General features: G+C 39.9%; 17 protein-coding genes across 21 annotated transcripts; 8 read left to right on the top strand and 9 right to left on the bottom strand.

Annotated features, from left to right (window-relative positions):
• Positions 1-45,373: 45,373 nt before the first annotated feature.
• Positions 45,374-47,228, bottom strand: LOC128724598 (sodium-independent sulfate anion transporter-like). Its single transcript, XM_053818324.1, has 2 exons — positions 47,204-47,228; positions 45,374-47,136 (listed from the first exon to the last, which is right to left on the bottom strand). Exons 1-2 carry the CDS (start codon positions 47,226-47,228, stop codon positions 45,374-45,376), a joined length of 1,788 nt encoding a protein of 595 aa, XP_053674299.1.
• A 569-nt stretch (positions 47,229-47,797) lies between these two features.
• Positions 47,798-52,231, bottom strand: LOC128731270 (sodium-independent sulfate anion transporter-like). Its single transcript, XM_053824377.1, has 4 exons — positions 52,091-52,231; positions 49,363-49,800; positions 48,940-49,290; positions 47,798-48,876 (listed from the first exon to the last, which is right to left on the bottom strand). Exons 1-4 carry the CDS (start codon positions 52,158-52,160, stop codon positions 47,915-47,917), a joined length of 1,821 nt encoding a protein of 606 aa, XP_053680352.1. The 5' UTR covers positions 52,161-52,231; the 3' UTR covers positions 47,798-47,914.
• Positions 52,232-53,403: 1,172 nt separating this feature from the next.
• On the top strand, positions 53,404-55,627 carry LOC128720342 (sodium-independent sulfate anion transporter-like). The gene is made up of 4 exons (XM_053814008.1): positions 53,404-53,561; positions 53,652-54,304; positions 54,373-55,128; positions 55,189-55,627. Exons 1-4 carry the CDS (start codon positions 53,477-53,479, stop codon positions 55,555-55,557), a joined length of 1,863 nt encoding a protein of 620 aa, XP_053669983.1. The 5' UTR covers positions 53,404-53,476; the 3' UTR covers positions 55,558-55,627.
• A 1,765-nt stretch (positions 55,628-57,392) lies between these two features.
• On the top strand, positions 57,393-58,736 carry LOC128724587 (zinc finger protein 774-like). The gene is made up of 2 exons (XM_053818314.1): positions 57,393-57,448; positions 57,566-58,736. Exons 1-2 carry the CDS (start codon positions 57,393-57,395, stop codon positions 58,734-58,736), a joined length of 1,227 nt encoding a protein of 408 aa, XP_053674289.1.
• A 257-nt stretch (positions 58,737-58,993) lies between these two features.
• LOC128720003 (sodium-independent sulfate anion transporter-like) lies at positions 58,994-61,051 on the bottom strand. The gene is made up of 3 exons (XM_053813649.1): positions 60,973-61,051; positions 60,206-60,867; positions 58,994-60,124 (listed from the first exon to the last, which is right to left on the bottom strand). The coding sequence occupies exons 1-3, from the start codon at positions 61,049-61,051 to the stop codon at positions 58,994-58,996; spliced, it is 1,872 nt and encodes a 623-aa protein (XP_053669624.1).
• A 5,475-nt stretch (positions 61,052-66,526) lies between these two features.
• On the top strand, positions 66,527-69,904 carry LOC128730517 (multiple coagulation factor deficiency protein 2 homolog). Of its 4 annotated transcripts, XR_008411679.1 has the most exons (5): positions 66,527-66,660; positions 66,730-66,971; positions 67,037-67,185; positions 68,760-69,032; positions 69,131-69,144. XR_008411679.1 is itself a non-coding variant. In XM_053823567.1 (4 exons), exons 1-4 carry the CDS (start codon positions 66,562-66,564, stop codon positions 69,744-69,746), a joined length of 684 nt encoding a protein of 227 aa, XP_053679542.1. In that variant the 5' UTR covers positions 66,527-66,561; the 3' UTR covers positions 69,747-69,904. The 4 variants fall into 4 exon arrangements, 3 of the variants coding, with proteins under 3 accessions (XP_053679542.1, XP_053679544.1, XP_053679541.1); XM_053823567.1 differs by lacking the exons at positions 68,760-69,032; positions 69,131-69,144 and adding an exon at positions 69,553-69,904; XM_053823569.1 differs by lacking the exon at positions 68,760-69,032 and having other exon boundaries at positions 69,131-69,385.
• A 2,953-nt stretch (positions 69,905-72,857) lies between these two features.
• On the top strand, positions 72,858-83,460 carry LOC128730384 (uncharacterized). The gene is made up of 5 exons (XM_053823429.1): positions 72,858-73,043; positions 79,632-79,959; positions 80,161-80,251; positions 80,527-80,645; positions 81,125-83,460. The coding sequence occupies exons 2-5, from the start codon at positions 79,824-79,826 to the stop codon at positions 81,274-81,276; spliced, it is 498 nt and encodes a 165-aa protein (XP_053679404.1). The 5' UTR covers positions 72,858-73,043; positions 79,632-79,823; the 3' UTR covers positions 81,277-83,460.
• Positions 83,461-84,345: 885 nt separating this feature from the next.
• Positions 84,346-85,286, bottom strand: LOC128732106 (calmodulin). Its single transcript, XM_053825268.1, has 4 exons — positions 85,133-85,286; positions 85,034-85,064; positions 84,657-84,970; positions 84,346-84,588 (listed from the first exon to the last, which is right to left on the bottom strand). The coding sequence occupies exons 1-4, from the start codon at positions 85,133-85,135 to the stop codon at positions 84,487-84,489; spliced, it is 450 nt and encodes a 149-aa protein (XP_053681243.1). The 5' UTR covers positions 85,136-85,286; the 3' UTR covers positions 84,346-84,486.
• Positions 85,287-86,370: 1,084 nt separating this feature from the next.
• On the top strand, positions 86,371-88,930 carry LOC128731687 (scaffold protein salvador). The gene is made up of 5 exons (XM_053824818.1): positions 86,371-86,458; positions 86,548-88,129; positions 88,211-88,392; positions 88,471-88,603; positions 88,688-88,930. Exons 1-5 carry the CDS (start codon positions 86,371-86,373, stop codon positions 88,728-88,730), a joined length of 2,028 nt encoding a protein of 675 aa, XP_053680793.1. The 3' UTR covers positions 88,731-88,930.
• A 149-nt stretch (positions 88,931-89,079) lies between these two features.
• LOC128720614 (uncharacterized) lies at positions 89,080-89,451 on the bottom strand. Its single transcript, XM_053814293.1, has one exon. It carries the CDS (start codon positions 89,449-89,451, stop codon positions 89,086-89,088), a length of 366 nt encoding a protein of 121 aa, XP_053670268.1. The 3' UTR covers positions 89,080-89,085.
• Positions 89,452-89,591: 140 nt separating this feature from the next.
• On the top strand, positions 89,592-90,522 carry LOC128722017 (ER membrane protein complex subunit 7 homolog). Its single transcript, XM_053815829.1, has 2 exons — positions 89,592-90,186; positions 90,251-90,522. Exons 1-2 carry the CDS (start codon positions 89,614-89,616, stop codon positions 90,386-90,388), a joined length of 711 nt encoding a protein of 236 aa, XP_053671804.1. The 5' UTR covers positions 89,592-89,613; the 3' UTR covers positions 90,389-90,522.
• A 103-nt stretch (positions 90,523-90,625) lies between these two features.
• On the bottom strand, positions 90,626-93,188 carry LOC128722016 (src substrate cortactin). 2 transcript variants are annotated; one of them, XM_053815827.1, is made up of 7 exons: positions 93,123-93,188; positions 92,411-93,018; positions 92,222-92,332; positions 91,765-92,022; positions 91,553-91,690; positions 91,071-91,469; positions 90,626-90,996 (listed from the first exon to the last, which is right to left on the bottom strand). In XM_053815827.1, the coding sequence occupies exons 1-7, from the start codon at positions 93,142-93,144 to the stop codon at positions 90,916-90,918; spliced, it is 1,617 nt and encodes a 538-aa protein (XP_053671802.1). In that variant the 5' UTR covers positions 93,145-93,188; the 3' UTR covers positions 90,626-90,915. The 2 variants fall into 2 exon arrangements, with proteins under 2 accessions (XP_053671802.1, XP_053671803.1); XM_053815828.1 differs by having other exon boundaries at positions 92,411-93,013; positions 93,123-93,146.
• A 957-nt stretch (positions 93,189-94,145) lies between these two features.
• LOC128720708 (protein lin-9 homolog) lies at positions 94,146-96,124 on the bottom strand. Its single transcript, XM_053814401.1, has one exon. It carries the CDS (start codon positions 96,122-96,124, stop codon positions 94,382-94,384), a length of 1,743 nt encoding a protein of 580 aa, XP_053670376.1. The 3' UTR covers positions 94,146-94,381.
• A 499-nt stretch (positions 96,125-96,623) lies between these two features.
• On the top strand, positions 96,624-99,156 carry LOC128731834 (cell division cycle protein 16 homolog). The gene is made up of 3 exons (XM_053824980.1): positions 96,624-96,686; positions 96,756-97,397; positions 97,471-99,156. Exons 1-3 carry the CDS (start codon positions 96,624-96,626, stop codon positions 99,028-99,030), a joined length of 2,265 nt encoding a protein of 754 aa, XP_053680955.1. The 3' UTR covers positions 99,031-99,156.
• A 386-nt stretch (positions 99,157-99,542) lies between these two features.
• On the bottom strand, positions 99,543-101,111 carry LOC128730802 (glutamate dehydrogenase, mitochondrial). The gene has a single exon (XM_053823882.1). It carries the CDS (start codon positions 101,109-101,111, stop codon positions 99,543-99,545), a length of 1,569 nt encoding a protein of 522 aa, XP_053679857.1.
• A 249-nt stretch (positions 101,112-101,360) lies between these two features.
• On the top strand, positions 101,361-103,007 carry LOC128721083 (A-kinase anchor protein 9). The gene has a single exon (XM_053814797.1). The coding sequence runs from the start codon at positions 101,361-101,363 to the stop codon at positions 103,005-103,007; it is 1,647 nt and encodes a 548-aa protein (XP_053670772.1).
• Positions 103,008-103,062: 55 nt separating this feature from the next.
• Positions 103,063-105,297, bottom strand: LOC128724576 (zinc metalloproteinase nas-4). The gene is made up of 3 exons (XM_053818302.1): positions 104,934-105,297; positions 104,413-104,849; positions 103,063-103,485 (listed from the first exon to the last, which is right to left on the bottom strand). Exons 1-3 carry the CDS (start codon positions 105,295-105,297, stop codon positions 103,063-103,065), a joined length of 1,224 nt encoding a protein of 407 aa, XP_053674277.1.
• Positions 105,298-106,964: the final 1,667 nt, after the last annotated feature.

The raw sequence follows: 106,964 nt of genomic DNA, 5'->3' as shown, positions 1-106,964 counted from the left end.
ATTTAATTCTCGAGCCGCAGGTAATGACCCAACAGGATCAAAGAGGATCGTAGCCGCGTTAATGCATCACATCAAGTTTAAATTCAAAAAAGAGCTGTCGCCAGGAATCTAATACAGACATTCAGAACATCTACATGTGTGAAACAAAATACGAACTATTGTTTTACGTTTCATTTGAGCAAAGTATTCAACTGTAGAACCGTGTTGACGATATGCTTTTATTTTCTGTCTGAGGGAGAACACGTTACTAAAAAGGTCTAATCGAGCCTAGCTATTATCAGTGCATTTAAAAGCAACCGGTGAAAGACAGGTGGCGCCAGCCTTATCCGGCATCCTGCACGAGGGTATCTTGCCTTAAGAAACAATTTATTGTTCGGTTTTGTACAAAAACATAAAATAAGCTCAAAAGGCGAATGCCCAACAAAAGGCTAGATTACGTTCCTGAAAAAGCAACCTACAGCGAAATGGTCACAGCGCCCTACAGGCTCGATCCTATTATAAAACTGTCCTCTTTTCACGGGAACTATACGTCATCCACTATGATCAAAACGTGTGGTTTACGGGGTGTGGGAAATAAACGGAAATCAACGCAGACGAGTAACGCTTCGTGAACCGAAATTCAAGCTCCCCATATTTGGGTGCTATAAATTGTTTTCTTCAAAGATCTTCCATTACGTTCCTAACGCTAGAGAGAAGAAGTCCCCATTGCACCTATATATTTTTTTTGATAATTTACACCTGTCTATCTTATTACAAAGTCCGAAATTTGCGGCCCCGTACTGACGTCCTATAGATAACATAAATTTATCAAGCTGTAAAATTCGGGGGATACAATTTCTACCACGTTCATCTTCCGACATAGCAGCAATACGCTGTTGATCTCCTGCGTGTAAAATATACGCATCACTAAAAACAGGCAAACTTCATGGACGAGATATTCCCCCTCATAAATCAAAGAACAAATCACGCAACGCCTTGCGAGAAACATCATAACCCTCAATTCAGGAACCCGTAGGCAGCCGGATAGTGGGAAGCAACGAAAAGCAGAACTGTAAAATCTTGATCTTCAATGTTCGTCCAACAGGTCATCGGACGAAACCGATTGACACTCGAGTGGTCGCCGATCATTCCTTGGACGACGAGCCTGGCAGGGCATATAAAAACACAATCCTCTCATCCAAATTTCCATATAAATTACATTTTCCTCCGAAATTTCATCGGGAAACAAGCAAATCGACAAAATTTCAACCGTTGATTCGTTTGATCGAGTGAATGTCGTCCCCGGGAAAGATTCTACATGACCATTTTCTACTGACTTATCTATCCTATGAACACTGCATGGTTCGTTCAAGCTGCACACTCAGAAGGAGGCAAGCTCTCGGCGAACCAAGCGCGATTTTCGGATCATGAGTCCGTCGAAAACTTTCTCCTCGTTGATAGTCTCCTAGTTTCTTAGGGTCTCCTAGATAGACACTGAAGATGGGGGAAAATGGTCAATAGATGGCCGGAAAGGTTTGAGCCAACGGAATGGACGGTTATGATTAGAAATTGAGTCATTTTTCAATCGGCTCTCGGTTATCCCAAAGATAACTTCGTTTCGTTGATTGTTTCTGGACAGGGCTGCGTGCTTTAGCTTATGTTAAACAAATTATGCTTCCTCCACCTCACAAGGAACTTCATTTACAGGGTTCTGAGTGTCTCCCGAACTAGATAGCAGTGTACTAGCTGGTCAAGGCATCCAAAACTGTTGTCAGTTTGAGCGCTAAGCTTCCAGCAATGATAATGAAAACGGCAAACATCAACATGACGGCTCAACGACCGTCTGCAGAGTTGTGGACACAGGCTAGCTCCGTTTCGAAACAATCACAGCGCCCCAACACGTAGGATCGAGCCATTCCGTGTGTTACACTACCAGACGCAGATGCACGCATAGATTGTTTGCTTCGGTGGTTAGTGTTTTCGATGGATCGTGAAATATTGCCCGCCTGCTGTCGCTTTTCGTTAGCGCTTTTCCAGTTTGACGGATGTGGTTGATTGTTGATTGTTTTTTTAAGGTTCCTCTTTCTCCCAAGTTGCTGTCCCTGAAATTCAAATTCATCGAGACCCCTCTATTTTTAGTCGTACAATAATGAATGAGGAAAAAAGAAAAAAGATATTTCTCTTTTTTATTCTGTGCGTTGTACGATAGTAATTTTTTTAAAGCCAATTTGGAAACCAAAATAACAAAAGAATATATTGTCCAGCGACGAACCCGATAATCAAAGACAACCCAATTCTATTGCTAGCTGTATAATTTAACGTGCTAAAATAGCGTTAAAAATTGTACTTACTTCAACACAGTAGCTTTAAATTAACAATCTCCGAACATACTGTAATGGAATATAGCCTCAACATACAATATAATAGATAGAGTATAATTTCATAAATATGTATGCATAAAACGTATGCATACTTTTATACATACACATATCCAACGTAAGCTTAGACAAAATAATTGAAGATGCTTTAGCATCTCAATTCATACATGTTTAAACACTGTCTTCACCGAGAGAAACGTATCCCGTGTTGGATCGACATTGTTGTTCCACAACATTGTTCTATTGGATAACGAAGACTGATTTGTTCAATGCCGCTCTGTAAATCCAATTGTGCCATATCTGAACAAATTTTCTAGACACACATTTCAATCGTCAATAGCAATCTAATTCAGTCCACGATGAGAAAATGTTGTAAATTAGTGCGTTTTGCGCTTTCCATTTTCTCGTACCAGAAGCAATATTCGTGAGCAATATTATTGCCTTGTTTTGTCTGTCTGGATTTGTTTTGAGCGAATTTTCTCATCAATAGTTCATACGACCAGAGCAACGCATATTCGAATTTCACACGTGCGATGTAAACGTTCGACATCATAATGAACAAAATGGTGAATTGTGTGCTTTATTGCAGTATACCTCTGCTAATTCGATGCACCAGTCGTCATGTTCCAAATGCCTTGCAAACCCAAGGAAAATGTTGTGTGCTGGAAAAAGATCACCTTACTTGTGTGTTCATCGCTTCCGAACGTTGCGAAAAACTGAATACTTCTAACAGTTGGCATCCAAGAAAACAGGAATATTTAGCGTGTACGATTTTATTTTATAATCTCTCCTAGTGAATGCTTTGGACTTTGCTTTTGGACTCGTTCGATAAAATTTTAATTTCAAAACATTCTTTTTGATCCTCTGCTCTGAACAACGTGGATAAATACCATGTGGGATTAACCGTACCTGTTTGCTAGACGGCCAGTGGAATCGTTCCTGTAGTTTTTGTTAGTGCACGCTTGAGACACAAAAAGAGAAGATTGTAACGAAAAATAGACAAAAAGGTCGCAAGGGAGCGTTTCGTACCACTATCATTAGCGGCTCTTTTGGTCATTCCACACAACCTCCTCTCGCTTCTGCCAGCATTGAAAGCAGCATGACAAGGATGAGTGGCGGTCTGTTCTCATAAAGTATGATTTTCCCACCCTAGGTCCGGTTTCGGTTCCTTTGAAATACATAGAGATCTAGCCCTGGATTTATTGGTATTGGAGGCCCAAATCCGATGATTCGAGGTACGAGGTAATTAGGATCTCATCGATTTCAAACACCTAGGAGCCGATCCAAGTCAGATCATTATGACATCAGATTTGAAAAAGTCGCCGCACTGGAATGCCACATTGAATTAGTCAATCGGTAGCTACCTGAAATACGTATACATGATATTTCAAAGAACGCTTGCGACTATTGCAGTTATATAGTTATTGTTATTACAATTGAATCACTCAGTAGAAAGATTCTTTTACCGGATCTGTGCTCCTGAAGTCTGATATTATTTGGGGTAACAATCATAGGCATTATTAAAACATGATTTGATGATCATATTATTCCAAGCATACTATCCTTTGGGTGCTGATTTTAAAATCTCACTAACAGTTAAGTTGAGAAAAGATTCTTGCAATAAAATGTTTACAGTCCCAAATATTTATATCGTACTGATGCAAATTAATGATCGTTCAACATTCCGATACGGATTCCGTACGTTATTTAACGGCGATCCGTCCCGTCTGATTCCATCTGCATCGAGTCGTCTTCAGAGCATAAGAAACGCTAAGTTTACGCTACGATTTCGCTTTGGCAGCTTCATTTGTTCTCGTAAACCGTCAAAGCAGGAGCAAGGCCGCGACGACAGCGACTGCGGCGTTAATCACCTTGAATGACTGCATTATTTCGGCAGCGACAGATCGTGCTTCGCGCGTCTTTCTGCTCCGGTACCCGGTATCTGACAGACTGTGATTGACTTGTTATCATTCATTTTGTTTCGATCACAATCTTCGCGAGCCAATCGCCGGTGGAATGGTGAGGAAGATAGGAGTGAAAAGATCTTGGGTGCAAACCAGCCGCTGAGGGATACAATTTCAACGAAATTGTTTCCCATCCATCCCGTTCGACTTCAGCATCATCTCACCAATCATACTGCTTGCCACCGATTGCGGTTATATTATTGCATCAGAGAAACATACTACTGCCCACTTGCTGCCCAACTGGTCAGTGATATTTGATCCAACGTCGGTAATTGATCGTTGGTGTTTCTGAACAGGGCTACGCCGAAGGTGTTGAAGTGCGAATGGTTGTTGGAAATGGCACCAAAAGAGCTATAACAATTTAAATAGAGCCTGACTGACTTTAGCTCTGAGAATGATAACAAAATTTTATCCTACACAACAGATCTTTTTCAAACGCCTAAAAGCAGTAGGAATGGACTATAATCGTCACCAGTTGTTTGATAAATCTGTCATAACCATGAAGCAAAGTGAACAATGCGATCAAAACAACGAGAAGTAATGTCAAATTTTACACCATCGCCATGACCATATTTAAACAAAACAAAATCATAGAAACATTCGATAATTGTTCAGTTGTCTCGATGAATAAAAAAATGGGACCTTCCCATACGCTGGCCAATCGCTGGCATATATGTGGGTGACAAAAACAACAGTTCCTGGTAGTAAACACAATGCCTGCCACTACCAGAAGCCAAATCGGCAGTCGAAAAGGCAGCTGGAAATCAAATATTAACTCACACAAAAAGATAATAATAAACAAAAAATACAATGTGTGAAATGTGAATGCACAGGCGCATCCGTTGCCAGTTGCTTACGTTTCCTTACAACGCACAAATACACACACGGTGTGGATTGTCGGGATCGTACCGTTTTTTTTTTTTGCTTAGATGCGTTTCGAAAACTCCCTTCGCTGTTTCGGAAAGTAGTTTGGTGTCGTCTATTTGCACAAACAATATTTAGAAAGTAACACGTCCTTCGACCGTTGGCGTGGCTTCTATATTTGCCAGAGTTTAGCTAAAAAGATACGATGCTCAGTCCAAAAGTATGTGGAATGCCGCGAGATGTTTTATATCGTTAATATCCTATTTTCGCTCCCCAACTGTATATTCACGAGCATGCTAAATAGTATACGTCCTTTAAAGTATGATTGTTTTGCATACCACCAATGCTCAATCAAATAGGACCGTTCAACATTCAAATGTAGAATATTAAAACAAATGCTTTGCGACGATTAGCTAAAGATCCTAAATATTATTAACCACCAAATAAGACCGAATAATATATTTGGCTACTTTGAACGATGGAAGTAAATTTATATTGCCTGTCATCTGCTTATGCTACATTATTATCCTGCACAGGTTCTCAATTAGCTCCCTAAGGGATTGTTGGACGATTGTTGGCAAGTCCTCAAACCGAAGCCTTTAAAACCGAATCAGGTGACAAGGCGGCAAGTTTTAAAATTTTATCCCTATGTTTACATTTTGATGCGAGTTTTTTAACTGCAACCCTGCAAACACGCTTGGTGTTGATGTCTTTTTTACTTTTACGGCAAATTATTTTGTTCTGTATTTCGAGAGGATGTATATTTCGCTCTGAGCAGCGTTCGTTTTGTCATGTTTCATTTGTCGTTTAGGCTTTTTCCTTGCATCGGTCACTCCACAAGCGCACTCCGCTGTTTATTGCTGGTTGCCTTCGGGCTTCGCCAAGGGCTTGTTTATGGGCTTTGCTTTTCTTTGCTTCGGAGAAGATTTGAGATCGACTAAACTTATGCACACAAACGCACACCCATGGACCGTGGTGGACAAGTACAAAAAAGGGCTGCAATTGTCTGTTCCGAGAAAAACAGAAAAGCCTCACGATCGCGTATCTCGTGAGATCTCGGCAACTGGTTAGCACTTTTTTCAACTCTATCCCGTTCTGCTCCTCCATTCTGTGCTGGTCCTTTTTTGGGCTCTGCCTTGCGTTTTCTGTTCGCGCTCGGTCATCGTTGTCTTCTATCTTCCCTTGCCTTACTTCCTCCTTACTTCCTTGCTTGCATTGTCATCTTGGTCTTAGACGTCGTCATCGAGCATGGCGTATTTTCATCTCGTTATATTTCTCTTTCTTGCCTTTCACGGAGCTGACCGGATATCTTCCAAGCCTGCGCTTGGATAGGCGCATTGGAGCCTTGAGGCCAGCATTCCATCTCGCTTCGTAGTCGTTGTCGTCGCCGTCGTGTGGTCTTTCAAAAGGCCCAGGAGCTCCCATTTCTCGCCGAGCTGGAGCATTCGTTAAGGCGGCAAAGGAGATTCGATTCGAAAGGCCACTACAAACCGTCATCTTCATCACTCTACCACTCTCGTTGGTCCCATCGAAGGGATCGGCGGCCATGATTGTTTTCTTCGATCTTCGCTTTTGCACATTCATTCGTCCATTCTTTTACCGGGTTCAATAGTTTTTTTTTATATCTTTCCGATTTCCCCGCGCTCTACCAAATCACATGAAGTTATTCCACGGGGATGAAGTTGCCTCGTGAACCACGACTCCCAGCTTTGGCCTCTCCCATCCCAAGTCAAAAATCACAACGGATGCAGGATGGCCGCTGTTTTACTGCACCCAAACGAGCAACCTGAATTAGTTGACCGGCTCTTGGTGGCGGAGCTTACAGACGATTTTTTCAGTTCCGTCGTGTGCTGGCTGACCGGTTGATTGAGTGTGGCTCGTTCTGATTTTCGCAGAAAATCGCCGAAGCACTCGCGATACGTCCCCAACCACTTAAAGCGGTAGCAAGGACAACACACACGACACACGCCTCAACGCAATAGCGATGTCGCGATCTTGCCAGTAAAAGGGAGATTTCAGTGTAGTAATTGAAATGTTGCATCTTGTACGAGTGCAGATAATTAACCAATCGTCTTTGCGATGTTCGCTTTATATAGCTTTCACGTACCTTCATCATACCCTGTTTTTTTTCTATTGCTTTGTATTTCTGCAACATTTCCCGCCATAATCGGAACCTGTCAACTTGGAATACTTGTTTTTGGAACTGCAATCCATGTGACCATACCCCACTATTGCTACTAACATGGGCCCACTGCGTGCGATGGACTGCCAATGTTAGTTGTAAAAGGAAATGTTTTTGCGATGGTGTGAAAGATTAGTTCTCCATAGGGAAAAACTATTATACCAGTAAGTACCGATGATAATCAAGATGTTAGTTCTTCCACTTCCTTCCCTGTGTCGCCTTTTTTATCCGCAACGGTTAGGGATTGTTTTAGCCACGGGAAGCTCGCGAATTTGTCGCCAGAGTGACTTACAAAACAGACAAATTCAACAACTAGTTGCTTAATCTGGCAGGAAACTCCAGATGATTTCAGATGAAATCTTCATGTTATTTAAAAATTATTCGATACCAAGACAAATCCAAATTCATAGGAAAAGCAAAATCATTTTCGTGAACGTAGATGAGAGGAGTCATAATTGTCACAAATTTGTCCAAAAATATCCCAACTTCATTCTTAGAACTTGCTTCCCTTCTCGGGTAACATAGGGTGTTTCATGGTATTTCGACATTTGGCCTTTCTTCTTTCGGGCTGATGTTTTTCATTTACAGTTTTATTTTTGGAGGCGTCCTTTCGTGAAATGCGTTTTTGCACTTGCATCCCGCTGCACCAGCATGTGGTATCCCTAGACATTGAACTTTACCATGTTCGTTTGGCAGGAGCATGGCTCAAACCTCACTATACATTTTGTCGTTTCGTTAGCAGGCTTTCTTGCCAAACTGTTAGCATTTCATACCAGCTCCCGGGAAGGATAATCGTTCCAGTACCAGTGGCAAGCATAACACATTCTTGCTGGATCACGTCCGTCTGGAATATGGACAGCAGAAACAATTCACAGTAAAAATGGAAAAAGAGAAAAAATCATCGTGCCAGCCTTGCTTGTTTCCTTTTCACTTCTTTTTTACCTGCTCCTTGCTTGGTAGAGCCTGTTTCTAACTGTGCATCTTTATCGTTCACATGCGAAATGGCTGCGGCACCAGTACCAGTGTCGTGAACATGACTTTTGAACTTTGTCTTTGTACTGATACTGTGGCAGGGATCAAAGGTTTCAAAGTTCAGGTGAAAGATTAGGTTTTATGCAAACAATACCGATATCGCAGCATCTTCATCTCTTCACATAGCACGTTCCGAGAAAAATGGAAACAATCGACCAGCAAATGAATGTCTGGAAAACCTTTTGTTGCGCTTCTAAAAAAGGCCACATTTTTCTAATTCATGAGAAATCTGACCCTGACAGATATGTGTTAATTTGTTGAGAACGATTGCCGAAAAGGAAAACCCTGCCCAAATTCCACACATGTACACGTTTATGTGATAGGGTTTTTTTTACAGCATCCTTTTTGTTTGACCTTCCTTAGTGCGTACATCTTCCAGAAGCCAGAAAAGAGGAGATACAGCCTCCCGGATGCAACCTAAGATGAAAACCCAAGATATCTGGCATCAATGTGATGGTGTAGATGAGGACACATCAGTGACCCAAAAATTGAACCGATAATTTCTGATACACGATTCACCATCACAATCGACTGCCGGGGCATTTATATCGAACTTTTCATGATGTGTGAATGTCATTATTGCCATGCGTTAACACGAGTTTCACTACATACTGTGCTACTTTCAATGCGTTACAGAAAATCTAAACTTTTTCATACGTAAATCGCAAATACATGACATACAGCGTATAAAATGTTTAAACTGGTCGAGAGGCTTTTGACCGCTTGTGACGTATGATGTAGGCTATCGGAGTATTGATTGAATCCGCAAATCAATCAAACATCTTTGTTAAAATATAAAACATAAAAAAACTAAATCACATTTTATTCACGTGATTCATAAATAAAAGGTTAACAAACGCAAGCAATAACTAATTGCTCGGTAGAATAGATGTTTCTTTATGGTTTATTTCTAAAACTTGGAAGCCTTTTCTTTTCTTTGCCTTTGACGTAATTTGGAAGCCGGAAGGCCAAAACGACAAATCCACATAATAGCCACGCGTTTTTCGCTGCTTACATTTCGTCGAGGAAGCGCGAATGATGCGTCAGTTCCGGCACGGACCACCGCCTCTGTCTTGCAAGAGAGAAAAGCGTGATGAGCGCGCTAGAGGAAGTGTTAAATTTCGTCATTCTTCGTTGATCTAGCACCGGATAGACCCAACCCGATGAAACGCCTACCCACCATGCGTTACAAACAGTGCGAATAGGGAACAATGAACGAGCGTACCAACCTAAATAGATGCTAAAGGCGGTAGAGTACTATTGCCAGAAGTAATATGATGAATGAAAACGAAAAAAAAAAAACAAACCATCCAGTCGTATATTTGGGTTACAACCAAACCGCTGTTGAAAGTTATTTCCACTAAACCAAAAATCGACGAAAGTCGATACTCCTCTCCTCCCAGGATACGGATATGCCTGTTGCTGGTGGATTCCATCTTCGGACCGAAGAGCAGGTTGTCCCGTCTCCTTAGTCATTAAGCATCTTTTTGGGTTGTCGATGCCGCCACATTGGGTTGATCGTGATGATGGATAAATAGTTAACGTCTTTTTTCTCGCCTAGACATTTGTCGCCCCTCACCAAAAGTCGCGACACTAGGTGTCATATGTCAAAGGATACTTGCCGCCATGGAAACTCGAGGAACCTACGAACAGCAATTGCAATGTACCGGAATAGAAAAATCACTTTTCCAATCCAACTGCTTTCTGCCCATCACGTCTACTGACGCTCCAAAGCAGGCAAGTCTTATGGTTTAAAAAATTCCATGCTGAGAGAAATCTTCTCGGAAAACAACAGAAAGCGACCAATTAAATGTCCTTAGCAGAGGTCTGTAGGCAAAACGAAACAAGGATTGTGCAACAAACAATTTCAACGGAAATGGTCATGGTCCGAAACCAAACCAGCCCATTCTTTCACAGCATTGCCGGCCGAACGGTTTTCATGACCCTTGTTAAGGAGAATACGAATAGGTCCTTCCCATCGGGAAAGATCAATTCTAGGCTAATCCAGGAAATGCTGAGCGTGCTGGCATCTATAGCGAACCTGCAATCCTAGTAATTGTCTGCTCACGCAGCGAGGGATAAAATTTCGAGTTTAGAATTATGACCCTATGCTACACACCAAAAGAGAGTTTGGTTCAGTAAAGAAAGAGGACCGAAAAAGAGAGCGCATGCCGTAGCAGCATGACAAAAGGGACGAATGCAACTTACGCCAAGAGCGACAGGTCACATTCCCTTAGGTTTAGGGAATTCGGAAAGTTTGCTCTAGCCAGAATGTTGATCCCTTCCCTTTGGGATCAGCAGGAGGTGGGTTTAAACGTTTTCCATCACATCTTCACGGAAAGACTCCAAAGGCAAGTGTTACTGCATCGTTCTACCAAAACGTCCTCTCCTTTAACGTACGCATCAATTCTGGTTATAGAAGAAGAAAAAAACAACAAAATACCCTCGTCCTATCTTTCTATGCTGCATGTCGTTGCATTTGGTTTATATCGAAGCCAATCGGAAGTGTTCTGGCACCTTTCACTCTCTGATAGTTGCTTTACTTCTTTTCAAAAAGCAAAACGCAACGAGAGCTACCTGTAATGGTTGACTCGTCAAACTTGGAAAACGTCCGCACCCTTGCTTCACGCTTCCGTAGCAGCGAAAAATCTCCAATTTCACAGTGTTTTCGGTACATAATCACCTCGCTGACAGCCAAGGGTGTCATGATAAATCAAGATTCTATTTCACGCGCGTAATTATGATGCAATCGTCAGTTTCGCCGCCCTTACATATTTGTACTGTAAATGTGTAAAAAATGCAACGAGCGAACATCTCATTTTGCATAAGTGCATTTATAGCCTGACAAATCTAACAAAAGTGAAAAAAATCAAAACTTGAAAGTGTTTTTTTTTTCATTCCTACCTAATTCACAAACACATCAAGTATTTGAATTTGTCATATTCTTCCCCTGATTTTAGTTACGCATACAGAAACGATAGCATCACTTGTTATCACTTGTTGCATACAAATCATTTAGCAGCAAGGAATATGTGTAATGGAATAGGTAGTTTGAGGTGAATATATACAGTTGGATTCTTCGTACTAGTTCGATGCCCATTCATCATCGGAACACGATCGTTTGAAAACAAGCGTTTACGATCATCCCATTTGTTCCAGCTGGACAGGATTCTTGCAAACGAGCTCTGGGTATAGCATGCTGATTGTGCTATATATGTGTGGTTTTCTTTTTATGGTGGAAATAATTTTCCTTTCTCCCCATCTCGTAACTACCGGAACATTCACCTAGAGCAAACGCAACAAACGGGCACTGAAAATGGTTCCACTGTTTATTCAAAACGGGATCGGCCCGATCCTGATTTAAGGATGGCCTTTTCATGCAATGAGTTTATACCATCTCGTTAATTCATCTTTTCCAGAGAGAGAGGGAGCTCAATGTTCATATGCCCATGCCGTTAGTAAGCTACGTACATCTGGTGCCCCATTCACATTCACCCTGATAGGGCGAGCGTTGATCAGTGCCGTTTGAGTTGTGAATGTCTTGGATCGTCGTTCGTGTCGTTTTTGAAATGCAGTGGAGCTAGCTGCACCCAGAGCAGTGTACGGAGTTGTACTGGTGTTTAGTAGGCATCATAAAAACTGTCTATTTTATTTATAAATATGGATCCCCTGCTTCCGTCAGTTATTCATCGTCTTTCTTCGACGGCTTGTTTTGGTAATGTGTTTACATGTGTTTTTATGTAAACCCTTCCCTTTCGCATCCTCGAATCACTTCGTTCGAATAATCACACATCGCTATCGCTAAGCACGCATCTTCCAGAAGGGCATGCATTCATATTCTTCCACGGATCACGAACACATTTCAATCAATAAAAATCCATTGCACTGGATTTGATTGAATTGATTCCTTTGGTGAGTAAAAAGATGTAGGGATCTACGTGTCGCTTACCCATGCGGCGATGTATGATGCGGGTGATGGAAAGACGAGGCCGAAGGAGGTCCAGTAGGATCCCAAAGGTAGCGCCCATCGTGAGGCGCTCGTTGCTCTAGCCCGGCCGCGGCAGGAAGTTGCGTATGAAATGCCACAAATGCCGACGGGATCTGCAGCGGACCATACCCACCGGCTCCGCCGGGGCCGACTCCGTTGGCCGCGGCCGCTGCTGCAGCCGCTGCCGCCGCAGCTGCCGCACTTAGCCCATGTGCGGCCAATCCAGCCTGCGGATGATGGTGCGCATGGTGAGCCGCCAGCGAATGGCCAGGATGGTGGAACGGGTGCACTTGCATATGCTCGTGGAAAGTTTCTTTCTCCGGCATTGTGGGACGGTAGTGCTCGAATACAGCACTTGCGTCGTGTTTCGACTACAGACTTCCTAACACTTGCTCACTCCTTTTCGTTTCCTTTTGATTGCTCACTAGCAGAACGCTACTACATGGAAATAAGCTTCCTTTTCTTTTTCCACTGTGATACCATTGCCCCCATGTACACGGCTAATATTGTATCGATAATCGATGGCACACTCCAATCGCAAAGCGTTTGTCAAGGTTTGCGTCACTCGACAAGCAATCTTTCTCTGCTTATTCACCCGTTTCTAGGATATGTTCACAATTGGCTCGAAACTGTACCACCACCTTAGAATCAATCGAACGCACCACACTATCTGCTATGCCACATTTTTGCACCCCACACTGCTATACTATGGTACACCCAGATTCAACGCTGTTTCTCACTATTTCAGACCGTTTTCCACCCGTGTGATACGATTGGAGTTTTGTGAAGCATCAAGAAATAATATCGTCGTTACATGCGAGCAACACTTGACACACAGCTAAATGCCGTCGGCAATAGCGTCAAAACTGGAACCGCCGAATGCCGCATATGAACAGAAGGTGCACTTGCCAGGATTAGCTGAAAGTACGAATACTGAATCACGAAAATAAATCACTGTCCGGCACAATGCATGGTGTTACACTCTTTACACCACGTTGGTAGAGAACCCACGATGGTTGAAGCGATTATTGACGACAACGATAACTAGCGACAACAATCTCGCGGGATACGCGTCGGGCACTGAGTCGATTATCAGTGCCAAAAAGAATACTTCGCACTTTATGACGCACCTAAACAACTTACATCCAACGCTTTCCTAGAAACTATAACACGCTATGGCACAGGTCGATGACAGTTGTAATACCCAGCGCAAGATCTATGCGATCCCCGGCTAGGCGAACGATCGAACTATCGATGAAGAGTTGAGAACTGATCGCACACTCCCGGACGCCCGTGCTCTCGCTGTGTATGTCTCGCTTGGACTGCGAAATGTCGAGTCGACAAGGAGACGGAAGGCGATCTTCCGCGGATGGTCGGAGCATTCCGATACAATCTGGGAACCGTGCTCACGCGCGTCACTTCGTACGTGTGGGTGTGAAAGGGAAGAAAGAGAGTTCAAAACACCGCAGGAGAGCGCCATCGGAGTTGGCGGCTTGGAGCGAGCTAGGCGGTTTGGTTGCCGCTTTTCGGTAATGAAGTGATCATGTACCTCAGGGCTGAACAACCCGCTACATGTGGGAGCTTCCGTTCCGTTACTTCCTAGCAAAACGGTTGTTGAAAACGATTAATGATGCTCATGATCAAACGTATGCGCTTTACTCGTTGTCGTACCTTTTCGAAACGAGCTCCTCATCAACTATATCAAATAAATATATGTAGCATATAATGTCTTTCTCATCGTCTTGACTGTTCGCCCCTGACATGGTCCAGCGAAGGCTACTTTGTGGGTGTTGGTGGGATCGAACATCCTATCAACGACAGTGTATGCGTCTCCGTTATGAGATAGCTCGCTAGGAAAGACAGAGAAGCTTCATACAAAGCCTTCTTCTTTCTCTTTCATTATCGCACACGCTCTCTCTCTTCCTCTGTGGCAAGAACAGCAGTAGTGATCGTAGCATTTGTGTGCGTGCGTCCCGGCAATGATCACGCAGCAGGGGTGATCTTGCGGGCTGCCAGATCAGCCTACGGCGCGGTAAGACACGAATGCGGAGTGAGGAGATGGCTCGGAAGTGCCGACAGGAGACAGCGAAAACAACATGGAATACGAAAGACGCTACCAAAACGGAGCCACCGATAATCGTCTGGTAGAAGAAATGGTTCCGTAAAGCCGTAGGTCATTGCAAGCGCGACTAGATGCTGCGGAGCATGGGGCGCTCGGAAACGCGCGAAGAAGAAATGAAGTCCTCAAACGCTGGCTGCTGCTGACGTTGCTGGCTGATGACGATTTTGTTGGAAGCGTTTCTGGAGACGCCGACAATGACGACGACGATGACAACGATGATGACGATGACGATGATGATGCTGAAGTTGATGATCATGCTGTTTATTTGCGAGACGTTGTGCTATAGTTTTTATGAAGGCTGTCCTTCCAAGGCATGGCGATATGTAGCGTATTTTTACGCCGTTTTGCGCACACAAAATGTCATGCCCACTCATACCAGCGCATGGCCGATTCGCTTCGTATTTTTTTTTTATATACCGCCATCCATGTGTGCTTTTTCGAACAACATTATTTTCCTTTCACTATATGCACTGCGTATTTTGTGGATCGATTTCTACATCCTTCTGCTCATCAACTGAGGATTGCGAACGCACACGATAAAGCATAAAGAAGGCTTGCTGGCACACGACTCATACCTGCACACGCTGCGCACAATATATGCCACAACAGGTCAATGCAAAAGTTTTTAGCAATTGCAGCCTGTTCCTACAGATTCGCCGTTGCAATTTATTTGGTCACTATACAGGAGCAGCACAGGTGAAAGATGCTCGTTATTGAGATGTACTGTTTATTTAAAATCCCTTTCCCAACATTTGATAAGGTTAAGCGACAGTTCTCAATCACACCATCTCAATCGCTTTCGCGTATTCAGATAAAAAGCCATGCGTCTCCATTACAATCCAATCAATGCACGATGGCTCAGTACAATACAGTAAAATCAAACAAGCCTTGAATGACTCATCTGGATGAAACGTGTCTACATCCTTTCCGGATATATGAGATATAGAAGCAAGGAAAGGTAGCATGTTTGTTTTAGTTTATCCAAATACACACATCCAGCATATCCAAATATTCATCGATGGATTGATGAAAAACCAGAAAAATAACTATATTCTCGCAATATAGTTCACATTCAACAATGAGATTATCAATAAAAAAAAATTGAAATACACAATCTCGTACAGCGACAGATCGGGGCGTCTTGCGACCTGGCACACCTGTTAGCTCCTCGAGATCGGTGCTATTACGGCGAAGCATGGAGTGAAGCACTGGTGTTTCGAGCATAAGAAAGGAAATAGGAGGACGGATAAAACGTCCTCTGCACAGCGTGTGTACGGATGCGCAGCGTGTTCGACGGGTTCGGACAGCAGGACGGGTTATAAATTTACCGATCGTGGTACCCTCGCCGTAGGCGGTGTTCGTCGGCATTCGACAAAAGTCGAGGTCAAGGCAAGAAGATATCGACTAATAATACCCGAAAACTTCGCTAGGCGGATAAAGAAATACAAAAATCTACACGATTGCATGGACACGCTGTCATGCTGGGTGCGAGGACTTGGGAAATCTCGTCTACAACGCACAGTAACAGCCATACTGACCCGGTTGGTTTGCGATCGTATTTCGCAAAGCGTTTTCAGCGAACTGATATCGACTGGGATGCCGTGGCAGGAATTCGATCGTAGGGATGGTGCGCCTTCGGTTTACAACTTAATTTATCTGATGTATGAGAGAGGCTTGGATTACCTCGTATGCGTGCTTGTGGTTCTTTTTGCTTTATTATCGCTCTATGCTTATTTGCCCCTCATACGTAGAGATCGTGAGGCTCGTTTTATGACGGTTCAATCAAGTAGCAGTAGCAAAATCGAGTGCACACACATAGCCACGAAAAGGTAAAAAATGCTGAAATACAGAAACAATCATGGCCTAGCGAAACTGTCAAAAGGTCTTTCTCTTTTGTCTTATTTTTGAACCAGCGTCTTCGCGGCGATGGGAGTTGGTTGATTTGATCGTTAGTTCGTTAGTTCGTTTATTCTTTCGTCGTGGCTCCCCGAGGCCAAAATTGGGAGAATAAAATCCCGGAGTGATGCCCGCTTCGTCCGGTGAGGAGAAATATAAACAAGATAATCAAAGAATTTTTCGTTCCACGAGACTTGATGCTGCAAAGCGCTCTGCGGGAGAACGAGATCACGGGAAGAAATAAAAAAGAAACAAAACTGAGAAATCATTGAGTATCATCATGTTCAGGCCGGTGTTCGAGCTGAGGGGCACGGCTCAACGCCAATAAACGCGTTTCATTAGCCCGTCGAGGGGGTGAGAAAATTAAGAGGTATCTCTTTAATGATTCTTCCTTCTCGCTTTGGCCGGTGGTTTTGGTTTGTTTCCCGTTTGCTGGTCCCTTGTAGCAGAAATATTTGCTTGCCGTGGGTTTTTGAGGCTCTCCAGTAGGCTTCCGAAAAAAAAACAACAACCTTCGGCCGTACACGCGTCTCTGCTCCATATACACGCGCATTGTTGGTTTCTCACCCTCTATCTCTTTTTCTTTCTTCTATTTTCCTTTGTTTCTATCTCGCTTGTCGCCTGAGGCGAGACGTTCTTTAAAACTACGGAACTGATCGGGTAAAAGAATCGGAAGCAAAAGAGGCTATACAGAGTTAACGTCGTCTATGGCACACACAACGAGAAAATTATCCTTCGCCGTGTGTTTCGTGTTCATTTTAATCACTTATTTAATTTCTCGTTTTAAGATTCTCGTTCGAGTTTTTGTTTTTTGCAATTTCGCGTTCTTGTTTCTGACTACAGCCGCCCGTTAGAACGTCGGTTCGTTTTGGAAGTCAGCTACCTCTTGCTTTCTCTGGTGCTTCTTCCCAAAAACTATTCTTAAACGGGCATGAGGAAACGACAAACATTTTTCAAGTGTCTCTGCTATGAACAAATTTAGAAGTTTCGATTGCTGCGCGTTATTGTTCAGTAAATATTTCTTATTATTTCAGCAATAATTCATACCATACTCACGCTTGCAAACTACGCTCTTTTTCCACATGTACGACTTATTCTACGTCCATTGTGTGCTAGATTTAGTCGAGATCAAAGCTAACTGATTATTGCTGCTATGTTGCTTTTGGCCATCTCTTAGAAGTCGCAGATTTTGCTATCAGGTTTGTTTCGTTTCATCTATATTTTTACACCTGGCGTGACATATGCTTCTCTTGGTGTACCACATCAAAGCGATTGTATTAGGATCATCAAAATAATGCAGCTGCAATATACCCACATATGGTGTTACATATCCCAACATATCTCATAAAACATAAACTCATCACAACAAAAATTCACAAACTCGACAGTATACACGATGATAAAAGACGTTTACAGCTGACTCACAAGATGGTTTTATTTTGCTAGCCGAGGTTCTGTTGGACAGGAAATCAGATACATCGTGAGTTTAAGAAAAGCCCGGGAAGATGAATTGACTTTTCATCAGCTCTAAATCAAAGGCGGCTAAATATTGATTGTTTGGCAGCATGTTTCGAACAAACTGTGCAATGCATTTTCTTCTAGGGATAGATCAAAACGAAAATAATTAACTTTCTTCATATCACGTAGTTGCTCGGGATACGTTTGAAGCCGCCACGACGTTAGGTACAAGTGAATGAGGACACAGATGTTGTGTATATTACAGACATTTGGTCCGTGTGGTTGCGGATATGTATAAAAAAGACAATGATGAAAACAAAACTCACCAACCGGAAGCGTGATCGCGGTAAGCTAAAGCGATGGATTCAATGTTGAACATTTAATTTGTAAATAATACGCATGCATGGTATCGTTCTGGCCATGTTTAATCATTGGGTATTTGATTTGATTTCCGACAAAGTATGCTTCGTAAGCGTCACAAACAAGCAGTGACTTTAAGATGATCGTTTATAAATATTTCGTTTATACGACATACTTTGTGATCACTAAATTTTCCACGCTACCGGTCAGTGGTTCTTCATGCACACAGCACAACTGGCTTGAACAAACAAAAGCAAGGTTTTATTTCATGAGTTCAATATGGTTACTGCTAGGCATCGATGAAAAACGAGAAGCAAAATAAAATATGATATCCAATTTTAATACCAAAGGAACAACACGTCCTTGTATCGATATGCACTCGATAAAGCGGTAAAATCACTTCCACATATGCACATACAGATGGAAAAGGCAAAAACAGTCGGAACATTTGTGAATTGTTTTAAATTTTAAGAATGTACAACGCCTTAAGTAAAGTAATATATATTTGCTGCTGAAGCGAATTTCTCGATCGGTCGGGTGCTCCGATACATAGTCAAAACGTTTTATTTTTATGAGGTATATATTTTATTTCATGACATAGACAAATTACTGTTTAAATTATTTGGTAAGTTCGAAGAGCTCAAAAAGCGAACACAACCTCACGAATAACCTCCAAATACGATTTGGTAAGCTTCAAGTTCCCTTTTCCTGATTAAAAAAAGTCCGAATTGATGATTGTATTCAACTGGAAACTTCTATGTTATACGCAATATTTGAGAAAAGATTAGATAACGAGTAAGAAACTGTATTTATATCTGCTTTTTGATCTAACAGATAATAGAAATTTGTAGTTTGTCTATTAACTCCTAGCATTTGTTTCCTAATGTTCCTCGCAATCGATTTACTTTACAGGATGTTGATATATGGAAACAATACATAAAAAATGCTCAATATTTACATATTATGGAGTGAACATTGCACTCCCTAGGCACGTATGCAGATTGCGTCTCTGTAGGTAAAATTCCTTCAATGGCTGGCGCGTGAGCTGGAAAAATCGAAAATTACACATTGCATACTGCCCTTTATTCGAAGTATTTTCTTTTTCACTGTCCTGCAAAACCAACTGGACAGAAAGCGCCATGGAACAAGATCTGAGATTTTCAGCCGCAGCTTGCTTCGCAGTTTTTGGTTCGCCTGATTGATTGAAGATTGCAGATTGCATTCAACTGGCGACGGTGGTTCATCCTTTTTCATCTGGGCGAGATCAAGCCATAACAAAACCAATGCTAAGAATATGTTATGCGATCTTACTCACAGCACTTCGGAAGTTTCCCCTTTTACCGCGGTGGATGGGATGCGCGGAAATATAAATAACTAAATTAAGCCATTATCTTCGTTTTACTCCTCATCAGAAAATTGACGATTGAAGCAACCTTTCGTCGGTCGGCCGGTCGGTGGGGTCTACATAATACGTACGTTTTGGATGCTTCGCCGTAAAACGTAGCATGTTGAGCCGGCCCAGTGAGAGAAGGGAAGAGTTATGGATACATGCGATGCGATGGTTTTATGGATGAGTTTCGATCCCTAAGGGGAAAAGCACTTCGTGGAGAAGCTTGTAGCAGTGCATTGCTACCCGTGCATAGCATACGCGAGGACGAGCGCAGCAAAGCTCCGTGAACTGGCAATCCGTTCGGTTCTCAACAACGTGGCCTTACAGCTCCAACAGCCAGCAGGCAGGCTCCTTAATGAGGTGGTGTGGTCTACCTGTGCGTGTAGAGCGTGTTTTATATACCGCGGTCATAATAATATCGCGGTGCCTCAGATTTCGCCTGGCTGCGTGACTTTTATCAGCGTTTTCGCTTGTTTATTTTAGGGTTCCCATTTATTTGTCCGCTTCCTTTTGAGCCGGCTGGTGTAACTTGCTTCAGAGCATTCGATTGCGCTCGTGTGGCAAGCTCTGAACCATACCCAGACGGCACTGAGCTTATTTGATTGGATAAAGGAGCCGCGTAATCATCGAGGAGTTCCCGCGGGAACCTTGCTGGAGTAACCTTGTAAGAGCGAGAAAGATGAAACAGGTGATGCAGAAGATGCTGAACTTCTTGCCTCAATATCAATTCGACGGAGGTATCAGCCCAGAGCACGAGTGAGAAATGATTTGGGCACGAAATGCTGCCCCGAGTGATCGGCTATTATAAAGGAATGAAATATTGTACGCTAAAAACTTTAGTTTTTGCGTTTTTGTTCTTACCTTTTCTACAAGGCAGATGTAATGCGTTATTTGAACCTTGTGTAGAATTTATTTACATCGTATATATTCTCTTTAAAATATATGTAGGGTAAAATTATATTGCAACTACAGCTAAATAGTTGTGATTTTTAACATGTTTTGTATTAAAATAAGTTTATACGCCAAATTTATCTCAATAAGCATACACCGATGCTTAAAGACATAATTAAAAATCATGATAATTTTTTCAGTATTTCAGTTTATTCTTTACCGAACATTAAATCTTTAAAACTTATCCTTTAAGTTACTATTTAAACCCCTATTAAAAGTTACGTAGCCGATATAATGTTTACGATAAGTTGATCTCATTTAGATTTTAGCTTACAAGTTTGTTCTGCCATGCAAACAGAACGCTATTCATACCAGAATATAAGGTTTACTCAAGCATTGCCATGCTTTGCCGATAATAACAGTGCATGATATAGGTACTGAGCGAAATCTTAATGACTGTATACTTTCGATTGCTGCTAATTATAATATCCTACTTACTTGACTGCTTTCCCAAAACTTTCAAAACTGTACCCTGTGAACAGAGTAAGTGTGTCATCGTTGGAGTAGCCTCTTGTGGGACCTAATACATTTTTATAGTGTAACCGAATCAGAGCAACCAGTACAGTGGCTTAGTCCATTTTGTGTAATTTTACGCGTACACCGGTTTTCTTATTATAGAGCATCAGTAAGCTTCAACACAAATATCATACATTTTACATGATTATTTACGTTTTAATGTATCACTTCAAACATGTTTAGGGTAGAAAATTGACAGTTTAATAGTATTTAATTTTAAAGCCTTAACTTGCGATAGCAATGAATGTATTTCGAAAAATAAAACATATCTCAAATCATGCATAATAAAGCAGAAACCCTTTCACAGCGTTTCCTGCTGTTGTTAGTGACAGTGGGCTTTAATTGCATTTTTTGCATGTTGATTCACTTGCACACAGGTATTTTTTTGCATCGGGGGGACAGTTTTAACATCTCACTCGAATTGATGAACTCGTTTATGTAAATTAGCGAAGCACATTTATTATTTCAATTTACCTCCATGCATGCCCAGGTTATTTCCTTCATTCCTTCTTCATCGGGTGGTGTAAAGCGTACCGCTCATCTTGAACGGGGCCAAGAACCGAACCAATTCTTTCAAACATTCTATTCAGGATTTCATTCTTCTTCTCTCTTTCTCTCGAGTTCTTAGTCTGTGTTCTCTTTTTATTGCCCTCACTCTCGTTCTCCTGATGTTGTTGCAGATCCAGTCTGGGTGTTTTGGATACCATTCCTTATGCGACACTTGGGAGGCAGCTCCCTTGGATAGTGGCACTACCACACACATTTTTATTAACATTCTTCGTAAAACTGGTTTTCCGGGGAATAAGCAACGCAATGCAAAGATCCCGAATCGCATGAGCATGTGCTTGTTGCCTGCCTTTGACTGTTCAAGATTGTGTGGTAGAAAAAGCCGTGTGACAACCCGCCTTTAGGTCGAAAGGCAGCAGACTCGCACCGCTCTGCTGTACGATGGTAATCGAAGACGATCGTGCAATATATGATCAGTGATCCTCTTGAAGGTGCATGGAAAGATTCACAACACGGCGATGGGTAAAAAGATGGGGAATGGAAGCATCGAATCCATTTCCAGTTACGAGCTAATTAAGCCATCATCTACATGATTATAGGACACTTCTCTCCTCTTCCACCCGTTTATCTCTGCGATATGTGCCTGTTCCTGCTGTGAGGGTTAATGATCGCACCATTTCTGAATGCACATCTAAAGAAGGTTGTGCTAATGCACTCTTCTGTGGACAATCGGATGGTCCGTCTGCACCATTGCGCTATATCATTCTGACAAAAAAAGAAAGATTTTGTTCATCGACAACATATGTTGCCAGTACCAGGCCAAGTGTCCATTTGTAACGCATGTAGGTCGGCTGCATTGTAGTGACTGTGAACGAATAAAGTTCATATGATCATATTACACGAATGCTCAATCGGGGATAGGCGACACGCTGTACGTGAGAAAATCAAGCTTGATGGCTTAACTCTGAAGTACACAGTTATTGCAGGTGAGCAAAAAAACGGAACAACAGAACATCGCAACACGAACTATGGTCATCGCGATAATGTGATAATTGCATGTGTGGCAAACGCTGTTGATCTGCAATTAAATCGAGCACCTTTTTACGTGTAAATGCAGCTTGGGCTGATCCTTGGAGCAGTTGATGCATCAGCTGCGTGTGCGTTTGGCCTGGGAATGAATGATAACAAATTAATTACCAAAACTAAAATGGCAGCTTTCTGTTCAGTGGCATCAACTTTGATAGGTGATTAGTAAGCCATGCTCCATATTGATGATGCTTTTTGATGAAACAACATCTGGCGATTGTTAGTTTATGATCAGCTGAACACAGTGCACTTCGCTACTGATGATAACCCTTTGAACCGCACAACCTACTCCTATTTGTTTGTAATCGTTCAAGAACAAGATTGTGATTTGAAGAACAAGCTGTTTTGTGCACACATCCTAGCCGCCCTAGTCACTTGCACTACGTAAATCTCTTATCGTTGTCCTAAGCAAGAAACAAAACTGGTGCACACGTGGTAATGCATGCATTAGTGCTTGTCCAATTACGATGAGCTTATTGGCCATAAATTATTGGCAAAGCTAGTAACAAAGCAATGATGTATCATCTGACTCGAGTAGGTCTATGACCGAAAATGACAATTTAAGTGGTTTTGGTAATAGCTGTACGAAATCATCGCATTTTTGCGACCTGTGAACGTGCATCGAAGGTACTGGAGCAACGACAGATCCTATAATCAAAGTATAATCAAAATATATGAGCAGGCTATTGGGCGAGAGTCATCCTGTTATCATCGGGAATTTTTCATTGTTTTTTTTTCTATATTTCATTCACATGGCGCCATGCCAAAATGAAGACATAAGGAAAAGAACATCCATTCCTAATAACGTCTAATTATCCTTGATTTGATTGAGTCATCAGTGATCAGGCGTTAGGCACCGGAGAAAACTAGGGATCAACGCCACATAATAATAATACAGAAGACTCATCCAGTTTTGAGAAATGGTCTTCAAACAAGCCGAAACAACCGTAGACCTTATTTGGCCCAACCCTTAGCACAGGACAAATTGTCTTTGAACTTTACCGGCACTAGTATCAAGAAGCGAGGACCTTTAACAGCTGGCATTATCCAACTAGTCAGGTGCAGATTCCTGCGAGGAAATTCATAACTGAGAACAGATTGTTGCCTAATGCACGGTTCGAACTATAATCAATATCAATTTTATCAATTTAATGATTTTTTCATCCTCGAGTGACAGATCACAAGCTCAAATATTTCTTTACTTGTTGTTTGAAGCAATTGGCTATCCCATAGCTCATTGATCACCCTCCCTCCAATTAAATTTTGCTGATCATCACATCCTTAAATAAGAGCACGTCTCAAGAATCCCCAACCTATATGAGAAACCAAAGTTTAGCAGTTGGGTTTTGGTATTCGGGCAAAATATTCAAATGAAATAGGGCTCCACTCTCGAGGTGACTCTTTCTTCAGAAATGACAGACCGCTTATCCGGAGGCCCCTCTTTGTAGGAAACGCTTTCCGAGGCATTCCCTTTCGACGGCTTGGAACGTCCAATATTCTCCAACCTCCACTCGCGTTCGGTGTCGAAATTCCAATCAATCTCACGCAGCGGCATCCTCCAGCTGTGATTACCGGCAATAAATCTTTCACCTCTCGAAACGTGATCATTAATCCTTTCGTTCGTCTTTTCATCGTCAACGGTGTCGTTTACTCATCTTCGTATCTTCATCAACGCTGACCGAGCGGTTCAGAGCCATCAGGCGCGCTCTCTCCTAACTCTTGGATAATTACTCTCAAGTTACTACTCCCCTCATTTCCTATATACCAATGAAAAGGATGGACTACGAGCAAATTTTTGTTTTTACGTTACATACATGAAAGTGCGCGAGAAAAACGTGTATTCTTGTTCGTTCGAACAAGCATTTGATAACTTTCTTACTATAATTTTCGTGTAAACTTTATAATTAGTAAACCTTGCACGAATAGCGGGATTCATGAACACAACTAGTGCAATGACAATATTCTGGCTGTTGTATTTTCCTGATGGGGAGAATTGTTACTGTTTGTTGTTATTGATTTTGTTATTTTATTGCTATAATAAGACTTACGCTATGATATGATAAGACTTAGCATCGAATTGAACGCAGTAATACAACCCGTTCAATTTCATATTCTGATGAATGACAATATAATGAGAGTATTGCAAAAACAAGCGATCGTATGTTGAAGATGCTGTCGAGTACCGTTCCAGATACATTGTGAAATTTCTCGAAGATGTTAAGCAATCCTCTGTTACTAGCGCAATATTGATTTATGATCTCAATGCTTAATCATTATGCAATGCGGGACTAGTAAGACGGTTCGCAACATTAACCGTCAACTTCTGGTAAACTGTTTTACACTATTTAGCTCTTTATTGTGTAATTAAGCGTAAATGCATGTAGTAATAAGGTCACGAGAAATTCTTTCCATGATTACATCTTTGGCTTTTAAACAAGTAAGTTTGTATAGTTACACATATTCAAAAGACGCCGAAAGCTACAACTGAGTGGTGAAGAAAAGAATAAAGAGATTGTCTAAAAAAAGGAAAAAGCCACAATCCACGTTTACAACGACATCAATTAAGCGAACGCCGGACGAAGGTGACCATGGTATTAATCAAGTCGTAAAAATGTCTCTCAGCTTCTTTCTCGCCTTTGCTTGAAGACATCAACATTTTTGTCTGTGCGCCTGGAGAAAGGCATATTATAAAAATGGTGAAATAAGAGAAAAGAGTTAGATCCCATAAATGGACTGAATTCGAGCTGTTCGAAATGAGATCCAGTTGGATCCCTAAGAGTCCGTTTGATCTAATGCCGAAGCAGGGAGAGCAATAAGAAAAAGTAAAATGCAAAAAGATTAGGAACAAGCCTCTACCATTGGATTAGAATCGATGGAATTAGACTACTGAGAAAGAGATCGGTGGATAGTAGCCCTTATCGTACAGATATATATATATATATATATATATATATATATATATATATATATATATATATATATATATAATTATATATGTATATATATATATATATATATATATATATATATATATATATATATATATATATATATATAATATAATATAATATAATATATTATAATATAATATAATATAATAATATATAAATATATTCTATATAAATATACTTTCAATATTCAAATCATTTTAAAATTATTTATTCTTGGTTTAAATAGTCAGCATAAAACAAAATGTCAATCCAAGATTTTGCTTTGAGATTATGGATTTTTTTAATTCAGCATTTCTTTTCACGTTTAAAAGAAGATTTGAGCTTCGGAAAATTGATGAAAAATAAAAACTCATCATGCACGAGCTTTCACCCAAAGAGTTACGTTCAACTCAAAATATCTATTTTCATTCAACCCATGTTGTTCGTCATATTGTGTGATATTTACATAAAATTATTTGTAACTGCTTATATTTTTCTGGCCGTAAGAGAGATAACAAGTCAATTGACGTTGTCAAAATGAACATATGATAAATTATGTTGATGCTGCTTCTACCGTACAAAGAAAGATGGATGACAAATGATCAAGTGGGATGCCACATTCTAGTTTGTAGCTTATACCACTAATTCTGGCATATGAGCTAACAGTTGATTATCTTCATTTATTTTACAAAAACCTTATGTAAACCATACGAAACAGAAAATCATACCACAAATATGCCTTCAAGTGAAATGTAAATTGACGTTATACAACGATATTAGGAGGCATTTGTGTTATTTAAAACTTTCTTAAACCATTAAAAAACTTTTATTATTTGTTTTTTTTTGCCGTCCACTAAAATGTAAACCAATATATTTAGCAGAATTTGCGCTCAGCATTTATAGCCAATTTGTTTGTGGGGAAAAATAACCGTGTCTAATTTCAGCTCAATTTTGATTATTTTATAAGAAAGTTACCCCGTTTCCTGCTACGATTTCACTTGTGCATATATCATCAACGATCATTCATTGCCTATGTAGCGGTCCTACATTTACCAAGAGGAACGTGTACCCAGGCAGCAAAGCAGTCACGTTAGCTTGATGCGTAATTAAGTCATTAACATTAACTTTACAGCGACCCGATTGGCTGGTTGCATTTTCCCGATAGTTTCCGTAGCATAAAGGAAGCGACCGATCGAGTGTCCAGAGATCACTCGACGGCAGTGATGAGGAGAACAGTGCAGTGGTAACTGGTTAGCACTTTTGCATCTTGTTCCCGTGTGCTGGTCATTTTTTAATGAGTGCCAACACAGAACTGACGGTGGGGAATGGAGGTCTGCCTTAACTTCAGTTTGTTCGTTATTCGTGCATGTAATTTGGTCCCGAAAAGGTATTGCTCGTTCCTTTTCTCGGTTAGCTCTTTCCAACGTGGTCCTTACTCCCTGGTTTGTGATTTTGTAAGTCCGATATATTGGGCCTACCGCAGACCCCATTCCACATGACAAACGGAATTCTGCAGCTCACGTGCAGCCGGGTCTCCTCGTCATTGCGAAAATCACATTGCGGCTGCTTTTCGCAAATTGGCGGCAACTGGCATGCAATAAAGTTATTATAGATCATTTTAACCGAACCTCTTGCAAAGTATGTAAATTTAATGTGTTGTTTTTTTGTCGGTTGCGTATTCCGCTTTGATGTCTTTTGCGCACTTTCTCATTTTCTAAAGTATGGACAGCTTACGAAACATGAGTACGCCTTGGGGAAGATCGTGAAAACGAACCATTCTACAGAGTCGATTGTTTCACAGAGCTTACACGTAGAACACGAATCAAAATTATGATATAATTATTGTAAAGAGAACTTCTTGTATAGAGTAAACGAGCTATAAGACATTTGGCTTATCGATGAGACAAATACAGACCAGTTGCCAATGTAAATATCAACGTTATTTATTTTGAATAGTAGCCAAGGGTTAGTATCTAATGTTAGCCTGCGTCAGTGTGCACTGAACATACCCGTTTAATGTTATTGTTTTTTGCTTTATTCCTGTCAACTGACCATCATGTTGCGTGACCACGTTCAACGTTTCTCCTTCAGAATATTTAACTTCCAACATGCCCAGCTCGAGATGATGAGCAGATGGAGACGTAAAATGTAAGCGAGGCTCTCAATGCACTACGCTGACCATCGCTTGAAGTCGCTAATGGTGCTCATACTGTGGCAATTGCGGTCTCTTGAGCCTGTAGCGAATGCCGGGCCGCTGGAAGCGGTTTTTTGTTCACCCTTCTCTGCCGGCTGATTGCAATTTTCTGTCGAATGCACCGTCACTAAAATGCCCCAAATGATCGACCATCACAGGAGAATCCGCAAAGGAGCATCCAGCGGAGCCGAGCGAAGAAGATTACCCTTGGTGCAAAAGCATGGAAGCAAGTAAAAGGTAAGACCAAGCCGTCTCGTGCGGAAGCTCCAAAGAGACGGGAGTGCATTCGTGAGAGGTTAAGAAAATAAAACATTTATTACCGGTGAAACATACCCACCCGAGCTAAAACGCCGATTGCGAGACGAACGCAATTTGTGACACCCATGAGTCCGGTACGCCGATAGTATATTAAAGCGAGGATTGGACAAGCTGTGCCTCATAATTAACTCCTCAATCGATTGACCCTGCGGACAAGTTGGTGCTTTTGCTGGTGATAAAAATTGTTATTACCGAACATAATGAGGTTAGTAACACCAAGGCTTTGGTTCGACCATCATAAATTGTCATAGTTATTGGTAATCAATGAGAATCGCGACAGCGGCAGCATCGACAAACTTCTCTTCCCCGCCTGTAGAATCGACTAGCGTTTTACTATGAGCGATAACGCGGAGCTGATTATTGTTATTGCCACAAATAGTTTTTTTTTCTTTTTTACCATTATCTCCTATGGGCTAGAGCTTCTTCTTTTGGAGATATTAGATGTACTATTAGAGAGAGTCTCCTTTCAAATTTTCAATCTTATTTCATGCAATTTGTTTCGATTTAAGTAACGCTCCTGCCACCTTCGAAGCGACTCTAACACGTGAATGTGCTTCAGCATACCATTTTTGTGAATTGTTCGAGTAAGCTTTCAAAAGTATGAATTCAAAATTAGCTTATTTGAATGAGACTGATTCAAAAAACTTATTGTTTAACATTCGTGCCTGTTGTCTTAGTTTACCAAGCATTATTCAGAAATCGAGTGTTTAAGTAAAACCTGTTTAATTGACTGTGATCATCAATGTGTTGTTTTTATTTCTTTTGCCAATTGTGGGTTTGTTTTGATTGAAAGTGTAACATGTCATTACAAGATTATTTTGAACTTTTTTAAATTAATATATTTTTTATATCTGATAACGCGAGTTTCTTGCTTTGATAATATTATTTTCGTTTGCTTTGTTAAAAACAATTAGCAATTGATACTATTACCATATCTGCAATTGGTTCTAGCGGCTAAATATTCCAATGCTGTTGTACATGCATATAGAGGAATATTTTTGTAAATTTCGTCATTTATTTATCTACATTTCTTTTAAGCTATTGGATTTGATTCTAGGATATGCTAGTTAAATCTTGCTTCGTTGTTGAAGTCGTTGCTCAGAGTGCATCTCCAGAGTACATATAGATTTGATGTTAGTCACATTGTTTGTTTGCGATAAAACATCGTTATCATTTTCGATTTCGATTAAAATTTACTATTTAAAAAAATGTATAACAGCCTAAATGACAAACAGAAGCTGTTCAACAGATTCGCATAGAAAGTGAAGAACAAAGATATCATGAGATAATTTCAATACGTGTACATCAGTGACATCAGCAATAATCAAATCCGTATAGTACGAGGTATTCTCGTATGCTATCTTAGAATCAAATGAAATCGAACATCTTTTGCAGAAAAAAAATTTGTAGACGAAAAAAATATTTAACCTGCTATTCGTGCTATTGAAAACTGATTGGTGATGTAGTTTTTCAAGAGAAAACTCTTGCGCCCGAGTCGTCCATGCTACGGAGTTAGCACCACACTGTTAATGGAACTAACCAGTAAATATGGGTTTTAAAGAGCACTTGAAATCTCATCAAGGCCATGAGGCATGATTTGTATTTATTTACATTTTTCGGATCACCTATCATCAATTTACAGTTATGAAAGATTGGTTCTCTGTTAAAGTACATTGATGTAGTTCAACAGTATTCACTTACTCATAAGTCACAAGCAACAAAGAAAACGAACAAACTAAAGAACGCAAAAAGCTTTGTTAGCCAGATCAAATATCACGATATCAATTTAATGTGGTTTTGTTAAATTATAGCATTGAACGTTTTTGCGGAATATTATTTTTCTTTCAATGGCTCAATGGCTGAATTGAATCTAAAAATAAGCAGTGTGTAGGTCAGTTTTATATTTTCCTTATACTGTAAATATCGTTAGTTATATAAACGTTTCTTTGATGATGAGGCAAACACAAATAATCATCACATAATGTGCTGGAAACCACTCAAATTAATATTGCTTAATTATATTTGCACTGAAATGGAACTTCTGATTAACTTTGTATTCCGTTTTCAACGCTTACCGTCGTACTTTCTCTAAAGATTGAATCTGGAAAACGGAAGTATAGAATGATTATTACTCTTTCAAACGGAAGTTCACTGATCGTTTAATCGTTCTCGATAGCGTAGGGCTTCGTTACAAAAGGAGCAAGACAAAATGAAATGTTGTGGTGAGCCCATTAGACATATTCCAGAAAAAGAAATCATTTCAACGATTGCATGTGATATTTTTAAATACATGAAAAACATATTTGAAAAAATGTTTTGTAGGATAGACAATTTACATTTTATACCTTTATGTTACGATATTTATTCAAAACTACAGTTAATAAAATGAGCCTTTTGAAATAAGCTGCTTGCACAATATATCTGAGTGGTGTTTATGTGTTGGCAGAATATAAAGGAATGGTTAAAATCATATGCCCAGAGTTTTACCAAGAAATTCACATTTTTTTCTCTTCAAGTTTGATTGATTAGAAATTTTTCGGTAAGATATGACGCTTCTTTTTTCAACTGATTACTTATTTCACATTTTGCTCATTTTTATCACAAAAATTTGATAACGCCCAAATCAAGAAAAAATTCTCTAAAAAGCAATTCTCTAATAAATATAGTTTTTATTTCTAATAAGTTTTATCATCTTGAGACGTCTCTTGACACCCCAAAATCGTGGGATTTTTTAAACATTACTTCCATGCCACTAACACCACGTATTCTCGCAGTTGGGTTCAGAAATTGAAGAAGTTATGCTAATAACCTAACGAGTTTCGCTACCTTCGGGGATGCTATCAAATTGCTCAGGCCACCGTACTTGGCAGGAGTTAATTTTCTACTTTGTTTTCAATTCACAGCCCTGTTCCATGGGGAACCGAATAACGTTCCAGTCAAAGCCGGCGGCAGCGTTTGCCAATCAAATGAAATGAACCGTGCATGAAACGATTTTGGCTATGGCGAGTAACTTGATATTTAAGCCAATAAATAATCTTTTTTTATATTTCTTACGGTGAACTGCAGCTCAGTATATCCCGATAGTTTGCTTTCTAAAAAAGAGATTAGCTGTCGGATGCTGCAAAAAAAACAACGAAAAAGGAGCTTCTGTAGCCTTCTAAACTGCTGCTTCGTTCGCTCGAGTTCAAGATAAAAGGACGATGGGATTAGTTGCCTAGCCCGTCAAACTCAAAGCGCTGGAATAACAGCATTGATTACTTACTTGAGAAAAATTCGAAAAAAAGACATATGATCGTTATTAGCATGATAAACACATGTGTGTCCCAAGATAAAATCCGTTCAACAAACGATCGTCAAACTTTCCGCTTGTCGACGCCCTCGGTCATCAAACGGCTTGAGGAAGGCCGCCACGAGATCATTTTTAATTCCTTTATTTCCATGCGACCGACGCACTGTCAATATTGGTTAAGCAATCTATAATGCAAACAGCTTACCGTATGACTGGTTGGCAGCAGGAGCCGGCGATCGGAAAATGGGAACTCCAGTTTCACTGTAGTAATGGACGCCTTGGTTTGTTTTTCGATTCTACTGAGCGAGAGCTCATACATAGGCTAGTCACATTTCGTTGCCTCAGATTCATTCTGCGATGTGTCTGCGATGCCTGAGAAGCTGTTTCGTTTTCTTAAAAATTCGCCTCGTAGTCGTTTCGTTTCGTTTACTCCGCAGCATCAGAGGAAAAGGATGATAAAATCGATTACCTCGAACGGTAGCTCATTTAAAACCGAGACTAACATATCAATTACCACTGATCTGCTCTTCCCGGTTTCGTTAGTGTATTCTGTTATTGAACCTATTTTTAAGGGGAGAAGTTTGCTAAATGCTATGTACACGTTCATTGAGCACATTTGAGCAAAGTAATTGTATAAAGCCTAGAGAATAGCAACCGGAGAAAATTAGTCACTACACTATAGCTCGATGAAATGGCAGTCGGTAACTTATAAATAATTTCTTTTGTATTTTTCTATTTGCACATGCACACTGATGTGCTTAAGTGGGATTTTATTTGTTGTAAATTGGGAATATTGCTGATGAAGCAAAAATTTTAATTTTAATACAAAAATTAACATGAAATTCAACCAAATGTGAAGGAATTTAGATCAAAATAAAAAAAAAACTTTTTCCTCGACGGGTTTGCTATATTCCAGCTCAAAACTGTAGCAAGCAATATACAGTCTCCATTTACTCAAGGAGAAACCGTCTGCCAGATACGAACGTATATCCACTTCAACACTCGTATACTCACAAGCAAACGCATTCGCGAGGACAATCACGTCAGATTACCTCAAGATCATTCGCTTCTTTGTTTTACGAGCTTAAGCGTGTGGGAGTAGATGCATGGTAATTCCGTACCCAAATTAATGCAAAGTGATTCTGCCAACACTCCCTTTCTGGCCCCCAGCAGATAAGGTTGCCAGTTTGACCGTTGGTTGTAAAATTGCCAAAGAGAACGGAAAGAAAGCAAAATGCATCTGGACTGCATCAGGCTGAGAGGACAACATGTTCCAAAGCCAAAGCTCTACAACCGAACAATCCTCATCTGATATCTGTAAATGAAAGAAAAAAAATCGATTATTGAGGGCAGCCAGTGAGTCGCAAGAATATTCACCTTTCGGAACGATTGCCGGCTGGCAAAGACATTGGAAGAGAATTAACCGAGCAGCATTCAGAAACGTTGGTTACTGATCGCAGCTTAAAAATGTACAAGCAAAAACCGATGAAAAATTGAGTCACACCGTCGAACAGTCTAATGAGGATGAAACTGTTCCACGACCTCTTAAAAGCAAATAAAATTGAATGATAAATGTCCTTTGAAATAAATTGAGCAGACCCGTACGAGTTAATCAATTGAGAGTAACTTGCCAGAAATGGAGGATTGAGATATGCATACTCTTGTATACTTGTATACTTGTTCGTGCTCCAGAAAAAGTCGACTATGGCCGTATGTAAAATGAAAAACTCCCCGCCCAATCTCTCTTTGTTTAATGTATGTTTCTTCGAGGATATTCTTGCATGTTGGGCTATGTTTGGCACTTTAAACTCCCTTCCCAATAACGATAATATCTACAATCTATTTAAATTGTGCACTGCAATCGTACTTATGTGAAGTGAAAATATAATTATCTCTTAATATGTTACAGTATCTATGCACGTAAGCTTACGTATTTGTTTCTAATCTTTTTCGTGTATATTTTGTATTTATTATTTTATTAGTATTGACTAAAATGCCGTCGGTGTCGGTGAAGATTTTTTTATAAAAAATGGTGGACTTTTTATCCTATTTACAATGTTTTACTGCACTAAGTACTACTCAACGATAAAGCCGCAATATTATTCCACCCACACCAGGACAATGGCGACATGCAACTATGAAAAGCAATTTGAATTTTTTGCCGAATGAAAACAGACTGAATTTCTGCTGAAACGAAATGAAATGGTGCCAAAAAAGACGAAACGATTAAGTTTCAAAAATAGAAATTCAGTACAATCCAATCGAGTGCAATGAATTCAATTATACGAGAGGTTAATTGGAAAATTAGGATTAATACACCTTTTCCCGCAAAATTGCAAACATTCTTTTTTCGTTAAGTTTTCCAATCTTGACATTATTAATTTTTTTTGTAAAAAGCAATAGTGTTTGCAATATTGTATCTTAACCTATTACCTGTATACTTAAAATTTTTACATAACACCATTGAACATTAACATCATGCACAGAGTATGCCTGTCCACTTTATTGATATTATACTTCTATTATGTTTGATAGCATACAACTTTAACGAACGCATTTGTGGCCAGGAATGCAATATTTTCAAAAAGATAGATGAAAAATTCTGTACTATATACGTTTGAAATTTTTAACAGTTACAGTTTTGGTATAAAAAAAAACTCTAGATATCACACTTATCTATCATCAATTTCCTCTCTCGTCTCGATCATTTTTTTATTACTGCGGACAGACCTAGCCTCATTTTGATTCCGTTTAATCAACGTGTTCTAGTTATCGTATAAAACAACTACCAAACGCTAAAGCTCATAGCCATCATAGAACGACAATTGTTTTTCCTCACATGGCTATACAAGTTCCACTAATTTGAGTTCATACTATTGACGTGATTGTCACTGGCGCCGTATGGTTTGGAAAATGAGGTGGCACTCCATTTACACACTTTTTTCAAACGACCTCCTGCAGCTTGGAGCCACGTGAAGAGTTGCGTATGCTTTGCTTTTGCATGCCCATTTCATGAACCTACCGACCACCCAAACCCTTCTCGTACTCCCATCCAGCAACCGTGTCGCCTTCTTGCCGGGCGGCACTTTTCAAACGTTGACGAATAAATAATGTTCCGATGAAATCGTCGGAAAATAAGAGCAAATAAAGGCAAATTTCAATCCGATCAATGATCAGCCATTTGTGTGATCGCGCGCGCGCTCGTCCATGAGAGTGTGCGTGTGCAGCGTGGCTCAGCGGCACGATCGCACTCCATTAAGCATGACCTCAACCGATCCTTTTCCCCGCGTACACACCGTTTTGGAGCGCTTTGCTAACCGATGCAAGCTGCTCGCACGCCGAATGCAGTCGATCGAAGCTGTGCAGCACAGGCCTTGGTGGGATGCTTGGTCGAAGAGATTTCCATTTATTTCGCTGCCTACTACCAACTGCCACACCGTTGCCATGGTTTCTCGAGCGTGGTAGAGATTATGCCTCAATGCCTTCCAGCTTCTTTAGCCCGTTCTGGGAATAAGATTACTTACTCGTATTCACACTGCCATCTCTGTTTCTCCCGAGCCAAGTGAATCATCAACCGAAGCATTGATACGAGGTTTCAGGTAATCTATATAGCGAAACTCTTCGGGTCCTCATTGTATGTGCTCCAGCTCCCCAAGCCCCGAATGTAACCGCTTTCCAAAGGGTGTTGGATGGCAGATTCCTAAAGGCCAGACTCATGGACTTGAGAGAATTATCTGATTTATTATTATTGCGATTTATATGATCATTTTCATTTGTTTCCTTACTTTCCACTGCGAAGGAACTTCCACTGGTTTCAGTCAGTCTTCCTTAGCATTGCGAGCATCACCAAAAGAGCTGATCCTCTTCATCGTACTTAACCGAGCATCGATACCATCGAGCACTGATATTATTTTTGTACTCCATTTGCGTGTTTTATTTGCTTTGTTTACTTTATCATGCCTGATTTCTGTCCGTTTGGTAGACAATTTTCGGACAGTCTGTGTAGTCTACGCGATCGGTTAGATAAACCAAATGAATTCTTGTATTATGCTATGTTGTGGTTCTATCATAATCAATTTCCATTTGTCGTTATTATGGAATCGTTATTTAAAAAAGCAAATTTGCTTAACATCCAGTTGGGTAATACATATCTCGTCGAACACCTATAGAATGCCCGCACAGCATTTGTTTAAAAAAATTAAAGAAATATAAAAAAAATAAAATTGCAACATTTGTGGCACAGCTCAGTTGCCTTGTCGGAGTTTGTGACTTAATTGAGCTCTATCCAGATTTCTATACGTTTACTTTACGGGGCTATAGCGCTTTTATTGCTCCGACACAAGGGGTATATTTTGCAATTTTCGCGTTGGTCGATTCACGATACAGGACTCGTGGGAGCAACTACCATTCGCTCATATTTACTTATTCGTTCTTCGACCACGATTTGACTTTTGACGTTTATACTTTTTCCTGCCACTAGGGTGATGAGTTTGTCACCATTGCCTCAGCTGAACGTTGGGAAAATTCAAATCAGATCTTGGATTGGAATTTCACCTTTTCTATGACCCTTGGCATAGTGCTCTTAGTCTCACGAAGCCAGGCATTTTAGGAGACAATAAGCAGCGAACTCGTTCACACTCTAAATCGATAGTTCGACCATAAATGCAATTTTATATTGAAGGTGTTTCCAAGAAAAAAAACACAGACCCAGGTTATGGATAGTTGGCGTCATAATTTTTTTCAACTTCCATTTCCGATTTAGGACTATACGACACTACTTGCAGTTGTACGTATGCAGATAAGCGAGATAGTATCCGCACAACAAATCTCTAAGCTCGTATAATGACTTAAACCTTTCAACCTTACAATTTAAATGCTGTAGCAAAACAACATCTTCAAGCTCAGAGTTTGCTGAGCATTTTGTTCACGGTCAATGACAAAGTGAGGCAGAACGCACTTACGTGACGAACACATGCTATGTCACTAGCATGGGGTCCCAAAATTTATTACTGGCTGTGCGCTTCGCTTCGCATTTCTTCCTGCTATCTTTTTATATCTCTTTTCCGCTGTACAATATTTGCCCTGATTCCACACATCGCAACGCTGATCTGTAAAGATCGTTCCTTTGCCAGGCGAAGAAATTAATATAGCCAACCAGACGAACATTCACAATACACGGTACGTGTGCGACCAGAAAAGGCCATCGTGCTGCGCATATTGAGACAAATTCGTACTAACGTCATTATGGCTCGATGCGTATGAAGTTCACTGCCGTTATATGTTATATTTTAAAGATTGTTTCTAGAATCTACACCAGCGGGTCAGTGTAGCAATTGTATCATAAAATTAATATGCTAAAATTGCACTAGTCGACGAAACAGTAATGAATGGGCAGTAAGTCATTTTACATCAGTTTAGTTCTTTTGTAAGAGATTTCATGGTTTAGTTTATTTGTAAAAGTTTTTTGACCTTCTTAGGAAGAAGATAAAATTTTCAGGTACGCAAGAAGGAAAAATTTACTTACGAAGTCTAGAAAGTTGCATGATGGCCGAACCATGAGTTCACATTGTTGTATGCCAACAGAAATACAATGATAACATTGAATTCAAAAATCCAAACCACTACATTATTTTTTATTGATTAAATCCCTGTGACTAATTATTTTTTCCAATTTGATCGTGAATCGTGGAGCCGTGATACATAACGGTGACTTATTTACTCGAATACATTTATGACACATTATAATTCGCTGCACACAAACCTTCGTTTTTGTTTTCTGTTTTTTTTTTTGTTTGAATGACACTAGACACGCGAGTCTCTCAATGCTGGCAGAACAAACTTGTTCCACAAGCGTGAACGATCATTTCATTCTGATTTCTTGCGTTTCATCAGGACCACAGTATGGCCGCCTACTCACTACGGTTCCTTTCACGGCCAGGTCCTATTTTACGTAAATGTTTGTTAGGTCTCAAGCTCGAGCTCTTGATCATTTTCGTGTTCATAACATCGGACATGTCTCTTACGGGCTTTCAATTTTTTTTATTTTTTTTTCAACCGTTCCCTTCTTGCGACTAATCTTACCACCGTCGGGCAGACATGCCGACCGATCAACTCGTGAAACATGTTCATTTTTATGCTCGGTTTAACAGGGTGGCGCAAACTTCTGCCGATATATTACAAGCATAGAAGCATATTCTCTAGATCACGTTAACCGCAACGATAGTGCGTTTATCGAGTTTTGCACAATACAACATTTCCAACCCCTTACAATTTTGTTATCGTTCACAGTACAAAAACGCGATCAATCGTCATTTATCTAACACACCCTGTTGGCATGTTGCTGCACAGCGCCGCTCACGATTGGATACATAAATATTGTTCTCAAGTTCGCCAGCCAAGTAAAAAACACAAGAAAGAAAAAAAATATATGACCAAAGGTTTGCTTGGCGTTGGATACGGACGACACGATTGTGATCTTCTTTACAATCGGTTCGCAAACTTTTCGCGGGTATCCTCGGCGAAGGATTTGGAGAAGCAACTCACTCAAAAGGTTGTTGCAGTAGTGGATGTGAAACAACAGTAGGGAGGTGTTTCTTTTTTTTGCGTTGGTCACAGAATCTTCGTCCACGGAATTAAACATATTTCCCCGAAAAGCAGTTCAAGAAGAAGGCTCGAAGAAAAAGTGATTATCTTTCTACTGACCAAACGAGGCAAGGGACGATCGTGGTGTACGTTTCCCTCGCACAAGGCGTCCCGCATGGCTCGCTCACTCCTCTACGCGCAGATTTCGTCTGATCATTGTTTCGCACGGCCATTTGAGCGTCGGCACACTCTTGGCGTGGCAGCTGATCAGCGAAATCGTGGATGCTTGACGAAGCTGTGGCGTTGCTGGAGGTAGAAAGAGAGACCGTATTTCGTGAAATAATATTCTGGAATATAATGTCTTAATTAGCGAAATAGCTAAAGCATTCTCGAACACCGCTGGAAGAGCAGCGGTGGCTGAAGAAAAGAGTTATGAGACTACACACTCGTATAAGCACAATGTTGTGTAGGTTGGTTGCCCGTTCGATGAAATCGTACGTCTTCTGGCGGGCACTGTAGGAGACACCGGTCATAAAGATTGTCGAATTTTTCAATGGATGAGATGCGATGAACTGCGACGCGATAATCTTGTGCGAGCGAAATAAAGAAGCGATAACCTATCCAAACGCTGCGAATTCCCTCCCAACAAAAACACAACGCAATGAGCGATGACGGCCTCGTGATAAAAATGTCAACACTCTTGGGCTCGCGAATAGTTGCGATAGGTGAAAACTTCTGGCTTGATATAATCTACGGTAAAGCTAGACTGCAACACTACCTCACATCATTTGTCACATGTTTAACGTTCGTGGACTAGTTTAACACACACACACCCACACACATATAATATATATATATATATATATATATATATATATATATATATATATATATATATATATATATATATATATACAAATATATACAATTATATTTATACATATACATATATATATTTATATATCTTTATATATATATATATATATATATATATATATATATATATAAATATATATATATATATATATATATATATATATATATATATATATATATATATATATATATATATATATATATATATATATATATATATATTTATATATATAAATATATATATATATATATATACATATATATATATATATATATATATATATATATATATATTATATGTTTATAAAATAGCCTATGCTCTATTATTAACAAACATTTACATTTTCACATTGCTTTGTTTTCTGCCAAAAAATGTTATCTTAGAGGCGTCATTACTATATCCAATGAAATCATGTCGTATTATAATTGTAGCATCACTGCTGCTAAATGCCGAAAGAGATTAAAAACTAGTGTGTTAGTCCAACATGACGGTTGTGATGCGCACATAAAATGACTTAACTCATATTGACCCACACGTTGACTTTAATCATCCAGGTGTATAGGACAAGGAACAATGATTATGAAGCTGTCATATTGAAAAATTAATCTGGTTAATCATCACCTTCACCCGATCGATCCAACACTAGAAAATTCAGGACAACGACTTAGCTCGAATCTTATCAAAGATAATATAAACCGGGAAAAAGACGGGAAGATAAATAAATATTCATGAGCAACATGCGTTTTATGACAAAAATCCGTTTGAGCGTAGATTCAAGCAAAACTAGGAATAAAGAAGATATTTTCTACTCGCATATGCATAAATCGACAGTAATCAAGAACGTTGATCGGTGAACAAATAGTTTTTGTGAAACAAATGTCTGAGATCAGTTATGTTTTAAGCTGGTTTTCACGAAGGTCATTTTACGGTTTCCAAGATTTGTAAATAGACTAAGGGCATAACTTCATACGACGGTTATCGGAATAAGAAAACTTTAAAACATATTTAAATGTTACTGTTTTAAGCACCAAAAACGATATATATATATATATATATATATATATATATATATATATATATATATATATATATATATATATATATATATATATATATATATATAATAAATTAATCAATTAAATATAATTAAATATATATATATATATATATATATATATATATATATATATATATATATATATATATATATATATATATATATATATATATATATATATATATATATATATATATATATATATATATATATATATATATATATATATATACATATACTTCATACACAATTCCACAAAGTCACCTTGAAGATAATATTATGCTGCACCAAACGTTAGTAACCATACCATATTGTAATATTTAAAACGTTCATAAACATACTGCCCTCCGATTGTTTTTTTTTTTTTCAAAATCTTGAGTAGCGAGGATTGCACTTGAACCAACTCTCATGGAGCTCCTTTGCCTGCTTAAGGATCTGCCGAGAAATTTCTATTGGTCATTCAAACTCAAATCGACGATACCCAAAGAAAGACGTCCAAAGAAACCAAAGAGTTTGTTTTGTTTTTATTTTCATAGAACCTTCATTCAGCCAGCAACGGATCAATCCAACCCCCAAATTATCCGTACCATCCGTACCATATTTATGACAACGATATAATTTGGCTTGACGCGTAAGTGAACTGCGGTTCAGAACGAAGAAGTGCACGCCTTTCAAAACAGGTATGAGTCCACAACATAAAATCAAAATAAGACCTCGGAAAATTGCCCTCTTCACCTTAGACCGACGAATAAGCCATCGGTGGTAGAAGGAAAGAGGAACACACTGTCAGTGGGCAAGCACTCACAACGCCAAAGTTGAGAGAAAAACTTGAGTTTCAGAAGAAAGAAGAAAAAAATTCAACAAAGTTCTTGCTGGAAAAATCTATAAAGACTGTGTATACAAGGGAATCCGAGTGTGGGACATAGAAGGAAATCATTCACAGACAAAGGCTAACGCTAGACGGTCACATAACACCGAACTTTGCTTTCTCGCAGCTCCAGGTCGTTGAAAGATCATCAAGGCACTGTACCTGTCGGCCAGCGTGCAAGTCTAGCACCGTACAGAGGCTCTGGTGGATTGTCATAAATCTTGATGATTGCTGCTTCAGAAAGTAAAGATTGCTAAGGAGCGGTCGTGTGTGCTACAGTACTTAAGAATGTGGAGGTGCCCGACACGTTGTGTATCACAATATGCCATACTTTGGTACAGCGATGCTTCTGACGATTGCCCAATAGTAAGCACAGAAAATCATTGGAACATTAAAAGGACAGGATTTCCTACCACGGCCCACAAATAATTAGTGAAGCGATTGCTTTCCTCCTCTTGTGCTACTTGAGTGGCGTAAGTGAGAAAGCAAAGAACTCTCCGTAGAGATTTCTTTATTGTGCTTCGGTATGACGCACTGTGCAAAATGAAAGCGTCCAGCGATAGCAGAAAATCAAATAAACAAATCCGCTCCATCTTCGAGCAACAGAATGATGATTCGCACACACCCCGGATTCGCTTGGAAAGTTTGTTGAAGTTTCTTAAATCAATCCAAATCCCGACGAAGGACATGGCTTGCAGAGCGGGTCTGGCCCAAGATGAACGATACAATTCGTGCATCCATCGACTCCGCAAGCGATAATAGCAAATCGTTACCCAGCCACAAACTGATGGCTCAACGATGACTGAAGGCAATCCTAGCAACTGCCATATACCGAGCGATTGAAACGTTTGAATATTTTCAAACTCATTGATGAGCAAAAAATCCCCACCATATCAAACACACGTACACGCGTGCACATACTTCTCCAAATACTGTCAATAGGATAATTCAAAATGCAGATACACACTCGCTCAGTTCACGAAACATCTTGTGCCTCTCGAGTTAACGGCACAAATTAAGTCATTTTTCACGGATCTCTCTGTTCCTTTCCATCTGTTTTACGGACCAGCGTTCGGCTCGGTCCCCCACACCACTGTGATGGTCACCGTTGATGCTAACAATTCCCAGCATTGGACCTAACAACCTTCTCACCTTTCAATCGTGCAATAATGGTAAGGAAATATTTTGAAGCATGTTTCAGCATAAATTAAACAATTTGTTAAATTTGAATCTACAGTCCACGACGACGTTACTGAAGGTGAGGCTAGACAAGGCACGATCGCCGTGATGAATAGTGATGGAACTAACCGTAAATGGTAAGTGAGAGTGAAAGATGGTTCGTAAGCTATGAAGTGGGCTGAGTTCGATAACGGATAGTATTTGGACATTTAGACGATCACCCAAAGTATTTGACTATCGGAAAGTATTTGAGAAAGCATTTCACTGTTAGCATTAAATCGATCATCACTATGTTAAAGTTAGAGGAACGTACTAGATTCGAGATGAGCAGTTTAATTTTGATGGAACTAAGGAATTTCATTCTGTAAAGATTGATAAATAAAACATTTTCATTTTGATTTCCAGCGACATAACATTTAGCTTTGTATGCAAGTCATAGATCAATCACTAGTACCGGTTACTGGTACAACAGAAGTATTCCACAATTTCCGAGAGGAACAAATCTTAGAATACACCAATCACAAGCAGGATATTTTAAACCGATTTTAATAGTGAAACCAGAATAAAAATTATCAGATTGTATCAACAGGCCTTTCCTCTCATCATTAGAAAATGATCAATTCAATTCGATCCAAAGCCAAGCACAAACGAAAGCGTACTCATTCACGTACGAGCTGTGTTCACCCGATATTAGAATGAAAAATTGAACCGTACGGCAAGGCAGAAAGGTGTTTTTGGAGAGATGGCGTACATAATGATAAAACAGAATATAATTTTCAAAACGGCGGTCGAAAGCGGCGCACCTGATCCAAATGCTTTTGCAGATGTTATCCGACCAGCCCGTACGTGGATAAAACTCTCCATTCTACTACTCTTTACCCTTCTCTTTTATTTCATCAATTAATAACAACCTTCCCTGAATCTAACTAATCCATACAGCAAGTACGATAGTTGTCGGCCCATCGAGAATCCTAATCGCGTCAGTTTCCTTCCTTAGTGTTCCTTTCCTCTGATGCGCCTATTATAGTCAATTTTTCTGCTGTTGGTTTCTTCACGGGTGTAATAACATCAAACCACATCGTGCTACGTATTAAAGCTCCATATTGTTTGTCGTCATGATCACTTGCACATTGGTTATGAAGTTATTAATCCTAAATTGAAAAATTAGGCGAATCAGCTTAAGTGAGTCGAGACGTATTAGGCCGGAATTAGATTTTCCAAAATATTTATTCGAACGTATGGAAAATTCGACCGCTTATTTGTATCGATCAGAATTATTTTCACTATGCTCGTTGGGAAATTATTGACTTGGTTGGCATGGTTGTAATGGTACCGTCAATCGAAAATAAATACCATCAGTTTATAAAAAGAACAACTCAAATTTGTTTTGATTATGTAACCATTTCAATAATAAAATCTATTTTGTGATGTATCCATTCCGTCAAGGCGTATGATTGATTAACGAGCGACATAAAATTGCATTAAATTAACCAAAATAATGTTTTGCTTCGATTGTTCGGTTGCTAAAACTTCTCCTTCGATGGATAAAGTAACCTACTTGTCCTCTGCTTTCATCCAGTTTTACTCGTTTCTAGGGTATATATTGTTTGAGTGAATAATTCCTCGATGCGTAAAAGGTGTAAATTTTGATGAAATGGTGATATAATCACCTATCTATCTTCTTATATTTCTTACCTTTTTGCGGGTGGTATTCTCTTACGTGTCTTCTTTTACTTTATCTTCATTTTAATGGATGTGTTCCTGTTTTTTGTTACGTGGATGATTTCTTTCGCAAACCTCCACGTATGCGAACGGATCTGGAGCATTCAGTTACGAGTTGAGATTCCGTTTCCTCAATATCAACCGTGGTCCATATCCTTCCCGGCTGTCAATGACACTGCTTCCCGTCAAATCTAGGCTTGGTGAATTTAGAAAGAAATAAACCTATGATCCATTTTATGGTATGGCCCATAAACATGTTAATCGAAAAGTCTACGCCCCTGTACATGTTAGACTTTCCTGTTTGGTTTTGTTAGCCAATTCTTCACTTACTTACACTCTACTGTTTTCTTTCTCTCTGTATCTCTCTCTATCTCTCGCTTTCTCGCTGTTTGTCTCTTTAGTTTCACCTTTTTCTCTTCAACTCATTCTTTTAAACTTTCGTTCCTTCACACATTTCTCCTAGATATCCCCCGCTATGAGTGCTATCGTTGCCGGAACATACGATCACCTCGCCCACGTTTTCAACGTATGCGTCCACATGTCCTGCCCCTTTCCTATTACCAGCATAGTACCGCAAGATCGGACGCTATTTCGTTTCTATCGAGCAGTGCGTGCTACGGAATGCTGAAGAGAGCGGTGGGGTTTAATGTTGTTTCACATAGTTTATTACCGAAGCGAACAATATTATTGAAATATCACAATTTTTACGATCTCGGCCGCACGCTGTTTCGTGACGACCTTCCGGCGGTTAGATTAGTGAGTTTAAGCTTACAGCCCGAGTAGTTCACTAGCTAACGTGTATAACTTCTGCAGCATTCAATACATTTGCGAAGGTGAAATGTACATATTACTAAAACTGGTTAATTTACTTTTGTAGTGTATTGCATTGAATTTCAAAAAATCATTGCTTTCCTATTTTATGCGAAGGTGTTATTTGATATAGCTGGCCGTTATATCAAACTACATCAATCAATACATACATATATCAAGCTCATACGTAATACAAGGATCGTAGGTATTTATTTAAACACACATTTAAGAAGCTGTCATCAATTTCAGTTCGAATTGGTTTATTTCAAATACATTCTAGTTTAGTTGCAGTTTTGGCGGGTAAAAATTTGCAATAATTCCACCTTGAGAAACGTGTTTAAGAAAAGTATCGTCCGGCATAAAATAACACAACGATGGAAGAACATACTCTGATCTAATGGTGTGAAAGAAACAGCTGCTGTTCCCGATGAGAAAATGAGACAACTCCTTCAATAGGACGCTCATAAGGTTAAACACAGAAAGAGACGACTTGGTTTCTCTGCATCAAACGAAAGCAATGTATTAGTGAGCTCGTTTATACAGCTCACTATGAAAACGTACAAGTTTTAAATGGACAACAACAAATTTTTTCTCGATTAAATTTATTTAATTTCTAAAGCTCCCATTATTACCATTGTTCTGTTATCAATAAAAAATACGGTTTACATATGCTTAGATTTTTTCTTTGTTATGCTCCTAATTTTGTGGAGAGCAAACTTTTCTAAAGGCACCTTTGTACCACACATCCATTGTCATTATATGTCGATATTTTGGTAGATTTGATACATCCAATGACGATTTATTAATAATAAAGTTTTGAAAATTCTACGAGGAATTGTATTTGTGCATTGCTGTTTCCATTGTATGGTAAATTTTATGCTTCTGTAGCTTTTAGTTTTGATATAATATTCATCACCATGACTTCTATTTTGTCATCATCCCTAAATAAATTTTGAAAAAGTTCTTTATTCATTCTAAGTAACGTGCATTGTGTTGCATGGTTCCACTTCCAGAATATAATGCTTCGATTTAGTTGGTGCATGTCATGAGTCATACTGATCAACACTTTCACTGTGGTGGTATCCAATGAGTTAATGTGTGTCCCGTCCAAAACTACAATATCAGCATCATGTTTCGAAGCCATTTTTAAAATGGTATGCTTCAAATATTCTGCCGACGAGTAAACCAAACTTTGATTTGCTTTAAGAATTAAAATGATTTTGTTTTCGACCGTCAGCAAAACCGATGCTATTTCGGGACGGGATGTTTGATGCAAAATGAAACAAATGTTAAAGCCTACTCCGACAATCATGCCATACTCTAGGCCTAAAAACAGGCAAGAAACAAGTGTAACAGCCAGTGGAATAATATCGACCCGTTTAGTACGCCATATCTCCAAAGCCGCCTGAATCTCGACCATGAAAAACATTGCCGCGATAATAACACCTGCGAGGGTTGCCTTTGGGATGTAGTAAAAAGATTTGGTTAGTAATCCTAGCGAAAGCAGGACCAAAATGCCCGTTGTTATTCCTCCAAACTGCGTTCGAACGCCACTGTTGTTGTTTATTGCAGATCTAGTAAATGATCCTGTCACAGGCATTGATGACACGAACGAGCCGGCAATATTGCACAGGCCAAGTGCGATCATTTCCTGGGTAGCATCAATGGATTTCCCTTTGGAAAAGGCCTTAGAAATTGCAATAGACTCTAATATACCGATTAAAGGTAATGTAATAAGTGATATTCCAAGCTCGCGAAGCATTTCCATAAAGGTAAGTGTATGACCATCAACAATAGTAGAGAATGGTGGAGATTGAAAAGGGGGCAATCCTGCAGATACCTTTCCTGTAAGTGTAAAAAGATTTGAATGTCCTGAATCGCTTAGCATGTACGCTATCACGGTGCCCATTATAACGGCTATTGCATTTCTGGATAGAGCAGTGTATTTTCCAAACAACATCCAGTATTTACTACCCTTTAAATTCCGCATTTGCATTAGTGCTAAGAGACCAACGATAGTTGAAATGCCAAGTATACTATCCCATAAGCGTATGTCCTTTCTGTGCTCGAACACGTTGATCCAGGACTCTAAAAATTCGTTAGATTTGCCAGGAATGCCTAAAAGCGATTTTACCTGCCCACTAGCAATCGTTATAGCTGCTGCTGATGTAAATCCAGCCGTAACAGGGAAGGATATAAATTGCACTAGAAATCCCAGGTTGAGCATGCCAAGCAGCAGGATCACGCAACCAGTCATGAATGCAGACAGTATCGCGAATTCCACTCCTGCATTACCTACATACGTTTGTACCATAATGGACATAATAGCCGTTGGTCCGATGGTAACGTCTTTACAACTTCCAAAAATGCAATAAACGAAACATCCCATAAATGCTGAATAAAGTCCATACTGCGGATCCAAATTTGCTATAACTGCGTACGCAATCCCCTGAGGTATAACTGTCAGTCCAACGGAAAGACCCGCTACGATATCTTCTGCGAGAAATCCCACATTATAGGACGGGAGCCACTGGAGAATGGGAAAGCGTTTGAAAAGTTGTTTTCGTGTACATAGCCCACGATAATATTTTGCGAAAAATTTTCCAACATGAGGGAAAGCTTCGCTTATATTTGCATCTGCAAAAAACGAAACACATCGTTCAAGTATCCATGTAGTACTTATAAAGCAGATAATATCACTTACCATTTGTTTTACTTTGTTCGCGCATTTTACAACATCAATTCGTAAGTTAGTGAAATTTTACTAGACCGGATAATAAATAGTGGAAAAATATATCCCCTTAATGTACTTAATATTCACAATCAAATAAAAGTTCTGCTAGCATGCACTTATGCAAAACAAACAATTGCTCATTGTGTCCAAGTCTAGTCAAACCTAGATACACTTCTAATTTCTACTTCAACAATGCTGACAGCTTTCACTATGTTCCACTTACGTCTGCACGCTAAGAATGATCGTTTGGCTGTGATGTTATCCACCATCAAGACGCGACTTGCAGCGGTGCAGGCTGCTTATCATTTATTGTACCTATAGCAACCCAATACACTGGAAGGATATCTCTGCTGTGACCACGTTAAATGACCTAGAATGTGGTCACATGTCATCTTAACCTAGATTGTTGAATATTTAAAGAAAAATGTATCATTTGCTATGAGTTCAACGAACTGATATTACTGTTTTTTTTCTGTTTGTTTTTGTTTTAGATTCGTAGTAAAAGCACTTCTATCCCTTGATCAAGTCAATACCTTATCTCAATTTCAAATTCAAATACAGCATTTGTACTATTTTATTAGTTATTGTTAACAGACAAACCGTATTCTTAGTTTATTTTATTAAATAACGTATAATTTACTATACACAATAACACATACAGCTTTTCGTTTCCCTGACTAACTATGGCAGACTTTCGTTGCTGATTTCTTTGTCTAATTGGTCCAAACCACCGTATTTGATTAGGGGAGAAAAATATGCCTTATTCAACCGTATCAATGTACACTTTACCGAACGCTTCCAATTCCACAAGACAACCGCGCGCCCTCTAAGTACCAGCTCTTCAACAACACTCTCAAGGATTTTGGCGGCAGTAGAATCAATGTAGCTCACGCTGCTACCGTCGATTATCACTGTGGCCACTTGAGTCTTATCCGCCATTTTCACTATTTCACGTTTAAGGTATTCTATTGAAGAATAGATAAGACTTTGATCTGGTTTCACGACCATGGCCTCGATACCGGAACTCGTGCGGAGCATTGCCTGGTCGATACTGGGGCGCGACGTCATATATAGAACAAAGCAAATATTTAATCCGATGCCTATGAGCATTCCGTACTCCAAGCCAAGGACAAGACACGACCCCAGTGTAACTACGAACGGTATAATGTCAACTTTCTTCGTTCGCCATATTTCGACGGCGGCATGGAACTCCACCATAAAGAACATTGCGGCAATCATCACACCGGCTAAGACTGCTTTCGGGATGAAATAGAACGTATCCGTTAGAAGTCCCAGGGATAACAGCACTAGCACCCCAGTTGCCAGACCGCTTAGCGGGGTCCGTACGCCGCTATTGTTGTTTACAGCGCTGCGTGTAAACGATCCCGTGATAGGCATAGATGAAACAAACGAGCCAAAAATATTGCACATTCCCAATGCGACCAACTCTTGCGTTGCGTCGATAGATTTTCCTTTTGAAAATGCCTTTACAATCGCAATCGTTTCGAGAATTGCTATCAACGGAAGAGCTATAATCGAAGAACCGAGCTTCGAAGTCATCTCCGAAAACTCTAGCGTTTGATTATGCAACGTTGTAGAGAACGGGGGTAGCTTGACTGGTGGCAGGCCAGGCGTGACAGTCCCTAGAATAAAAAACAGCTGGTAATTTTCAGAACACGATATTTTGTGCATTATTGCGAACACACCTGTCAACGAGAATGGATGGCTGCCAACGGTGGAAAAATAGTAAGCTAACGCAGCTCCGCCAATAACGACAACGGCATTCCGGGACAGAGCAAGATACTTTCCAACCAGTGACCATTTGCTTCTCAAGCTTCGGAGCAGCAACAAAATAGCAATCGTTGCAATTCCCAGTACTGTATCCCATAGTTTCGCCTCTCCAATGTGTTTGGACACATTGATCCATGATTCTACGAACTCATTCGATCGGCCGGGTAGTCCTAGCAGTGATTTCACCTGGCCACTTGCTATGGTTATGGCGGCGGCGGATGTAAATCCCGCCGTCACAGGCATGGATATGAATTGTACCAAGAATCCTAGAATGTAAAGAAAAATTGGCTTCCGATTAATTGAGATAAAATCTTTTGTATTTGGTACATTGCACTTACCCAAATTTAATAACCCAAATGCTAAGATTATGCATCCAGTTATAAATGTTAGCAGCACAGCAAAATCGGCTCCAAGACTACCCACGTACACCTGCACCATCAATGCCATAATAGCCGTAGGCCCGATAGTCAGATCCTTGCAACTCCCAAACAAACAATAAACGAAACATCCCATAAACGCTGAATATAACCCGTACTGTGGTTCTAGATTGGCCATCACGGCGAATGCAATTCCTTGGGGAATAACAGTCAGTCCGACCGAGAGTCCGGCCACAACGTCTTCAACTAGAAAGCGTGCTTCATACTCAGGTAACCATTGCAGGATTGGAAGACGTTTGATCAGGAGCTTTCGACTGCAGAAGCCTCCTAGCTTCGTTGCCAACAATGGTCCAACGGGTGGAAACTTTTCGCTGCAATCGTCTTCCCCATCAGTATTTTCTGTTGGAAAAACGTGAAGCAATGAAACACCCCTTAGATTACACAAAGCACCAGTAATCCACCCTTATCATTGCCAATGTCGACCATTGAACCGTGTGAAATAAACTTCTATTATGACTGTGAGCATCGAACCACACTCATCGTTTACAATGCATCTCACGTTTGCTAACGGCTTACTCCATCACCTACCAATCCATTGCTTTTGTTTGTGTTCTATCAGTTCTGATATCGTCATGCAGTACGCTCCGGTTTCACGCTCGGAAGTTCTGTCGAGCATTTTATTTACTTTTTTCGCGATAACTATAATCCTTACAACGATCGTCTATCGAAAATTTGACTGCTAACTGATATTATTGTTCTATTGATTTTTTTCTATTGTAAGCGTAGATCACTTTCTATAAGCCAATATAAATAAACACTTTACAAGAAGGCAACAATTAGTTCATAACAAAAGTTTATTGATGTTGTCTTCGAATTTTCAGAAACGCTTATGGTTTAAAGCTTCAGCTGAAATAGCTTAGCTTCATAAAACAATACAACAATTTATGTCACGTGCCACTTTTACACAGACGCGCTATACACGCTCAACTTGGACGTAATGTGAGAACGCGTAAATCACCGGTCATTTGCCAAACAAAAATCCCCGGCGCAGTCTGTGGTGCTTGTTTGAAAACTGTCTGATAAACCGCGCCGAACTCCACTGAACGCCGATTGTGCTGATCGTGCATCATTATATTAGCTGACGGTTCGCTCGGAAGCATCGGAAGCTTCGGGCGCCAAACACTTCCGCACATTGTGCGTGGGGCGTTATATAAGTAACCGGTGATAGCGATCAACAAACTAGAGGTACTGCCCGCATCGAACTGAAATGCCGGTGGCAATATTAGCAAACACAACACGTGTCACGTTTACCAAGGATACATCGGCATGTATGTTTGTGTGATAAACCATGCAACGAAGTTTTATTTAAAATTCTAGTTCACACAAAAGAAGGTAAACGATTTTTTGGTTTGTCCTCATATCATTCGACAGTGTAATGTTCAAATGAAAGGGCATGCTAATGAATCGATGTTGTTCTTTATATTATGAACAGCACAAACTTCAATATCGTATGTTTATTTTTAGTAAAGCAGTCTTATTACATTCACACAAAAATTTTGAAACTCATAACCCCAAGAAAACTCCCACTGCGATGCAAAAGGGAATTCCATCATTACGGCATTGCTTGAACCGGAATTGCCCGAACCAGCTCACTTCTCGTCTATGTCGTTTGTCAGTCGACCAAAGGCCCCCGTAGCGGAAAGCATTCTGACTGCATTCTCTCAAGCAACAATCGAATAGCTAAAATCAGGCAAAAATTAAACATCTACCACCAGTTCTTAACCATCCTTAACAGGTATGTTGTTGAGAGTGAACAGCAATAGTGAACTTAGAATAGTATGAGAAACATAAGCTTTAATTTCGTGAAATGGCTTTGTTTAGATAGAAACAAATAGCAAACAAACATATAATGCTGTGCAATCAAAAGTGGAACGACGAGCGTTTATGGGGGATGTTGCCAAGATCGTCGTTGAAAAAATACGAACAAACCTACAACGTTCGCTTCACTGGTGCAAATATTTATCACATCCTCCAGGCTGATAAAAGTGAATCTCTTGACTAAGGTCAAAAATAACCTGACCGTGCCTAATTTTAGCACAACTTGTGATTCTGTTGTGACTATGTCCTGTATTTTACATGAGTTATACGATATAATACATCTAATTTTTGGAAAGATAAGCGTGGTGAATGTATGTGATGATAATTCAGCATCATTTTGTTCAACCTACATTAGCTTCTCTTGAATTAGACATTTATAGCACATTGAATACCGTTCCATTCTTTATAATAATGTCCCTTAATATACACTGTACGTGCTTTTTAATAAAACACGATAACGAATTTACAGAAAAAAAACCATCTTTAACAGATTTCTGATCATTCAAGCATGTACGTAATCGTAATAAATTTATCATTATCATCACCGATAAATAACTTTATTTTATGAATTCTTACACTTTTTTATTGAACTTAATGTAATATAGAATGACTTCATATAATATAAAACTTCATACAATATAGATAATTTTAAGCAAAAGAGCCAGAACAAAATATTAAACCATTTCTTTTTCAAATGATGGCTATTTCTTTGCATTTAAGATATTTAAATAATTATTAAGTTATTTCCTTTCCGCAGTACAAATTTCTTCAATACTTCTACAGTGCGTTGATATCTTCCAAGCTTACATACCTGGCCCTCTGAATACTGATTTCAATAACGGTTTTTCGTTCGTTTCTGCCATTGTCGAGGATTTCTTCATTGAACAATGTCACACTACGTGCTTGATCACAATGTTTAACTCACTCAACTTGTAGATTAAAAAACCCTTTTGCCCATCAAATACTAGGATTGCTGTCGGAACTTTACAATTCCCGCACGGAAACTAAAATTACAATGCGTTGGCTATTGCTCAAGAGTGGTACTTATAACCTAAAGCGAATACGTTCTCTTATCTTTTGATATCGTTTATAGTTTGCTTCGCAACAGCAATTTTGACCGCTCATCACAATAAAAATGTACAAGAGAACAAAAATTTGAAAAGCATTGACGAAACAAATCTACTTTTTACTGAATTCTTTTGCATTCAATTTTATAATATTCATTTGTATTGAAGGATAAATTTTAATTTCAAATATGCGTTCATTTTAGAAATAATGGTCAAAAACATGAAATACGAAAAAAGATATTTTTTCTACTTTACTTAAGTGGTACTTTATTGCTTCGTTGTGATTTATCTTAGGTTATTTTGCACTGTTATTATTTCAATCGTTTATAATATTATTGAAAATTGAAATGTTAGATTGAATACTTATTTCGAGGATGCTTCCATTAACAGTCTGCACTACAGAAGATGACAGACGCTTTTTCGAACTACAGTAATATTTTATTTGGAACAAACTCGTCGGCAACTAACCCTGCCATGCATTTGGTTTCAATCAGGAATGAATGCAGTTTATGCCGCATTCCTGACAGCTGACTTTGACAGCTCTGATGCGGAAAAAACGAAAAATGTTTATGCTTTGTTTACGTGCGTCTTATCATCCGCTCTTTAATCAATCGTTATTGATTACAATCAAAACAACTGCTACTTCTATCGAATCTGATTATAATATGTTTTTTAAGAAGTTAGATTCCTAATATGTGTTCACGCTGCTGGATACAGTGCAAAAGAACCCTTCAACTATGGTTCAACGTATACCATTCGGAAACATAGGCAATTTCTTACAATTAATGGCACGTGTTCGGCAGCGGGACGCTTTGTAATGGGTTGAATTGAAGTGACACATTTTGCGATAATTGTATTGCTGCTGTCACTACGATGATACGTATCACAGCGATAGCGTGCCGAAACTGGAAAAAGTTTACAACCTTACTGTGCTAGTGCTGCTACATCATCATCGACAGCCATTAAAAGAGTATCTTTATGATGTGTTTTAACACCAATTTTCTTACCGAATCCGGCACACTTCTTCCCGGCTATCCAAACAGCAAACAATTGATATTGTACTTTATAGCCGGCGGCATCTGTGATTACGGAAGGGAATTCAACGAATTTCGTCAAACGCTACCCATTACATGGTGGGTTGTAATAAAGAAGAGAAGTCTAATTTCAGATTTGTAAGCCGACGTTCAGCAGGCACGATGACCTCAGAAATGGAAGGTGAGAGCACAATCTCTGTAAGACTGGATAACTTTTTAAGTTTAGTCTAACCTATGAATTTATTTGCTCCTAACTACATCGTCTTTCCAGAGAGTCTTGACCATCGAGAAGATTTTCCGGATTTCAAAAATCTAGTGCGACGGAAGTTAACCAGTCTGTGGACAAAAGAGACGGCTTATCGCAGAATACCGGTTTTGCAGTGGGCTCCAAAGTATAACTTTAACAGCTTAATATCTGACTGCATTGCTGGCATCACCGTTGGACTTACGTCTATCCCACAAAGCATAGCCTACGCCACTGTGGCAAATTTAGAACCTCAATATGGGTTGTATTCAAACTTTATTGGATCGTTTGTGTACGCTATGCTCGGTTCAGTAAAAGAAATAACTGTAGCCCCGACGGCTGTTATGGCGTTGATGGTTCAGCAACCAGTGCAAGATCTTGGACCAGCTGGAGCTGTATTATCGTCTTTCTTATCCGGATGTATTATGCTGCTGCTGGGCTGCTTCAACTTTGGATTTGTAGTGCAGTTTATATCTATGCCCGTGATCACTGGATTTATAACAGCAGCAGCTTTTACCATTATCAGCAGTCAATTGAAGTCACTCATGGGCATATCGTCTTCAGGAAAGTCGTCTGAATTTGTGGACACATGGATCAATTTGTACAAAAATATTGGAGAAACGCGATTATGGGATTCTATTTTGGGTTTCAGTTCCCTTATCGTACTTATTCTTTTAACTGTGAGCCATTTATATTCATTTCAATGCAGTGACTGAATCAATAGCTGACGATATTATTTTATTTGCAGTTGATCAAAGGTCGCGGTAGAGGTCGATGGAAGACATTCACCAAATATCTGTGTTTACTCCGCAATGCTATGATTGTGCTTAGCGGTGGCTTGATTGCTTATGTATGTAGCACACACGATATGTACCCATTTAAACTGACCGGAAAAGTGGCCTCAGGATTGCCCTCTCTTGAGCTGCCACCGTTTGAAACTGTGCACGACGGAAAGCATTACGACTTCGTTGATATGATTCGAACGCTTAGCTCATCTATCATTTCTATCCCACTCATATCAATACTGGAAATTGTATCCATTGGAAAAGCTTTTTCACGAGGAAAATTAGTAGACGCTACGCAGGAAATGCTCTCATTGGGGTGCTGCAACGTCGCTGGATCGTTTGTTTGCTCCATTCCAACTACTGCTTCATTTGCAAGATCTGCTATTAACAGCAGCAGTGGAGTGGCTACGCCGTTTGGAGGAGTTTTCACCGGTATTCTGGTCTTGCTGGCACTCGGATTGCTGACGGATTATTTTTTCTTTATTCCCAAAACTACATTGGCTGCAGTTATTATTGCTGCAATGATGTTTATCATTGAGTACAGAGCTGTCGCAGAAATGTGGCGAACCAAACGCATAGACATTGTACCATTTCTTGTAACAGTGGTGGCATGTCTATTTTTGGGGCTAGAGATTGGAATAGTTGTCGGAATAGCAGTAAACCTGTGCTTTCCACTCTATTTAGCATCGCGACCCCGGATTACTCATCGACTTATGAACGTAAGTATTCTACATAAAATAGATCTCCATATAACAACTCAAATGTGTTTTTTACAACAGGTTAACGACAAAACGGTTTTGATCGTGCGTCCCGATAGTGATTTAGCATTCTCATCTGCGGAATATTTCCGTGAAAAAATTCTCAAATTAGTAACTCGCACCATACCGGACGTAGTACTAATCGACGGAGAATGGGTTAAATTCATAGACAGTACGGTAGTGCGGAACCTATCGAGTACTATTAGCGATCTAAGGCAACAGGAGCGCCATGTGCTACTTTGGCGTTGGGATAAACATATTCGAAGTGCATTGTATCGTTTTAAGAAACACAAATTTATGCCACTTTTTAGGAATGAACCGAATGCCGAAGAAGTGATGGCAAACTGGAAGCCAGATTTCGTAAATGAGTCGTTTGTAAGCAACGTGTAATTTTAAGTTAGTTATTCGCCATAATCTTTTCTTAGGTGTCATATTGAAAATAAAAAATGATGTGATAAAAACGAGAGAATATCTTTTGTAATATCCAAAAACATATATTGCACATATTATTCTTTTATAAGATCTTTCACATAAATTTCGTGTAGTACAAAATAATGTTAATCTGCAATGGCTCTGAGTCTTTCAGAATTAGTCATAAGTAGTTTAAGAGAGTACGATATGATAATCAAAGAGTTGTACGGCACAAAAGCACCCTTAGGTTTATGTAAACATTATTTTTTACTGAGATGCAAAATAACAATACACATGGTTAAACTTACTTTAAAAGCTTACGGTATAGTTTTCCCGCTTTTTAATAGGAAATTTGGTTCGTTATCGCAAGTTTGCAACATCGGTACAGTGCTTTAATTTGCCTTGTTTGTATTTGATTACCCTCTTTTAGTAGCTCACTGTCGGAACTAGAGGATTCTCGTACGTAAAATCTACAGTCACGGAATTCTTTAGCTCTTCGACACCTCATACCTTCCTCCTCCAATAACTACTTCATGATTCCTTTCTTTATTTCCGTTACAGCCCTACGAGCTCTTTTGTTTGCCTGATCAGTTATTTTTATAAGCAACGAACATAACTATTTTGATGATATAATCATATCATCTGATAAGAAATTAGACTTTCTTCGTTACTTACGACAAAACAACCGAGGTAATCGTAATATAAAAGGCACGATATTAGGAGACCACTTCGTCTGTACACCAAGAAATCATTACTTACTTATTTCTGTAATATATTTGTAATACTAGCTAATGAGCCTAACTTCATTCGAGATGGTGTGGTTTTAAAGAATTACTGTTTCGTTTATTCAGTATTCCTGTATTTGGAGTGCTACAAATCATAAGAATTATCAACTTGTCTAATGTAACGTGTTGAAAAGGACCGTATTTGTATAACCGCTACTTGTTCTTGTCCATTTTGCAATTCCCAATTTTCTTGTACACCTTTTCCAACGGTGTTCCATCATTAAGATTTCGTTCCACCGTGGCAGGACACATTCCTATAGCTATTAAAAATCATATATCTGACCAATCAACTTAGCATTTCCTCACCCCTTTCCCAATGGTCTAATCTCAATCAAATTTCTTTATTTTATTTCAGATAGAAGGATTATATGGGAGCACCCCTATTTCCCCCTTTACATGGGCTGAAGCTTTGCCTCTATTATGCAGAATGAGAAAAAGCTGTTGCGTCAAGTTTCAGTCGATTTGATAATCTTTTGTATTTTTGAACATTTCTATGATAATCCATTAAAGAGAGTTGTATGAAAATCCTATTTTGAACCACGCCGGTTGGTATCAATTTCGATAGAAATCGACCAGTTTGCAAGAAGAAATATAACCCACATCGAATGTTTTAAACAATACATAGTATCTTACACAATTACTCCGAATAATTTTTGAACCATTCCACTTTGAAACATTTCAACATCGCAGTATTACATTCGATTTTCCGTTTTGCTGTGGAGTTCTAGCGCGATTTTTCGTTACGGATTTGTCAGTTTTGCTGGATAAGCGGGAGGGTGCAATATATGAGTTTAAACAGCACACTCCAAAACTTTCATTGACAGTAATTTCTTTTTGATGATATGTAAACAAATTCGTCTCAAAAACAATTTGTAAATAAAAAGCATCGCTCAAAGATTGCGCTATAAGCAAGGGTGCTGAGATACAATAATCCTCAGCCAGTGGCTGTAGGTTGAATTGCAGCGCTTCAAAACATCAAGCAGAGCATTTCACGTCACAAGTACCAAGCGTGCGAAGTGCTTGTGCAGTATGGAACAGACTGCGCAACCGAGAAGTAGTTCCGAATCTGAACTTCGCGAAAATGTGTAAGAAAAACTCAAGAATGGTGCTGTACTGCCCACTACAATGAACATCAGAAAAACACTAGTTCAAAATGAAGTACGCTTAACGTCTGTTTGTCTTCGGTTCCCATTTCTCCACAGCCCTAATGAAAACCCTGAAACGTATTGTCGATTATGTTTCTCCGAAACGAATGTTCATCCTCTGTTCCCGCAAAATGGAGGGCTCATCCGTGAAATGACGGAAAAAATAAGAAATTGCGCCGGTATACATATCAGCGTACGAGACGACTACCCAGCGGGGTTATGCTTTGCGTGCCTATCAATACTAGATGAAATTCACCAGTTTCAGCATCGAAGTAAACACTGTGACGAAATTATTCGAACGAAACGTGGTCTGCTGGAGCAAATCACCGTAAAAGTGGAAATGACAGAAGAAGATGGTGTACATTTTGTCCCTCCTGGCGGGGGTAGTTGTACGGGCTTGGGTGCAGGTGACGACTACGCAAATGATGATTGTCTTACCGAAAGCAGTATTATTGCAGAAGCTATTACAAGTTTAAATGGAATCGGAGAACTTATGGGTGCATTTCACAGCAGTACCGATTCCGCAGCTGGGCCGTTACTACTGAAAACTGAATCAGAAGCTAGTACCGGCAATAAGGACCATCGATGTATGGTGTGTAGCAAACTGTTTCCCGATAGAGAGGCTTGGATGGTTCACTTAGGAGATCACGCTGACGAACGTCCGTACCAATGTATGGAGTGTCTGGCACAGTTTCGTGAAAAGCGGTCTCTCGCTCGACACATGAAAGCAGTTCACGAAGAAGTTCGCGATCGCCAGTGCCCGTACTGTCCCAAATCATTTAAATATAGCCATCATCTGCGATACCACATACGAACTCATACGGGTGAAAAACCGTATGTATGTGAAATATGTAACGATTGCTTTTCCCAACATATACAGTGGAAACGACATATGGCAAAGCATCAACAGGTTCGGAAGCCTCCGCCACCGGTACCAATAGCACCACGCAGCGTGCCTGAAGAACGAAAAACGATAAAGTGTGAATTTTGTCCACGAGTATTTTCCCGCCTTCAAGACTATCGTCGGCACCAACCGAGTCATAACGCACACAATCTCAATCTCAGTTCTTTGCAGCACCATGCACAACTACATCACCTCCAACAGCAACAGCAGCAACAACAACCAAATATACAACAAAATCACATCCCACAACATCAGCTAGTGCAACATATACCACATAACCACCACGTCCCACATCAAACTACTCATTTACCGCAACGGGAGTAAAATGCAAATGGTGCTATTGATTTACACCTTGCATGCACACAAGATCATGTGGTGACAGAACGGGAAAAATGGAATCATAATTAATTTTCCAAGGGTGTTGTACAATAATTGAAATAAAACCAATACGTAGCGTATTATAGTGGAAGCACTATTATTTGTACATAGATCCAAGTTACTTTCGTTTCTTTGGTTTTCCAATTTCAATAACGTTCAAAATTTTGTTTACACTTTGGCCGCATTGTTGGGTATCTCGTTATTCAGCTGCTGATATCCGACGGAAGATAATGAAGATGTTTCCATCGCGCTACGGCTTCCGGAAGTAACAACTCTGCCCTCAGCATCGTGATAAAAAGTTCCTTGCGCAAGCGTAACAGTGAGAACGCTACATTTGCTTCGAAACGCCATAACATCAGACGAATGTGGCGTACCGCAAGATCTTGTTCAATACTGACGAAATTCTTTGCTACAGTCGTATCGGCAAAATGGACGTTTTCTCCGTTAATCACCACTAAATCGATATGATTACGCTGATCGATTTGCTTCAGTACCCAATTTCGAAGAGCTTCGGCAGATGAAAAGACAAGCGATTGATCGATGCACACTAGTAAAACACGTAATTCAGACAACTGAAATTCCTCAGCCGATAAACGCGGACTTGACATAAGATACAGCAAGAAGCAACCGTTAATGCCAATTCCGACTAAAATGCCGTAGTCCAGTTCGTAGAACAAGCATGCGAGCGCCGTTGCTAGGAAGGGAATCATGTCAAGTTTTTTCGTTCGCCAAATATTGCCGATTTCTTCGTAATCGATCATAAAAAGCATCGCAGATACTACTACAGCCCCAAGTGTAGCTTTTGGAATATAGTACAGCGCACCAGTAAGAAATTCCAGTGCAAGCATCAACACGATTGCCGTGATCGCACAACTCATCGTTGTTCGAACGCCACTGTTATGATTTAAGGCCGACCTGGTGAATGAACCAGCCACGGGTAGAGGTGAACAGAATGATACCAATAGATTCGACATTCCGAGGGCAATCATTTCTTGTGTCGCATCAATAACCTTTCCCTGTGAGAAAGCTTTAGCAACCGACACGATTTCTAATGTTGTTACCAGTGGGATCGTTATTATTGACAACCGCATTACGCCTATCATTTCACCGAAACTGTACTCGGTACCATTCTCGTTGGTATAGGAGAAGGGAGGCACTTGGAATGAAGGCAGTCCCGCTGGAACATGTCCAGTCAAATTAAATACAGGATTATCCATATCTGTCGTTAAACAATAAGCCAACGCAGCACCTATTATCACGATGATTGCATTTCGAAGCAAACACAGAAATTTAAAAAAATATCGCCATCTACCTTGTCCCAGGTTTTTTGTTAACTGAAACAAACCAAAAAAAAGAATTAATAATCGATTTTCTTCGAAGTGTGGATCAAGTGCAAAGGAATTGTCTGAACTTACTCGGAACAACACAAGAAATACTATCGAACATCCACCGAGCAGACAATCGGGCAAACGAACTTCGTTCAAATGTGTAAACACATTTGTCCAAGACGTAACAAAATCGCTTCGTTTGCCTTGTGTCTTTATTCCTAGCAAGGTGCGTATTTGTGCACTGCCAATCGTCAGACAGGCTGCACTCGTGAACCCCATGACGACAGGGATCGAAATGAATCTTACGAGCACACCCAGATTCAGTGCACCGAACGAGATGGTCACTATAGCGGCCAGGAACGTCAACAGCGCAGTTCCATAGCCTAACTCTTTAACTACGTCTTGTACCATTATGGCCGTAAGCGATGTAGGAGCGATAGTTACGTCTTTCACGCTACCGAAAACGGTATACGCTAGGCAACCCAGCACATTCGAATAGATTCCACGTTCTGGTCCCAGATGAGACAGGATACCATACGCAATGCTTTGAGGTATTGCAGTCAATGCCACGGTGACGCCCGCGATGATATCGTACATCAGATCGATCCAACGATATTTCGGTAGCCAGCAAAGTATCGGAAGACATTTCAGCACTATTGAATAACTCCACAATACTCTTCCTCGTCGACGTATCCATAGTCCCAATCCCCTAGGAGGTGATTCTCGATAGTCATAGCTGATAATACGCTCTGCGCTCAGGTAGATAACAAAAACAGAAAGATCACAGATAAGAAACTCGATTCAAATGAATTGTCCTGGCAAACCTGTTAGTTGAAATCTGCCATCGTACTTACCGTCATTTTGATTCACAACCAACCGGGAAACTCGCGGCATTTCTGACTGTACGGTTGAGCAGCTTTCATCTTTTGACATATTTTTTTTTTGCATTGACAACGGTGTGCTACAATGCAAGCAACGTTTCCTTGACAACGAAGAGCAAGTCCAACTTATCAGACAAATTTGTCGCGAATGAATCTAGCCGACCGTTGGCAATTGGCGTTATAAAATAATTGTTGTTAGTGCAATGGATTACGTTGAACGACCGACCGACCGACCGACTGCACAATGTAGGCTGCAAAAACAAACGAAATAACACTTGTATACAGTGATAAGGAATTCAATTCGTTATGCTGGTAATGTAAGCTCCCGTTGAAAATGCCGGACATTGTCTTGCTATGGGAAACCAATTTATTTTCTATCAGTCAGATAGAAACTGTCCGATTACCTAAGTCAAAACATCGATAAGCCTGAACAATTTTCCCACCGTACCAGTTGAAAGTGATATTTTGATATAAACCCAAACTGCAATCTGTTTTAGGGCGTATTTATTTCTAGCTTCGATTCTGCAGGAGAGGCTTCAACAAAAAATGAAGCTCTTCTGCTCGGCACGTGCATAAACCTTCTTCACTGCAATATCCTCCTGTTTTGCCTTTGATCACACAATACATTTGGCACGCGATAGATGATACTACTTCGGCGGTGAATAATTTGCACGAATTCTGCACTTCTGCAGTCGTTTCGAAAATGAATGCACTCATTAGAACAAGCGCTAGTACGATAGTAGCACACCTCATCTTGCAGGAATACTGAAGACTAAAATTGCCAGACACGTATTAGCTCTGTTTTGTAATATAAAACAGATTTTCGCTAACGTCTGGATTCAAACTGTGTAAATAACAAATGAATGAGTGGGATGAAACAGAAGAGATGTGTGGCTAGAACAGCCGTTAAAGCATGAGTTTAAAAACAAGATTATCAAGTTATCTATTGGAAAGGTTTTTTGAAATGGAGCTTAATTTTGAAATTTCAATTATGTTGTTTCACTTTTAATCTTGAAACTAATAATTATATGCATAATGATTATGAATGGTGTTAAGCAAATACTGCATTATAAAGGTTTACTGCTGGACTAGGATAGTCAAAGATAGCAAGAGCGAGAGAGACATTGAGAAAAAAGAAAGTGGAAAAGAAGACAAGAAAAAAGTTAGAGGATTCGAAGAAAGTGGTTAGAGAGAGAGAGAGAGAGAGAGAGAGAGAGAACATCGATGTATATTCTGTTGTAAGTGCTCCGTATTAATATTTCGAATAAGGATGGACTTCGCGGAGCCTCTGTTAACAGTGCCGGACGCGAGAGTAAGCTCGTGAAACCGGCTGGGATCACTGTGCTAGGAAGTTTGTGTATGTGCAAGAAAATGTATGTGCACACGTGGATGTGTTATTTGAGTTCGGCACCGCACACACCTACGCCGTTATCAAAGTGTGCCTCAGTATCTAAACCACAGCACGCTCAAAAGAAGCTATATATATATATATATATATATATATATATATATATATATATATATATATATATATATATATATATATATATATATATATATATATATATATATATATATATATATATATATATATATATATATATATATATATATATATATATATATATTGCTGCTCCTTTATTAAAATGTTTGTTTAACACCTTGCGTGCCATATCAGTCAAAGAGTGACTGACGGAAAATTTGTTAGAATGCCATGTCACCCATTTTTGGGTTGCGGCAAAAACGCTTCATTTTAAAATACAATTTTTTAATATTTAGACCAGCTATTATTGCCACTTATCACATTTATGACCAAACAGAAATACGAATGAACACAAAAAAGCCAAAAATTCATCACAAACGTAGAACGTGAAGAATTAGAGCTGGTGCAACCGTGGCTCTGACGTATGAGCAAAAATCGCTTGAATCGTGAATCATGTGTGCACGCGTGAATGTGGCCTTCATTCTCACACTTGCGAGAACCGTTTCATATCCATGATCTCTCTTTTCCAGTGAAGGAAAGTTGAACGACAAATGAACTGGAAAACTTCTCGATCTTAAGTATTTCAAAGCTACGGATATCATTTAATGCACGCTCTCCTCAACGCCCTTTCGATTTGATGTTGTTTTGATTTTAATTGCAGATGGACGGCCTGAGCTGTCCAAAATGTAGTTCGGATAGGACTTATATTTTTGAAAACAGCAAAATTGAGTCTGTTTACATTTTGTAATTTAATAAATTTTGTTCGTCGTTAGTACCGAGGAAAGGGGACTCTTCGGCACTACCGTCGTGGATATAGCTGAGAAAAGGATACATTCATTTTAAATGAATATAATGGTCATTCCGTGCTGGGCATTTCCTACTCTTACCAGTTTCTTGTCTTAACGCTTGGAAAGGAATGGATTCCTTTCTCTTTCTGTACAAATTGATAATATTGAGCGAGAAGTGATGATGTTGGGAAAACTTTTTACCATTCTAGAGCACCACCTATATATCTTCGTTTCTCCATTCTATCCCTAGTTACATTTTGGACGGCTGAGCATGTCCAACTTTATGTACAAAAGCATCGTTTAGTTTGGAGAGCCTGAAAATGTATGCCAGAATATGTTTGCGTTCAGGTCAAAGACTGAGAAATTTTTGAAAGCCGACGAGTTTTGTCATCCAACATTCATATACCTTCCAATTTTGTCACCATTCTATTCTTTTTCCACAACAACAATTAATCAGAACCAAAACCGGTCAGCCGATCTCGCAAGTACAAGCATAACACTCACTCTAGTAACGCAGAGTGAACATTTTATTCATTTTAAATGAGCAAATTCTAAATATTGAGGGTTATATCGAGGCTAATCTGTAGGAGCACAAGTCGAGGAGAAGTCGAGGTGAACACAATTGTTCATTTTCATAAAAAAGTCATTCATTGAAAAAAAAAAACTGAGCACGGTCGGCGCTCTCTTGCTCGCTCATCGACACTCATGCCATGCAGTCATTATTGTCCCATCAGAGTCCTAACAGAATCTTGTTGAAGAGAGCGTCCAAAACCAAGTTTTATTTCAAGCACGCGGATGAGCAGAACCATGTATGGAGGATAGCCAGCGTAACCCGCTCTCTCATGCGCTTTGATGACCCATAATCTTGTACACGAGCTGCGCAGGAGCCTTTGGAACCCACTCTCTAAGAACGCGCTCACGTGGAATCTGAGAAATACGGTTGTGGTGTTCTATGTTTCTATCTCTACATCCAAATTGAGTAGAAAAAACTACTTTATATTTTTTTAAACAATGCATCGAGACAATGAAATGCAGAAATAACGAACATGGTTGCTTCAGAAAAGAAAATATGTTAGATGGAAGAAAGTATGATCAGAAGTTGTATGTTAGAGGGAGAAAGTGAAGGAGTGACTAGGACGGGTCATCGCAATGCTTACATGTGAGCGCGCATGAATGTGGCATTTATACTCACACTTGCAAGAAAGACCAACCGGTTGGTTGCAGTTTTGGTTGGTGGTTATTTGCAAGTATGGGCAAAGATAAGAAGAAGGGAGAAGTTAGATGGTAAAGGAACGGCCAATCTCATTGATTTGAGAATTTCGAAGCCTAAGGGATGAATTGGGTTCTCAAATGAACGGCCAAATTCGTCGTCCTTAAGAACTTTCAAGCCAGAGTGAACGTTTTATGTAGCCGGTCATACATTTTCAGCCTCGCTCGGGAGAATGGCGTTTTTTTCGTATGGAGTTGGGCGTCCGCAGTGTTACTAGGGCACATTTATCCGGTACCCACTTTCATAAATATAAAACTTCTACACTACGCTGCATACTAAACAACTACAATGTCATTCCTGCATGCCTTTTTTCCATTTCCTATACAAACATAATCATCATGTCTACGCCTCATTACCTTAATAGATTGAATAAAATTCTAAGGTCATTTCTCCCTTGAACGTTCATGCACGATGCAGTAAAACAGATCACAACAATCTTATTTCTCGGATATTCTGAGGCGTTTACATTTGTCAGGCTATGTTCATGTTGGCTTTGTTTGGCTGAACTCACGGCCACACGTCCATATACAGTTCTGTTCTGTGGAATTGCGCAATTGAGTAATGCAGTGGAGCTCATGCTTTATTTGATTGAAAATGAACATTTTTGTTCATCAGTATTGAGATGAGACTCCTCGTAGCTATCATAAGCCTTACTACCTATTTCTTGCCAGCCTAGACGTTTTATCGTTTACCTCTTTTATCGTTTTGGAACCTCTTCATTCCTCTGCTCCACAGCTCACTCGCAGCCAATATTATCTAGAACTATACCTATGTTATATACTTTGCGATTATCTAAGAACTAGCTACTTTTCTGGATCTGAAGCTCTTGCAAGCGCATATAGCAGGTGAATTTTCTTACATTCGCATAAACTGATGTTTGATATGGTTTCTTCCTTTTGCAATCATAGATTTCCAAGCTATTGCCTTATTCTTCTTGAACATTTTTTTGCGTTTTCGAAAACATGTTCTAGGTGATTGAACAGGTTTTGATGTACAGGTGACGTGAACAGGTAACTAAAAAGGTATACAGGTTTTAAACGCTCATTCTCTACCACTGTCTACCTTTCGTATTGGTCTTTAAATTTATCAATATCTTTCGAATTATGGTAGTACTTGTTCGTATTAGTGAGAGTATGTAATGGGGTAATAAGTAATGGGAAATTTTTCCTTAATTCCCCTCGCCGCATGGTTCATGGTTACAAAACACGCGTGATATTGTATCCCATACTATAAATTACAGATTATAGATACAAACATGTTTCTCCTTAAAGAATCCTTTACTGTCCTTGTTCATATGTGGTCGCTGCGAACGATCGTATTTGTCTCAATTCAATTAGAATTACTTGCCATCACGTTTTTGATGAATCAAAATTGAGCGGGAGAATTGTTAGTACCATACAACTGAAACGTTATAGCCCGCCTAATATTTAAAGAACAACGATTCATTTTTTTAACAAACGATCGAAAAAAAAACGTTTCGTTGATACAATGTTTAATACACACGCTTAATTTTTACTGTTGTAGAATTCATATAACATTGAGAATGTATGTGGAGTATGCTCCATATATGGCGCTGGTTCATGGATTGAAACGTTTTGCCGGTGATGCCGCACGGCAAGTTTGCTGCGTGTACATGGTTAGTAATCTCAACACCCAAATCCTGGCTGCTGTCAAATAAGTACGTAAACAACGAGTCGATTGTCAAATTTCGGTAAATACGTGGATGTTTTTCGCACATTCCACACAGGCATCCAAAATCCGTAAATGCGTGAGAATTCAAAAACGGTCCATAAATCTTTCAGGCGTAGTGCCTGATTGTACATACTATTTTCATTCTAGTAGCTGTTTCGCATAGCCTCTTGAGATCAATTTCATTTGAAGCTTTCATGATAGGCTTCTCGTGCGGTAAATTGACTTGAAGTAAAAGTGAAAGTTCATCAGAGTAGAGCAATCAAGTCAATCACAGCGGCAAACCAGCAGGTATTAGTGTTGAACGAAGAGGAAGCTTTGGAGGATCAGTAATGAAGCAAAACATAGCGATAGCATTGGGCATAGTGCTCCAGATTGTAACATTAGCTATTTGTCAACGTGTTGCACCTGGCGTAAATCCAAACCATTATGTAAGTAAAATACACGTAGCTGGAAAATGATCAATCATGCATTTGTACAAATTACGATTGGATTCGTAGCAACAACAACAGCAGTATCAGCCTCCTCCGCCTCAGTATCAGCAACAAGTACCGCAGCAACAAGTTCCTCAACAGCAGCAACCGCAGTACCATCAACAACCTGTCCAACAGCAGCACCAACAACAGCAGCAGCAACCGCAGCACCAACAGCAACAATTCCAGCAGCAGCAGCAACAGCAGCACCATGGTGATCATGGGCAGCAACAAGTCCTTCACACAGGCAATCTTCAACAAGAAAAACAGTAAGACGTAACATAATACGTTTTCGCAGCCTGTTAAAATAATGCTATCCATTTATATTCTATAGACATATTGCGGAACATATGGACGTTCCAATTGATACTAGTAAAATGAGCGAACAAGAGCTGCAGTTCCATTACTTCAAGATGCATGATTCGGATAACAATAATAAGTTAGATGGGTGTGAGCTGATTAAATCACTCATCCATTGGCATGGTAAGTCGTACAATTTATTAGATATTCTGTGTTTCTGTACTTGTTTGTGTTTGTGCGCGATTTGGCTGCTACATTATTCTCACAAACTCGCGGCTATTCGAAAACATTGGGAAAATTCTGTACAGTGGCATTTCATGAACTGGAGGAAAGGTTCGGAGATGGGCATATGTTAATCATTTCATTTCCTTTCATTTTTATTATGGTTTACTATAATTCTGTTCGTTTTAAATGTTCTGGTACTCATGGTATTGTGACTGTTGTATAAATTGTAATTTTTTTTGCATGAAGGGGACATTCTTTTTGAAATTTAGGTTTTGTAGCGGTGATTATCCGTTAAGTTTGTGGGCATTGTGTACGTGCTATTTAAGTAAACAATATTAATGAGGCGTGCGCTTTCCTTCCGTTTGAAATGACACTGAACATTTATTTTTCGAAAAAAGCAACACAAATAACAAGACAACAGAAATAAGTATAACACAATACAACGCACGGATTTTCCATTTTGCACAATTTCGCTATTGGCTGAATTTCTATCGTCATCATGTATTTTCCTATCATTCCTCATCTCGGTTTTCGACAACTATATGTTACAATGTGCAGAACAAGGCAAAGCACAAGAAAATAGTGGCCATCCGCAGCACGAGGAAAAGATATTCTCAAACGACGAGCTATCCGCGCTTATTGATCCGATCCTTAACTCGGACGATCACAATCAGGACGGTTTCATCGATTATCCGGAATTCGTGCGTGCCCAACATAAGGCAGCTCAGCAGCAACAAGACCAGCAACAACAGCCTCATCCTTAAACCGATTCTTTGTTCTCCAAACAAGGAGAAGCAAATCAGTTGCAAGTCCCGAGATAGACTGATAAAAGATTAAGTGAGCTTTCGAAGCGCAAAACAACAAATTTAAGCGATAGTTTTGCTGGCATCTCCACAATTTACAAGTAAAACTATCAATTTCTATAAGCGAGAAATTGAACTCTATTGTCACATTCCTGTGGAAAATATTAAAGCCACGTTTAGTAATGTCAGATAGCAAAGGTCAGTATTACATTTCGGCAATGAACTGTATTAAAGTATGTATTCGCGTGCTATATTCATATAGCACCGAAGAAACGTGGATGGTGGAAAGGAATGCACAAATATATGTCAAGACTTCATCTAGGCTTATATATGTTTTGTACGGTTATCGAGCAGGAATCAATCACAGTTGTTCTTGCTAAATTTTTTGTTCAGATTTGAGACACACGAATGATTGCTAACATCTGTAACATGTACATGTATTGAAGGAATGTATTGTGCTTTGTGTGTGGTGTAATGGTACGTGTTTTCTTTGTTCTAGTTATTTTCTTTAAAGGAAAGGAAATGTCTTTACTTTGTTTCGAGAAAAAAAATGAAAAATCCATTTGATTTACGTTCGAAAATCCGTTTGTCATTTGTGTGTGCTGGAAATGTCGTCCGAAACTCTTCATCTGCATCAAAACTAGCACGTTTTCAGCGCTCTAATACAAGCTGCTGATTAAATTAGGCTAGTTGAATATTGCATGCTAATATTCGCCTTTGCCGCTGCAGATGATAAGACAGGAGATTATGAGAATCAAACAACGGTTCCTCCAAGACCAGAATACACGGACGATCAATTGGAAGATATTGTCGATTCGGTGATGCGGATGATGGATACAAACAGTGATGGCTTTATTGATTATACCGAGTATCGGAATTCCGGCGTTGAGGAAAACCGACGTGACGATTTTCCTGAAGGGCGATAAAGAGGCTTTTGCGGATGAGGACCGGCCCGAGCAGGAGTACGTTTAACAATGTTTATTGACATCGGTTGTGGCACAAGTTTAGTTTCATTGCTTGCTTTAGCCTTTTGTGGTCTTTCTATAGATCGATTGTAAAACTCAAATTCAAATAACTTCAAATATCGTTTCATCGCTCAGAGAAAGACGACTCCCAAAGTGATCATCATCACGAACCCGTTCCGTACACCGACGAGCAGCTATCGGGCATCGTTGATGCAGTAATGAAAAACATGGATCGAAACAATGACGGTGTTGTCGATTGGCCTGAATATGTGCTTTCGTCAAGCCGACGTTAATTACGCATGAATTACTCCCTTTATATGTGTAACATTTTTTTGGTTGGTTGGGAAATACTGGTTTCTAATGAGTTCTTTGCACTTTTCTTGATTGTAATTTTACTGAGCACTAATAAAGTGGTAGCATTGAATATCGCACTTTAGGCCGGAATTCCATAGTATAACAGCCATTCGATAAACATTGTTTCGGCGATGGAGCAGAAGAGTCGCGCCCTGCGGTTCTGATAAGTTTATATTCCTAAATTACTTATTTGTCGGTTGCAGACAATAAGGATGAGCACCATGATAGCGAAAAACCATCCGCTGGGCCTGCAGAAAATCACAGTGATGCGCAGCCGTATGATGATGAAACATTGCAATCTTTGGTTGATCCCATCATGGACATGATGGACAAGGATCACGACGGATTTATCACATATACCGAGTATCGTCAACACGAAAATACGCAAACACCATGATATCCTAATAATGCATAAACATGAGTTGTAAACTGGTCGTTAAAGCAGCTTATTGAATGTCTAATTGAAAAGAACCTCGTAACACAAGTCAAATTACTGTACAATGTTATGCAAATGCAGCACAAATGTTTGTATACAATAAAATTTTAAGAATTCTTACCTGATAAATATTTTGTGTTTCATGTTTAAAATTGACCATCGTGGCTACAGATTTAACTCGGTTAATGATAAGGTAAAATTAAATGAAATTATAATGAAAGTAAATGAAATGAGTATATGAACACGCTCGGTTGGATCTCTTCGCTAAAGTAAATAAATAGATAAAATTCGACTAAACGTTTATTGAACATTTGAATATTTGCTTCGCGTTAAGCGGAGTGTTTTAACGGAACGGAGAGCATCGTTTGCGTAGGAGCGTATGGAGCATAAAATGCATGATAATGGTAGTAGTGGTTATCTAGAGTATGAGCACAAATTAAAATTTGACTTAGTAGACTCTAGATTGACAGGGATCACGCTGTTGGATGCAATTTTTCAACTGTTGAATGTTTTTCTTCAAAAATAATGTTTAAATATTCAGTAATTGATTTTATTATCCACTAGCTTAGTAAATCATCTGCATCTGAAATTTGTTTGTTCAGAATATGGACATTTATATACCCCTAACTGTTGAAGTTAGTGGTTTAAAAGAAAGTTCTGGTATTTATTTGTACTTATGGGCCAAGTTTCTATACTGCAGGAAGAAGTTTGTGTGAGTGCTGTTCTATGCATCCCTTTTCTATACTTGCTTTCAATCGCTCTACACTACATTACTTTCTTTCAACAACTTGCTTTCCATCGATCAATCATTCCATATATAACTTTTGATGTTTTTTTTTGTAAAACCAGGCTATGAAACATTGATCATTTACATTGTAGATCAATTTTTAACAGCTCAGTACAAACTTCAAATAGGCCATATCCCTTCTGTTAAATCCTATTATGCCAACTGTTCCCCACTTGGCCAGTCGTTTTTGCTGATCTGCCACCATCTACCCTCCAAACTCTTAGTGTTTCTTCGTATTTCCCTTATGTGTATCCTTGTTTCTATTTTAGACATTGACATTATTTACTTTTACCTTATTCTCTTCCCGTTGAAAAATCTCGCCAACGTTCATCGTGGTGATTGTTTATCCATTCATCATCGCTTACATCTATCGTTTGATTGCTTTTCTATTTGATCCTAACAAGCTCTTCACGGCTTCAAACGGACAAATCAAATGCAAAACTACGTCCCTGTGTTACGCTATCAGTCGACACTGTTACAGTCGCCCTCTCTTTTTGCAACAGACAAGCAGTGGAGGGCTATCACACGTTCGCGGTTGCTACGGTATTGCATTGGAGCATTACAGGCTCTTTCACAGAATTACAAGATCTTACGCGCGTAACATAAACTCTCTCGGCAACATAAACATCCATGCTTGTATTACAAAAGTATGGCTATATACAGCCTAGGATATACAAGGAGAGAAAGAGAGAAAGAAAGAGAGAGAGAGAGAAAGAGAGAATCTCGCGAAAAGGAAGAGACGCTATACGCACGCGTATCTTATGTTGGATCTATCATAGTCAGCTGTTTTGCTATTTAGTGTTGGTATGCGGATATGCCCAAATTATGTCAAGTTTGTTGGTATGCATGTATGCTCAATGCTTTGCTGTTAATACTTAACCAAATAAACAGTCTTCCTGAATGAGAAGTTCCAGGTTTATCATTACCTATTACAACTTTTGATACCATATTCTTAGCATATATATCATTAAGCACAAGAGATCATTACCAAACATAATATTAAATTCACCTGACGATCTGTTTCCATAGTTATTATTATAACGATTCGGAGGAAGCATATTTATTGGCATGAAGTACATTTACACATTATTATACGTTACCTAGAAGTTGTTTTCAATGCCTATCAGAAAACAAATAAATGAGCTTTTTTCTTGGGGTTTCCAGCGAGAAGGTTTCCGATGATTTTTCACCTCTGTACCTGAAAAAACTTTAGAAACATCAGAATCGCTCCATTTCCGCGTTTGCGCCTCCTTCGTCAACTTCACTAATGCTGAATAATTTAACGTTTGCTCTCTCCCTGTGCCGACACGACTCTCAGCTCTGTTGGTTGGCTGGTAAAGCATTAAATATCGCCACCATCGCTTCTATTACTGTGCTATACCCGGAATATGTTGCGACATAAGTGGTTGGCCCTCTCGCGTGGCTCTGCTCGGCGTACGATGTTTTTTATTCGCCGTGGGTGGCTAAGGACATCGAACACTCCGGTGCTCCATCGCCTCGTGTTTCCGGGAGTGAGCCAGTCTATTCCCGCAGTCCGGAGCGATCTGACCTGCAACGTGGCGTTCGAGTATCAATCCGAGTAGCCCGTCCTACCGTTTTTGCCTTGTTCGTCTGTTCTGCGGTAACGGCGACTCCATCTGTGTTAGATTGATGTTCGGATTTATTGCAAAACAAACTATTTGTTGGTGCTTAAGTGTTATATAATGTCTTTTAAACCAACCATGATTACTGGTTCATGTGTCTTACAGAGTTGAGATGGCTTTTGTACATTGCCATTAATGGATACGTTCAGTGTAGCAGTGTAGCATGTGAGTGTCTTCTTTTCGTTCATATGCTAGCCGTGAGCTTTTCCAAACCCTAGGAGTGCCGCCCCAGTGCAAGTCGCATTCAATGGGGCTCGATTGACCATACAAAAGGGAAGAAGTAATTTGCACAAGCATACGACCGAGGTGAAATTTTTGTGATGGCACCGAGTGACATGATGGGAGGGCCTACGTTGGACAGTTAACTCATTTAGCACGTTTCGCTTGCGATTGCAACCAGCGGAAGCAAATAGAGGCACAACCGGCAGGCTAGCTGTTGTTGGTGGAAAAAATCTTTCGATCGGCAGAGCTGAGCGACGACTTCAAACGTCAAATGCGGAGAGTTTGTGGGATTTTTGCTTAGCCGTATCTCTCTCAGGATTTTCCGCCGTTTTCCTCTCAGACGTTCAGTCGATAATATTGAGCAGCGGTATACTAGCTGCAGGCAGATGCCATGAAAGTCTAGTCTCTGTGAAAATGTGCGTGCGCGTACCTGGCTCGTATTACACCTCGACGCGCCACTTTCGTATGAAACTAAATTCATAACGTGCGTGACCGGTTCGCAAATCTACCCACTAGTGCTGGGGAGCCGACGGTTGTAGACCGTCCAGTCGATTAGTGCTTTTGAAGATCGTTGTTTCGTCGAAAAACCCAAGTACCCGAAGACAGGTGAGCTATTCCTCACTCATCACATTGAATGACATTAAAAAAAATGTATAACTTGTATTATTCGATTCGCTAGTTGCGTTCAACTCGCCATAAATGAGCTTCAATTCACTAAATAATATACTAAAGTGTTTATATACGCATCTACTGGTCGAACATCTGGCTTGCAAGAATCCATTACCCCACATGCAGAATGTTCAGAATGAGGTGGAGCGTGTCTGGTAGATAAAAAAACAATGTAATATAAATAAAACGAGCTCCCTTTCGATGCGATGTTAAGTGGGTACATCGCGTTGAAGCCATTAAGTAAGACCAAAATGAAACAATCATTGTTTCTCACGATCATCTTGTGATGCGATTTCTGTTTATACATCATGCCACCCGTAACCGGCGGCATGGGTTAATACCGGCAAAAATTGACGACACTTCCAACCGATTCGGCGTTGTCGAGCGATTAGACCTCTATCTTGCATCGTCGTGGAATGGTATGTTTCGTTATTTTTAGTCCGGGTTCGCCCGTCATGTTCTTTTCTTTGCTGTGCGGCTTTCTATTGTAGTGAAATCAACTGTTTTTTGTCACGTTGCTTCAGTGAACCAAACGTTTATGCCGGTTACGAAGCCGACACTCGAATGAAGAAGCGATATTTATCGTTTACGCTTCCGTGGTATTCTGTCAATGAAAGATAACTGAGCTAGCAACAACAAAAGTTGCTTTTAATGGTTAACTCATTCTGTAGTATTCTTATAATAAATCGTTTTATATCTTTATATTTACCACACAAAAAAATTGCTCACAACTTTAACTGAAAACGGATTTGACTAAAATCTTAACCGAATATATCAGCTTCTGTGTAATATCTACTACAAGTGGTGGAATCTACTAAAATCAAAGAGAGGATGTTAAACAGCGGCTTCTAAACCACCTTTTTCTAGAATTATCAAAACACCTGTTAAAAATGTTGTTGGAAAATAGATAAAATTTTGCTGTGATCAAGCAAACTGATGATATTTGCGAGATTTTAATATTCTAACAGTTTATGAAATGGTAAATCCAAATGGTAAAAGATGGAACGCATGTGAAGAGAGAGCGGAACATTGGCATTAGGGATTTCATCTCAATAACAACAATACATATGTCTAATGGAAAATCGAAAAAAAAATTAAAACAGATTATTTTCAAACAAATGAAGAAAGAAGGAACGAAAAAGTGGTTCCCTAAAACAGCATCGAACCGAACATGTTTCATTCGAATCTGTAATAAAATTATGCTGTTGATCTTATAAACGCTTCACTTATAATACGGATATTTTACTTTTATTATTCATCATAACAGATTATATTAAAAAAATGTTTTTAAAAGCTGCATATATTCATATTCTAACACATGAAACAATTCAGAATGAAATATACTTTTCTTCATTACTGCAATTATTAAAGCATGTTTTATACCTCCGATATAATTTGTATTCATTTAAACCATGTAACCATGTAATGGGGAAATGTCCAACATTTCCAACACGGTCAATTTTACTCTAAGTGACTGCTTTATGGTTTTTTTTGGTATCCATTAGGTTATAAAATCAGACATTTTGCAGCCAGGCCTCATGCATGTGTCAACGTATATGATGAATCTCAATGAATGTTCACTAATGATTTCCGCTAATTAATGTAATAGGTCATAGGATGGTCAAATGCATTTCGGTGGTTATGAAATCACATGGTGCATTTTAACATTATATCTTCAATTCAATTCAATGATTTAGTGAAATGCATACTACTTTTTGATGGATATATATATATATATATATATATATATATATATATATATATATATATATATATATATATATATATATATATATATATATATATATATATATATATATATATATATATATATATATATATATATATATATATATATTCAATTCAATTCAATGATTTAGTGAAATGCATACTACTTTTTGATGGATATATATATATATATATATATATATATATATATATATATATATATATATATATATATATATATATATATATCGCTCTTATTAAAAAATACATTGAATATGTATTTCATTAATTCCACAGATGCATTAATTGATAAATAACTTACAAAGCTTTAGAAATGAGATTGATTTAAATGTGATTAGTGAAAATTGATTCAAGATTTTTACATAATTTATTATTGTCTATCAAAAAGCAATGCAATCCAATGCAATGCAATGTTTCAAGCAAACTAAAATGTTTGAGAGACTATGCGAGCAAGGTCTAGTTCTGTTAAGTACATAGTACCTTTCCGATAGTTGTTCCAAATACCACCAGCATAGAGCACTGGGGCAAGAAACAACCGATACTAAAAAAGAAAAGCGTCTTTCAAAAGTAAAAGAGAACTTCGCAGTGTGAGCTTAATATTGAATCTATTTTCTTCCTTTCATATTTTATCATTATATAATAGAACTTGTCCTAGTACATTTCTCTTTTCTCTTGTCCATTGTTAAAAAAATATCAAACGTTTTTTTGCAATTTTAAACAGTGAAAGATATACAATTTACGCGTCTTTATCCTAGCCGATTGTTGTGCTTGGTAAAATTGTATGAATTAATCTTGAACCACACTCTCCTAGCAATAATGAGAACGTTTTCTTTCGATTCTTCCGACGAGATATAATTTTATGATCATACAACACGAATAAATTACTATTTCAATTTTTAATGAGGGATAGAAAATTTAAAAATAGTTCGGAAGCAAGTATAGTAGTTTCTTGCAATTCAGTAGCAATAGTAGTTCTTTAAATTTATGAATATTTTGTTCAGCCATGTTCTATGTTCTGTGTTCTGGTTTGTATGTGCAGAGTAAACAAATATCATATCTGCCACCAACGTCTAAAGGTAGAAAAAGAAATAAAAATAACAGACTTACGTGCATGCCTCACAATGCAGAAGGGGTTTTAAGACACCCTACTCCACCCGTTTTTGACTACCATGTCTATCCACTTCATACGACGTAAGCCATTCATTATGTAGTTTGGCGGAAATAGTTACAAGCGGCTAATGAATCACTTCCTCAACATGCAAGGTGCATTTCCTTTCTGATTTATCGACTTTAAAAGCGTGGGAAATTTGCTTTTGATACTTCCTGTACTGCAAGGCACGAGTGATGGAAAAGCTGTCACTTTCCGTTTTGCTTCTGCATAGGAAATGTTGACAGGGTCTTTCTTTTTACAAATTTTTAAACAAACCATAATCTAAACCCTGGGCCAGATGAATGGTTGTTATGAAGTGTTTCAAATATGACCTAAGCTTGAAGAATAGTAGTGTTTCAGGTCATTTGTGTTTTTGTTTCAATGAAGTGTGCTAAAATAAATGCAACAAAATATTGAACTGTTATGTGTTATAGGTAAATAACGAGCATGGATATGGTAATTGAAATTAAAAAATCTGAGAAAATGCTGCCATGAATGAAATGATAGTTCTTTGTATAACTCACCATGCGTCTCCATTGCAAGCAATATGCTTTGTTGTGTGACGTAACTAAATGCCTCAAATGCATATTCAATGCATTGTTGTGTACTAATTTATCATTCTAATCCAAATTTCTAATCGATACTAACTTTGCATTTTATGTGTAAATCTTGTTAAATTTAAACTATTACCTTAATCTTCGTATGAAATTGCTAAAGTTTTACTTTTTTTAAATACATTGCTACAATGTATCTGACTCACATAACAAGTAAAAACTCATGCTAATACTCTCATTACAAATTAGTTTACTTTAAATATGTGTATCATGTAATGAGTTGGCGATAAGCAAACTGTATTATCAATGAAATCGAGTGTTTAACAATATTTTTTTATATTACACGCTTCTTAGTATAGTTTATATTTAATTGATCGAAGATAGTATTTAAGGTCCCTGTCGATCTATAACATGAAATTTAGACATCCAACAACGAGTTTGTGCTTTAATTACAATTCTTTCCATTCAACTAGCGGTGTAATAATTATATTTTTGTGACTTGGTTTAAAGACATACATAAAACCAAATGCTTGAAATAGCACTACTTCTGACAGATACGACATATTATACAGAAACAGAGCCCTGTTACTTTTTGCAGCTCTAGTTGTTCCTAAACACTAACCACTCAGTCATCAAATATTGACTCAATTCAATGACACACGGTTTTTGGCTATGGTGGTGTCTGTTCAGCCGATCGCTTTGACTGGCGAAGCAAACGATTTTATCACTATAGTTCGTCTTTCCCCGGTTGTGTAAACTGATAATTTGCAATACTAAAACAAATGACATAAAATCCAAGTCATCCAGATATACAATGTTTTAAGATAAAAACTTATTTTATTTTTCTTAAATTTATCATTTAAACAATTTTAGACAAAAAAAAACAAGCATTTTTTAAATATTTTGGAAGCCAACACTTTTTGTCACAAATATTCATATTCAAATAAGTAAAATCAATTTACTACAGAATGTTGAGAATTTCATATATCCTCGAACATAATGTTAGTACTGTTTTTGATACTGTTACATGGCTATATATTGGTATTTTTAAACGATCATGCTTATTCTGCAGCATGCCAACAACACGGAAAGTTTTTGATCCATGCGGTACCACCATATGTTGTTTGTTTGTTTTCCTATAAGTGAAAACAACAACTCTGATTTATTCATAAAAAATGTACCAATATTCAGGAAATTTTTTAGATCTTTAAGGATTTATTGAATGTAGTTGATTGCTGAGGATTTATTGGAAGTAAGGGTAAAGAAAACATATTCCAATTTTATTTTGGTTACAAAATTTTCCATATTTTGTATAGAAAATTTATGGTCTTGCTAGAAATAAAACGATATATTTTGATATTTAAATTGGAACGCTATTGTCCAGCTTTTAACACGTCAGCTAATATAGAACGACCTGACAAGGCATGTCCCATTTTCGCTGAATCAACACGCTCAGTCATCAGCATGCTGTTTTGTGGTCACTAATTAAACTATTGCTTCAAGGTAAAACGGATCAATACGGCCATAAGTTCGTGGGTGATATGGTCATACGTAGTTTAGGATGACGTCTTTCAGCTTTGTTTCGACATCGGGTTAAAAATTGTCACTACATTTCAAAATTGTTGGCAACATCGTCAAATTCTTCTGGCGTTCATTAAGCACGAATTGTTGACTTGCACGACATGATGAAGCGTGACATATCTCATAGATGGTTATGGTTTTTAAGGATATACGCGAATATGAGGTTTAATTAATACCGTTGGAGTTTATATGATTAATAATAATAAAAAAACAAATACATGAACTGCAGCTGGTAAAAGTTTTTAATAAAAACCTTTATCTTTTAAATGATATCCATTTTTTAAATTCCAAAAGCATTACTATGCTCAGTTTTTCTTAGTTTCAATTCATATCCAAACCCTATTCACGATTGTGGTGATTGTCATCGATTTTTTCTTGAATATAAAACTTGAACATATTAAATACTTCGTTTATACTCAATAAAACTAGCAAATCTAAAATTAAACCAAGTAATAGTATTGGTATGGTGATATATATTTTATAATATGGTTGTATCTATTTTATTTTTATTTATTTATTCAGGCATTATTTATTTTTTAATTATAATAATAACAATTATGATTATCATTATTATTTTCGATTATTATTAATTATTATAAATTACTTTTAATAATATTTATTATTATGATTGAGCAGTATTATTTATTTTTAAGGCATTGCATTTGACTGTGTAATTTGATTAAGTTTATCAATTCTCGTTGAAAACAAACCCTCTTTTTTCATATTGGTACATGATGCTTCAGCTAACCTGAGCGTAGAAATAATATGATTAATTTGTAAAAAAATCGTATTTTGTGTAAGAGTGAGAGGAGCACTCTTCTTGTTTAAAGGAAAATTTAAAGTTATTGTTAAAAATTTAATCAATTTAACAGTGGGGTTATTAAAGAATACCAAAGTAAATAGACGATAACTTTAAAAACTCTTAATCATGAAGTATTTGAATGACTTTACTCCTGGTATTGCATAGCAACATTATTTTATATCATATTATTTTTGTTTCATAATAATTTTAACAATATCTCACAGTATAAAATCTCCCAATATCAAATTTATTCTCGTTTAATCTCATAACAAGCGTAATCGGCTAAGGTCTGCTTTGCTAAACTTTTTTTGACAAGAGATTTCACGTAACCTAATATAGTTAGTCCTAGTGTACAAGGTCAAGATTCCAATCACAAACCACTGATTCGCCTTATCATACTTTAGTAACAGTTTGATTAATGTCTTATTCAAGTGCTGCACTTCCATTTTTGATCAGTTCAGCCACTATTGTGTCAATGCCGAATTCCTTATTATTGTGTAGTCTTTATCTCATCTCATCTCATCAGCAACAAGTATAAGTGAAAGATTGTACATCTTATTGATGTGCAGATAAAGTTATTTGATTATCGTGTTTGCGCAAGAGAATGAATACTTTGTTTACTGACTACATTTCAATACTATAAAATGAAAGCTACATGTATAGATTTATTTTATATTTGTAATTTACAGGTACGAGATCTATGAAAGTATTCTACGATGCTGTTGATGAACGGATTGTACCTGTGAAGTCTTCTTAAAAAATCGAACACAATTACGAATAAAACGAACGACAAACGAAAAACTAATTATTGAAAATTAGGAGTGTTCGCAAATAGTTATTATCGAATTCCAGCATTGCCAACACATTCTAATACTTTTACAATGGAGAGGAAATTACTATATGCATTTCGGGGTTGGATTGCATTTGTGGCCTTCATGGACCTTGGTACGGCTTTTCGGTGCTACATTGAGCGCAGAAGTTTTTTGGGTGACCACTCAGAAACGCAGTTTATTGAAGGTAACTTACTTTCAGTTTATCTTCTAACAAAGAAACAATTTGTATTTTATAAATGTCGATTGGAACCTTTAAGATTAAAATTGTTATACTAATATCTAAAGAAAATTAATTTTGTTTATTCTTTTTGCAATGTAATTATTACACGAATTTATTCGGATGACATCACATTTGCTTCGTTATTTCCGACTGTCCGGATTGCAGGAGATTACACAATATCTAGGATATTGGGTATCTACTGCATACTGAAGGCAGTTGCCTTGGTTCACTGTACGTTGTACATACACTACAAACCGTAAGTACAACTATAAGCAAATTAAACCAGTTTTTATATATAGTTAGCGAAATATATAAATCGACCCATTTGTCTGTCAGACATTAATTATCGTTTTGCTCAATAGAGACAGATTTTTTTGTGAACACGTAATGTGTACAGTACCCCAGTATTGTTACTTAGATTTATAAAATGAGTCTCAAATATTTTGTTAATAATTTATCTTTACCTTAACCAATTTTACTTAACGACAACGCGAGTTTGTATTCTTGCGCTCATTTTACTTTTATTTCCAGGGTTGTCAGCATGGGTGGTTGCTCACTTGCTATAACGATGATGCTCTATATTACCGAGGCCTTGTACTTCCGCTCAACGACTCTAAACTTTTACGTTATTTTTCCATGCATTCTAAACTGTAAGTGAATAAGAAAATCTTAACCTATTTACTAGCACTGGGTTTGTGTTTTTGCTATATTAATCATTCTAGTGACACGCTTTTTTCATTTTTAATTTTATTGCTACATTTGCATAATTTTTATACGTATATCTAAGTTGATTTTGATTTATATTTATCCATCGTACAGTTGCGCACGATGCAGATTGAAAACTAACATTGGAAAATAAGGCTATAAAAATATAGCATATTCTAAGGATACTATTGTTTTAGATTATGTTTGAAGTCAAATTAATATATAGTCTTTAACGTATGGGTTTGGCTACCGATTTGGTTATCGACTGATTGATCAATTTCAAATTTACTATAATTTTAGATTAGAAATTGATATACTCGCATTTAATATGATATTTAATATTTACTATGACCTATCAATGTCTGAAATTATATATTCTTTTTATCTTTCATGTTTTGTGTCGTTTCATTTATGTAATACCCAGCAATAACACTTATTGGGTTATTATATATTCCACGAAAACTACGACTCTGGGAGCATCGTATTGCCTCAGAAAACGACGATGAAAACTCACAGCTACTAAAGCAGATGGGAGGATTCAAGAAACGGCGCGCCCATAAAAACAAAACTCCATGAACTTTGTGGATCGTGTAATATCTGTTATCTCCGTTATGCTCGGGTATCTCCCTTACTATCCACATCCAACTATTCTTCTCAGTTGTTGTCTGTCCTTCGTGATCCTTTTGTGGTGTATATAAGAACGCAAAATCAAGAATTTTTATATCCCAACGATCCTTAAATTTAGCCATATCGATACGAATTACATGTTAAAATCCAATGCCCATCATTGGCCGACAAATAGATCCACCAAGTATTGATTCGCTTATCAATTTGCAATCGGTAAATATGCAACAACAAAAATCCCGTATCACTCTACCTCTATCAGAACCCCCATTGGACTGGGCTGAGTGGGTTCAATCCACTCTATCCTACATAGAATACTTCTATGAATCCCATCTTTTATGGCAAGCACATTTGAATCTACCCACACCAACTGGCTGATAGACTAATGCAGTTTAAGAATTACTTGTAATTCAAAGCCTAAGCATAGATGAAATTAGCTACAACAATAGCCGAGATAGCAAAATGTAATGATTTCCTACTATTTTTATACGCCTTCCATCAACCCGTCAATTCTGGCTGGTAATGAACGACTTAAAACTATCGATAGCTAAACACAGAACAAATGACACAATACGCCTCTCTGAAAGTGAGCATTGAGTGATTGAAGAGTATCAAAAAGTAGCATCAGAAAAAAGAAAAACAACACATTGTGAATGCAAAAAAGCTTTAAAACATTTTTAACGTAATAAGCAAATGAATTGAAGTAATCAGTAACCGCGTCACGAACTGTGTAACTTAAGTATTGAACAAAAATGAATAAAAAATCAAATGGCTTACAATGAAAAGTGCAACTATGGGAAGTTAAACGGCTGCAGGCATCTCAGATTTGAATTTAGAACACTGCGTTTATGCAACTATGTATTAGTAACATTAACTTCAAAGAAAGAAACCGTGGAACAATCTGTTAATTATTCCAGAATGGAAAACACGTTGAATACTAGTTAGCTCATGGCATTTTGGAAAAATACAGCGAAGATTTCTACCGTGACTGAGAACTTATGCTTTAGTTAATTCAATTGAATTTGCAGCGAATACATTTTTTTTTAAATGATAGGTACATTGAAATGAGATTATAATCAATCAATTCAAGTTACTAATCAATTAATTGAATTATCAGGTCCTTTTTGTGCGTTATACAATTTTTATGTAATTGATATTTTAAGAAAAGGATTTAAGCATCCAGCATAACGTTAATATTATTCAATTTAATGAGAGTTTATAAATACCGAACAGAAATATTCCGTTGCTTTTAGCGAGATTACAAATGTAATGGTGTAACAAAAGTGAGCCTTTCATAACAAGAAGCGGTAGAAGTGTTGTTCCTAGTTACTGGCAGAGATGGGAGCAAATGTGCATCAAATGTATCACCAAGTCTGTACACCCCAAGAACATAACAAAATGATATTTAGTTCGGCTAGCAAACACTAGCACTACATCAACAACTAGCAAACAACATCGTGAAAAAGTGTGCAATATTGAGTGAACCTTCTAAACAACGTTTTTTTACATACGATATGACCAGATAAATAAGGACTCTATTAACGAACAATTCACGCCAAAGGTGAGAAAATCTGCAGAAAAACTGTGAATGATTTAAAAAGCAACCGTTTTTCTACATTGCCAAAGCTACGTATTATTGCAGGTATTTACTTGATATGCACAAGATTATACGAAAGACCGTGCATTTTGAGGCAAATCTACAGCTACAATAAAGCGCTACAAAACAGGCAATTATCGCCTGAATTCTATTTATGAAACTTTTCAAATTACCAGTAGCTATTTTTCATCTTTATCAATAGGTAGTTGTTTAAAACATTTAAAATCAATTACCGTTAGTACTAGTGGACAATCGGACCAGCGACCGTATAGTTTTCGCCTCTAGTCAAATGCCTAATGTAAACGCATTAGAAGCACTCGTATGTGTTTGGTTCTTAGGCACCCATAGTTCAGCAATTCAATCATTACTAAGGTTGTCCAAACGAAAACTAAGAAGTATGTTCAGCTCTTGAAGCAATCATACAGCAAATTTGTAACAAGCAATAAAGAACTGTAATGCCGTAAGAGATAAGTAAGTAGTTTATCATTCAACTGAACACCAAGCGGGTAAGGCACGCCTATAAACATTATGAAACATGCTGACCAAACGTGAAAATAAAGTAAAATAGTCATAATAAAAAAAAAATTGAGTTTACACATTTGTTGTACCGTTCTTTTTATTAGTAAGATTCGTTTCCCGAAAACTGTTTGTAAAATCGTGTAATAAGTAATACTAAATATAATTTAAAAAAACGTACCATAGCCACCAACCGTTCCACCAGCATTGCCAACTTTTTGTCACGTTACGATGCAAGAATCTAGCTTCCCGGGCCATCCTGTACACCTTCATGATGTGGAAGGTTACTCCCCGATCTTAGTTATCTAAAAGACCAACATAATAAGCATATGTCCTACAAAACTCAATTCGGAATGCCAATGGCTTGAGAGATTTATTATTTTCCAATGGCGTTTATAATTATTGTTATTATAATTGGCGTCCTCATTTCCAATCTTGTTTTCTTCCACGCCAATTGCACCAGAAAACTCGATTGCTTTTGACCCAGAGCGCCGGAAAAGTCGATGAATGGTTTTGATAATCTGTTTGCGGGTTTGAAATATCCTTTTAAATCATCTTTTATTAAATTTTGTTTCATGGAATTGTAGTGTTGTAGGTAGTAAGAAGCATTGATAGTTGAAAACGTACCCAAAAATAAACCAAATGGAAATAGATCTAAATAAACAAAGGAATATAATATATTGAAAGTGTGGTAATACTTGAAAGTTGCATATACACATCTTGCAATAACAATGGGAATGAAAGTTGTCTGTTTGCGATAAGCGGATTACTCTATAAAGATACGTAGCCATACATATATATACATGACATTTCTTTACTGATTCCAAGTTAATCTAAACCCAATGAATAATTAACTAATATTCATCCAAAAATACTGATATTTTATTGATGAATACATCTGTACTTTCTATTATAAATATAAAAAATATATCATTTTTGAGCAACAATAACTAAACGTGATATGCACGTTTTGAATGAAGTGATGGAATGCAGCCTGTGGCATTTGAAGTAAGAATGCACAATTGAGATGCAACGGCCTGAAGATGTTCTCAATAATAGTCAGGTACTGGAGCGCAAGCAACACGAACAAAGTCACTGTACCGAACATGACCATTGCTGGACACGTTTGCTTCACGAAATATGTTATCCACCTAGCGAGCAACAAACCAAGATAAAATGTTAACAGATATATGAGATTAGAATTGTACTAGTTACATACCTCACGATAAGACAACCCTTCGCCCCAATTCTGAAGAAGATGACGCAGCTGGCGAGCTGGAATGGTTCCGCGTCCGCTCTTATCGCCTGCTTTAAATGCTTGAATAACCTCATCAGGAAGGTTCTCTACACGAGAATGTTGATGCATAACCTCCAGAAAATCGGCAAAGCTCATTCGTCCGTTTTTCTTCTTCAAATACTGAGTCAACTCCTGTATGGTAGGTGACAATCCTAGAGACCGCATGATTACCGTAAGCTCATCCAGTGTCGTTATGTGCCCCGAGCGAGCAAACAAATAAAAACATTCACGAAACTCTGCAATAAAATTTCGTTACAATTACGATTTTTTTTCGAACTCATGACAAAAATTTTACGTACCATCAATATCTTGTTCCTTGAAATAACGGGCCTGGTGGAATTGAATTAAATTTTCAATGAGTAACACCAACCAATGTTCACAAGCATTATTATACGAACCATCTTAAATGAACGGGTTGCAACACAGTTGACGAAAAAAGTTCACGTTTGTATGCACTTCTATTTCTTAGCGTTTGGAGAATGCACGATGATATTATACACCATTTAAACCTTCGACCTTTTCCTGATGAATTGAGGGATTTGATAAATATGCGTAAACACGACGACGATTCACAAAATTCTTTGGGTTATCCAAATAAAATTCGCTCTACGAAATCACTGAAAGTTGCCAACAACATGAACACACACACACACTAAAACATACGTGCGCACACTTCCACAAAACTAAAGTCATAAATGACACGTCCAATGTTTTTTTGAAATTTACCTACAGCATATGTAAAACTGATCGAACCTGATCGAAACATATATTTCTTACATTTATTCTTTGTTAGCCATAATATACAATTCTATAGTTACAATTTGTTGTAAATACAACAAAACACTATGATTGCTCCTGCTATTTGTCTGTTTAGCGAAGCATCGAAATACAGCTTCAATGACCTGGACGTTTTGAAGGAACCTTGGTCGGATGATTTGAAAAGCAACTGACGTGTGAAAAAGAAGTGTTTTATTGAATAGAATTGGAGTATATGCGTGCATATGTGTGTTGTTTTTCCCCAAATGTTTTGGTCGAATCTGTTGTGCCACAAATGTTGCAATTTTGTGTTTAAAGTATTATCAACTTGTTCGCCGTTGTGAAACATGATATTTCCAAATTTAATTTAAGCATCAACGAATAAGGTATGTTGAAGAATTGGTTGATACAGCTTGGTTGTAATTTTTGGCTTATTTGATACCCACAACTCTGATGCAAATTGTTTCTGTTTCCAGCTTTATGAAACCCAACTTTTCTTCAATGATTGATTATTGAGAAGAACATTGAACTTGTCGTTGGACCCTATCACGGGACTGGGGCCAAGGTATTTAGTTTGTTCAAACGAGTTACATGCGTTTGCACGAACCAATATATGCGATGGAAACTAATGCGGTGTTGAAAACAGAAGAAAATCTAGCGTTATCTTGTGACTTTCTCATATAAACATATTTCACTGCGTAAGCCTATCCAAGTGGCTAGCCGTGACTTGCTTGAAAAAAGAAATGACGTGTCCTTAAGCTAGTTTAATCATATATATTCTTGTTCATCCATTGAATATTGGTTGGGCTTTTTAAATTAGAAAAAAAAATCAAATAACTAATAGCTGTACACGATACATGCGGCTTTCCACCACGACATAATGCTCTCCAGAAAAAGTAAGGATAAATCCATAAAAGAAGGAGTGGTAGGAAAATACGTGAAAAAAGATACTCCACCAGAAATTCCAAGTGAGTTTGAAACACATTCAATTTTTTTCATTACTTGGCTTCTTCGACATATTGTATAGAAATGAAACGTATTTGAATTTCTTTTGCAGTTATTAATGTATGGACCGCCGAGCAGAACAAAAGCAAACTTGCGAAGGCAAGACGAAGCTCTCAACAAGTGGTTGCTAACGTTGGTCAACCACCAGGATTACCGCTGACGGCGAATAGCAGTAACATTCAAAATATGCAAAAGTTTGGCAACTCCAAAGTTTTGGCGAAAGTAGGTGGACTCGGTCATGAAGGAAAGTATACGCCCAGCAGTAATATACCAAACTTGACGCATAAGTTTAACAATGTTAATCCAAATGATCCATCAAGTGGTCCTGCTTCGATGAATGGAAATTCAAAGCAGCTGTCGTTAATGATAGTTAAAAATACCACGCCCACTATGGGCATAGCAGTGCAGATGAACGATGCCAGAAACAACAATAGTCACGGGAATTATGTCGATATTGATACAATTGATCAAATTTTGATGCAGCAAAACGGAAACATGTATCGACTACAGCAGCAGCAAAAACATAATTTGTTTCAACAAAGGGAACTAGAACAAGAACATTTGCAGCTACATCATCGACAACACCATGCTCTCCATGATCTTCCACATCAGCAGCATCCGCAAGTTCATTATCAAAAACAACAGCAAAGCAAAGATCAGCAGGAACTGCAAGAAAATCACGAGCTCTCGGAGCAACAAGACCAGCTGGAACAGCAACAACAACAGCAAGAGCAACAGCATCAACAGAAGCAGCAACTTCACCAGGAATCGATATCATCGCATAATCATCAGCGATACATCTCGAATTTTGAGCGAACACTGTCCTATAATCAGCAGCATCACAATAGCAATTTTCGTAATGGATTCGAAGGATATGGAAATCTTCTGTGCAATGGAAACCCGATAGCCACATCTGGAGTATCTGGTAATGGTTCTACGAACGATCAAACGATGTTTATGCGTCACTATTCAACGCGACAGACTCCTCAACCGCAACCACCAACCCAACAACTGGCAAATAATCCACAAAAACAGACTGTAAACCTTTCAGATAGCCAGCAACAGGATCATCTTTATCCGATCTATGAAAATCAATCACAGCTAATTGCTCGTCCGGAATCCCCGATTTACAGCAACACAAATTCTGGAACCATTTATCAGAACTATAACAGCAACAACTCTTCCCATCAGTCGCTTTATTCCAATGTTTGTATTGGCGGACAGTCAGCGGGTGAAACTGGTGGTTCGAATAGCCCGGGTTTGCAACATTCGCAAGCAATGCAAGTGTCGACTCAACAGCCGCTATATTCGAACATGATAATCGGTAGCAGCAAAGGTAATGGCGTGTCATATGGAGAAGTTCTGTTACGCAACGCTCGGCATGGGACTGGAAACACTATAGCAACTCAGCGTGGCATAACCCAAGGTTCATCTGGTCAGCAAGCCGATGGAGATAGTGGTGATGAAGAACTAATGCTTCCACCTGGTTGGTCTGTTGATTATACGTTAAGGGGAAGAAAGTATTATATTGACCATAACACAAAAACGACCCACTGGGCGCACCCTCTAGACAGAAAGGCATTGCCTACAGGTTGGCAAAGAATAGAATCAGCTAGATATGGGACGTATTTTAAGTAAGTATTTTAGAACCACCTACCCGATGGCTGCATTCTAATCAAAATAATGTCATCATCAAAACGCTTTTCCTCCATTAGCTATATAACTGGGCAACCCGAGCAAACACTACCATATCTAGCCTCATGCTATTTAACACAAGTTCCAACGGTAGAGATTGCGCGACCGATTATGCCCCATTTTTCGCGCCACAGTGCCTTAGTACCAGCGAATCCCTACAACACCGAAAAGGTCCCAGAATGGTTGTTTCTGTACGCAAAATGTAAGCAATATAAGGTCAATTTATATTGTTGCAGTATAAGAAATATTAATGTTTTGTTTGTCTTTTTATTGTTTTCAGCCTCATCGGAAAAAGATCATATTATTAAGTGGGATATGTTTCAACTACAACAGTTAGAAGATTTCCTAGGTATGATGAAAAAGTTATACCGGCAAGAATGTAATATTATCGTTGCAAAGTACGAAGTGATAAGGTATATACTCACATTTCGCATTCATATGTTGAATCTAATCATGCATATAACCAATCACCAAATTTCTGCTCCGTTTCATTTTAGGATACAAATTCACTCTCGAATGCAAGAGCTTCGTCGGATGTAATCAAATAGGTTGGAGCCTGTGTATGCCTAAACATTGTGATATGAAACAGTTCCTTCGTCGAAGATTTACATGAACTAAGGCATTATCATTTCTATCTTTCATCTAGAGAAACTCAGGTACCGAATCATCACAAGACTCCTTCAAGTTCACTGACTTCGTTCGGCCGGGTCAGTGTCTTGAAAACCGATCTTCCTTTAGTAATACTCGAAGGTTGTGTTACACATTGATTATCACAAGTTTATACAAATTGTATCTTTTTCGATGATAAGAAACACAAATGCATCATTGATGTATAGATATCTATTTTTTCTAAACAATAAAGTAAAAATTAGATACGAATCGTGGGGTTTGATTACTATTCTACAGTTGAAGGTTTTCCATCCGGTGTCCGCACAATCTCGAGATCTTGTAGCACATATTCATCTGTTTTTGAAAGTCCATTGAATTTAAGAACCTTTGCGTTGGGAAGATTTAGTTGCTTTGCGAACCGAACCGCTTGCGGTAACTGTGCCTCTTCATCGCTTTTAAGACCGTAAAACTTAGCCCAGTCGTTACGCCCGGTGTAAATCATGTAGCAAACTCCTCCAAACGCATTCCATGCCACTATAGCGTAGAAAAGACTTAATCGGCGTTTCCAAGAGTGAGCCTGATCTAGTGACATAGGATTCATTCTACGGCGAATCCATTTTCGTAACCAACGCGGCTGCTGGAAAAGAGACATCGCACTTTTCGCAATAATTATTGAGTAAATTCAATCAAAACAGTACCTTGACAATCCGCTTGCATAACATTCATGACAGAAAAGTGACGTCTTTTCGAGATTGTGACGATGACAGCTGATTGTGAAAAAATTAAAAACCACAGAACACATAACATATTCGAGATGAAATTATTATTGAGTTCTTTAGTTGTAGCTCTGGTTAGCATTATACCAGTGTTTGCAGATAATGGCCTGGAGGACTTCGACGATGCTTCGCGATATGCAATAGAGGGCAAAGTTTACCCACCTGAGCTGTATGGTGGTGATGCCGACCTCGCCTGGCAGCTTGATACACAAATATCGATCAACGGCGGCGAGTACAAAGGATTTCTGCGGGAAGATGGCACATTCGTGATTAGCTCTGTGCCTTCCGGCAGCTACGTGGTTGAGATTATTAATGCAGACTATTTCTATGAGCCAGTCAGGGTAGAAATTAACCCCAAGGGGAAATTCCGTGCTCGTAAACTGAACTACGTTCAACCATCCCAAGTGTTGCAACTGCCTTACCCTCTGAAGCTAAAGGCGCTCACTAGGTTCAGGTATTTCCAGCAACGCGAGCAATGGAAGATTACCGATTTTCTATTTAATCCAATGGTTTTAATGATGATATTACCACTCGGAATTATGCTCGTGCTACCGAAAATCATGAGCGACCCGGAAACGAAGAAAGAAATGGAAAATCTCAATTTATCGAAGGTAAATATACTGTTGTACTTGTCACAATTCTACACAAGTTGTAACTACGTGAACTATCTTTTAGATGACGAGCGACTTGCCAGAATTTAGTGAAATGATTACATCCTATTTCACTAGCGGTTCTACGGCAGTAGCAGGAGCTTCTAAGGCAAACAAAGAGAAGGAAAAAACAAAACCAAAGCAAAGTAAAAAGAAAAATTAAGCTCACTTCATCGCTTCTACCGTATCAGGAAAGGATTCACGTTAAAAAAGACGATTTCCGTAAAGCTAACTATCCAAATTTTGTTAGTCCAATAGCGAGTGAAAGCCCTTTTAATAAAAAAAGATGAAGTTACATTTATTTTAGTTTTTTTTATTAAATTATTCGTGCTACTAAAAACGATCCGACTCAAATTGGGTGAATATGTCGGCGCTAATGGATAATTCCTAACATTTGAAAGTAATGCTAACAACGGCAAATTATTCGTTGATTTAGTTTATTCGATTTCAGTTACTAATAACCAAGTCTACAATATTGCATTTTTTTAGGTTGAATAATGGTTTCCACACGAAACGAACAGTCAGATGAATGAACAAATTAAAAGGAATGTAATCATTTTGAACGACAATACTGTTGCACATTTGATAAGAGCGAAAAAAAACAAATTAAAATCGGCATAATGCCACGTAGTTCTGTGGAAACAAACATGCACTTTTGAGCATTATTTTATCTACGACTTTTAACACAGTTCATTGCACCAGCTGTACGTAATTAGCGGGAAATAGTCCATACTTATTATTGCACCATCCCCGCCACCAGCCTTCGTCGATCTAAAACATTAAATATAAATAATTTAATCCGATTTTTTACGCTGATTTTACGTATCCATGTGTATCATACTCACCATTTCGATATGCGTTATCTTATCGTCTGGATCGAAAGATATTTCATCATCGGCTGCAGCTTGATAATCGTACAGTGCTATCGCTTGAATACCGGGATTGTCTGGGGAGAGAACAAATTCCTCCACCTCTTCTTGAACCACAGTTTCCACAGTTGCTTCTTGTTCATGGTCTGCTTCTTTCGAAGACGTTTCATTTTCTGTAATAGATACCGCATTGTACGATGTCCTGGCTATTGGCGATGGTTCGTGAACGGGCTGATGTTGAGGTTCTTTGGAACTCAACTCGCTCGTTTCTTGATATTGTATTGTCTCCGTGGACTCCGTAGATTCCGTGGTAGGAATGACGTCAGGGGGTGCTAACTTCCGTGGCTCTTCCTCCTTTGGCAAAACGATTGGATCCTTCCGTAAAAATCAATGAGACAATTTCAATTCCAAGCAAATCAATCATACAATTTCATTTAAATGGATGCTTCAAAACTTACTCTCACTTTGTCAATACGATTATTTTCTTGGGGTTTGTTAAAATTGCTAATAGCACTACTGACTCCGACCTCCCTACCCGTGTTTATAGGACCTTTACGTTCAGGCTTTTTCGGTTCCGTTGATTCCGCCGCATAATTCTATGACACAAAATTTAATTTTATATCGTTCTTACTCTACTGGCATGGAACGTAAAGTATTTTGAATTACTTACAACCCGTTTCGCAGCTTCTTCCCGATCGCGGCGATCCTTTTCTTCGCGTAAACGTTTTTGCTCTTCGGCACGCTTTCGTGCATCTTCTTCAGCTGTCACGGCAAAATTTTCAAACTTTGCTCGTAGGTTCGACGGTTTGGCGGAACCAATGTCTGGTTTTACTTTAGTATAGTTAGTACCAATTTTATCTTGTTCTTGAAAACCGACCGCTGACTTATCCATCCGATCTTTCTGCACACCAAACTTTCCACCGAAACCCTTTGAAAGGAAACAAACATAAAATGGCTTGTAAAAAACTGTTATAGGCAAATCGCAACCCAATAACCATCTAAAACAATTCTGTGCAACAGGCGTTTAACCAATACCATCACCACAACACCATGTTGCGTTAAAGCAAGCTGTAGTACGTGTTAAACCGTAAACCGTTAAAGAGTACGAGCTACAAAAAATTACTCACAATTTTATGATCGAGCTGACTTTCATGCATCTTTGGTTTCTCAACATGATCCCAACCAAAGGCTGATTTATCCTTTCGATCAGTCTGAACGCCAAATTTCCCTCCGAAGCCCTATTGGCCATGAAAGGGTAATATTAGGGAGTTCCCTACAAATATGCGTGTCGTTTCGTCATTGTAACCATAACTTACCACTTTATGATCAAGCTGACTTTCGTGTTTTTGCGAAGCCTCAATATGATCCCATCCTACGGCGGATTTATCTTGGCGATCCTGTTGAACTCCGAACTTTCCACCGAATCCCGTCTTGTAGTCTTTTTGCGATTCGTGCTTATCAACCTTCTCCACGTGATCCCATCCATGCGCTGATTTATCCACACGGTCCTTTTGTACTCCAAACTTACCTCCAAACCCAGACGCATAGTCCTTTTGCGAGGCATGCTTCTCAACCTTCTCGACGTGCTCATGTCCGACTGCGGATTTGTCCATTCGATCCTTTTCAACTCCAAACTTTCCACCATACCCATGGGATGCTTTTGGTCCATCCTTTCGTTTTTTTTCTGCATCAGCTCGCTCTGTTTCTTCGCGCAACTGTTGCATATCTATAGCAGCTGCATTCCGACCACTACCTTCGATTGTTTTTGAACCCCATCGTTGTTCTTGTTCGGTAACATCATTCACAAAATCCGGATCCGTTTCCCAGTCGTCATCTCCACCACCGGGAGCAGCAACATTTGTGTCGATATCACGGCCAGCAGTAGATTTCCACATGATTGTTTTCAACTGTAACTGATGCTGTTCTAGATTTGTGTATAACCAATATGAAGCTGCTAGTTTCTAAAAGTTGGGCGGGGTGGCTTAAACAAGTGTTTCCCCGTTATCTTTACGTCTGCCACAGACTTACCGTAACCAGATTGCTTTATCATACACCTTATTTACTGCAACAAACTATGCTAAAAGCCTAACAACTTTACATTCAGTGAATAATTAATTTTCAGTACGATTATATCGTCTCTGAAATAACAGCGAATCAAACTATTCGCAAGATTTGTTGGCAGTTTATCTCGAGCTGAATCACCTCGTACACGGACGCATACATACACACACAACCACTCCGCTTTGACAAGTTTATGACCGATGTGCAAGAAAGTTTTCTGATCGCCATGTTACTTGGGTTTTGACAGAAAAATTGTTTACATATTTACTCACGCACACATCGCTGCACATACTCAAATTTTTCTCATAGATGCTTACTGTTATGCGATGGAATAAAAATGATATGCTCAAGTATGATGATTTAAAAAAGCGTTGATCTTGACGATGCTACTTGTTTATTAAATGAATGTTTGAAAATCGTTGTAAAATGTACTTGAAATAGGAAAAAAATTATACATAGAAAAGCGTTACGATCTTTATGCCATATGTCGTATTCTCAACGTAAATTATTAGAGCTGAAATCCATTTTGATGGCTTAACGAATGTATTATATTTGTTATCAGGTTTTTTTTAATCTGTTAACATTATTTGTTCATATGTTTACATTTTTAACATTTTTATGCATACAATCGTTGCTTCTCGAAGTGGACGGTTGTATCCGGTGTATTTCACTGTAAGGCATATGACTCTAGATAGTCGAGCCTATAAAGAAGTGGTCAACCTTTGAATATATTAGAAGTCACTCTTTGGAGAATTCGAATATAGAAGGCTACATCCCATTTCGCAAAGAAGAAGAAGAACATTTTTATGTTATCGTACAATAGTAATCATTTCAATTGAAAATTCGCATGCGAGTCAACCAGAACAATGCATCTTTTAGCTTTTGATTCTGTGTATGCTACAAGACACGTACTCCAAAATCAATGTTACAACATCAACCTCTTGTGTTTTCAATTCGAGCATAATTTTCTGAACGGCAAGTCCACTGAATTCGGACATTAAGATAAACGGGTGTCTAATTGAAGATGATTTTTTTCAATTCACTAGTGAAAATTTTTATTAGGTTAATGCAAATTTCTCATTTCATCAGCTTAGTATAAACCACACATTCATTATAATTCATTGTAATTATATACATGTTAATTAAAGGGCAATGAACAAAACCAATAGAACATTGCCTATTTTCTACTCCCTAAACTTAAATCCCATCAAACATGCAAAGTGTATTCAATCGTCCATCCTACTTTTAGACGGGCCTGGCTGTGCCTCCATGTAACTCATATGATTCGCCACATTTCGATTGAATGCCGCAATATTTGCTGGTTCTATTATCTCTCTTGTTTCGACAATCTCACCCTTGAGCGCCATTATGCTGAGCTCATCTTCTTCGTTTTTACTTACGTTGGATGCGAGATACATTATTGTGGTAAGGTGCTTTATCAAGTTTGCAATGTGTTCGTTCTTAACATGACCCTTATTGTTCTTCTGAAAGATCAATGCAGCCTTTTCGCGAGACTGCTCACGGTAATGGCTAGGCGTAATCATAGCCAGCATATCTGGATCATCCGTTAAAGTGCCTACATATTCTCGCAGCTGACTCACTTGATCACCTAGATCGCGGTTCAGTTTATCGATCGCTACTATTAACATAGCATAGCGTTTTTTGAATTCTTCTGGAAGAGGATTGTCGAACGATTTATATATTTGCGCTTCCGATGTTATGTTCTGGAGGCGTAACAGTTTCATTTGTTTTGCCGATAGAGTTTTCTTAGTGCGTACAATTAGCTCCAGATACTTCACTGGATATCCACCGATGTTTTCTTTGGGGAAGAACACTTTCCTGTCACTGCTCGACAGCTTATGTGCAGTTTCACAACCAAGCAGCGGGTCTCCTGGATTCTTTGCTTGTTTCGTGGTGGGAGATGCCAAATAGAAAGACGCATCCTGATAAGCAACGCTATAGTCCTTAGTAATGCTGTTTAAGTTGATTTTCGCTGGTTGTTCCAAAGAGAACACTTCATAATCTGGAATCAAACGCGAACCTAAACCAGACCGATCGAACGTAACCTTGTAGCTTTTCGATTCCGGAACATAGGTTTCAACTGTGCCGTTATATAAGCCATCATAAGGAGTTCGCAGCTTAGCCGTTACTTTTGCTCCAGGGGATATCAGCTTAGAAATTGTGTTAGGTAGCCCTTCGGTGAAAGAAATGTCGCTCAGACTGTTTGACTGCAATACTCGTATTTTTTCCCGTTTACGAAGAAGCTCCATTCGTTCTTCCATCACGAAGGCAGGAGAAAAGAGTCTTGGTTTGCCGAATGATGCCCGAAGCTTGCGCCACTCTGCTCGCGTGAGGTTGTTTGTTTTCAACTGTGGATAATGTATTCGGACCATTTGCTCAAACTCGCCTGCTGCTCCGAACAGGTTGCGATCAATGTCACTGTAAAAAAACTCATAATAACAAAACCGGTGTGCTTTGGGCAGCAGAAGGAAGTTGCGGAACTGATGACCAAGCATTTCGCACCATGCTTTATCTAACAAAGCAGGTGAGCTGACCAACTTCATCGGGTTATGTAGATTTCCATCTGGATCAGTTTTGCGTTTTCTACCGCTTTGCTTCATGTGCGCATACCGCGAAGATTGCTGTTTCTTCATAGATAAGCGGGGAAGCATTTTTCGAGGTGAACTAGATAGTTCCCTGCGCGGTGTGCTCTTAACGTTACTCAACGGTTTCTTAGCAGAACCAGGGGTTTTTTTCGGTGTCGCCTTCACCGCTGGGATTTTATCATTGATGATATTGTCATCAAAAAATAGTCGATTCTTTTTCCTTATTCGCGCTGGCATTCCTCGGGCATTTAGCACTTGCATGGGCTGTGTGTTAGTTGTTTTGACGGGAAATTTTGTTCCGACGGGGTGCAAACCGAGTGCCGCAGGCCCAAACGCTGGCGGCGACGATCCTTCACTATCCATTGCACAAACACTTGTCCTCACAAGCTTAAAATATTGTATTTCGTACAATATTAATTTAAATATCTACGAGTTTTCTACTATTCTGCCCCTTTAGGCGTGTTTTTCTGTGGCGTTGTTATTTACTCACGAAAACGGTCAAAAACTGTCGCTGAAGGATCAACTACACGGTACAAAAGATGAAAAATTTGACAGCAAACGCATAATCGATAAACTATATGAACACTATGCATCATTTTTTCATTGGTCGTGGAAAAATTTTATTAAATAACAAACAAACAAAAGCAATGAATACATTTTAATGGCAAATGTAAAGTGTCATTAGAGTTAGAATTCGATAGAAAAGCATTCTGATATTTTGAGAAAGATTAGAAAGTGCCAGCAACGGTTGTCAAACTGTTTCCAAACTGCGAGCATACGGCTTGTTAACGATTGTGACAGACATCGTGCAAAAGTGTTGCCGCACTTACTCTCTACATGTTGTTTATGGAAGCGCTTCATGATGGAGCACGATCTGATCGACATTGATGGGTACAGAAAAATAGTGCGAAATTTTATCGATCTGGTAATTGATGGTACACTAAAAAAGAACATTAAGATAAGTAATAACGAGTAATCCGATTGGTTTTTTCAGCGTCGCTATCAGACGGCACTGTTTTGGGCAGAGAAGGTTACAGTTTTGAGTAACGGTGACCCGCGCGATGTTTACTGGGAGGCGCAATGCATGTTCATGTTGGGAGAATATCACCGAGCTGCACATTCTATCCGCAGTCGATCGCTAGAAAAGACTAACCTTCTGTGTCACTACTTAGCGGCGGAATGTTTAAACGAAGCCAAGGAATACCAGTGTGCGTTGGACATTCTGAACTCTGTCGACTGTGAGACTCTGAGCTGCGGGTTAACCAGTCGGATCGAATCATACGAGTCAAGCCTAAAGGATGACTCAACAACGGACGAAAGTCATAATGATAGTGTGTACGAAGAGCCAAGCAAAAACGACACTGTTGCATCGGTGTACTTTCTCAAAGGAAAGATATTGGAGTCTATGGATAATCGAAGTTTAGCAATGGACTGCTATGTACAAGCACTCCACAAATCCGTATACTGTACCGAAGCGCTGGATGCTTTGGTGCAGCATGACATGTTGATGGCATGGGAAGAAAAGGAGCTAATGCAGCACATTCCAATGGCGCAGCAGTGTACGGAGCCCGAAAGAAAGGTGTTAAAATGTTTGTACGAGAGCAGACTGAAAAAATATTATGAATCAATCGTGTTGGTGAGTGGTGTATAAGCTAACGTAGATGATTTGTACAGTCTAGCTAATGTTAAAAAATTGTGCATATTTTCAGCAATCCAATCTGGATGATCCACCCGTGCCCTCCATGAACACCAGCTTATGGCATGAGCTGAAGGAAAAGATGAAAAATTGCAAAAATAATGAAACGAAAAAATCATCGATTTCGAAATGTTTTACCCCATCGCTTTCTCAAAAATTCCGTCATAGTCAAATCATGTCACCAGCGACAAAAATTCTTGAAGATCTAAAAAATAATCCTTCCTATTTGATACACACCTCTCTAACTCGCGCCTCACTGCTTAGTACAAGTATGGCAGGTGGATCCACCAGTCTGACTGCAGCAGGAACAAACAAAACACGGCAGGAAACGCCTTTCCGAATCAATCGGCCTAAGACCTGCTCGAGAAAGTCAGCTATAACGTATGAACAGTGCATGAGCAAGCTCGAACAGAGCATCGATTTGATGATTGCTCGGGCAGAAAAATACTTCTACAATTGCGACTATCGAAGGTGCATAAAAACGTTGGAGGAAATATTGAAGAACGACCCGTATCACAAGCGATCACTTACGGTCCAGATCGGTTGCTTAATGGAGATGAAGGACTTTAATCGGTTGTTCTACGTCGCACACAAGCTGGTTGACTACTATCCTGATGATGCAATATCATGGTATGCAGTAGGATGTTACTACGATCTTATAGGCAAAAGCGACCCAGCGAGGCGTTATTTGTCCAAAGCCACTTCATTGGATCGATTATACGGCCCGGCCTGGTTGGCTTACGGTCACTCTTTTGCCAAGGAAAACGAACACGATCAGGCGATGGCAGCATACTTCAAGGCAACACAGTTGATGCGGGGATGCCACTTGCCATTGCTCTACATCGGCGTAGAGTGTGGATTAACAAAGAATCCTGAAATGGCTGAGAAATTTTTCTATCAAGCTATGTCGATTGCTCCGTTGGACGTATTTGTGTTGCACGAGCTAGGTGTTATAAAGTATGAGCACGAACAATACGAGTGTGCGGAGGAAGTGTTTCGCAGCACTTTGGATATGGTACGAAGCATGGTGAAGCAAAACGATGAACAACTGACCGCCCGCTGGGAGCCACTGCTGAATAATTTGGGACACTGTTGTAGGAAAAACAAAAAGTACGAAGAAGCCCTGGAGTTCCACCGATGGGCTCTTTCTTTGAAACCTCTAAACGCAGCTACCTACACGGCGATCGGGTTTGTGCAGGCCTTAATGGATCAGCTGTATGACGCGGTAGATTCGTTTCACAAAAGCCTATCCCTTAAGCGAGATGACGTGTTCACTACCACCATACTAAAGTACGTCATCCAGGATCTGACAGAGGAGCAATCGGTTTCCTTCTTTTCTGCTGAAGGTGTTGAGGAGGATTTCGACGAGAAAGATGCAGATGTAGCAGAATCGGCGAATGTTGGTCCCAGCCCCGCGAACAAACGAAATGCATCGAATGATAACGACGATGATGGAGGAGAAATCGGTGGTACACGTCCCACGTTACGTATGCAATTGAACTTTGACGATTGGTACACGAAAGCGTCTCCGATGAGTGATACTAGTGCGGATGATATGAGTATTGATATTTAAAAAGGCAGCAATCGCATGGCTGTTGGAACACATAAAATTCACTTACACACGGCTCTTTCTGCCCATGGAAGCGGTTTGTTTGCTTGCGTGTGTTGTTGCAAATGATGTTCTTGCTCAATTGTTCTGGATGCATCTCATAAAATGTGATGTTTTGAAAATTCGCGGTGGAAATTTGTTATTTACAACATTCGAAAGGGTGATGTATAGGGTAGGGAATCTGTGAAATTTCTTATCAATATATTGCGGAATAGCTACAGTATGTTTTTCATACATCACACCATTCCAATACTTACCATAGAATCTCAATTCAGAACCGACTGTTCAAACTTTTAGACTCAATTGTAGCAACAATTTTGAAGAAGATAGTTTTACATCAAGTGGATCGGATCTTTTATTTTTACAAAACTTGAAAACTAGGTGGATGCAATGTTCGAATTTAGATTTAGAATTTATGCAGATGGTATCACATGCTTTACCGATGCTTTAACCAAACTATGCATGCTGCTTTGTGTTCACATAGCAAGTCCTGCTTCCTCGTATGATTTGAAAATTTTCTCCACCGACCAAATGTAAGCAGCAGTGCGAAGGTCCAAACATAACTGATGCTGAGCAGCAACATTCATGATACCTTTCCCGGCAGTCTCAAGCACAAATTGCAATCCGGAAGTAACAACGTCCGCTTCACTGGCGTGTTCGAAATAGTGCTTTAGATGCTTACTCGGCGTTACCGTAACACAAACCCCGGCACTTCGCAATGATTCTTGTACCGATGCCAACACCTCTCGCAGGTTCTGTGCCTCATGACGGAACGAAAGCTTGCCGAAGGAGATGTGGTTTATGTTTTTTAGGTACTCAAAGTATGACGCTGTAACTCCTCCTGCATTGCAGTACAGATCTGGGATGACAAGGATACGGCGTTCTTGGAGGATCTTATCTGCCGCCGGAGTGGTTGGTCCGTTAGCTCCCTCCGCAATAATCTTTGCTTTTATGTTCTTCGCGTTCTCGGAGGTGATCGTTTTTTCCAATGCCGCCGGTATAAGAATGTCGCATTCCTCCAGCAACAGATCGCCATTGTACTCGTTGGCTTTGGGATAGCCCTTGATAGTTTTCTGTTGCGTTTTGTAGCGACTGAGCGCTTTTATGTCTATTCCTGACTTACAGTGAAGAGATACATCTTTCTCGATTATTCCAACTACTTTGCAGCCCGCTTTGTGGAAGTGCTCAGCTGCATACTGGCCAACGTTTCCAAAGCCTTGAACGATGACCGACTTGCCTTCCAGCCCCGGCTCGAGTCCGATTTCGCGCATCCAACTTGCTTCCCTGGTGAAACAGTTGGTTGCGATATAAACGCCCTTTCCGGTAGCTTCCGTACGGCCGCGAACACCGCCCTGATTCAATGGTTTTCCGGTCACGACGGCCATCGTGTTGATATCACGATGCCCGAATGTTTTCCCATACTGATCCGCGATCCAGGACATCTCGCGCGCTGTGGTCCCCATGTCCGGTGCTGGCACATCAATACCAGGCCCAATGAAGTTCTTTTTCGCCAGCTCGACCGTGTAGCGTCGGGTGATGCCTTGCAGCTCCTTTTCGCTGTACTTGGCCGGATCGATGATAATGCCTCCTTTGGCACCTCCGAATGGGACGTTCACACAGGCGCATTTGAACGTCATCAGCGCCGAGAGTGCCTCCACTTCGTCTTTGCACACATCCAGCGAGTATCGGATACCTCCCTTCACCGGAAGTCGATGAAGACAGTGGTGGGCCCGGAACGCGGTAACTATTTCATATCGGCCATCATCACGCATGAACGGAAACTGGAATTGCAGCGTGCTAGAGTTGTTGGAGATAATACTCAATATGGCTTGCACTCGGCTGGCTCGTTTTTCGGGGGTCATCTGCGGGTACTTGTTCATCGATTCGATCAGCTGCGGTTCGAGTACGATGCAGGCTTTGTGGAAACAATATTCGACCATTTTCGAAAATGGCGGATCCCGTTCGTTCGGTATACATTCGAGGTGCTTTGGAACGGTGTGTGCTCCACGACGCAAAAGCTTGAAAACTCCGGCACAACGTTTCATTTTGGGCACCGTGGTACAGGTTCGTAATACGTTCAAAAGCAAGAGCAATTTTAAGATGTGGCACTTGTAAAGAGCAGTTTCGAAAGCAGCCTGTTCGTTGCAAAACGCCAGTGCTTCCTAGGATTAACGATTGAATACAACACGCTGCATGCTGCAAGTAAGACTCTCTGCTCAGTGTTGAAGTCAGTGTAACGAAATCTAGTAAGCGGGTGCGATAGCATAGGGCTGTAGAACCTTCAGTGAGTAACAATGGCAAACCAGGCGTCCGTTCCCGTCTTTTTCGGGCCAGATGAACATCTCAGTACCGAGGAACGCAACCTCCAGAAGCACCGCGAACAGGTCGAAATTACTCGTTGGAAGCACCGATTTCACAAGATCGACGCCATCAAGCCAGGCGAAACTGCTGAGGCATTTCAAATTCGCTGTTTAAACAAACGATTGATCCATTTGGAGCGAGAGAAGGCTCAAAGGGAACTTCGGTTGCAAATCTCCAACGCTCCAGTGCACCTGCGTGAGGCGGAATCCCAGCGGAAGCACATTCTACGGCTGCTGCATGCGACGGAGGAGTACGATAGGCTGATAGAAGCCGCCAAGACGGACATGGGCGAACTGGCGTCCCAAATAAAGCGTGCAAATGTCGAGCTGAAAAACGCCACCAAAGCAGTGCCGTCGGATTTCGTGCACGCCGAGGCGTTGGAAAAATCGCGCAAGGAGCTGGCCGCGATGGAAAGCCGGCTGCACAGCTCCCGCACGTTGGAGGGCAAGTTGCACGCACAGAACCGGAAGCGACGGGAATGTATCGAAACTATGCTCGGTGAGCGCAAGCTGTACAACCGGCAGTGGGTCGCGTACGTACAGGAGCTCAATCGGAACAAGAAATTTCTCCTCGACATGATCGAACGTGCCACGTTGGCGTTCAACCAGGGAGAAGATCTGTGTCACCGCATCGATTCGCTTAAAGCGCAGGAAAATCGCGACAAGCGAGCCCGAGTGCAGGAGATGATAGAGGTCGAACGGTGTATAGTTGGCACGCGGCATACCAACGAGTTCCTGCGTACGAAAGGGTTCTGCAGAACGGTCGCCGAGCTGGACGCAAGGTTGGTTCGCAAACGCGCCCTGTTCAAGCGAACGCACCAAGAAAAGATCCACCGGTTTGGCGGCATCATCGACGACACAAGGCAGTACCTGCAGCTGGACGCGATACAGGAAGTACTTGCGGAGATAGAGAAGCAGCAGGACAAGTACATGGCGCTCTTCCGCTACATGAATGCGACGAACGCCAAAATTGAGGAGGCCAATTCCGTTGCCCGCGACATGGAAAAGGACAGTGAGCGTTTGCACGAGAGCGAAAGGCGCAAACGGCTGTCGGACGAACGGCACGTGAAGCAGGAAGAGCAACAATTGCGTGCTGCCCAGCTTCAGAGCGAAGAGCTGCAAGCACAGGTCCTCTGTCAGGAGGAAGATCTCGAGCTGAAGCTGGCAGTAGTCGAACAAGCCCTATCACTCGTCGGGTTTGATCGCGCTAAGATCGCTCAGCTCATGGCAGGATCCAGCAGTGACGATCGCAGTCAACTAACGCAGCCAAGTCTGTTGAAGGCTTTGGCGGTTGTAGAACGGAAAGTGCTCGATCTGGTGCAGATGGTGTCTACCGCAGCACCTGCAGAAGAGGACGGCCCCATCAGTGCGCTGTACGGAAGCCAACAGTGTGCCGAATGTGCCGAAGGGCAGGACGTCAATCAGCACGACGAACGTATAGTACTTCCGATGGAACACGGGACGTTGGTGGAGAACGTCCAGAAGCGCATCACGGCACCAGAGATGCAGTATCGGTTACACACGCTGAGCCAATGCAAATTGCCACGGTCTCGGATGCTGGTCAACAAGCGCTACCAGTAAACGCGCACAACAACGGCGACTTCGGTTGATAGTTTATTGCGTGAATTCCAAATTTCTACGAGTCACTGTCGTTCGATGTGGGAGCTGGAGTTGTCCGGTCGTCGGAGGTGGCTGCATCACGGGGATACAATCCAAAGCCGGATCCGTAGCCCACTCCGGGATAGGGATGGGGAACTGCACCGGGATACATAGGTCCATAGGGTGGAGGATAAAACGAACCACCCATTGGACCATTATTCGGAAAGTACGGATTATACGGAGCGCCCGGACCGGCCGAAGGATAGGACGGTGGCGATGGTTTCGCTGGCGCAAAAGGTGCGCTTGGTGAGGGCAGAAACCCGGTTCCAAGTGTCGGAGGCCTGAGGATCGCCTGCTCGTTTCCATTGCTGCCCTGGCAGCGGTACATCTTGTTGAGCTTTTCCAGATCGTGCCATGAGAAGCCATCTCGCTGGCCCAGCTTGGCGCCGTTCAAAGGTTTCTGCAATGAGAGGTTTGGTGTGACAAAATTTGTTTCCAATAAACGATGCCCCGGGTGCGCTGGGTATGCAAACGCGAAAGTGTGGTGTTTGAGGATGGAATATTTTATTTATGATTTAAACAAAACGAAAGCCGAGGTAGTTTGAAAGGAAATTGCACTGCACAGGCTGCTCGCACTAGCCCTGAGATCCACCTGTCGCACTATCCGTGGCGTTTGAGCCTTCCTCGCCGAAGATGGACCCGATAAAGTTCACTATCGCACCGGCGACTTGTGCGCCGTTTCCGGGACGATTGTTTCCGGCCGGTCTCGAGGGTCGCGTCGGTCGTCCAGGTCGCTGGGGTTGCGCGTTGGTTCCGGAATTTCCGGCAGCTACCCCACTGGAGCCTTGCTTGCAGCCATACATCGCGTTCAGCTTGGCCACATCTTTCGGGGAGAATTTGCCGCGCTGGCCCATCTGATTTCCGCCGTTGCGCTGTGAATGAGTGATCCCAGGAGATAGGGTGATAGATGATGCCAATCTTCCAGCATGTGCCAGAGGTGCTAGAGGTAAGTTGAATCTTCTGGGGGCTGTGGTCCCAGCCGCGAGAGAGAGAGAGATAGAGAGAGGCCCGTCCGGGGATAGAGAGATAGGAGATGGTGTGGTTTGTTAGTTCGAGGGATGATAGTGTGTTCCGTGCGTTTTCCTCCGTGTGTGGTGCTACTTGCACTGGTACATAGTGTTAATCTTGGCGAGATCATTCGCACTGAACCCGCTCCGTTGGCCCATGTTGCCCGTGAATGGTTTCTGCGAGTGGAAAGGTGGGAAAATGGGAAGCGTGAGGATGACGTGATGCCACCGGCCAGAACCAACCCGTCTAACCCGGTGTCAGATACTCCGAAGCGTCTCGGACCTCGGAGTCACGGACCCGTGTTGCGTGGTGCGCTTACCTTCGCCTCGATCGTTGGCTTCCCGTTGGTGGAGAACGCGTTCGCAGAGTAGTGCATGATGCTGCCATAATCGTACTCGACACCGAAGCTGTTGGTGGAGCCTTTGGTCGCTTTCGCGAAGTTGTTCGACGTGCCGGTTTTAATGTTTTCGTACCGAATCGCCACCCAACCATCGCGATCTTCGCGGTTCTGCTCGTGCAGGAAGCCAAGGGCGTGCATCATCTCGTGCATGACGGTACCGACGAGTGTGGTACAACCGGGGATCTGCAGGTTGACCGCCTGTTTGCCACCGATCATACCTACGCTCGACCAACACCCGCTGTCCGAGCTCTCGAAGGAGATGTAGTTCTGTTCGCCCATGCGCGGCCTAAACCGGATGCACGTCTTCGCGTGGTACTCGTTGATCGCGTCCTCGATCAGCTGCATGCCTTGTGCGCCTGATCGAGAGAACGGACAAGTTTCACGGGTCAGTTGGCCAGTCACACTAACCCCCTAACCGCCCGCGCACGAGCGTCACTTACCAAAGTTTCCCGACACGACGAATGGTACGACACCGTTGGGCCAACGAGTGGCCGTATTTGAGAGCCCATTGCGTGCTCCTGGCCGGTCGATCAGGATATCACCTTCGACGTAGCTGCCCAGTTCCTCGACGTTACCACCGTCGATTTCGGGGTTAAACTTGGCCACCAACGCTCCAACCGCTTCGTCCGGCTCACCATACACCTCCGGTCCGAGATGGGACAGGTCGATCACGTCAATCGAACCAGCGATGCCGTTCTCCAGATCACTGTCATCCTGCAGGATCACGTTGGCCGTCGTACGCTCGCTGGCCATCCAGCTGGCCATGGCCAGCACACAGAGCACTCGCTGCACGAACTGGAACATTTTGTCGTGCGCTTGGTTTCAGGATCTTCGGGTTCCGGTTTTGTGACGACGCGTGGTTGAACACTGATTAAACGCCCTGGCCCATCGTTCCCTATTTATATCGGCTTCCGACTCTCCTTCAACTTTCCAACCCAAGGCCACCCCATTGCTGGCGCTTGGGTGCTTTGTGCTCGGGGTGGCCACATGAATCAAATTTGAGCTACCCCCACCCGGTCGCGATATTGGCCAAGTACGGTTGCTTGAGTACGTTCTTGGTGGGTTTCGTTCTGCAAAACCCGTCGGTGTTTGTTCTGTGCCGACCCCGACGCCCTGGTTCGCGGTTTCGGTCCACCCTTGCACAACCCGTGACCGATAAGGCTGGTCGCGGTTGGCTTACCGACAGTTGCTCATCGACACACACACACATACACTCGGCGCACTCGGCGCATTCGGCGGATGAGTCGAAGGAATCGCGCCCAGGAACGACCTTGGTTTGGATTTGGGAATCCGGTGGGGGCCAGTTTCGCGCCCTCGATTGAAGCACCACCCTTGCGACGCGGAAATGGGGTGCGTTTATCAGATTGCAATTACGCAGAAAGAAAAAAAAATGGATGCACTGGCGCTCTGCTGCACGTGCACCCGTTTGACGATTTGGTGGGGCTTCGGTGGTGAATTTTTTTTTTCTCCATTGACCCCATTATTTTACGACGATATAATTAAACATTAAACAGCTCCACGCGTGTGCTCCTCCAAGAGCCCAGCTTTTTGGGGCCCACTTTTGGGCGTAAAGGTGTGGGACCGTTTTTACGTTGCGTGGCATTGCACCTCGAGGCAGGCACCGAGACGGAACTGGTTATTTATTTTCCTCTTGTCTCTCCTCCATTTGTCGGTAATTTTTGGCAAAAAACACGTTCGTCCCTCTCGCCTGATAGCCACTGGCGCGGGAAATGGAGTTGAATCATCTTGCGGTAGATTCGCAGTCGATGGCCCAAAGCCCCGAGCCCGCCGGATGGGGTTTTATTCGCGCTCGCTTCGTTTCCTGTTTCCAGGCCTGTTCCTGGGACCTGTTTGGGTTAGAATGGGCATGCCGATAGCCGCCCATCCGTTAGTGGAGCGGTAGCTAAACACATCAGCACTAGCACTAGCTCGAATCCTCCTGCAAACTGGCTGGCTTGACGATAGGCGCCCATCACTGGCAGGTCGCCCTGGGAGCCCTGGGTGGCCGTATCGGTGGTAATATCGGCGTAAGTGATGCAAATTGAATTAATTAGAGCAATTCATTAACACGCCGTCGAACACACGGTACCGTTGCCAGCGTTGCTTCAGGTTGTGTATGAATCCGGTTTCGCCTCCGGAAATCCTTCGCCCACGGGCTAAGGTGAGGGTGAGCTAGAACCAGGGCCATCCAAAGCTGGGGGGCCACACTATCTGGGTGGCTTAGCACGGTGGGTTTAGTTCCGGAAGCGGAAACGAAGTTGGGCTGGCTGCATTTCGACGAATCAGGTGCCACTGGTTCGTGTTGCAACACCGATCTGAATCGGTTGAGCGCTTTTCACACGCTCTTAATTTTCTCGCATCTTCTCAACCACTCGTCGTAAGGATCCCATCGAGGTTCGAGCTTGTCTTGTTGATTGGTTGTTCAACTGTGTCCCTATGTTTACACCGATTGCAGTGAATTTCATGTGGGT

The sequence above is a fragment of the Anopheles nili genome, chromosome 2 (assembly GCF_943737925.1).
Source record: "Anopheles nili chromosome 2, idAnoNiliSN_F5_01, whole genome shotgun sequence".
Lineage (NCBI taxonomy): Eukaryota > Metazoa > Arthropoda > Insecta > Diptera > Culicidae > Anopheles > Anopheles nili.
This window is presented reverse-complemented; position numbering and strand designations above follow the sequence as displayed.

Coding starts and splice junctions, on each gene's coding strand:
- LOC128720614 (XM_053814293.1), bottom strand. CDS start 89,451: ATGTCTCTTTTCCAGCAGCCGCGTTGGTTACGAAAATGGATTCGCCGT.
- LOC128722017 (XM_053815829.1), top strand. CDS start 89,614: ATGAAATTATTATTGAGTTCTTTAGTTGTAGCTCTGGTTAGCATTATA. Junction 90,187..90,250: donor AAAATCTCAATTTATCGAAG/GTAAATATACTG, acceptor ACTATCTTTTAG/ATGACGAGCGACTTGCCAGA.
- LOC128730517 (XM_053823566.1), top strand. CDS start 66,562: ATGAAGCAAAACATAGCGATAGCATTGGGCATAGTGCTCCAGATTGTA. Junction 66,661..66,729: donor GCGTAAATCCAAACCATTAT/GTAAGTAAAATA, acceptor TTGGATTCGTAG/CAACAACAACAGCAGTATCA. Junction 67,186..68,759: donor ATCACTCATCCATTGGCATG/GTAAGTCGTACA, acceptor TTGCCGCTGCAG/ATGATAAGACAGGAGATTAT.
- LOC128721083 (XM_053814797.1), top strand. CDS start 101,361: ATGGCAAACCAGGCGTCCGTTCCCGTCTTTTTCGGGCCAGATGAACAT.
- LOC128724576 (XM_053818302.1), bottom strand. CDS start 105,297: ATGTTCCAGTTCGTGCAGCGAGTGCTCTGTGTGCTGGCCATGGCCAGC. Junction 104,850..104,933: donor CGTCGTGTCGGGAAACTTTG/GTAAGTGACGCT, acceptor TCTCTCGATCAG/GCGCACAAGGCATGCAGCTG. Junction 103,486..104,412: donor AGCCAACGATCGAGGCGAAG/GTAAGCGCACCA, acceptor CTCTCATTGCAG/AAACCTTTGAACGGCGCCAA.
- LOC128720003 (XM_053813649.1), bottom strand. CDS start 61,051: ATGTCAAAAGATGAAAGCTGCTCAACCGTACAGTCAGAAATGCCGCGA. Junction 60,868..60,972: donor GGTTGTGAATCAAAATGACG/GTAAGTACGATG, acceptor ACCTGAGCGCAG/AGCGTATTATCAGCTATGAC. Junction 60,125..60,205: donor TATTTCTTGTGTTGTTCCGA/GTAAGTTCAGAC, acceptor GGTTTGTTTCAG/TTAACAAAAAACCTGGGACA.
- LOC128731687 (XM_053824818.1), top strand. CDS start 86,371: ATGCTCTCCAGAAAAAGTAAGGATAAATCCATAAAAGAAGGAGTGGTA. Junction 86,459..86,547: donor TACTCCACCAGAAATTCCAA/GTGAGTTTGAAA, acceptor TTTCTTTTGCAG/TTATTAATGTATGGACCGCC. Junction 88,393..88,470: donor GTTGTTTCTGTACGCAAAAT/GTAAGCAATATA, acceptor TATTGTTTTCAG/CCTCATCGGAAAAAGATCAT.
- LOC128724587 (XM_053818314.1), top strand. CDS start 57,393: ATGGAACAGACTGCGCAACCGAGAAGTAGTTCCGAATCTGAACTTCGC. Junction 57,449..57,565: donor TCTGAACTTCGCGAAAATGT/GTAAGAAAAACT, acceptor ATTTCTCCACAG/CCCTAATGAAAACCCTGAAA.
- LOC128720708 (XM_053814401.1), bottom strand. CDS start 96,124: ATGGATAGTGAAGGATCGTCGCCGCCAGCGTTTGGGCCTGCGGCACTC.
- LOC128731834 (XM_053824980.1), top strand. CDS start 96,624: ATGGAGCACGATCTGATCGACATTGATGGGTACAGAAAAATAGTGCGA. Junction 96,687..96,755: donor TGCGAAATTTTATCGATCTG/GTAATTGATGGT, acceptor TGGTTTTTTCAG/CGTCGCTATCAGACGGCACT. Junction 97,398..97,470: donor ATTATGAATCAATCGTGTTG/GTGAGTGGTGTA, acceptor GCATATTTTCAG/CAATCCAATCTGGATGATCC.
- LOC128730384 (XM_053823429.1), top strand. CDS start 79,824: ATGGAGAGGAAATTACTATATGCATTTCGGGGTTGGATTGCATTTGTG. Junction 79,960..80,160: donor AGAAACGCAGTTTATTGAAG/GTAACTTACTTT, acceptor TCCGGATTGCAG/GAGATTACACAATATCTAGG. Junction 80,646..81,124: donor TTTTCCATGCATTCTAAACT/GTAAGTGAATAA, acceptor TGTAATACCCAG/CAATAACACTTATTGGGTTA.
- LOC128724598 (XM_053818324.1), bottom strand. CDS start 47,228: ATGCGCGAACAAAGTAAAACAAATG. Junction 47,137..47,203: donor CGAACAAAGTAAAACAAATG/GTAAGTGATATT, acceptor CGTTTTTTGCAG/ATGCAAATATAAGCGAAGCT.
- LOC128732106 (XM_053825268.1), bottom strand. Junction 84,971..85,033: donor CAAGGAACAAGATATTGATG/GTACGTAAAATT, acceptor ATTTTATTGCAG/AGTTTCGTGAATGTTTTTAT. Junction 84,589..84,656: donor AAGGGTTGTCTTATCGTGAG/GTATGTAACTAG, acceptor GTTGCTCGCTAG/GTGGATAACATATTTCGTGA.
- LOC128722016 (XM_053815827.1), bottom strand. CDS start 93,144: ATGATAAAGCAATCTGGTTACG. Junction 92,333..92,410: donor GTCAGCTTGATCATAAAGTG/GTAAGTTATGGT, acceptor CATGGCCAATAG/GGCTTCGGAGGGAAATTTGG. Junction 91,470..91,552: donor ATCGTATTGACAAAGTGAGA/GTAAGTTTTGAA, acceptor TTTTTACGGAAG/GATCCAATCGTTTTGCCAAA.
- LOC128730802 (XM_053823882.1), bottom strand. CDS start 101,111: ATGAAACGTTGTGCCGGAGTTTTCAAGCTTTTGCGTCGTGGAGCACAC.
- LOC128720342 (XM_053814008.1), top strand. CDS start 53,477: ATGGTGGGTTGTAATAAAGAAGAGAAGTCTAATTTCAGATTTGTAAGC. Junction 53,562..53,651: donor GATGACCTCAGAAATGGAAG/GTGAGAGCACAA, acceptor TCGTCTTTCCAG/AGAGTCTTGACCATCGAGAA. Junction 54,305..54,372: donor TCGTACTTATTCTTTTAACT/GTGAGCCATTTA, acceptor TTTTATTTGCAG/TTGATCAAAGGTCGCGGTAG.
- LOC128731270 (XM_053824377.1), bottom strand. CDS start 52,160: ATGAAGAAATCCTCGACAATGGCAGAAACGAACGAAAAACCGTTATTG. Junction 49,801..52,090: donor ATCAGTATTCAGAGGGCCAG/GTATGTAAGCTT, acceptor TTTTTCCAACAG/AAAATACTGATGGGGAAGAC. Junction 48,877..48,939: donor CCATCCATTCTCGTTGACAG/GTGTGTTCGCAA, acceptor TTTTTATTCTAG/GGACTGTCACGCCTGGCCTG.